Genomic DNA, 104,003 nt, shown 5'->3' with positions numbered 1-104,003 from the left:
CGTATGGAGAAACTCGCAAATCCTTATCTGTTTGGTAACTATGGTAACTAGTTTAGAAAGTCATTACAGAACAGCCGCTCCAAAGTCAGTGTTTTCCAAACTTCAGATTGGAAAGGTGTATAACAGAAATGTCTTAAGTCACCAAAATCCTAAATAAACATTCCTAACTTTATGATGACCCATAACATATGATGCCAGTCATCTCGATAGAGCTCTGTTATCTCAATGTATCGCAATGGATGTACTGCTCAATCGGAAGTTCGGAGACAATGTGGGCAAAGCTAGCGCCCCCCATGTTTGTGCGCGGAATAAGGTGAATATCCATCTATCTATCTACCTGTGTGCACACCTTGGAAACTAGATGATAGTGATGGTGGTAGTTGTGAATAGTAGCAACCAAAGTCTGAAGCACCATCATCACAGAAGCTAGCTACTAGTGTTTCTTACTTCAGCTTCTTCTGCTGTGTAACTTAGTTAGCGTTAATCTTTTCACAACAGCGACACTTCTGTTCAGGAGAATATTGCAACTAGTGTCGCAACCACCACGCGCGAGTTTAAATGGTTGCGGCGCTTCTGTGACGTCACATTGTCGCGCTACCGGGCGGGTGCGTCGAGTATGTGGGACGTTTAAGCTGCTCTGAAAGTTGTGTTGTTGTTGCTGCTAAAATCACAGTTGGAGAATGGACAATGAACTCGCTCATGGTTTTGCAAATGCCTTCCTAAATGATTCAGAAATTGAGTAAGTGAGCAAATATCTGAGAATTTACATAATTCTCAGAAAACATAATAATGCCTTCCTAAATGATTCAGAAATTGAGTGAGTGAGCAAATATCTGAGAATTTACATAATTCTCAGAAAACATAATAATGTTTTCTTGAATTTCCCCTGGGGATCAATAAAGTATCTATCTATCTATCTATCTATCTATCTATCTATCTAATTCACACCGAAAACTGGCATGGTTGGTGCATGCAGAGCTAGGCCTGTCTATATTAGGATGTGCTCTCAAATGGGTTTTTAAAGCCCCTGTTGTAAAAATACAAACACAGTCTGGATGAATGCAGGGAAAAGAACCGTTACCTGCTTGCCAATGATGAAGCCTGTAGTGCTTAAGCAGGATGTCTTGCTGCAGATGTGTAAATTTACAATAGCGGCACTGCATTTAGTTTTAAGCCTGAAACAAAATACCTGAAATACAAACAAGACAAATGCATCAATAACTCATAATCCTATAAACAGAACAACCATACTACACTATGCTTAAGTTTTAGGGTATTCTTAAACCTAACAATGGCGCATTAGCCATCATGCCTCTTCTAGGTTAAGTATAGCCAGAGACTTTCTAATGAGGAGACACAGCACTCAAAAAATCCTCCATAGAAATGCATGGGGCTAGTTTGTAACGCTACACATATCACACCCCTTCCTCGGCAAAACATCGACATGTGAATACATTGAGCCAATCATGTGGTGTGATGTGAATACATTGAGCCAATCTTATGGTGTGTTGTAAAGACATCGTGCCAATCATGTGTTGTGATCTCGCAGCTGGAGCAAGATTGGTGTCGTGAAGCCTTGCGCATGCGCATTTCTGCCGAAATGGATGCCCGACGAGTGCCCAAAAAGCGTTGCCATATGGCTGCCGAGTGGAGGGACTTGTCTAAAAGGACTTTGGTATAGCTGGGTACCAGGATAAAAGGGCTTTTGGTGAGGCAAATTGATTACGTCCAAATATGTTAAAGGGGAACTTGGCAACTATTTCAACGTAATAAACCCGTTTAGAAATCATTCGGATGGTTAAATGACCTGTTCCGGTGAAAATGGTGACTTTCCCCGCTGTGCCTAGCGTCCCCAGGCGGAAAACCAACCTTGCAACATTGAGACTTACCGTCCCGGAAAGAGAAGTGAGAAACAAGAAACTCGTTTTAAATCGTGTTTCTTACCTTGTAACATCCACATAGTTCTGCCAAACTTATGCTAACCGTTCGCTAGCTTGTAAACAAATCCATGTGCTTTATCGTTACCTTTTCCCACAGTTTGAAATAGCATAATGCACAATTTCTCCAGCAGAGGGGGAAATCCTGCCAAGTTTCCCTTTAAACAGCTTACAACTCCGGTAGCAGCTATTCGTTTTTGTGTTAGCACAACTGGTTATTTTTTTAATCGGACTGAAATGTTATTTCACTCTTGCAAAAGGATGCTTTGTGCAGAGTACTAGCTGCTAACACGAGGGCACACATGCTTTGAATACCAGCTAACCGTTAGAACTAGCCTATCTGATCAGTCACTCTGTGATAGCAAAAACGCTAGTTGCCAACACTAGCTGGCTGTAGCAAAGTCAACTAGAAAAGCATTTCCTGAAGGAAATATAGTGCATGAAAATGCAAAAATATGATGTAAAATATCATACAGAGTAAAAACAAACTATATTGGTTGCAAGGTAGATGAGGTTTAATATAGTTGGAATGACTGAACAGTTAAATAGGTGGATAGTTTAAATGGTTAAATTATTTAGGTAGATAGTTGACGATAACTGACAATTGGAATGGCTCTAATGTTTGCTAACAAAGATAATAATGCTAACCAAGTTACTTAGTTAATTTAGCTAATGTTTTTTAGCAGTTTTTTTTTAAATGCTAATAATGTTAATGCTGTTAACTATGCTAACAATGCTAACTATGTGACTTAGCTAACTTAGCTAATGTGCTAAAATACTAAGAATGCTAACCGGCTAACCATGTCACTTAGCTAACTTAGCTATTCATTTTTAACAGTTATGCTAACTATGCTAACTAGCATGATAACTAGCATGTTAACAATGCTAACATGCTAACTATATTAACCATGTGACTTAGCTAACCTAGCTAATCATTTTTATTGCTAGCAATGTTAGCAATGCTAACATGTTAACTAGCTACAGTGGGTAGGAGTCATAGTTGATGACAAGTAACAGTTACAATGGCTGAACAGTTAAAAAGTTCAGTAGTTTAAAAGGTTAAATTGTTTAACTGTGAAATATTATAGTGAGGACTTTTACTTTGAAACAGTTTTTGGCAGAGGAAGTAGTTGAACAGGGTGTGTAGTCTTAATAGAGCCAGTTTGTATGCTTAAAGCCTGATCAAGGTGGCCGGAACACCTGGCATAGGATTCTAATTGCTTAACGGCTCTATTGTGATGTCATCAGCCCATGTTAAGTCTATGGGGAAATTTTGAGTAGTAGTTTTTAATTAATAGTTTAAAAAGTATAAAAGTTACAAAGCTGAAAAAATACATAGCCCACATGTCCTAAGTAAGACCTACTTAACATAGTTTGAATGAAGTTTCTACGTTAAACGGTTGAAGCTGCATTAACTGCGTTAGAAGAAGAACTAGAAAACGCAATTTCAGGGAATTACCAGTGCATGAAAATGCAAAACATATGGTGTGAAATATGTAAGGGATAATGTATAGAACGCCGGTAATTATCGGAACATAAGTCCCGACAGGGCGAACAGGACCCCGACGCGCAGCGGAGGGGTCTTGTTTCGTCCTGAAGGGACTTATGTTCCGATAATTACCGGCGTTCTATACATTATCCCGCTTATTACACGGCTACTTGCCAAAACGAAATAATAAACTCCCCACGATATGACTTTAGCCTACATAACCTAGCCTATTTGTTACCGTTCATCGTGGCATTTGCTGAGAAACAAATAGTTCGCAACAACACACGCTGCTGAACTTGAATCAAACATTCTTTAGAACACAGCTGATCAACCGTCTGCTTTCACGTTTGAATGAAGTTCCAGTCCTTGCGTAGTGATATGAAAGACATTAATCAGAAGCACAAAACCCGTTGCCATTGACAGCGGTGATTAAATGCTTTGCCGGTGATTTATGTAGATTTAACATAGGCCCGAACGTTGGGAAGGCCCATTCATGTGAATGGAACTTTCTGCAGCACTCTGAAGAGCCGTGTAATAAATTGTTAAAACAGATGTTGTGCTAATTGGCAACCAACATGATGAGGTTTAATATAGTTGGAATGACTGAACTAGGTAGATGAGGTTTAATATAGTTGGAATGACTGAACAGTTAAATAGGTGGATAGTTTAAAAGGTTAAATTATTTGCTAGGTAGACGAGGTTTAATATAGTTGGAATGACTGAACTAGGTAGATGAGGTTTAATATAGTTGGAATGACTGAACAGTTAAATAGGTGGATAGTGTAAAAGGTTAAATTATTTGCTAGGTAGATGAGGTTTAATATAGTTGGAATGACTGAACTAGGTAGATGAGGTTTAATATAGTTGGAATGACTGAACAGTTAAATAGGTGGATAGTTTAAAAGGTTAAATTATTTGCTAGGTAGATGAGGTTTAATAGTTGGAATGACTGAACTAGGTAGATGAGGTTTAATATAGCCTGGCCACCTGGCCTAGGATTCTAATTGCTCAACGGTCTTAGTAGAGCCATATTGTATGCTTAAAGCCTGAGACAGAGTATATAGTTTAAAAAATGTAGATAGTGTAATGGATGTTGATAGACAGAAAGTTGAATGGATGTTGATAGGCAGATTGTTTAATGGATGTTGATGCATAGTTTAATGGGTGGATGAGTGAATGGTTTGAAGAGGATGAATGGATAGAAAGTTGGATGAAATGTACCTTATATCCTTGTAGAATGGAGAGACACAGAGAGAGTTGTCCTAGTTCAACAGAAAGCAGTTGATACAGGTGAAATCAGTTGAACTGATTCTTTGATGGGGCCTAGATTAGCAGCTGGAAGTTGATACAGGTGCAAATCAAGTTAATTGTGATGTCATCAGCCTAATGTTAAGTCTATGGGGATTTTTTAAAAGTTAATAATTAATAGTTTAAAAAGTATAAAAGTTACAAAGATGAAAAATACAAAGCCTACATGTCCTAAATAAGACCTACGTAACATAGTTTGAATGAAGTTTCTAATATATATTCTTCTTCTTACATCCTTCTATAATAATAAGAAGAAGAAGCCTAGGAAGAACAGTACAGTGCATTTTCATGCACTGTAATAATCATACATATCATAAGCCAGAATGCAAATGGAATTTAAAAATATTGACCATTAAAAGTACTAAACGGTAACATGCCATGCAATGTAGCGATACTTAACTGTTAGGGTCAACGTTAAAACCACATGCCAGTTGGAAAGTAATGCTAACCTTTATGAGTTAAAAATGTGATTTGCCAGCACTGCTAATCGCTGTAGTAACTGACAATATAGCTATTTCAAACTTTGTTGATAGACAATAGATATCATTAACCTAAATTTTCTGATTACCTCACAGCACAAATATAGGGAGCTAACTTTGAAGCACTCACCACAAACAACGTTGTGACTCTTGATGGGAAATTCCAGAAGCATAGTAGACCTCCTTTGCGCATGCTCGGATGATTGTCGCTGGTCCCTCTTGCTCGGCCAACATAATATTTTTTGTGCAACGTTAAATGTTCCGTGAACACAATTATACATTTTCTCTTGATGAACATTTTGTAGTATAGTAATGAAAATCATGCATTCATTGACCAAACATATTTTTCTTTGTTTACACAACCATTATGTTGAGCCAACATGTATTTCCTCATTTGTACAACTTTTTGCATCGATCATTTTTTACAGTGTTGTTAGGTGTATATATATATATATATTATATCATTATTTTAGGGGATAATTATTTGTTAACATAATTGTCTAATTGATATTACAATATGAATTCAAAAGGAATTCACTAGCACATAATAATCAATTTGCTGGTGATTCAAAAGTTATTTTCAGACATGGGGGACTCGAGTCACATGACTTGACTCGAGTCACATTTTTTAAGACTTGAGACTTGCTTGATCAACATGTATAAAAGACTCGACTTGACTTTGACTTGCTATTGATGAATTAGACTTGAGACAAATGACTTGAAATGACTTGACTTTTTATTTTTTTCATAGATATTAAGGAGTTAACTTTACGATTTTAGAAAATCTGCTTAGGTGCTGTTGCATGCTAACCTGACCCTAGCCAGATGAATGTCGTTCCGCTTAGCTCCGCCTAGCTTCACTCACATCCATCTGGGACCTCTTCCATTGAGAGTGATTTCTCCAACCAACTTTATGGTTTAGCCAATCAGGACGCAGGGCGGGAGTTTCATAGATGTGACATAGCGTAGAAGCGACTGTGAGTCTGTTATTAGCGTCACGGGTTGGCTTCGATGTGAGTGGTTGAAGTAGCACGTCAATAGATGACGGACAAGTGGCTTATTCAATCATATGCAAGCATTTTTTGATTAGGCCCAGCCTTCTGAAGCAACACTTCAATGGATCGGTTCCAGATGGATGAGTGGAGCTAGGCGGAGCGAAATTCATCTGGCTATTGCCAGGTTAGTTGCATGCGTCACGCGAGTGAACCTGTCATTGTATGGCAAGCCGTTCAAGACAAAACGTCTGTCAAAATAACGCCTCCATGTGTAGATTTTTTACTTCTTCAGGAGTAAAAAATAGACGTCTGAGCGTCAGACGTCAAATTTTTACGTGTGCCACGCGCAAAAACTTTGCGTCTGACATCAGAAGTAAAAAAATGACGTCTGGGTGATTTGCTGCAATGCCAGAGCCTTTGTGGCCATGGTCGTGGACTGCAGATGTCCTGCAGTAATGCAATGTAGAGCTACACCTTCCTCAGTTCCAGGGGTGTGAGGAGACCGTTCAGCTCATTCGTGGTAGTCCTTGAGCAAGGCAGTTGTTCTGGGGAGATATAAAATAAATAAATGAATAAAAAGGGATTGGAGATGCATCTTATTTTTGTTGAGTGAATTACATGTGAATAATACAGTGTTGGGCAAGCTACTTGGGAATTGTAGTGAGCAAAACTATCAGTATCTTGAATTTCCCCTTGAGGATCAATAAAGTATCTATCTATCTATCTCTATCTATCTAGTTACTCTGCCATGAATAAAACTTCACTACACAAAACTACCACCCCAGTCAAATGTAGCAAGCTTAGTAACACAAACACAGCAGTAAGCTACTTTAAAATTGTGCTAATTTCACATGACAAAAGTGTAGCTTGTTTGGCCAAACTACTTCATATAAAGAAGTTAAGCTATTGAAAAGTTGCTTTATTCAGGAAATAGTGAAGCTACCACCAACACACTTATTACTAGCTAAGCTACAAGTAGCAACTGCCCGATAATAGGCTACAGTCCGTGCCACTTGTGTAAAATTCGCCGGCCAATGTTATATTAGTAATATTTGATTAATTTCTACAATAGCATTCTTGTGTCAGTTGTAATGTAAGTCAGTTTTATGGAATATGACTCATCAAGTCTCAGTTCATAGCCGGGTGAACACCTGAACACCTAGCAAGTAGCCTAGCTAGCTGGCTACGATTTACATACAATAACAAAGATCCTTGCTCCTTTTCAACTCTCTGGTAATATTGCATTCACAAAATACAACCAATAGTACGATAATGTTAAATCTTACTTGTGAAAAGTAATCCCCCGAGCCCTGTTTGCGATGGTCCGCCGATTTGAGCAGGAATATGCTGCACATTGCTCTGGCATCTTGTTTCTTCTGCTGCAACTATAGCGGCTGCATTTCCTGTTTCCAGCAGCCAATGCTGTGTCTACTCTGGCACAAAGGCTCTGGCATTGCAGCAAATCACCCAGACGTCATTTTTTTACTTCTGAAGAAGTAAAAAATCTACACTTGGAGGCGTTATTTTGACAGACGTTTTGTCTTGAACGGCTTGCCATATCATTGTACCAAGTAACGCGACGCGACAGACCAACAGCAAGTGCCAGGTCAAATGAGACAGACTGAGGTAGGCTAACTTGCCAATATGGAAGGCTCTACGTTTATACCAAAACATAATAATGTTTGGCTTCACAGATGATGTATCTGACAAGTGAAAGGAGAAATGAACAGCAGTCTGCAAGTGTGCAAAATTGCGACATAACCACCACCACGTTGATTTTCATCCGAAGTTAGTCGTGTTAGAAACCTAACGTCAAATTTGAGGCATGTTAAGAGTTGGCTTTGAATCTATTATGCTTTTTAGTTAACGCCATATTAGGTTAAAATGTGTGAAATGGCAAAGTGAAACATTTTCTTCTCTAAGTTTAATCTTGATATATAGTGAAAATGTTGCCAATGTAACCTAAAGTAAGCGCCTCTCGTTCTCCCTCCCTCTTAAACACGTCCCTGTTCCATACGTTACAGCCTAGTAGTAGGCTGACAACAGTAAGTAGGCCTAGCTAACTGCCAGCAATCAGCATAGAAAAATAGCTTATTTCACATGTTAGGCTTATGTAGGCTATAATATGATATAGCATTGACGGTCCTAAACCCTCCTAAAACCCAGTGCGCTGTCGCGTTTGTCAAAGTTTGGCAGTGACGTTGGCGGCAGCGTTTGATTGATTGATTAGTTCACTTTTTCAACATTATTGGTTCCCTGGAGATGTGACAGGTCAGGACAGGTGTAACTTGAACTCTTTGAATATATTTTCATGATTTGATGTAGCTAGGCTACCTAATATTTGAGGCATATTGAAACAATAGTAGGCTATTTTGGTCTAGGCCTACTTGAAATACATTTATTTTTATTAATATTTCATCTTATTCTATAAACCGTTCAGATGTAGGCTATGTGGCTTGAATGAATGCAATGTCTGTTTGTTACAAATAAAACTCCAGCAGTTCATAACTAGCCAATTGTAGCTTATTTTAAAATGAAAACATGGGTAAATCATCATGAATTTCAATGATTTGGCTATGACTTAACTTGACTTGCTTGACCCAAGCTATGACTTGACTTGCTTGACTGTCACAAAAAATGACTTGGACTTGCTTGAGACTTGAAGGTTAAGACTTGAGACTTGCACGTGTGACTTACTCCCACCTCTGGTTATTTTACACTACTGTAACGCTTAGTAACATCTCACAACACAAAAGGGGGTGACCCTCTCACTGCCTTCTACTGCCTACAGTTAATTATTTTAGCTTTTCTCAACTGGAAAAGATTTTACTGACACAACAGTCTAATCAAGTGAAAGGAAATTCTTCCGAGTGCATTTTGGGACATTCTCTTTTTTCCAGGCTTAGAGTACAAGTGACACATTACATAGACTCAGCAGATGGTAAACTCTCATGCTTGACAGGGAGGGGGGCTGTAGAGAATTGTAGGAGATGGGTCATTCAGTCTCACTGGCTGGGGGTGAGTCATCTCACCAGAGCCAGGGATAACTCCTCATATCCTCCATTACACCTCACTTTACATTACTGTCAGTGTCCTGATTAAAAAAATGCCACTGAACATTTCTAAAATGAATCTTGAAGAAGTGCAGGTTCTTTGTCTGTCCATATCTTTTCACCTATCTAAATGTGCAGTCAAACCAAGTACATTCAGACCTAAATTTTTTTCCCCTGAATAGAGTCCTCAGACATTGCATCAAGCAGTAAAGTCATGGAATCAATAGCCTACTACACAAACAGTTAGGAACTTACAGTAACAGGCACAGACATGGGAAACACTGAGAAATTTCAGACTGAAAACTGAAAACTTTTTAGAAAAGATAAACAATTTAACCTCTGTGTACATTGTTCTTCATTCTTTTCATTGTGCGTAACTTTTTAACCATACAGTGTGTCTGTCGTCTCTGCTTAGAAAAATACTTTTCTTTTCTGGGGGCGGACGTGAGCGAGTTGAGAGGGGACGGGGGGGGGGATTAGAACAGCAAACACAGTCTTTGTGGTTTACAGAACCACAGGCATAGACACTAGCAGTTCAACTTGGGTGAGACTTAGATGAGATGCAGGAGGGGGCTTTAACTTTACCCCACATCTCATATTTCTCATTTAAATTCTCTGTTGCTCTCTTTTTGTATGAAAGCAAAATTTTCTCCCAGGGCCCATGGCTGATGACTATCCACCACTCCGTCGTCATCATTGTGTAATTCTCACGGATGAGAAGAACAACACCCTGTGTTTACTGGCTCAGTCACTCCACACGTTTGGTGCAATTTTAGCGACGCAACTAGACTGGTATTGGCTTTAATTAGAGGAGCTAAAACTGGAGGTGCCATGGAGCCGTGTTTCATCTGTCCGCCATACACCCCCGGACCACCACTGACGGATGACTCATGCTGCCAGGCAGGAGAGGACAGCTCTGAACACATCAAATTAGGCTTAGCATGGTTTCACAAGCAGGGAAAGCAGTGATGTCAAAGGTACTAAAAATGCATTACCGCTCGACTTCAGGACTTAGGTCTTTCAAAAAATGTTATGGTGGGATTTTCTATGCACAACCGCTCGACTTCAGGACTTAGGTCTTTCAAAAGATTTTATGGTGGGATTTTCTATGCACAACCGCTCGACTTCAGGACTTAGGTCTTTCAAAAGATTTTATGGTGGGATTTTCTAGTCATGAAAATGCCCTTTAGGCTTGTGGCTGTCAAGGATAACTATTTTCAATATTATCAATGTATTATATCCACTTCAGTGTAAGATAAAAGGATATGCGATGCATATTGTATAATTCTAAATAATAAAATATATGATTATATTACTCCTATATGCAGTGTTACATCAGTGCATTATCAATATTTCACAACAAGTAGCTGTGGGTCATGGGAAATAAATAATAAAGTCTTCACCGTGCGTCAGTGAGGGTTGGTCACACATAAATATGTTCTCATGACTCATAATTCCACAAGTGTTATGTAAGAGCTTCCCTTTCCTATCAGTGTTCCACATTCATAGTGTCATTGCTGTGACATTGAAGTACCAGCTAAACGGCAACAAATCTTGGAACTGTACTACCCCCTACTGGTTAATGTGACTGAAGGTTGTTCATTGTTGTATTGGGTGAAAACATGAAATGCAACATGTACATAAAACCATTGCCTTGCATAGTGCTAAAATGTATGAGCAATAGTAAGATACAGTACACTCCAGAATTATTGGCACCTCTGCTAAAGTTGATTAAAAAACGGGTATAAAAAATAATCTGTTGGTGATTTATTATAATCTCACAATGAAAAAAATAGGAAAAATCAAACCTTGAAGGGAAGCAAATTTATTTTGAGAAAAAGGAAAATCTCATTAAAAAATACATATTTTTAACAAAAACACGTTGCTCACAATTATTGGCACCCCTGCTTATAATACCTTCTTAACCCCCCCTTTGCCAATAAAACAGCTTGTAATATTCACCTATGACACCCCATAAAGTTGGAGAATACAAAGCAAGAGATTTAAGACCGTTGGTCTTTACAAAATTTCCCCAGATCGTCCAGATTCCTGGGTCCACACTTTTGCATTCTACTCTTTGACTCACCCCACTATTTCTCTATGGAGTTTAGATCAGGGGACTGAGATGGCAATGGCCGAAGCTTGATTTTGTGTTCATTAAACTATATTTGTTTCGATCTGGATGATTGTTTTGGTTCATTGACCTGAAAAATGATCCATGACCAACTTTTAGTGTCTTGTCAGAGATTTACAGATTTCCTTTGAAAATGGCCTCATTTATAAAAGTGTTGCGTTGAAACCATCCTTCATTTGATCTTAGATAATTTCTGAAATGATCGTACGTGTGATTCAGAGAACACGAACGTACGCACAAAAAAACATGCGTACGCCACCCTTCCAGATGTGCCCATTATAAATCACAAATGAACGTCAACTTGTGCGCAGCCGGATGGTTTTAGGTCTCCGCCTTGTAAACACCCCCTCATCAATATCATTAGCTTATGTTTTAATGAAATCAATGGCCTAAAAGCTGTAGCCTATGTAAAATTATATATTGAAAACATTGTATAGACCTAGCCTATGCCATCTGATGTTAACTAGCCTATATGCGTCAGTTCGAATAGCTTAACTAATTATGTTTTTTCCAGTAAAGCTTTCTGGAAAGAGATCGTATGCATCCATGTCCATTGTCCTCTGCTCGCTTTCATTCCTTTTGCTTGCAGTAATGCGAATAATCAACATTTAGTAGCCTATGTTTAGGCCTACTTTGTTGAAAAAAAAAATTGGGTAGGCCTACTGTACCTTATGAAGGAAAGACCTAGGCCTACAGCATAATCCTGTACGTTATGGTACAGTAGGCTACTGTATGTTTCCAATATGACCCAGGGTAATATGCTGATTTAGTCTACAAAACAGAGGACTAAATTAAGCATGATATGTCACGTACAGTAGGCTTAACGTTTCTTTTAGGATAGGCTATGTTTTTGCTGAAAAAGTAGCCTAGTTCGCCGGTCATTATTCATTCATTCTGCATATCTTTGCTATCGTTTTCTTTCAAAAACAGTGGCGGTTCTAGACAAAAATCACCAGGGGGGCCAAGGTGGGGCCAGTGTGTTTTTAAGGGGGGCACATTTATAACCATATACTGTATAACGGCAAAACGGGTCATTAGTTTATTTTTTACGTTTTATTTTATATTTACAGTTATTTTTCATAGCAAGACATTACACTATCTCTTTAAATTACATGGTCATTATCTCACTGTAGTAACAAGGAAAAATAGAAAGAAAAAGATTCACAATGGTCTCAAAATCTTTTCAAAATCAAACCGTCATCATCTTACTCTAGTAAGGAATAGAAAGAAATGAAAAAGAGTAGACAGAAAAAAGAAATTCACATGCTGTGAGTGCTCTCAAAATCCCATAAAGCATTTGCATGTGCACTTGGCTGAAACACTACAACAACAAGATTCTGCGATTGTGACTCCTTGAGAAACGGTCTACAAATGCATCAAGGTTCAAAGCCTTGGACCTTCTGGATTCAATGCTGAGCACCCCAAGATTGCTCAGACGCTCCTCACTAATGGTAGACCGGAGGTAGGTCTTCACTAGTTTCAAGGTGGAAAAACTCCTCTCACAAGAGGCGGAACTCAATGGGAGTGCTACAGCTATTTTGCATAGTCTAAAGAGCTCAAAAAATACTTCTTTATATGGCTCAGTGAAACGTGTCAGTGCTACTGTGTCTGATGGCTTCTCAATCACACCACCCTGTACTTTTCTTTCCAAAAGTCTCTTAAATTGATGCAGCTCATGGCCCAGATCCTCAATATTAGCACCATATAAACGGCCAAAGTCAAACAAAGTGGTGTCTCTTAAAAAGGCATCACTCTTGGGATTGAGAGATCGGATACCACACATCAGCTCACAATTGGTCTTTGAGAAGCGCTTACTTAATTCACTAAGCATGCAGTCAATGGCAGGATAGAAAAACGAAGTTCGAAATGTTTCCTTATCACATTCTAGCTCCCTCTGACCAACAGTGCTTAGTATGTGGTATTCACAGAGTCTGGAGCTTAGTTTCCTTGGCCGTTTTGCCACTGACTGTGTGGCAGCATCACACTGCTCACAGATATTCAACACTTCATCCCAAAGAATGACTCTTGCCTGAAATCATTCAAAGTCTGAGCTAAAGCTTCAACTAAATCAACAGCCCTTGAAAGGTCAACAGTTGTTGACTGGAGCATATCAGAAAGCAGCTTTGTTTCCCCAAACAATTTTCGAAGTGTAACAAGATGTACAACAAATTCAAGGTCAATTTGGGCCAGAAGACCACGGGCTTCAGAAGATTTCTCTCCTCTGCGCTCTTGAGCCATCTCCTGCAGCACCTGTTTTAAAGCAGGTAATCTGTCCATTATATTACGAAGAGCCAAAAATCGGCATGCCCATCTGGTATTACTTAATTGTTGTAGCTCTCTTGTTCTGCCATACATCTCCGTCTGTACAGCCAACCATTTCGAGTGCACATATGACCCAGCGGTGAAAACGTACAGGGACTGTAATAATGCAAAGAACTCATCTGCTTCTGGGACAGCTTTGACAGCATCCACAAGCACTAAATTGAGACAGTGTGCACTGCAGTGAATGTAAAATGCATATTTTGCTTGCTCCCTTATTCTTGCCTGCACCCCTGAGTGTTTACCACTCATGACTGCTGCACCATCATATGCTTGGCCTATCAGGTGGTTTTTATAGTCCAGCCCGTAACGTTCCAATAAGTGGACTATTTTTTCTGTAAGCCCTGCTGCATCAAGTCTCTCTGCACATTCAAAATGAAGGAAACTCTCCTTGATGACTCCATTGTAGTAGTAAGAGGATTATGAAAGAAATCTGTTCTTTCTTTGACAGATCTTTTGTTTCATCTGCCATGATGCTGAAGAATTCACCGTCTTTTACTTCATCAATGATTTCTGACCTAACCATTTCAGCCAAACAATCCAGCACCTCATTTTGAATTATTTTGCTTGTGTATTTTGCATTATGAATGGTTGTCAATCTATGTTTAACAACTGCATCCTGATTAGCAACTACATCGAGAATTTCCTTGAAGTTGCCTTTGTTATTAGATTCCTCAGATTCGTCATGTCCTCTCTGTGCTATATTTTGTCTAGCTGTAAGCAAAAGTACTTCATCAATTGTTTTAATATATTCCCTATTTTCTTTAACTTGTTTAGAGTGCTCCTTATTAAGAGCATCTGCCAGAGTTGCATTACTTCTGACCACTCTCTGGTGATCTCTCCACGCAATCATTGCCTGCTTGTGTCGGTCTGACTTTGTATGTACTGAAAAACCTCCCTCTCTTTCAGTCGCCTTTTTCCAATTTCTAAAACCCAAAGGTGAGTCAAATACCGTTGTGGTTACATTTGCTGGGCTAAAGTGGCGGCATGCAAAACAAAAGACTGAGTCGTTCATCACAGAATACTCTATCCAGGGGTGATTGTCATACCAGCTGGCTTGGAAGCTGCGCCTCCTGTCCCCCACTAGTGTGGTGGGGAAGGTCTTGAGATGTGGCTGCACTGGAGTGTCATCCATGCACTTGCTGATATCTGGAGAAAGATGAATTCAATTAATATGAGAGTGAAACTGAGGACAACATTAATGTATCATTATTCATTTATTAATGTATCTAGTTTACTTATTAATTATTATTTACAATTAGAGTTTACCCTTTACATGGACAGAGTATGAATTGTAATTAGGCCTACACTGCTTACACACACACACTATGCACACACAAAACATCACAAACCTGATGGTGCTGTAGGCCTACTTGACATGCATGGTGAATCTGGTTGTCCCAGAGCCCGTCTACGGAGAGCCTTGGCACTTCCTATTAAGCCTCATTGTATCGACATTGGTTGCAGTTCCAATAGAATTCCACTGGGGGTGATCGCTGGCGAGTGCAGGTTGAATGGGGGTCTATGGAGCTAGATGGCTAAATGTATCTCTTTCACCTGCTTGTCGTAGAAGAATCGTAGATTTTATTGTAGTTTATGCAGGTTCAATATAGATTTAAGATCTAAAGTTGAATGAACGAGTACTTATGTCCTTTTCATTTCTTACAGGTTGGGTCGTTGTTGCCCATATCACGCTAGCATTGTGCTAATGAATGACGTCATTGACATATTTGAAAGGCTTTTTAGAAGACTTACGTGAATATAACAATCAACAGTGTGTATTTTCTTTGCCTCTCCTAGCGAATGCAACATTCAAATTACTACTCAAAAAATTATATCCAGAGAAAAGTGGATATTGAGGGGCAAAGCTCCATAGACCTCCATGCATTCTGCACTCGCCTGCGAGCGCCCTCAAGTGGAATCTGAGGAGGAACTGCAACCAGTCCAGAAACCGGAAGTAACCAGACAGTGCCAATTCTCTTCCTATTAGACATTCTCTGGTTGTCCCAATGAGTTATTGGATTGTCCCTCATTCTGTCCCTCAATCTGATTCTGAATGTCTTCCTCCTCACTTTCAGGCTGCCTTTCAGATGCCCCACTTTCCAACTCTCCAACCTCCATGTCTGGCTCTCTCTCCATAACTTCCTCTCTCTCCTCCTGCTCCTCAGCTCTCTCATGCTCTTCTTCATCTCCCTCACTCTCTCTATTTTGTTTTTTGCCTACAGGTGCAAAAAAGGACATAATGTCCTTCCTGCTCCTTTTCATGATAGCCTAGCCTACTAAAAAGAAAAGGAGAGGATTGTAACCTCTCGCAAAGCATTGGCATTTTGCATTTCACAAATAAGTTAAATACTGTAAGCTACTGTCAGTTATTTCATACATTTCGCAAATAAATATTAAGTTACATATTGCTGCTCAACGATCTTTTAAGAAAGATGAAGGTTCTTACTAGTGAACATGACTGACATAGGCTAGGCTGACGTCACTGGCTTTGCTTATTCACAAACATAACAAGAGCAACATGCGTGATTGAGCGTAATAAAAATATTGTAGTGAGGAATAACAGTAAAACACGAATCTGTGCAAACAATGATATTACGAAATAAATCGTTTTCCTTACCTTCTCTGCTTTGCAGGTTAGTCCGTGCAGGGCTCCAGCTTAACTGTCAGAAGCAAAGTTCACAATTCGCGCCATATTAATAGACATAATATACATAGACGCTGCATTGGCTGCTGGAAACGAGAAATGCGGCCGCCATCTTGGACCGGTCATACTCCTCGTTGCGGTGCAGCAGAAGACACAAGATGCCAGTACTGTGCAGCATGTTCCTGCTCAAATCCACGGACCATCGCAAACAGGGCTCGGGGGATGTGGAGAGTTGTGACTACGCGACTGGGCAGTTGCTTGGTGTTGTTCGTGCCAGCCAACGTGACCAGCTGTACAAGGTTTCGGTGAGTGTTAATCAAGTGGCTAACGTAATTAACTGGCTAGCAGCTAGTAACATTAACGTAGGTTCGGTGATGATAACTAAGCAGGCCAAGGATATGCATCTAAAACTTTTATGAAAGAATCTTATTCATATATTTTTTGGACTGTTTATGTTTATTTTACTTACACTCGAACTTATTGCCTTTGCATCTTGTGCAAGCACTGGATCATGCAGTTCTGTATGTATACAGGGACAATCGGAATTCGGCCACTTAAAGGTGCCATGTGTAAGAATTGAGGTAAAAATATCCAAAAAATGAGCTACACGCATCAAAAGAATGAGAAGAAATAAGGGCGATGATGTCATTAAAAAAATGTCAAGGTATAGTGCTGCAGAGATATCAACCTGAATTAGCATGCTAAATTACTAGCCACAGCCCGACAGGTGTCATAATACCAGTTTCGGCCATGGGAGGCGGTATACGGGCAATATAACCGCCAGCCAAACTGCAATGTCCGATAAACATTCGCAGATTTATTTCGGCTTCAAGAAGAAATGGGAATTACATGCAGAAATCATCCTACCCTTATTAGACGTTCTCAGCGGTAAACTACAGTCTTGTCCTTGTAGGAAGCGTAGTGTCTTTCCAACCCACTTTAGATTAACTTCCAACAAAATTACGTCTCACTGCAATGATGCGCCATCTGGTGGACAAACGACTACGTGACGCCAATACTGGAAATGCAGCCAAATTATTATTATGATGAATATTTGGTTTTCCTTTAATCCTACTGAATTTGTAATTATGTATCGGCCGTTGTAATTGCCGATACTAATGGTATGTGCGTACCTGTGTGTGTGTGTGTGTGCGTGTGTATATGTGTGCACCACCATCTACAGGCCAATGAGTGTACAGTCACTAAATGTACACATAACTTAATTTTTTTAGAACCCCCCATGGATGAAATTCTACAAAACTTGGCATACCCCCAGAGAATGTCAGGTAAATCATACACATAAAATTTGGTGCAGTTCTGAACATCTTAACTGAAGAGAGGGGCGATTAAAGCAGAATGATATTGCATTTTCATTTTTTACCGGGGGGGTGCAAATCACAAATGAGTGATTATGGGCTAGGTTGATGTGGGCCCTTGAGACCAACATACCATAAAAATGTCTTCATCCTCGGTGCCACGGTTCAGGTAGTTATTTAGGAAAAATAACTTGGGTTTCGGGGGGCCCAGCGCTAGCGGCAGTCATAATTATAGGAAAATGCTTCTGTTAGGTTTTGTATATAAGATTTTTCTAGGGGTGCCAACGTGTTGTGAGCAACGTGTTTTTGTTGAAAACAATATTTATTTCTTTATGAGATTTTCCTTTTTCTCAGAATAAATTGTCTTCCCTTCAAGAGTGGATTTTGCCTCATTGTTTTTTTTTTATTGCGGGAGTACAATGAATCATCAAAAGATAATTTTTTTATACCTGTTTTTAGTCAACTTTACCCAAGGTGCCAAAAATTCTGGAGGGTACTGTAAATTAAACGGCTTTAAATGAGAACATAAAAAAACAGACCAAATATCGTAAATGAATTTACTTTCAGGAATTTTGTTAGAAGGAGCATTATGTTCTGTGGTGAATTATGTTCTAGTTGGCATAATGTTTTAAGGAGAATTATGTTCTATAAGGTGCACTGTCTTTAAGCAAATAGCACTTGAAATATCTCTACTTTGATGAACCCACTTCAGAACATTTACAGTAATGATGTCATAATGTCACTTTCACTGTTCCCATGGAAAACCCAAAGAGGGGTCCTCTCTTCAGTGACAGCCCTTTACCAGAGAAGGGGTGCCAGAACACAGGCTAGGCCAGCATAAACAACAAGCACAAGGGTGGCTTAGCGCAGAGAGTGAACCAATACTTAGAACATTATCAGCTCAGCAGCCTTTCTGATGCCCCTGCAGACCCTTGTGCACATGGCCCCGATGGTGTTGTTTAAGTTCCATCCTAAAGTCACAACTAAGGCTGTGGACTGGCTCATGGTCAAGATCTCAGCACCCGAACTCCAGGGTGGAGCCGACCTACCGTGCAGATTGCTAAGCAACTCAAAGCAGGGGGAGCCAGTGGTGGTGGTGGGCGCCGATATTGAACGGCTGCTCCTGGAAGCTGACGAGTCCATCCTCTTCCGACACAAGCCATATAGTTCAGCTATCAGACTGAGCGAGGCAGTGTGTTCAGACTCACAAGGGGCTAACCTGGGACCAGAGACACAAGGAGAGGGCAAACCAGGGGAGGCGGACGAGGAGAGGAGAAGCGCGGCCAACGGCCTCCACGGGATGATCTCGTCTGCGGAGGCCGTGAGCCTGCTGCTGAAGGTGCTGGGCCAGCTGAAGGTGGGTGACACGGAGGAGGTGAACGTCTTCCCAAACATCTTCCTCACCCCTGGTGAGCCGGTCATAAGCAGCATGCTTCACCACGGTGCTATCACGGCGGCATACCCCCTTCACGAGGTGCCGGTTCTCGAACACCTGGAGAGGAGATGGCGGGCCAGCTGGTTTGGTTTCAAACCCTTTTGCCAGAGGGAGATCCTGGAAGACATCATGGATTACTTTGGAAAGCCCGTGGCTCTCTACTTTGGCTTCATGTGGACGCTGGCCAATGCTCTCCTAAAGAAATCTGTGCTGTACCTGTGTCTGCATTTCTGCCTGATGCAGGAATTCAACTCACCACTCCTCTCATTCACTGGAGTGGTGTGGTCAAGGCTCTTCCTACACGGCTGGAAACAGAAGAGTGAAGCTCTGAAGGCTGAATGGGGGTCTGGGGAGCCCATGCAAAGACATTGGCCAGGGTCTCCACCTTCTACTCACCAGAACCAAGAGAACCTCTCAGCTGACACAGGCTGGAAAAGAGTCCTGTCCTCGGTTCTTTTCCTGACCCTCACAGTTCTCATGACCTCCACGGTGACTGCCACTTACCTCGACCTAGATGGGAAATTCAAGAACCATCTCTCAGCAGACAAACACAAATCCCCATATTCCCATCTCTGCCTCTACCTCCCAGATGTCTTTCTGTCTGTTACTATGACGGCTTTGGACTGGTTTGCCGTAGAGTTATCCGGGCACCTCAACTCCAGATCAGCTTCTCCCAGCTCTTCAAGTTCTCTAGGAAGTCAGCAGCCCCTACTGCCTGAGCTTGTCATTTTCTGCTTATTCAATCACTTTGGTGTGCATTTTTACCAAGCACTACAGCTGAGAGAGCTCTCTGGCCTGGGTCAACGGATCTCTGTGCAGTTGGCCACTCAGTGCACCCTAAACCTGCTCCTCAGCCTCCTACTGCCCTGCGCCAAACAGCGGGCAGTCCGGGGGATGGACTGGACTAAAGCCGGCGTGCCTCCAGTGCTGCAGCAGATCCAGAGGCAGTGCGACTGGCCATCCAGCGATAACAGCCAGACCCGCTGCTACCTCGAGCTCCTCACCTCCTACGGCTACGTCATGCTTTTCTCCAGCATGAGCCCCCAGTGTGTGCTCTGGTGCTGGGCGGCCGTGTTCCTGAAATCCTGGCTGGACATGTGGCGCCTGGGCTGGGCGGTGTGCCGTCCACTCCCATGCGAGGCACCCGCCGGGGGCATCACCGTTTGGCAGGAGGTGTTCCTGGTGGTGGAGACGCTGGTCATCCTGGGCAACACCATCCTGCTGCAGACCTCTGCCGAGGCGGAGGAGCTCCTGCTGGACCTGAGCCCATGGGAGCTCGTGCAGGTGGCCCTAGGGCAGCAGCTGTTCCTGCTGGTGCTGGGGAGCGCCGCGGCTAACCTGGTGTTCGGCTTCTTCCAGGCTGTTGGCTGGCACGCAGGACAGCCTGGCCAGCGCCACCACAGGCACTACAGGATCCACCGACAGCAGCAGCAGCAGAGACTGCCCCCAGAGGCTAATGAGTAAGGATGCATACAACTATGGCAGGCAGTGAGGATTGGACTCCGTTGAGAGAAAGACTGCACAAAATAAACATTTGATATTGTGCTGTATGTGGATGTTAAGTGTTGGACGTTTTACTCTGCCAGTCTACATTTTCACTACAAACATTATCGAATGAAATTGGTCAAGTACTGAATTTGAGTACTATCTATTAGCCTCCCCATGGACATGAAAGTTTATAAATAATGAAAAGAATGCACACCCTCCGAGGTGCTGGCAAGGGAAAATAAACTATGAAAAACTTGGTCACGGCACACTCTATCTCTTTTTACTTTCATTTATCCCAACGTTTCGGCCTGTCGACCTTTGTCAAGGTTCCTAAAGTGGATATTATCAAGCCCAGTTTTAAAGCACCAGGTGTCAAACAAGGGCATTCTGGGTATCATACCAGGTGTGTAATTAAGCTAGCTCCAAACAATCCATTATGATGCAAATTAAACATGAAAGTTAACCACTTGTTTTTGCCACTTGTAGACTCAAAATGTTATTAAAAGTGCCTTGTAACATGGCAAATTAAATACAGAGATATCTGTGTCTGTTCACCTTTATGTGTGTAAAGAAACTTAATAAAATCAGTCCTACAATTATCACATGGGAGTGTAGAACGGTTTTAGCGCTTTATAAAAATGTACCTATTTAGTTTATCTATGCCCGTACTGAAAGTGTGAAGGGCCAGCAGCAGCCCCATCATCATCTTCATTGTTCTCCTCTCCACAGGAGTCGTCTACAACTGGACCCGTCACACTATTCCCCCTCTCCCTGGTTTTCGCATTCCCTGCCAGTCCTAAAAAGCATCTATACAATAGGGCCCAAAGAGCTTCCTCTAAGTACTGTGTAGTGTACTAAGTAGTGTCCATTCATTCACAGTTGAAAAGGGTGTCTGTCAGATCCTCAAATGGCAATGTTATACATAATTTCATTGAACAACTAAACAAACCCTCAGGATTGGTCTGGTGTCTTAGTATTAAAGCTGTCTAGAATGGCCTGTTTTTTCAAAATTCTCAGTAGTAAATTCAATTACTTGGTAAATTAAGATTTAATGGGGCTTTATGTAAGCCTGACAAGCTGATTGTAGGCAGTGTTTGCACAATCCAATCACAGAGTTAACAAAACTTTTGCCAAGGTGGTGGAGGCTGGGAGTACATGTAGTTGTAACTAACCAAAAAGTTGGGAAAAAAAATAGTTTAAATTGATTGCAATTTAAAATAATCGCAAATTAATTCATTTTCATTGATCACTAGAGTACCACAGGCCCTGCCATTACAATATGGCAGTTGTCATGTCATTGATATTTCTTTTAGCTATACCAATATTATAAGACTTTATAATTTAACATATCAATATTATCAATCATGTTGTAGTTGTTGTTGTTATTATTGTTATCAGACACTGTGCCCATGAAGCAAAAAGAGGAAAGGAGGGAAAGCAAGGATGACACATTTCAATTTATAACTGAATATGCCATGAAAAACAGAGTTGAGAACAATTTACTAATGGATGGGTTGTGGAAAGCATTGTCATTGTCGAAAGCAGTGTCATTTTACCTCTGGTAGTTCCGTATGATACACAAAACATGGACACAGAACCCAGTGGAGGCCCCAAAGGGATCTTTGTCTTTAAGCCAAATCAGCAGATAACAAGTGGAGAGAGGCATGAACCAAGGTACCCTGGAAATCCAGAGTTCTCGCGAGAGCACAATGGAATTACTTACTTTACTTACTGTTACTTTTACCCCAACATTCCGGGGAACCAGCTAAACTGATTAAGACAGCGCTGCAACGTTGGAGGACAGGACACATTGGTCGTAGTGTTATCCGATTGCGTTGAAGTCCGAAATCCTTCAGAGTAAACATGGTCTACTGTTATCCAATTGCGTGCAGTGAGATTTTTAAATGCATGCTTTTTGCCGCCCCTCGAGTTGGGCCATTACATTGTTCGTGGCCAGACCCTTAATCTTTCTAGATTACCAGGGTCTGGATTTTCCAGGCTAGAAACAAGGTAGTGATACCAAAGATTAGAAAGTGACTTAGAGTAGGCTAGTTGTAGTTCAAATAAAAGTGCAAGAGAAGTCAGGTTTGTCTGAGAAGGGAAGGGGGAAGAAACAGAGGTGCCATGTATACATTTACAGTCATTCACAATTAATGTCTTAGTTCTTTGGTAAAACAGCACTTCACAAAAACATCTGTATCTGGATCAACATTTTGAAGCTTAACATTTATAAGGTCAAATTTCCGGTCAAATGTTGAGATACCTGATTGCAGAAGCCTTGATTTATGACAAAACATAACATACAGGTATACAAGTAATCACGTGTAACAAATAACACTATCACAAAAACACAAAACATAAAGTAAGACTTGTGTAGATCCATAGCTGACCATAGTCTTGTTTGAGATCAATATTGCATAAATACAGTAAGTAATGATTGCATCACATGTACACTTGAATGGGAATTTTTTTTCATTGTCTTAATGCAATGAAGCTAACCCAAGTATAACCTGCCTAATTGAGTGCAATCCTACCCAGGAAAAATTGGAGCTCTGTAACAGCTCAGCATTTCATGTGCGTTTAATTCTGAGATTGTACCTCATGAGGTAATGCTTGTGAGACCTGCTGCCAACATCATCCCTGAGTACTTATAAACGTTCTCAGTGTTTCATCTTCATCGCTGAGTGAAGATCCATCATCTGCATAAGCCTACCGCAGTCATCTAGATGCAGACCCTCTCTTTTGTGGTTCTTAGAGTCTATTGGTCATCAGGTGAGTGTGTGGAGGTGGGGGCGGGGCACCCCAGAGTCAGTCCTCTTCCTCCACGCGTCCGTTTACCGTGCCTGTCTGCCAGCGCTGCCACAGCAGAGCCTTCTGACTCGGCGATATCAGAGGTCTCGGCTCCTGGGGACAGAGAGGCAATTCACTCTTGTCTCGTTCGTGCATACAGAAATCATTCATTTCACACCATCACACATGACATGTTTGAGGTTGTGCACTCCCGCGGACCACCACTGTACAGGAGTCAAACCAAGGCCACGTGCTGCTCTACTGTACCTGTGCTTGATCCAACTGGGGAACTTTCTCAGTGGGGGAGGGAGGTGGCCACACAAGTTCTAGTTTACCTCTTGACTGATAATCTGCAATAATAATAAAAACAAAATATGTGGTAAAACGTACTAAAACTTTATGTGTTTATATAATGTATAGATCTTTAACATTACAACAAGACAAATGTATAAAAGTCATTACAAATGTATAAAAGTAATGACAAATATATAAAAGTAAGACAGTTTTAAGTATGTCATATATTTGGGCAACTCCTTTGAGTCACAGTTACATTTAGTGTGGTGTAAGGATTCAATAAGGCAATATACCTTTTATGTTAGTAAAATTGTTAAAGGATATTCTTGGGCTAGGTTTAGGGTTAGACAGACATAATAATGCCTACTTACATGTGAAATACATGTCACTTACTACCTACATAGGTAAATGCAAGACCCTTCTTTCTCCTTTAAAGCAAATCAATATTGATCAGGATGTGCTAATCACAAACTGTACTGCTGGAAACCCATGACAGATACTAATATGGCTGAATATTAAACTGAAGCGGTACTAAAATCCTATCTAATCACCTTCAGTCATACTCCCTGAGTCTGCTTGGCTGGTCGCTGAACTTGCTGACCCCTGGCTGCCCCTTCGACCCTTCCAGCTTCCGTAGAGTCCCCTCCTAATCCTCCGGAGCTCTTTCTCCCTCTCCCGCGCGTCTCGGATGTCCCTGGCCACGTCAGGCCTCAGAGCCAGTGAGGGCCTCAGCTGAAAGAAGGGGTTCTGCATGTGCAGCACGGAGCTTTCGTCTTCCTCCTCCTCCTCCTCACCCGCCCCCTCTTCTGCAAGCTCAACCCCTTTACGACCGAAGAGGGCCTCGGAACTGTAAGAGGGGCGAAGAGACCTCCGGCGGCGCACCAGCGTGACGTCGCCCTCGACGATGATCCTGTCTCGCTCGTCCGACTCTGCCAGGTTGCCCCAATCACTGTCCCTTCCGCTGGCCCTGTGGCAGGGCATGGCCACTTCCTGCGCCTGGCTGAGCTGCTCCAGACTGCGGGCGCGATCCATGACAGAGACGGACGGGCGGATCCGCTCCTCTGGCATCCGCCTCGTGGAGACGGATGAAAGGGAGAACGCCGAGAAGGAGGTGGAGAGGATCCTTTTGGGCCGGACAGGAGGGGGTTTTGTGTCGGCAGGTTTGGCCTGTTGGAAGGCCTCGAAGAGCTTTCGCCTCTCATTGAACTTACGCACGGAGCCCTCAATGTACTCGCCCAACACCTTCACCATCCGAACTGACTCCTCCTCCCCCTTGACATTTGAACTTTTCTGCTGTCTCAACCTCTTCCCAGCTGAACCTTGTTCTTCTGCCTGGACTCCCACACCCCCTTCAGCAGCAGCGGAAGACTGACCCTCAAAAGGATCTCTCTGAGCAGGGGTCTGCTCCGTCTCTTCCCCTTTGGGACTGTCATCCTGTTCAGGCTCATGCCCCGAGCTTGGATGGCGCCTCCTCTGGGCTGGGGTCCCAGGTGCTGGCTGCAGGGCTGTGGCTGTGGATGCAGCAGTGTTGGCCAGAGGCTCCTGCCCGTCACAGGGGGAGAGGTCAGCAGACACACCACTGTCATTATGGTCATCTCCGTCGCTGAGTTGCATGTCCGCTGCGTTGGCTAGGACTCCCTCGCTGGGGGCCTGTAACGTCTCCAGGCCTGCAGGTGGACGCTGACAGTGAGAAGGGCCAGCAGCCCCATCGTCATCTTCATCGCTCTCCTCTCCACAGGAGTCGTCTATGTCTGGACCCGTCACACTACTCCCCCTCTCCCTGGTTTCCAGATTCCCTGCCAGTCTGACACTCTGACTGGTCATGACTGGAAATTCCTCGGACACCTCTGGGCTTTGCTGTTTCTGCTGCACCACATGCAGGCGGAGGAGCAACGACTCCCCCTGCTGGATGCATTCGGTCAGTGCAGGCTCTGACGGCTTGGGGGTGCTTCCCTCCCGCTCACATGAAGGCCCCACTGTGTTCTTCACTGCTTGTGAAGGACTATCTGTGCCTGCTTTATGATCCTTTGGTGTGTGGGCCCGTTCTTTTTCCTGTGTAAGTGTATTGGCACTCTCGTGTTGCTTTGTGAAAACATGTGCCATGTGCACTTGCTTTGAGTCTGATCTGATCTCTATCACTTGATCCCAGTCACGAACACTTAGCATGCTAGCCTGGATTTGTGTCTCCCCAGCAATCCAAGATCCTCCTTTCTCATCATAAAAATATATGGGTTCCGGTTGCTTCTCATTAGAACTAATAGCCTCCAGTCTCTCTTCAAATGTAAGACTGGCCCCTTCATTTGCCTTTGTGCAATATTCTGCCTTTTTTTCTTTTGTTGAAATATGAGCATCCTCTTCCCCTGTTAGATTCTTGGCTTCTCCCTTCTGCTTGTCAGAGATGCTGGGTGCTTCTATTACTACACTTGGAATGCTAACTGTACAATTCTGTACAGGGATTTTGTCTTCCTCCGTATCTTGTGTGTGCAAGTTAGATTCCAGTTCTCTTCTCACAGGAGTGCTGACCTCCTCTTCCTCCTCCTCTGGATCAAATAGGTCATCATCCTCATCCAGAAAATCCTCAACATGTTCTTCTTCTTCTTGTAGGAAAGCAGCAAACTTTCCATACCCAGGGATCTTCCCCTCTTTTGTTGATGGGCCGGGTGAACTTTGAACCTCCTCAGATACGTTCTCCTCACTACCTTTAGTTTCCCCAGATGAGTAAGTGTTTGGCGTGGAAATTGGAAAGGCCTCGTCCTCCCAAGACAGGGATGCTGGGCTTAATGGTGGGACATGGCTTTGTGGTGACTCCGGTTGACCACTGTACTTACGTGTTCTGTGGTACTCGTCCTCCTCAAGGCTTTTGTCGAGTTTGCTAGAACCATGGTCCTTGTGTGTTGCCATGGCAATGACGTTCTACTTTTCACCTATGTGACACCTGTGTGTCCACATTGATGGCTGTGGTGGATGGCCCACCCTGTTGAAGAGCTTTAAAAACAAAACAAAAAGAGATTAGTCAAGTTAGTATTTCATCTTCATGTTCCCTAAATGGAAAAGCATAAAAAAACTCAGTAGCAAAAGAGTCTATGTTTTGGAATTAGTAGTTAATCATTAGCCTACAAAAGCATGCTAACACATTGCACAAGGGGCACTTTCATTTGGCATATATAAAATATTTCACCTCACTAGCAGATAAATGATTAGCTGAGTGGTGTCACACTATGGTTAAGGCTAAATTACAGCCTATATTTTATTACTTTGCTCATTAGAGTATTAATGTGGGTGGAATGTGTGATCAGACCGAAGTAATTACTTGACTTGGCAGAGCTGAAATGTCATGTTGACTTGGGGTGGGTAAAACGGGTCAGATTTTCAGCTTGACTGCCCCCGTTGTCTGCACGTACTGCCCACTCTGACCTAAGCCCTCAGTCTCTCGCGCCACTGAGCTTTGACATTCCCAATCAAAACAAGAAAGGTCACGCCGTCTAGACTGACCCCAGGTTAAGGGAGAGGATGGATTCTTGTCAGGCTTTCAATTGCTTGTGTCACCTGTCAACTGTGTCTGCTCAGACCCTGCTGTTTACACTGTCATCCAAGTGTTGTTTTTGGTATTTAAAAAAACACGCTGCTTTAATCTATACCCTCCATTGACGTAGCGATTTGTTACGATTTGTGCTATAATTACACCATTGAGTCAGATTAGCTTGCTCTGGATTAGCCACTTGCTACACTGTGCAGAAGGCAAAACCTCGGAAAGAGTACTGATTAATTCCAATGGATTGGATTAATATGTCTCCACTATTCTTCACTACTGTTCACAGAGGTATAGGCCTAACTAAACAGATGACCGCCTCTTTAATTCCCAACAGTGTAGCAGTTTGGTGTTGTACATTGAACCCAATCTAAACTCTTTAGCCAGTTCTTAATGCCACTGCCAATTGTGAGTGATGTTTCCCACCCTTCCTTACATTCAGCTAAAGCAGAAGAGGGACAAGAGAATGACAAAACTTATACAGCCAACTAAATCATATAGTGCAATGGCAGAATTCTTTGGAAATAAACAAACATATATCAAATAGAAAAGCTTTGAAGACAGAGTAGGAGAGAGGTGCTTACCTGGTTGTGTAGGCAGCCCTAACTCAGACTGACATTATCAGCATGCAGCTCTGACCCGTGACGGGAGATTGCATCACAGCCTAAATCCACAGCACACACCCCATCTCCATGCGTGCACACACACACACACACATGAACACACACACGAACGCACACACACACACCTCCTCATTCCCACAGAGTCCCAGTAGTGCCAGGAGAGGTGTAGAGGTAAGCTTAGGTGGAGGAGCTAATTCTGCCCAGCACCAGGTGCTTATGCGGGCCCATCCCCCACTGGCCAACCAGTAGCCCTTCATTTGATTCCAGTAACTTACAAGTTTACACCGTGGCGAAAAGAGATTAAGTCGGATGCTGGCAGTGTTGTGAAAAGTAAACTTGGAGCAAGATTCACAGCTAGACTTATTTAACAACTGAGTGGTTGTAGTGAAAGGGATCACATGATAGGGACTTTACCATTACCAACTGTCCAAGCAATGTCAACTGAAGTTCAGTGACTTGGCAGCTCACCTGTTTGACTGGAGTCACTGGAACACACATATAATGCAGATATACTTATTATATCTAAATGACATTGCATGACTAAAATCAAAAGGCCCATTTCAAACTTGTTTAAGCTCAGTCTACTGTATAGGCAGTGATCTCAATTCTAATCACTCACAACCCTTTCTCCAGATGCATTAGTGCGAAATTATCTGAATGTGTAGTTCAAATAACATAGTGGGCATTCCAGCTTCAACATATGATTGACATCACTATTAATAGTGTTAACTAACCCTTGCTAACAGGGGTTTGATTAACGATGAGGACAAGGAAGAAGATTATCACTTGTCAAGATGAGGACAAGGAAGAAGATTATCAATTGTCAAGTGAACTTATTTGCCTCCTCTTCCTGTGAATGTGATTTCAACACAAGGATACTTAGCCATAACACTTAGAGTGTGTACACACATGATGGTGGTGGAAGGCTATAGTTGTTGGCAGGTGCTTTTTTGCTAGACGTGAAATGAAACATTTTTGTTCATATAGTGAGCTAAAATGTATTTTAATCACGTTTAACCAAACAAACAAAGAAACAAACAAACAAAACAAAAGACACAGATGAAATGTTAAGAAAACATGGAATACTGTCAATAATTTCTTTCATACACAACTATTAGTGCTGATAAAATATATATCAGATCATTTTACATCCACATACATCATGCACATACCCACACTCTATCTATAAGATCACAGGCATCTGTATTCTTCAGAACATTGGACCTATGATTTGCAAAGACACTAGGAATATTACTTTGATTTATTTATTTATCATATATCTCATAAGATTAAGGCCCCTCAAATGCACATTTAGTCTAAATATTGATAAAATTCAAGAATTTCAAGCTCAAGACAATGTTCTAAAATCATGAATTTCCCAAACTAAATTAACAACAATCCGCACAGTACTCCTGACTGATAGATGCATGGCAGTAAAAAGCCTCAATACTGATAGCAGTTCTGGCTTAAAAACAGCAGGTGGCGACATAATACAGTTCATTATGTCCATTGACGGAGTGCTGTTTTACTGTAACAGCAGATGAACAGAAGAGCAGATGAAATCAGACATGGTGGTCGCCAAGTATAGAGAGAGAGATGGACAAAGAGAGAGAGAGAGAGAGAGAGAGATGGGAACAGGGAGAAAGAGAGAGGAAAAGATAGAGAGAGTGGGATAGAGGCAATGAGAGAGAATATAAGAAAGAGAGTGAGAGTGTGTGCTACAACCTCACATGACGGAGCAGCACTGGCAGGTCTTGTGTTTCGGGCTGCCCACTCCCTCTGCTCTGCTGGGCTCCCCACTTGAGGTCCGCACTGGTGGCTGTGACTCTGGGTCTTGGGCTGCGCTCGTCTGGGTGTCATCCAGAGTGACGTCCTGGAACACATCGTCCAGCGACTCCTTCTCCACGGCTCCCTCGCCGCGGCCCATCTCCCCCTCCATCTCTGCCCCCTCAGTCCTGGCGCCCACAGTGGGGCACACTGAGAGGTGAAGAGGGGCCTCCAGGGCACCCATGTCTGGGTCAGGCTCTGACCAGGCCGCCCTGACCAGCTCTAGGGCCTCTGATTCTGCGCCCCTGTGTCTCTCCTCCTCTGTGTCGCCATCTCCCTGTCCTTCTCCTCCTCCTCGGGTCCGGTCATTCTGGGTGCCCAAATGAGACTCCAGGCCTGGGTCATCCATCTCTTCTCTTGCTCCAAGCTGTCTTTCTGGAGACCCCACGACTACACTGGTAGAAGTGTGGCTGATGTCCATGTCAGGAGAAGCCAGCTCATGGTACTGGTCATACTCCTCTCCCTCCCTTCCCTCTTCCTCCTCCTCCTCCTCCTCCTCATCGCTATAGTCACGTATGAGGACCCGCTCAATTCTGACGAGCGAGCCATCGTCCCCGTTCCCCTGACCCGGCTCACTTGCTGCCTGACTGAAGCCCAGAAAAGTAAGAGTGATAGGATCCAAGCCCTCCTCAGGCCTAAATGCCTCCTCTTCCTCCTCCTCCTCTTCCTCCTCCTCCTCTTCCTCCTCCTCCTCTTCCTCTGTGTCAATAACTTTTTCATCTCCACTTTCACCCTTTTCCCATACGCCATCGGCATCTCCTACACTCTCCTCTCTCATGTTCACAGAGTCCTCCTTTGGTACCAGCTCCAGTGGGCTCTTGTGGGAGGATTCCAAGGCCACAGCCTGGTCTCTGTGGTCCTCTGAGGCCTCCTCAGTGTCCCCCACCTCCACCTCTCCTTCCGCCTCTGTCTCCACCTCAGTACCCTCCTCCTCCTCTACCTCCCCATCCACCTCTGTCTCCTCCTCAGTGCCCTCCGCCTTCTCCACCTCCTCCTCCACCTCCACCTTGACTTCCTCTCGTCCCCCAAGACCCTCGACAGACGGCGCGACCAGTCCACGGGCCTCCAACAGGACCGGCACTCCGACCTCGGCCAGCGTGTTCAGAACCTGGTCCAGGTCCTCGGCGCTAGCCTCACAGGCTCCACTCAGGCCACTGCTCACGGCTCGGACGCACTTGCGGCCATCGTCAAACACCGTCTCCATCGCCGTCGCACCAGGGGGGGTCCCGGGAGGCAGAGCGGCCACTGTCTTAACCACGCTGGCCCCTGTTCTCAGGTCCCTCTCCACCCGCACCTCCAGCATCCCCAGCACTGCAGAGACCGAGGGGGAGAAGGGACAGAGAGAGAGATGGGGAGAAAATGGAGAGGTCTCATATGGTCATTTCAACCCCAAACTGGCCTCTATAATACGTATGAATAAACCAGCAGAAACCTGTTGTGAGTCTTGGTTTTGAAGCTTTTTAGCAAAGAACTTGGGTGATATGTTGATAGAGAGAGAAAGATGGTCTGCACTTAACAGTTCATTAACAATTCCTTTTATTTTAGGAGATTTCATACATCTTTGAGATGCACCCTCAGGCATTTTTGCTGCTGCCTTTGGTGAAACTGGATTTGAACATCACAGGCAACCAAGAAATACGAGATAAACTTGAATAAGGTAGGGAATCTATTTATGACAAATACACATGAGCACAAAATGTTAAAATGTATAAAACTGAAGAAAAAGCAAGAGAGACGTTTTGGTTTCACATTTTGTGAAATCTGGAAGGTCCAAGGATCTTTTTCTAAATAAATACCTGTCTGTGTACAAACATATGCAGGCGCTTACAAACAGCACCTTTCACACACACACACACACACATACACAGAAACAGACACACTCATATGCACAGACACACACTGAGGTTCATTTAGATGTGACCTCTTTCCTGGCTAATGGATTTTACTACCAGCAACCAATGTCCACACACAGGCCAACCCTCAGAATTAGATAACGAAAAACATTCAAAACCCTTGCTGCACACACACACACACACACACACACACACACACACACACACACACACTGTATATCTTGCACACAAATGCACATATGCACACTGACCATAGACAAAGATGAAGACAATCCTCCCTTTTTAGCTATTCTGTCATAGCTTCAGGGCATGCAAAATGAACACAAACAACAACAGAAAGAAAGGAAAAAACAAGGCAGCGGTGAGGCTATATTTAAGCACAGTGTGTTGCCACTCTTTAACATGCCTCCATCCTGACTGTGTAAGCTGTTATACACACACACACACACACACACACACACACACACAGTTTTATTCTGTGTGCCCCTCATCATTAAGTCTTCCCCTGTGGATGGGAAGCTATGATTTTTAAGGGGCATGGAAGGGACAGAGATGGAACCCTCCTGTGCTCCCAATTTAACCTACAACAGCACAGCAACAGTACAGTGGCTCATGTCCTTCCCTGGGTCAGTCAAGCGGCAACGAGGCCCCTGAATGCCCACAGCATCCCAAGCAAACCTAATTCGCTGGCCCTGATTCTGGAACAGTGACCCGAAGGCCATGGGTCAAGCCATTTTGGTTTAAAAAAAGCCTGTGTGTGATATCCATACACATTTAGCCCTGTTTGAATTAGTGTAGAATAGCCCTTCTGCTTTAGTTTTTACCTCTGGCTCATTGAGACATAGTAGAGTCAAAGCATTAGCATTGGTCAAAGGCCATGCAATGACAATTTCGTTGGTTCCCCCCTTGGTTCCAATCAGCTGTGCAGACAGTTTACAGTAATGAAAGTAGCATGGACAAGATGCTAATGTTTTTGACATCAGTCACATGGTATTGCCATGCAACACATGAAGAAATGTGGTTGTCTGTTTTCGTGCAGTTTCTGTCTTTCAAACGAGTACACTGAAGCCCTCCTCACATGCCTATTTTCTGCCCCTATGTTCTTTGAGGTAAATGTGTGTGTTCATTATACAGCAGCTAAAGCTTAAGTTTTCACTTATTATAACATAGTCAGGAGCGATCATGTAGAACATTATGCAGAAAGTATTAGCTTATCAGGGTAAACAATGTGTGTGTGTGTGTGTGTGTGTGTGTGTGTGTGTGCGAGTGTGTGTGTGTGTGTGTGTGTGTGTGTGTGTGTGTGTGTGTGCATGTTCATCATACTGAGACTCCATACCTGATCTGTCCTCCCCTCCATTCTGCATGGGGAGGAAGGTATGGGAGGGAACCGCTGTCTCTTCAACTTCACCTTGACTCTCTGCAAACAGACCATTTTTAGCACACTGGCCTTTAGCATATTACCACAAGAGACAGGTATAGATTGAGAGAAAGTGGAATAGAACATTATGTCCAATATTACAATATGTGGTTTAACGTTCTGCATTATGTCCAATATTCCAATATGTGGTTTAATGTTCTGCATTTCTCATTAGTGGGTCACTTTGATACTAAAAGTATGATTCTATAATGACTATGATATCTGTACTGTCCCTGTGTATATCTGTGTGTCACTGTATTTAGAGATAAGCGGGAATATTATGACTTTGCAGTGTTTTACTGTTCTGCATGGCTGCGTCAGTAGCTATCTGCTCCGGATTGCCAGGTTGCCACTAATCAGAGTCTGATTCAATGTAGTCCACGTGAGATGGGATGACCAACGCCATCTCCCGTCAGCCTGGAAGGATACTTAAACCCTAACTATTTCCTTGTCTAGTTAGAGCAGCTGATGGATCTTTAGGTGAAGTCATGCCTTGATGCGCATCATTGTAAATAAACTCTGTTCCTGATTTTTCATACTATTGGTCTGACTGGGTCTCTATTAAATCTATGGTATCAAAATTACCATCAAGATGAATTATATATGAAAAGTGTGTGTATAGATGTGAAGATAAATACATACACACATACATAAAAAACTCTCTTTACCTTTCTCATCTGTACTTTCTCCTGTGCTAACCTGTTCGAAAAGGAAACATTAATTTAGCTTGTTGTCGACATGATGTGCATCTAGTTTTAACACACTGGCATCTACATATATTCCACGGATACACAAAGCCATTGAATACAAAAGCATGATAAATACTTCACATGCAAACCCATGAGGAGAGGAGAGCCAAATTCACCTCATAAATTATTGAACACATTTACACGGCTGTCACAACAAAATACGTTGTCATGGGGGCAAGCCAAATAAAGTCACTGACTGTACAGTTGTGTGTGTGTTATCTGTGCATGTGTGTGGTGTGTGCGTGCCTCATGGCTAAACACATGCACTCATTGCACGCCACCACAGCCTGTGGTGCAGTGGTGTAGTGTAGCTAGCTGTAGTGGGTATACTGTGATGTAGCAGTTAGCTGTAGTGGGTATACTGTGATCAACCCCAAATGTTAATACATATCCTTGCCTATTTTAAGTGGGTATACTGAGATGGTGATGCTGTTTAAGTGGGTATACTGCGTAGTCCTGCATATCACATAGACGCCACCACAGCCTGTGGTGTGAGCCATTTTTATCCCTGCCTCCTTCAGGATGTGATTATGAAAATGCACATGAAAAGACTCCCTCACACACTGGGTCTTTGATATGATATGGGGCCATGCCATTTCTGTGCTGTGGACAGAGGTGCTGAGAGGACCTAAGAGATCTAATGGGGGACCTGCAGCTGGACAGGCCCCTGCACTGCTGAAGTCAGCCTGGTGAGGGCAGGTGAGAGCCACTCACTCAGTGGTCTGTAACTAATATTTTGACTGACAACCATACAAGACCTGAATTTCATGTGGGTATCATGCAAAAAGCAACAGTCACAGTTGAGATTTGTGTGTTCAAATACAATTCATATGGTATGGTATTACCATAGAAAAACCTACTCCTTGATGCAATCACAGTTTATATGTAATCTGTGTGTGTGTGTGTGTGTGTGTGTGTGTGTGTGTGTGTGTGTGTGTGTGTGTGCTTATATATTGCTACCTGACATGGGGCATGTACATTGTTTTCTGTTGAGTTTGTCTGTCTGCCATCTTGGACTGTCGTCTCGTCCTCCTCTTCCTCCTCCTCCTGAGCATTCCCCTCGCCTTCCTCAGTGCCCCTACCAATCAAACACGCATGTGAACACCCCAATCCAATCCAACAGCACTGGGTCTTTATTGTCCTCCAGAATGAATCATCACTCGGTGCCAAGACCCATCCACACATTCAGGCCATTCCTCACCTTCAGCAAACTCATACACACAAACACATAGTTAGGGGTCATAATGAGCCCTTACATAAGAGTGGCCTATTCCAGACACAAACCACAAGGCAAAGAGAGGAAACAAGTGTGTGTGTGTGTGTGTGTGTGTGTGTGTGTGTGTGGGTGTGTGTGTGGGTGTGTGTGTGTGTGTGTGTGTGTGGGTGTGTGTGTGGGTGTGTGGGTGTGTGGGTGGGTGTGTGTGTGTGAGAGAGAGAGAGAGAGAGAGAATGATGTGTGTGTGAGTGTATGAGAGGGAAAGAAAGAAAGAAAGAATGAGAGAGAGAATGAGTCATTCAGGTCATGCAGCAGGAGGGGTGGTCTCACTCGTTGTCCTGCCCCTCTGCTCTCTGTGCTGGGGGCCATAAGGGAGCTGGGGGCTCAGGGCCATCTGTAGCCGGGGCATTAGGCACGTCCATTAGCCACTGGTCCCTCAGGGACTTCCTCTGAGAGAGAGAAAGAAGAGAAAGAAGAGAAAAGGGGAGAGAGAAAGAATGAGAGAATGAAAGAGGGACAGTGATAGGGAGACAGGCCAAATGAGACAAATGATTCAAATGCTTGGAGCGAACCTGTAAAAGAGCTGTGGAGATCTAATGCAATCCAAGCACTGATATAATGACTGCTTCCTTTCTTACACTCCTTGCCTTCTTGCACAGGCATGATGAATACAATGTCTATGACGTGTCTATGACATGTGTCCCCTTTGTAAGGCTGGGTTTTCTAGTTCATTCCAGTAGCATGAGTGAGACTGGCTCTCCCTGTATTCAAACTCAGTCCCCCAAATCAGTCAACTCTTTCCAACCCACCCTGAGCACGGGCATCTACGGCAATACATTCATAAGATCCTCCACGTTTATAAATCCCATGAACCAACACTCCTCCTCTTTTTTTTCTCTCTCTCTCTCTCTCTCGCTCTGTGTTGTCCTTAGTCCCATTCTAATGTTTAGCCTCTCTCTCTCCTTCTCTGTGTCCCCTGTCCTGTCTCCATCTCTCCCCAGGTAACTGTCTCTCCTCTCCCTGTCTCACCCCTCTACCACTCTGCACCAGAGCCCTCAGTAGAAATGTACAGTGACATGGAGATGCGTTGGGCCCGGTAGCAGCCATCTGTCAGAGGCGGTCAGTGTATTGATGCTGAGGCCTGTGCGGAGACCTGACCGCTTCAGAGTTATTACCTCACCTTACACTGGCAATGGAGGAGCGGGGCGGTGGGGTGAGTGGGCGGGAGGTGTTCTAGTCCAGACGGAGTGGCCGGGGGCCACATCTAAACCTCTGCTGAACCCTATTGGACAGGCAGGATAGTGGAGAGCTATGGACAGGGAATTTGAGCTATTTTCAGTGGAAGTTACAGCTAGGGTGTTGGTGTATGTCCTGTAATGGATGTGTGTGTGTGTGTGTGTGTGTGTGTGTGTGTGTGTGTGTGTGTGTGTGTGTGTGTGTGTGTGTGTGAGTGTGTGTGTGTGTACATCCCTGTGACTTCATTTCTCTGTGTGTGTGTGTGTGTGTGTGTTTGTGAGATTAGACCTTGCGCTGGGCCAGCTTCAGCCATTCTTCCTCCACTTCGCGTCGTAATCTCTCCTCTTCCTCCTGCTGCCTCCTCTTCTCCTGAAGAAGAGAAAGCTTCATTGTAAGGACGAGGAAAGCAAGAGAAATACAAAACCAAGCATAATCCTCTGAATATTATACACCTCACTAAAATCTATGTGCCTAGTGTATGAAGATGTAGTCTAATTTAGCAGGCATTCAAGAAAGCCCACTAGATGCTTCACCCGCCTCTCTCACCCTTTCTTCTGTGGTTGTCCCAGTGAGAAGAATATCCTACACATAAAAAGAAACAGACCCTTTTGATGTGAAAACAGTCCAGAAATAAAAATCCCTCCCTCCTATCCTCCAATTCTTTGAATTGGATTACTCTAAGAGAATCTAATCCTCTGTTGAATTGAATTAACAGCTCCTACCCAACACAGCACAACCTAGAAAGGTGGCAAATCTCTCAATTCGTTTCAGAACATAATACATAAAACATAATAATATAATATAATATAATATAATATAATATAATATAATATAATATAATATGATATGATATGATATAATATAATATAATATAATATAATATAATATAATATAATATAATATAATATGATATAATATAATGATGAATATCATATAAATTACTCAAAATCACAAGTAAAGATAATGAAAAATGTTATGTGTTGTTAGTGTGAAATGCAGTTGAATAATGCTCATTCAACACAGTCAGCTAAACTGCTATATTTGGTGTAGATTTTTGGAATGGACCTGTGTGTGTTTTCTGTTCTCATTTTTATTTGTGAACTTTGAAGTGTGCCCGGTTGACCTGCTGTTTCACAGATCAGCAGCCTTTGGTAGAACACGCTGGATGGGAAGTGGAGCATTGCCTCTGAGTCAAAGGCTCTCGTCTGCGTCGGCTTCACACACACACAGACCTCGAGCCTAACGTCTCCACGAGGACCCTGACTTCTCATTCCTCAATGGGCCTGCCCCACATACATCTGCTGACCCCCCCCCCCGCCCCCACCCACCCCAGTGGAGTACTCACAGAGCGTTTAACACTGCACACAGGCCAGTCACCACTGTCTGACTCTTTAGTCCTTCGTGGTTAAAGATACACTGAACTGAACACAGAACAGCGGCTCAGGGCAAAAGTGTGGTAAAACAACAAGGCAAACCGCCCATGATATGGTGTGCGACTCACAGCGATGGCCTGCAGTCTCTGCTGGTACTTCTCTGCTTCGTCCATCCTGATTCTGCAACACATAGGGCAAAGCAGTACTGAATCTGTTAGCAAATGGACATAGGAGTTGGGGTTCGCTCAAAACCATGATGCCATCCGTAAGACCTATAAGAATACCCCAGACATAGGTTACAGGTTGTATCAGCGATTTCAGGCCCAAAAAAGGCCCAAACATAAATGATCCCATTCATCAAATCTTTCCTAACGATCCGCTAGCTGCCTGCCCCATAAGCAGGCCGTCAAAAAAACGCGTCTCTGTAGGCAGCCTAGGCTCCAAGATCTGGCTCCAAGATCAAAAACAATTGCTACCAACAAGTGTTGGCAACCACTTAAAGGCAAAATAAAGTGATCCAACTAATAATCGACGAGATGCGCGTTTAGGAGAGTTTCAATTGCACGGGAGGGAGGGGGAGGGAGTAGTTAGCTAGCTCTCTGTTTTGTTTGAACATCAACAGAAGTGCCGTTACCACCATCGCTAATACAACCTTTAACTCTGGACCATACCTGGCCGTACCATACCCGGTAAGGAAACAAAGTCTAAAGAATATTCTTATCTTTTGCTGTGCAACAGACCCACCAGCTACCCCAAAGCCCAAGTCAAAGGTAAACCTGCTGCTCGGGCTGATTAGTTCCAAAGGTTGCTCTTGTGCATGAGTTGGGTGCTGATTGCGGAATGCTGCAACTGTTGCTGCTGCTGCATATCTTAAGTGTCTCAGTGGACTCGGGCCGGTTGCAAAACACGGTGGGTAATGCTGCTCCTTCACTTCAAAGGCCCATCATCAAGCACAGCCGACCGTTAGGGGGTGGCTGACCGCACGAGGGCTGAGCAGGGCCAAGAAAGAGGGCATATTTTGCATGGCACGCAACCAAGTGCAAGGCCTTGTTTATAATACATGATTGATTCGGAGAGCAAGGGACCTCCAGGTCTTGCTTGAGTGCTCGCCTAGCGGTTGTCGTGGTAACGGTGCCCACCAATGCTCATGTACCACTGGAGCCCTCAATTAAAGGGTATTTCATGAAGGGAAAAAATGCTCTAAATGCTTTCATAACCCCCAGCTGAGACTCTGAGACAAAAAGCTTCTGAGAGGCTGTTAGCATGAGTTATCCGAAGGGAGAGCAGACTTCCAGCAGCGAGAGAGTGTGTGTGTGCGTGAGTGTGTGTGTGTGTGTGTGTGTGTGTTCCAGAGAAAGGGAGGAGGGGTGGTTGGGTCTCTGTGTGTGAGAGTTATTATGTAAGTTATTATAGGTGTACAGTGTATGTGTAGCAGAGAAACAGACAAAAACAACTAAAATAGTTAATGCTCTCCCAGCAGGAGTCTCTCAGAGTTCTAATTAAACTAAATCCAGATTACCATGAACACCATAATGCCATTTTTGCTATTTCATCCAAATAATGTAAGTCTAAGATTTGTGGGGAAGCAGTTGTGTGCCTATAAAAAAAAACTTAAGACAATGTGAATAAGGATGAAAGAAACTTTTGGGAACCTTGCAACTGACAGCAGAGACACATGACCTGGGCTCTCCCCCAGCTGAATAAAGAAGAAGAGGAAGAACAGTGTCTGTGATAGGAGTGACTGATGATGGCATCCACTTCTCTCCTGTCAGCCTGAGTGTCCCACAGGCTGTTTGCAGCTCCACTGTAAAGTGTAGAGTGGGGACATCCTGTCCAAAACACTTTAACTCAGATAGGCCTTGATGGAGAGAATGACTTGGGGAGCGTCTCAAAATATGGGAAATGTTCTTGATATTATTTATCATTTAGCCAAGGATGTGCTAATAGGAGTGGTTTCGTCCCTCTGAAGCAAACTGATTAGTGGCTGTTGATTTGCACAATGATGAATGATGAAGTGCTTTTGGGGATTTAATTAAAACAGCACACTCCTCAATAAACAATCTCCTCTGAACTGTCCCCTGGCTAAAGAGCTGCATAAAAACACCCCCCCCCCCCCCCCCCCACACACACACATAAAAACAAAAACACACATAAATAAACACACACACACACTTGCCCTATATATATCCCATCACTCTGAAGAGAAGGCTCACAGCACATGGAGTACCCACTCATGCTGAACTGATGCCTCTCCAACTGTGTGTGTGTGTGTGTGTGTGTGTGTGTGTGTGTGTGTGTGTGTGAGAGAGTTTCTGTGGTCATGCAGCAGAGACAGAGGAAGAAAAAGTGACAGAGAGAAAGAAAGAAAGAGAGAGAGAGAAAGCAAGGACTGAAAAAGAGCAGCTGACAACGATGACAGATATAATGGCAACAGAGAGACACTTTCTAACAGTAAAAATGCATAAAAGTACACCGACTCACTGCAGGGAGAATCAGTGTATCTTTACTTAAATCAGCACTGTGAGACGAGGATTGCTGAAAACAACCATGAAATTGATGAATCAGAACCAGGGATGCTAAAGCTGGGAGACATATCCAAAGCCCCAAAACGCCAGTGAGTTTATTTGTGTCTGGATGTGTGTGTGTGTGTGTGTGTGTGTGTGCATGTATGTGTGTGTCTGTGGTGTGTGTGTGTGTGTGTGTGTGTGCGCATGTATGTGTGTGTCTGCGTCTCTGTGTGTGCATGTTTGTGTGTATGTATGTGTGTGTGTGTGTGTGTATGTATGTGTGCCAAGACACTTGGCTCAGTGATTGTTAAGGACAGTGCAGATACGGGCCCGAGGCCTCATAAAGCAGCGGTTATAAAACACGCTCGCTGCAGCTGAGCACTGCACCACTGGGTTGAGGACAGCTCCGCCTGTTCTGAGGAGAAAGAACAAGACCGTCAACTACAAATTGTACATGACACCATCACCCATAAGCCTCTGTATAGTTCAAAATCCCATGTAAAGGGGCATCTCATGCATATTCCGCCTGCTTCCTTTTCATTCAGCTTAATTCCCAAAACATGTGAGTGTACTATTGTAGCACTGATTTGATTCCACGATGTTCCTCAGTTTAGGATCCTTTGATGGAATACTCAGTGGGATTTGCTGGCTGGAAATGTTGTCATAGTTGTTCTGTATGTATGGCTTGGAGTGATGCAGCTGCTGCTAGAGCTCTGTGCATGTACCTCAGAGACTAGTCCGCTCCTCTGAGAACATATACTCTGACGAGGGAGCGAAACAGCCCTCCTGAATGCCATTTTCCAAACAGTGAAATCAACACACGTACAGTATGTAGCAGAGATAAGAAGACCTGCTAAAAGAGAGAGCTCTGACATTAGGCATCTGGTATCCACTACAATTAAATAACCCTCACAATACACTCTAATCTATCTAGTATTTGATCTCAGCTCATTCAGTAATTTACCCTGTAATCCCAAAGGTTCTTTAGGCATCTCCACCTCTGTTGTAGTATTCTAGCCCATTCATGATCAAACCAAGTTAGCCTTGGCTGTTAGCTTTGAGGGACTGTTAACCCAGTAATGAGGGTTGCTTGGACTTAAATGGCTCAATTATTTAAGGGTGGAAAATAGGCCAGTGGACTAAGAAAACAACCTTGGCTCTAGAATCAGGCCAGTGGACAAAAAATGTAACCCTCACAATGCTCTGGACCAAGAAATGGAGAAACGTTAGGCTTAGCCCTTACAACAAATTAACTGCAGTTATGGGATGAAAAAATGCCTAAATGTTCCATACATTCCAATACTCCAGTTTTTCTGAAGTACAATGCATTACAATAATATTTTCATGTTCAAAATATTGCATTTCTGCAGTAAAGTGCAGCGAGGTACAGTACTACTGTATGTAGTGCAATGCAGTTTTCTCATGTCAAATAACTTTACAGATCTACAGATAATAGCCTGATTAAAACCAGACTCGTTCACTTAGGTGGGTGTGACCAGGCTAAGATATTACACGCTGCTCTGAAAACTGAGCGAACTTAAGCTACAAACAGTCAGAGATTTACCTGCTGCTGTGAGTGTAAACAGGTAACACTTGATATATTTGAGGTATTAAATAGCTACCTTCTGAGGTGTTCAGTATGATCATACGAATGTTCCTCAATAACGTGATCAGTCTTGTAGAACTAGAGTGTTCTATGCATACAGTCAGTAACGCTCAAGTCACCCATGTGAAAAGAGGCCTTTTTTGGGATCTGGTGGCCTTTAAGATTACACAATACCCTGTGTGATTCTTTCATCCTAGGGTAAAAAATGTGGCTATGTTCGGTGAACAGCTTCTGACTCATCTGAGCGTGTTACACAGTCAATTAGCATTTCTCAAGCCAGGCTGCAGTTGCGTGCGTAATTCCTGGAGTGGCTGTCAGTGTTGCGTTTTTCATCATTGGCTGAGATCAGCGTCAGGGGAAGAGATGGAGGGGGCAGATTGTCTTCTGAGACGGAGCGTCTACAACAAGACAGGCCTCTGATTAGAATAATGGCCATGGAGGACTGCAGAGGAAGAGGAGGGGGGAAGGAAGAGGAGGAGGAGGGTGCGATATGCTTTCCAGACAGCACTTTTCAGCCATACAGCTGATTTAACCTTTCACTTTCAAGAAGGCTCGTCATGAATATGCACTTCAACAAGGATATTCTTGCGCATACTGTGATGAAAATACACATACCACACACACACACACACACTCTCTCTCTCTCTCTCTCACTCCATGCTACACACACCCTCCCTCCTCCAACTTCCTATTGCTCTCGCTTCAGTGAAAAATGTACATGCTCAGTCTCTATCCCCCATTTTTTTCTAATGGAAACAGATTTCCTGGAAAGGAAATAGCACTCAGCGGAAACTGGCTACATGATATGTAACGGGCTCTCTGGCCCCCGTGGCTGTTGATGCTGAGAGGGAGAGAAGGTCTCTACGGCAGCGATGTCTGGCCATTTTATATGGGACCTGACAGCAGGAGCGATGAGAAGAGGACCCGAGTCCTTCAGAGGCTCACAGCTCAGCTGCTGCTGCTGCACCCTCTCAAAGTGACGCCCTTCCACCCCTCTGCTTCATTAAAGCATCCACTGCTTTGCTTTGATGATGACGATCAAGCCAAAGATTGCAATGCATGCTATTTACTGAACTAGGCCTACTTGGTTTAATCCGCACTAGTTTGATTCTGACCCCTGGTATTGATACAAGTCTACAGTGTAGTTTGATTATGGCCATTTTTTCTAATTTTGAGTCCATGCAGCCTTTTTTTTAAATTCTGATTCAGATTATATTTTTTCTGCCAACACAAGACAGGATTCCTACAGTATTGTGTATTGCCTTAAAAAAAGAGTCAAAATAATTGGAGCATGCCTGATTCTGATACATATCGAACCAGCACAGACATATATGGCAACATCATATTGCACAGCAACTAACAATACTGCAGCTCTCTTGCGTGTAACAACAACAGTGTAGTGTAAGCCATGATTAAACCACTGAATATGCACCTCCCTGAAGTCTGACACATTCCAGGACGTGTTGTTGTCATGTGCAGATGTGTTGTTACACATAGATTTGTGTGTGTGCAAAAATGAACAACAGTGGACCTCCATATGCGTTTATTATAGTGAATGATTTTTATCCACTCTGATGTTTTAGATATCTAAAATAAGCTCACACAACCTCATGATTTTTCCTCTCTTTTACGCTCTCTCTCTCTCTCTCTCTCTCTCTCTCTCTCTCTCTCTCTCTAAAAGCATCAGTGAGTAACATTCTTCTTGAGTTCCCCTCTGAGAGCAGAAATGCTGTGTTGGGCTCTTAGGCACCTACTCACCATCCCTCTGGTCTGAGCTACATGCCTGGCTACCTTCTAGATGGAGGAAAAATCCCTGAGCTGTAACACCTCACCACACACAGACACACAGACACACACAGACACACACACACACACACACACACACACGCACATACCTCTCAAACACAAGACCCCTTGCAGTCACCCCATCTATTCTCCACCCTAAATACAATAACAAGTACACTGTCATGACCACCATCATCCCTTGTCAGCCTTCATGCTTTTTCCTGCTGATGACAGTCCAGTGCGCTGAGCTCCTGGACTACAGGATGCCACATGACGACAGAGGGAGGACAGAGGGAGCAGTGTGGGCAGCAGCTCTGTGAGTTTCTCAGTGAAGCTGTAGGCCCTGTCGCCCTGTACAAAAGCTCCAACTCAACACCCTGTAAACTTGCTGCCTCTTGCTTAGTCAGGCATCCCCTCTCAGCAGGACATCCTTCTCCTACAGAGACTGTGGATAAACAGCCTGAGCCAACACACACACACACACACACACACACACACACACACACACACACACACACATGCACACACACTGTCTCATACATACATGGATGCATGTAAGAACACATCTGCATACACAAACATGCAAGAGAAACATGTACACATATCCTGATCCTGTGTTTGCCTGTGTGTGCTCACATACACATGTGTATTAGTGCACACAGAGAGAGAGAGAGTAATTACAGTAATACATGAATGCTGTTGCCACCAAAGAAACAGATCTACGCACGAATGAAATCCACTGATATCCATCTTTAACTGCAACTGCCTGCAATAGCGCACACAAGACACATGCAACACATTGCAACATATGGAGTAGCACGCCATGTGGATGTTTATGCATGCATACACAGTTTCATAGGTAGTCTCTGCAGAAAAACAGGTGCAACCCCCACATACATACACATAGAATACATATCAATTATGCAACACCATGACCTCTTTCTGTTTCCTTCGGAACCAATCATCTTCACCCTCACAGCTAAACAGCTTAAAATTGCTTTTATGCTTCATCTTAACTCTGCCTCATCAGTTCCGATCAATAAGGCCTTAATCAAACTTCAGACCTTATGATCCCAGTGGGATTTTGCATGCAATGAGAAGAAAACATTCTGTTTATTCTCAGAGTGAATATAATCCTTGTTTATGAGTCATGATCTCCTCATTCTCTCTCTTGTCTTTCTGTGTTTAGCCCAAACATGTTTTTCGAGATCTGCAGTAAGAGATTTTGAAGCTTCTGTACAATTCCCTGCAAAGACACGAGACACGATCCAAAACAAGTCTATCCTGAGGAGTACTGGCGGAGATACTGCACCCTCTCAGCCTATAGCCTTTTCTCTTCACGTTTTGTAGGCTACAAATAGAAAAGAAGACTCCCAAAAAGAGAACTAAAGTATAAGAGAGCCTCTGGCTAGATCTCTATCATTCCAAAGAAAATGTCCAAAGTATAATGTTGAAGTTGAAGAGTATTTTCTTGTTCTAATAGTGGCTCCTTTAGCCATGCAATGTAAGACCCCTTTCTCTTACTGAGGAGCCTTTCGTCTTATAATGTTTTTCACATTGCTGGTGCAATGCTAAGGAGAACAGCACCAAACCTTGCCAGATTGTGTACATGAGGCTGCTGTTGAGTGACTACATACTGAGACGTGCTCGTGTCAGATAGAAGTCAGTGAGATAGTGAATGGTCAGTGGGCAGTGGCTGCCTTGGGAAGTGGGTCACCTGATGCATGGCTGCTACAGGCCTCTCTCAGACCACCACAGACAGGTAAATAATTCAGCGGCTAAAAGCACGGGCACATCGAGTGAGCGGTGCCAGGTAGGTAGACTGGTAGGTAGACAGGTAGGTAGACTGATGGCTTGTGTCTGAACCGAGCGGCTCAGTGAGGTGACTCACCAGGAAAGCCATAGTACTATCCCCAGTACAGAACTATCTAGACTAGAGTGTGTGCATGCACATTCGTGTGTGTGTGTGTTTTGTCATTTGCCTTTAGGGTTTTTACACGTCTTAAAAACACACACTGGCAATGAGCTGATTACATGACGGGAATGACAGGGAACAGAGCTTAACAAAACCCACTCCCCCATAGCCAAAACCCACCCCCCATAGCCAAAAATTGCCTTTTCACAACACTGAGTACTCTGGACAAGGGAAAAAATCATGAAATCCTCCGGCTAAGACATTATAGATATATATATGCCATAAGTAATTCTACATTATCTCTCCTGACTGTCATAATATGCCAAGACAATTTCCACACGCAAGTCTGTAGGGTTACTGCCACAATGCCAACAAGCTCAAGAGGGGTATGTTTCTACTGTACAGCTGGTAGTGTCTGCAGGCATCGCAGGTGACTCTGTGGGGATTAGACCACTTTTATCGTGTGCCGTGTGTCCACAACACAGTAGGCCATCTCAAGGTGTGATGTTATGGGTCTCTGGGCTGCAGACATGCAATATAGCCACACGAAATGTATTGTCCCTTTCTTCAGAAGTGAATAGTACATTACTGAACTTTGGGGGATACCTATCCACAACTATGAGTTTTGACTAAAGATGTGTTCTCAATGCCACTACTACTACTACTACTACTACTACCACTACTACTACTACTACCCTCTGCTTGAGGGCAGCAGGGTACTTCTTTAGAGGTCAAGGTGAGAATACACGTAGAGGATATGAGGAACTAAATCAACACAAGCCGAGCATTTAACTTAACATCGCTACTAATGGCATGGGATGCGGTAGGAAAATTCTGTCAACAAGGTATGACCAAAGCAGATAGTACCGTACTATTGGTACTATATCCATCTAGAGCGAAAGGGACCACTTCCTGATTTTTTTCTGTACTTGGTCCTCAACCCACTTTTGTAGTCAGCCATCTGCAGCTGCCCAAGGCGGCTAGTCCAGCAGCACAACAACACTAACTCAACACGACAACATGTCTCTCTGTTGTCATTCAGCATGTAAAGTATCTGCCTGCCTGTCTGTCTACCCTGAACACTCATTCTTCTTTATTTTTGATTGTTTCGGCTATACGTCCACTAAATGAGCATCACAATATAACATCATTGTATGCTTTGTACAGAATATCCTATCAATATATAACTATCAATTTATCACCGTTGCATGCTTTTACAATCTGAATCTTCTGCTGACAGCAATGATAAATTATATTAATTCACGTGTGTCAGTTGCATCTTAGAGGATCCAAGAGTACCAGCATGGGCTTTAAAGGGATGCTGCCTGCAGACTTGCACTCATTGCACGTCCCATGGCGAAGGTGGTGATACCACAACAGGAATGCTGCTGTGCCACTTAATGCCAATGAGTGAGAATTGGATTCTTGTGCCCAGACGGAGTGTGTGCAACCAATTTGCTGATTTACGTATTTAAAAGTTAAGGGGGCCTTTGTTACCACAGCATAGGTGTTTGTTTAGAAGACAGAGTTTGCACTCAAGTGAAGTTTTCCATTGAATAGAATCTAGTCAGCAATTAATGGTTGCATGTATTCAAGCACTGCTGCCCTAACCCCTCCCCAACCTCTGATCAGGTGACAAAAGTGTGGCCATTGCTTCAGTTTATGCAGATGATATGTGTGAAACGAGCAAATTTTCAGTTTTTTCTGCAGAGGATAAATGGAAACCTCCTGACCACTTGGTTTGGTTGGCGTGAAAAGGCTTAACTTTGAGTTTACCATTTACCCGTCATCCGTCACACACAACAATGAAGTCATAAAAAGGCCGCTGACCTATTACCCATCACCACCCCCATTGCTATCATCCGAACTAAAATGTCAATGACGCCAACAACATCTATAAGACTAAACAGAACGTTAACACGGAAAATTGCATGTGACCTGTACGAACTAAGCGAATCTTTGTTTTATTATTCAATATTCAGAGTAGCTTATGTTAATTAGCTATTACCGGGTGGTAATACTGGGTGGTAATACTTTTAACATCCTTAAATAAAGTAGGTTAGTACAGTGAAGTTTCTAAAGCGAAAGCAGCCGAAAAAAGGCAAACTGTTTATAACATGTGGGCGGCATGCATGTCTTACCTGCGTCACCCCTTCAGCAGCTGTCAAACTATTAAAGCAATGTATTTTTAATCCAAAGGGTGTTCAACTCCGTATGTTCACTGAGCTATAACGCAACTTCAGGAATTTCTCTTTATCTGGCACCTGAGACTCCGACACTGTACTAACTGCCCAGCTCTACGTGGAGGGAGTGTCCATGGTTATTTATAAAAGTCCACCTCTGGATGGTGGCTGGGACCTCGTGCAGGGGAACACTTGCGCGCCTTTTTAAAGTAAAAAATTAACTGATTGACTGACCATCGAGCAAAACCTTGTGCAAAACCCCGGGTAACGTGCATTGGCATTTTCTCTGTGATGTAATGCTAGGAGTGTAAGCATTTGAGTAGGCTATTAGGTTAACAAAGATAAGAGGCGCCTACTTTATTTGATTGCACACCTGTTACGTTGGCTATTAGCCAGGTTGATCAGGTTGAAATAATATTGGAATTATTGATTAGTTTTGTCTTCCTGCAATGTTAACAATGTGCTAAATAGATCTCTGTCGACTTTCTCTTCCACTATCACAGCTCATTCTTCAACTTTACACATTGTGCCAGGCATCATGGAAGTCAAAATTCTTGGGGGGCACAATCAGGATTTTTTTTTTCTAGCAACTTTGTGGTGCTCAGAAATTAAAATATTTTAGATCCATGTGATGAAGGACTTTGAAAGAAGTTTGACAGGTTTCAGTGCTGAGTAGCCTAAGGTTAACACTAAATATTTGAATATTTTACTAGGCCTAACATATTTCTCATTACAATTATGGCAAGCAATAGCCTACCTCATTTATAAGTTGCAAATCATGAGCAATTTTGACCCGATACATGAGAGACTGCTATTATTTTCTTGCCCTCTACATCACGGTCATAGCGATCCTATTTATATAAAACAACTGTAGGCCTCCGTTTGAACGGGTAGCCTATCCATTTTCACTACATGGATTAGCTGCCAGATAGCCGTGAAAAGAACAAGTGGAGAAACATCAACGCGATGCCTTGGCCTATACTTGGTTGGATTTTGTAGTTACTGCAAAATGAACACCCTCGTTTCTATGAAACAATTGAACCAGGAGACTTTGTCACGTACAAGACAAAACAGAGCAGATGTCTGTAAGCCAAATATTTGTAATATTTGTACTGTAAGAGTAGCCTACGCTACACTGACACAACGTAGCTAACGTTAACGTAGCTTCGGAATTCGCGGCCAACATCAAATCCATAGTTCTAACTTTTTAGCACCAAGTCAAAATGTCCAGGTCAACCACAAATAATTCTACTATTTTTTTTATTGCTTAGCCTACTTACCACTTCAACACCATTGATTGTAACCAAAAACTGTAACTGTACAGTTCAACTGTTCAAACTGTAGCCTAAAGTTAACTGTAACAGTTCAACACACGCAAAACATTGCGAGCTCAATGTGCGTGTGTGAGTGAGTTGGCTATTAGGAAAAGGGCTGCTGATCGGTCTTCAACTATTTTGGTAGCCTACGATTTATTACACATCCAGAAGAATACATTTGAGTCTTACAGGCTCTGGCTTGTTATGGAGCATAATAGGAACAAAGTTATGAAAAAAAAAATATCAGGGAGGAAAAATCCCAAATTTCAATGGGCATGACGCCACTGCATTGTGCCACTAACCATGTAGTACTGTTCTGTATGGTGCAATTTTTATACAAGCTCTTTGTGTGTGTGTGTGTGTGTGTGTGTGTGTGGAGTGCTAAATTATATTGTTACCAATTATCTCACCTCAATTCTAGGAATAAGTTTGTGATAGAATGAAGGTGTGACTTATGTTTAGTTGACGTTAAGATATGTAAAGTTAAGTTTATTTATTGTTTATTATTGTTTATTAGGACTATATATATATAAATATAAGCCCTTTTCACTCCCCACGTCGATACAGCTCCATAGGTTTTCATTCAATTCAAACATATTTCCTGAAAGGGCGTGTACGTGCAGCACATACAAAGTTCCCGGATGTGCTGGTTATATGTATACTAGTCTGGAACACAATAGTTTCCCCCAGTCGGCAGACTACCTGCCCAATCAGCAACGAGAGGGGATGACACTATAGATTGGAAACCGAAGGGGCTATGGTAAATGGTAGGAGCAATGCCAACATCAAAAATGCAGTTGGAGAAATGCATACATTTATTTACTGTAAAGGTAGGCCCACATACATTATTTCCTCACTGCCGATGCTGTTCATTGTCAGTTTGCAAAGTTTAGGTAAAGTAGGAATCTCTGATCAATGTGATTGGTTAGGCTGGACCAATGATTTCAAAGTTCTATGGCCGTCACCATGCTAGCTTGTAAACAAATCCCAATCATGAGTGGCCAGACTCACTTTTTGAATGAGTTTGTTTTTTTCCAGGCTAGAAGAAGCCCAGCTAGCTATCAAGTTTATGTTGCTATTGGTCTCGCTCTCTCTCTTCCTTTGGCTGCTTTGCCAGCTTTATACCACAGCTGTAACTCCTCATTAAAATGAGACTTACAGTAATCTATGAGAGTAATGCAGTGGGATTGATGCAGCACCACACAGGTTTGCAACCTGTCCCCAAACCCCCTCCACCCCACACGGTTCTCCACCCTTCCCCAAGATGACCCGCGTGACCCACAGTGGGTCATGCATATTCATCATGGTTTGGTGGCCTAGATTTGCATGCAATTAAAGAGCTGCAGCATGGCTCACTGGGATTCTGTCTCCGCTTCACATCTGCTTGGTGGAAATGAGGTGTCACTGCCAGATCTGTTGTGTGTCTGATCAGATCGAAGAGATGTGCTTATATTACCAGCCGTTGGCCTGTGGGGACAGGTTCTGCCGCCTTGTGAATGGCTTGGGGTGATATTTGCTGCCAGGTTTGTCATCAACTAACCTACTCTCCCCAGTATAAATAGTTTTCCTTAATTTGTTTAGGATCTTCTGGATATTGGAACCAAGGACTAAGGAAATTACTTAGGCCTCAAGGCCCTTATTATTTCTCAGTGTGGGACTCCCAAAACTGTGTGTTTGCTAAGGGGTTCGAGTCTGTGTTGACCATCACTGTTCTTGACCTTTGTGTGTGTGTGTTAATGTGCTTTTGTCTGTGTAGATATCTGCATTATGTCCCTGTGTCCCTCACCAAGGGAGATTCATTCATTTGGAGATAGATCCTCCATTCTGCAGCCACATTTTCATAGCATGAGAGAAGATTTATGCATTTATGTCCTGTGTCTGTGTGTATGTGAAAGCGTTTGTCCCTACGTGCAGCATGGGGTTAGGGTTTCCTTGGTAACCACATCCTCCACCCTCCATATTGCTCCTCTCTCTCTCTCCTCCCTTCCCCTCTGTGTTGTGTCTGTAATGATGTGTCAGGTCCACACAGGAGCCAGGTGGTCCTGGGGGACCACTCATTCATGTGCCATAAACCAGAGCAACCTATTAACTGACAGGGCCCTTTATTACCCTCTGCTGACTGTGTAATGCAGGAGCTTTGAGTGGGGGTGGACCTTCCATACATACTGTATGTGATGCTGAGATGGTAATATACATTCATTCATAAATGTTTGTATACTACACATTTATGCACACTTGTCTATGCACGTAGGTCAACTAAGAAAACAAACACCATGGTTTATGTACACACAGATAAATAAAATACAGGCAACATAATATATTTATGTGGGTGGTATGCAGCTCTGTCAGTGTTTTGGAATTTGTGTTGAAGAAATCCCACACACCGTCCTTTACGCAGGCAAATACTTTATTATACTTCACACAACATTTCGGTCACACAGACCTTCCTCAGATGAATTTGAGGAAGGTCTGTGTGACCGAAACGTTGTGTGAAGTATAATAAAGTATTCGCATGCATAAAGGACAGTGTGTGGGATTTCTTCTTCCAACGCACCTGTCCCGAAAGGTGTGCAAAAGCGCTTTTGAACTGAGTGTTTTGGAATTTAAAAAATCCCCAGTGCATGTTCGCTCATATTTGTTGTCACTGTTTCCATCCAACAATTGTTATTCATTGCATGTTATTAACCAGCCCAAGGTTGCAGTGAGACACACGCTGCCTCATAACATGTGACAACGTAGGTCAGGTAATACTTGTGTGTGTGTGTGTGTGTGTGTGTGTGTGTGTCTGTGTTCTTTCTCTCTTACTCTCTCTCTCTCTCTACCCCTCCTCTCTGTGAGTATGTTTGTTTGTCTCTGTGAATCTGTGTGTGTGTATGTGTGTATGACCATGTTCTTTTTTGCCTCGGAATGTGTTTTATGTTATGAGTGAGTCAGCATGTTCCTTGGTCTTTACAATATTTGTAAATATTTAGTGTTTTCTGTGTGTGCATTGTGTATGTAAAGTGTGTGTGTGTGTGTGTGTGTGTGTGTGTGTGTGTGTGTGTGGGCGGGCGTGCGTGCGTGCAGTGTGTGTGTGTCTGATCATGTTTTTGAGTGTAAGTGACTCTATGCGAGTATGCCAGTTGAGATCATTCATTAGCAATCAGCTACCACTAATGCCACCACTGTTCATTAGCCTCTTTCTGCCAGAGCTACATTAACAGAGATGGGCATGTCAAAGGTCACCCATGCAGAGCTCAGTCCTGAGCAGACTTCATGATTCATTTATCAACGGTGCCTCACTTCAGGTTCCATCGCCTCCAACGGCTAGCCATTTGCCTGAGGGGGTCTGCATGAAACACGGCACAGTGAAATAGAAAATTGGTAGGGAAAAAATTAAAAATGAATTATTGATTGCTGAATATTGGATGATGCATGAAAGGGTGAGTTGGGCAGCATATTGGCCTCCCTCAGCAGAAAAGCTCCCAGTCCCAGAAGCAGGATTACTTGTACATGGGATGTGGATTGGTCGTCTATTAGGGGGTAAAAAAATCCCCAGAAAAATAAATGACCATTACTGCACTACATTAGATCATTAAATTCAGTATAAATGTCATGTCTTTCACAGGATGCAGTAAGTTAAGAAAATGTTGTTACTGTCTGTTTTGAAAAGACTAAATAGGACGAGACTTATTCCCCTCACTAGAGATCGCCCACAACCACTCCAAGCAGATCAAAAACATCCTCAAAGAGAAATGTGCAAAAACTGACTCCATGATTTGGTAATGTTTCTGACATTTGAGCTGCGTATGCTTTTATCTAAAGAAACGGACAATGCCCTTAAGGCTTAGAATTGAAGTGTTTACAGTTTCCTCCATGATATCAGTAAATTATAGAAACCTCTAATGCAATGGTGTGTTTAGAAAAAAAAAAGCCGCTAGGTCATAAATAATCTATGACTTTCAAAGCAGGTCCTTTAAGGTATGATCAGTTATGCAGTTTGGTGGTGAGAGTGGATCACACTGCACACTGTCCTGGGGTCAGTCGAGGCGTTTGATTATGGGGACCCAACCCTCTGGTGGCTCACTCTGTGGTTCCATCAGACATGAGTTTTAAAGATGGCGTTCGTGATGGTAACACAGTGTGAAGGCAAACTCACAAGCGTAATGTGGAGGTGTGTGTGATGCTGAGAAACAGTGATGGAGGTTGTTGTTGAAAGCTAAGGGCAAAGAGTATTTTTTTTGTGTTCTGGCTTGATGCCCCATCTGCCAAATGAGCTTGTGCTGCCTGGCAGACGTGCACTTTGGAGTCAGTCACAAAACTGGCCAGTGTTCCTCCCCTAACTTTGTCCTGTCTCTCCGTCACTTGTTTTTCTCTTTATTTATGTTCATTCTCTTTTTTCTCTTTTACTTTCTCTTCATCTTCTCTCTGTCCTCAGTCCAACTCGAGCCATTTGAGGTACTTTTTGCTTTCCCTTTATTTCTGTCCCTCTCTCACATGAAGGCACATGTGAGTCCCACTATACAGACATACACATTCACTCACTCTTTCACCCACACACATGCTCACACACATACACACATACGCACACTCACAAAAGCTCAGGCTCTCACAGAAACACATACATACTCTCTTTCTCACACACATCGGTAAACACTGACCAAGGGACATACATTCCCATACAGTTCCCCACTCCCCTACCTTCCTCTTTAATACAAGTGAGTGTCCCCTCATCTGGGCTGTGCTTTGGGTCAGCAGCAGCATCTGTCCTCTTCCTGTGTCCTAGTCGCACGGGTCTCTTATCAGGCAGGAGGTGAGCAGGGAGCCCTGACCCACGCTGTCAGACCTGCCCACTGCCCGATCAATGCTGATGGATCATTAACCCACTCTGCCTGCTTCATGAGTGTGTGTGTGTGTGTGTGTGTCTGTGTGTGTGTCTGTGTGTGTGTGTGTGATCGGAGGGGGAGGGATTAAAAACTGGGCAGGGAAGAGAAAAATGGGGGACTGAATGGGGGAAGTGGAGTTTGGAACGCCAGGGAATTGGGAACGCCAGGGTTGCGATTGAGACAGATGTAACAAATATGTCCGCGTGTATATGTGATGTGTATAAGAGAGCGAGTGGAGGGAAAAGAGAGAGAGTACTGACAGCACTGGGCTGAACAGCAGGCTCTGAATACAAATGAGCTTTGCTCCAGCGCACAAACACACGCCCCCATCCTCCTTCTCTCCCTCCCTCTCTCCCTCCCTCTCTCATACCTACACATCCACATGCACGCGCCATCTCTCTCTCGCTCTCTCAGGCACACATGCTTTGTCCTCTGTGTGACTGAGCTCAAAGCATGCAGACCGCAGATTGCTACCACCTGCATCCCCGTGCAGAAGAGATCATCTAAGGAGGCTAATTAGACCAGGGGAGCGTGCTCTCTGTCTGTCTGTGCGTGCGTGTGTGTGTGTGTGTGAGAGAGAGAGGGAGTGTGTGAGCATGTGTGTTTGAGAGCCTGAGTGTGTGTGTGTGTACGAGTAGGAGGAGGGGTGCTTGCCGTCGCTCTTCATCTCTGTCTGACCAGCTCCTTGTCTCTAGCTCTCCTCTCAGCGCAGTTTGTGTGTGTGTGTGTTTATGTGTGTGTGTGTGTGTGAATGTTTATGAGTGGAGGACAAGAGACAAAAGCTACAGAGAGTGGGAAAGAGAGAGAGAGGGAGAGAGAAAAAGGAACAGAGCGGGAAAGAAGGAGACCACACAAGAGAGAGAGAGAGAGAGAGGGGGAAAGAGAGAGAGAGCAGAGGAGGAAGAGAGGAGGTGAAGAAGAAGAAGAAGGATTTGGCCGCATGTGCGCCTGCAACCATCCATCTCCTCCAGCAGCTCCTGCTCGTCCAGACAGAAGCGCAGACAGACACACACACACACACACACACACACACAGATGGCCAGACGAACAGGCATGGCTTCAGCGTAAAGGAAACCCAGTCAGCACGGCAACAGACCAGCGTCAGCCACGCCGCCACGCTACCTGAGGTGAGTGGACGCATTCTCTCAGCCTAATCTGCAGCTGGACGGGCTGCACTGCACGGGGTCTCTGAGCACTGCTTTGCACAGAGAGAGAGAGAGACGCTGAAGGGCATTTTTTGGGCAGAGGCTCATTGCTCGTAGACTAGCCTGAGCACAAGGCTTTTGTCTCAGCCATGCATGCTGGCTCGTTGACTGAGTGTCTGCTTAGGGATTTGTCCAGAGTGTGTATGTGTGTGGGGGTGTGTGTTGAGCATGTGTGTGTGTGTGTGTGTGTTGGGAGGGGAATTAATGGCTGAAAAGGGAAGAGGAGTATGTGAAAGGAGGTGGAGGAAGAGGAGATGGATTGCTGTCCCACATTACAAAGCCATTGGAGACTGTATCAGTGCTCTTCAGCTCGGTATTCCCTAAGCTGGGCATCTAATTACCCAGCATGCTGAAAATCCCACTTATGATCTCTCTCTCTTTTTCTTTTTCTCTCTCTCTATCCATCCTTCTCTCCCAACACCCCAAAGCCCCACCTCCAGATAATAGCTGGAAGAGGGATTGTGTCAAGTGTGGGGGTGGGGTATCTAATCATGTGTGTATATGTGAGTGTCTGTATTCATGTGTGTGTGATTGTACATGTGTATTTGTATGCATGTGTGGATTTGTGTGTGTGTGTGTGTATTTGTGTGTGTGTGTGTGTGTGTGAGAGAGAGAGAGGTTGATTCAGCATGTGAGAGGGCTAGAGGAAGAAAGTGATAGAGAGAACCTCATCCAATCTAGGCAAAACTGACAAAAAGCGGCTAAACAGACATGCTGTCCGAAGACACATGGCCAAGAGACACACAGACACACACACATTGAAAACATGTCCACTGACACTATGTCTGGGACTAAACTGGACTAAAACCATTAGTGTCAGGATTACAGACTTTGTCCAAGCCTCTGCATCTGAGCTGGATTAGAGCGGGCCGCGGAAGCGGAAGAAGCCGACGGCGTCAACAGAAGCACAAAAGCGCGAGAGGCGAAAGGGCAAGCCTGTCTGTCTCCTCTTCTGCCCTGCAATCCAAATAAAAGAGTGGGACTCCCGTAAAAATAGCAGTGGAGGAAATGTGGTCCAGATTATTGGGTCCAATTAGCCAGCATGACCCCAGGCAGAGTGGAGAAGGAGAGAGGACACCAGGCATATGGCACCGCTCTCCACTCACACTCCTCTCTCTCCATCCCTCTCTCACTCTCTCCTTTCTATCTCATTCTCTCTCTTACACACGTCATTCTTGCTGCTCGCTCTCACTCTTTATTTCATGGAAGAACCATCTCTGTCTCATTCTGTTCCTTTCAGTTTACTCCTTCCTCTTCTCTCTCTCTCTCTCTCTCTCTCTCTTTCTCTTTTACTCATCCTCTGGTGCTGCACAGATCTGTGGTTTCGATGCACAGGACTGATCAGGGCACATAGTCCTCAATGAGATAAAGGTCTATATGGCTCTGGAGAAGATTATCTTCTGGTTATTAAGTCGGGTGCTGTTTTGGCCCCTATAAGATCAATATATTGACAGTTCTGTTGATTTCATTGTACTTTTAAAGTTCTTTTGAGAAGCCTTGCTCACATGAAATTTTAATAGATGTGAATGTTAATGTGTGTATATGCGCATGTAAACCTAAGATGGGTTCCGAAACTCCACTCCACTCCGAATTAGGAAGGAAGTTAGAAGAGGAAGAAAGAAAGACAGAAAGAGATGATGAATAAATAAAACTTCAGCAGGTTATTGCATATCCAATGGAAAGAAAGAGAGTGAAAACTCTGTGTATCTCTGCAGCTCTCATGTCTTCTCCTTGACTTCCTCCCCATGGTTTCCCCTTCACCTGGGGGTTTTGTCTGAGGGCGTTCCTTGTATGTTGTGACAGCTACAGCATGTTCCCGCTCCAGCACTTGGACCAAGTGTTAGCCAAATCCAGCATGGCACTCGTCTCTCCACCGGCGCTAAGAGCTTTGGGCTCATGTCTTATTTATTCACCTGTCCGCTTCTGGGTCCAGGCCTCGCCAGCGCCAGAGTACCAGAAAAACACACTAATGCACACAATGCACAGAACAGCCTTTATAAATGCATGACAGAGACCTCCTGACCTGCACCTCCTGACATATGTGTGTGTGTGTGTGTGTGTGTGTGTGTGTGTGTACTTATGTGTACATGTTGCAGTGACTTGTAGCCTGTTGAAAGTTAAGTGAACACAGTAAGTCTAAAAGCAAGCTTTAAGTGAAACTGCATGCCCAGCATGTGTACAGTGTTGCATGCTGTCATATTGGCATGTGCATATTAGCAGCTGAAAACGAAGACAAGACTGCGGCAAACTCCAAAACTGTTTGTGATGCTGTGTTACATAACTTTGATTAATCATGCAGTCATGATACATACTGTAACACTACTCTGATTTAAATGTTTTATGATCTAAAAGTCTGGAGATGAGCTTCTCAGTGATGTATCTTTGTGGACCTGGTGGGGTATGGCTATAGTGCTGGCAGGGTTCAATTTCGTCACAGGAAACAAAAATAATGTATTACATTGTAATGTTAATATCAAAGTCCAGATGATCTTTCAGATTGACTTGTGTAACACTGTAATTTACCATTTGTTTATTTAATTATTTTATTTATTTGGAATCATACATACATAGAAGCTATATGTATACATGGATGACACACAAGTTTGTGCTTCCCTTACACTTGAGTAGACTGGAGATTGTACCTTGATCGAAAGGGTTTGGCCTCTCTCTGGCCCTAAACTGTGTCTTGACTCCTGCCTAATTGCCCACACACCCAGAGTCAGCACCTTCAGTGGGCTGCTGTGACAGAGAGAAATGGGAGAGAAAGTGGGCTGCTATCTATAAAATAAAGCTTTTGTCTGAGGGACTTTTGGCAGAGGGATTCTACTGGTGATAAAGAGCTGTTGTATCATTTCTGTTCCATTCAGAGTGAACAAGCTGTTCTTTATCTGTGTTGGCTTCTTAATGCCAAAATTAAACAAAGAAATGACCGGTACTTACCATAGGCTAGCTTTTTATTTGATATGAAAATGTTTACCGTTATTTCTTTCAGGTTCTTAGAGTGTTGGCTCAAAATTCAGTTTTGTGTGTGTTTAACATCCACAATGTGTTATGCTATCCATAGGCTACATCATTTTGGAAATGTATGTATGTAAAAAAAAACATTGAGACATATATTCTTTTCACCATTTGATTCTTTACCTCACTTAACCCTGGCACTTACCTGCACGTTTCATTTGTCTTTGTCAGGTGTGAAGAGAGCGTCAGGAAGAGTGATTGCAGGAGTTGACAAAGGAGGAGCAAGAGAAAGACAAGGTGAACCAGAATGGCAGAGGAAAAGCCAGGACTGAAGAGCAGCAGCTCCATTGTGCCCTGCTTCCTATTTGTGGAGGTGAGCGTGCCATGACCTTTCAATCTTGACCTTTGACCCTGCATCTATAAATCTACTCCAAAATATCGTAGAAATGTCTCAGGGTTAGGTTTCATCTAAGAGCTTCATCTAAAAAGCAATAAAAACACTGAACCTGTAATAAAAAAGACATACTGTGAAGGCAGCTCCAGCTTGCTTCCTCTCTTATACCCTCTGAGCCTATTCCCCCAACCATGTTAGCTATGGAATGCAATTTGTCACAGGGAGCTTCTTCCTAATGCAGTTTATCTGTTTCAAGGACCACCTTTTACATATTTATGCTGAATTTAGCGTGGGTGTGGGCTATTGGGGGACTATATTTGTGGTCTGTGAACTCTGTAGTGCATTAATTGTGCATTATATATTTTGTCTTTACCGCTACATTAGAAATAGCTGTAGTTAGTTCCTTCCTGATCTGTAGGTTGGGCAGTAGACACACTCACATGCAGTTAGCACAGTTGATAGGCTGCTTGATCTCTGTAGGTCTGCGGTTCTGTCCGTCTGCTGCCACTCTGAGAGACTGAGGTAGTGTTCTCATCCTCCAACGACCACAAGGTGAAAACCTCCTCTGTAGTTCAGTGGCAGGTATTGCAGTGGGAATCACAGGTTAACAGGGTCACAATCCCTACAATAGTGATACATCACAGCACAGATGAAGATGAAAAGACTTGCTGTTTTGCCAAATAGAAGCATTGTGCACTTATATTACAATCATTAGCTGTGAAAGGTCTATTTTGATAGAATGCCTAGGTCGCTGCCAGTGATCTCATTTAATCCGTTACCACTATCAAGAATCCTAACTCAGTGACAGAGGTTATGGAACTGTTTTGAGTTTGAAAAAATATATTTGAATTTTGTGTCAATGTATTGATAACATATTGAGGGCCGGAAAAACACAATTTATTTCAGCCTCAAAATGTTGTTCTTCCCCCCTTGTAACTATGTACTACTTTTGATGGTGGACAATCATGGTGTTCTCAGTGCCATAAACACAGACTTCCTGACTTGCATTTAACACAGTAACAAATCATTGTGCTTATCTTGTAAAAAGAATCAAACTTAAATGGAGGTTATAATAGTGTTGGCTGGTTAGCACTCTGGACTTGTAACCGGAGGGTTGCCGGTTCGAGCCCCGACCAGTGGGCCGCGGCTGAAGTGCCCTTGAGCAAGGCACCTAACCCCTCACTGCTCCCCAAGCGCCGCCGTTGTAGCGGGCAGCTCACTGCGCCGGGATTAGTGTGTGCTTCACCTCACTGTGTGTTCACTGTGTGCTGTTTGTGTTTCACTAATTCACCGATTGGGTTAAATGCAGAGACCAAATTTCCCTCACGGGATCAAAAAAGTATATATACTTATACTCATTCAAGTAAATGCTGACCAAAAGATACATCGTTCTCAAGTGCATCAGCTTGAGAAGTAATACAGAAGCACTCAACACCATTACATGCACAAACTCACCTACTCATTGGTGCTGTGCCTTCTGAATGGCACTGGCACTGAGTGTTTACACTGTTTGTCACAGCAGGCATAGTACTCCAAAAAAGCGTAGTCAGAGAGGATGATTCCTACAAGCCATTTCTACACACACACACACACACACACACACACACACACACACACACACACACACACACACACACACACACACACACACACACACACACATACACCTTGCCATAGATGCAATCTAAAGCCTAGAAGCCTAGACTGAAAGGAGCATACTGTTAAATAAGCATTATATTGTTTTTGTTTCTTTTTCAATGTTTTTGCCATGTGTTTTGTATAACATCCTCAAATTATTTTTTTGTTCACACTAGCCTCCCAAGATGTTTTGTAGTTCAAAACCAAAACAGAAATGTATTACAACTTACGGAATGGTAGAGAAAATGTAATCTTCCTCCTGTCAAGCTTTTACTAGTGGCAATAACGCAGCCATGTTGCATTATTTGGGTGCACAAGCAACAAAGCCAACCACCATGTTATTTAACAGCCTACATTAGATTTAGATTCAGATTCAGATTTTATTTGTCACATACATACAATGCAGTGAAATGTTACAGTCGGATCCATGCCAAGCAGAAACACACAAACTGACACAGAACAACCTACCAAGATTACATTACATTACATTTAGCAGACACTTCTTGACCAAAGTGACTTACATATGTCAGCTATATTACAAGGGATCACATTGTCCCTGGAGCAACTTGGGGTTAAGTGCCTTGCTCAAGGGCACAACGGTGGAAGCCAGGAATTGAACCGACAACTTTCAGGCTACTGCACGCTAGCCCAGCTCCTTAACCACTACACTACCACCGTCCCAAGCAAAAGATAAGCAACAGACAAGAAACAATACATTCAAGATGTCAGGGGGTTATTGCAGATGGGGAAGAAGTGGTATGCATTACACAGTATACATCCAGACCAGTACCCAGTAGACACTTGAGCTAACCCCGTCCATCAGTCATACACTCAGACTGACCCTCACTCACTCTCACTCTCACTCTCACTCTCTGTCAGATGTAACAACCCAGGGTGTTAGCACCATTTTCACTTAGAGGCGAGCACTTCACACTATGAAATAGCACTTTCACTCAGCTGAACTGAGGATGAACTACACAGCAAGTGAGACAGAGAGAGAGAGGAAGGGAAGAGATGATAGATGTTGGTAAAAGTAAGAGAGAACTTTGCTTATTTTGTAGTAATGAGATGTTGGCCCTGTTTAGAGCATTATGGGCATGTGACTAAAAGCTCTACCTGTGACACTGTGACACCACAGACATGTTGTCAGCAGCCATGGTCTGCTCGCATTACAGCTTCACCTGCTCCATATAATAAGTTTAACCGTTATGAGGAAAGTATACGTACAGCCAGACTTGAGATGAGAAATGTATGTGTGATATTAACGCCGCACCACCATTTTAGATGGCCCAACTGTCGTGTCGTGGCCATCCGTGCGTGACTGATGCTGATTTATGGTGCGCCGCCTGAGTGATGCTCACATTTATTCACATCCGCATCTCATCTGTTGTTTCTATGGATACCCCAACAGTTCGAATTCAACCTCTCACCCCCTCCCTCCCTCCCTCCTCCTCCCCCATCTCTTCTCGCTCCTATCTCTTTTCTGTCATCTCTTTTTCTCTCCTCTCTCTCACTTTCTCACTCTCTCTCTCTCCTCCCCTCTCCGACATTTTGAAGGCTTTTCATTTCCTCTGCTCGTGTCTGTTTGAATGGAGAGAGCTGGAAGCCCTGACTCACTGACGGATGGCTATGGAATCGGTGGCATAGAAAAGCGGCCGGCTTGTTAGTTATGTGTGTTGTTTTTCTTAAAAAACAGGGTATAGAAGAAAGTAGAGTGTGTTTTTTTTTTAAAAACTCACTGTGATAGCGGATATGTGCATGGCTGAGTGAGCAGAATAACAGCAGATGGGATTTCTCTCATATGCTGTATTCTAAACGTCTCTTCACGTCTCATGTTTGCCATTTTTGAAATGTTGGGATGTAAGATCTGGCAGCATTTGATTAAATATTTGTACATAAAGGTGCACACATGAAGGTATACGTTCAGAGTACCGAGTACATGAGAATATGTCTCAGAATTGTGCAGCAACAGACCTTTTCTGTTGGAGCTGCCGTCCTACTCTCTTGCACTTTAACAAATACCCTGTAGAGGGCACTGTTGTAACAGAACTGGATCACTAAAAAGCTCCACCTGCAGTGTCTGCCCCTTGTATATCTGTTTGTGGAGGGAGGCATGTAGAGATACACACATACACAAACATGTGCTAAAAAATACGCACACATGCACTCACACACACACACACACACACACACACACACACACACACACACACACACACACACGCACGCGCGCGCGCGGACACAAGCACACCATTCACATTGAGCATATTCACACAGACAGACACACAACTACACACACACACACACACACACACACACACACACACACACACACACACACACACACACACACACACACACACACACATACACACACACACACACACACACACACACACACACGTTTCATGTCTCACTTTAAAAATAACACTGCGTTTGGTACTAGGTTGTTATTCACACCTGTCAGAGGCAGTCTATTGAAGTGGCTGCATGCCGAGCACGCGTGCAATGCACACACACACACACACACGCGCACACACACACACACACACACACACACACACACACACACACACACACAAACACACACAGAATCACACGCGCCTGCACCCTTTCACATGCTGAGCGCTTTGATCAGCGCAGCAAGAGCAAAGGCTAGCAGGCAGCTCTTTGGTCACCAGCCAGTAAACATTCACTCCACATCCTCCCCCAGTCCTGGAGCTTGACAGTGAGATCTCGCAGGCAAGAGGCCTGCAGCTCCTCCTCGGAAGCATGTAGTGAAAGCCATGCCAGGCGGCCGGGTAGAGGAGGAAATCCTCAAAATGCACAAATGACAACCTGTTCACAAAGTGTTCACAAACATAGCCATCAACTTTTCCTGGGATTTCAAATAAAATGCCAACCTACCGTACAATACAACAGAATACAATACAATGCAACTTTAATTTCAAATTGGCACTGATACTCCTTAGACACTTGTTTCTGACATTCCCCCAAATCATGGCAAATGACAAATGACAAAGGTTTGTTGAAGGTGTTAATCATTTCTACAGAAGTATGCACCTCAGCATGTGAAGTTCTTGAAAATATCATTGCCTTTCTTATCCTCTCTGCACCAAGCTCCCACGGAACAACGAGAATAGTCATACTCAGATGTAGAACTCAGACGGGGATTCCCAAACAGGAGGGATTCCCCCGAGTCTTCCTGTCCTACACTGTCCTTCATATGTCCTTTCAGTTAGCCCAGCGAAGCAGGTCATCATGCTGATGATTGGCTAAATCAGGTGTGTTCACATCATCAGGAGAGCCACCGCTGGCTTCAGTCAGGTGCGTAGTACTCACACCTGGGGATGTCCTAATCCAAGCACCTGTTCTGAGCCGGGAGAGAGTCTGACCACATGCTGAGACGGAGGGGGTGGGTAGGGGGGTGGGGGGGTTGGTTCTGGAGCTGGGTGGAGAACCACTGAAATGAGATGATAGATGTTCTTTTCCGACGCCTGGCTATGCGTGTTTGAAATGAATAGCCTTTCGCCCAATGTTGTGTACCGCTGCACGGTCTAAAGCGGTCCAGCGGTCAGACAGAAATGCAGTATTGATTTTGTTCTCCTTTTTAATGCTCTTCTCCTTTTAATGTCTCGTTAAGTTATCAGTGTGCCCCATTTGGAATATAATGTGCTTTCCGATTAATTATTTACAAAGCACCACTATATCTGGGGATTATACAGACATTTTCTGTCTAGGTGAAAACAATACATAATATACACACACACACACACACACACACACACACACTCTCATACTCCCTCTCTCCCTCACTCTTTCAAATACACACACAGACACACAAATGCATACACACCACACACACACACACTCACACATGTATTATATGGAGCTGTGCCTGCTGTTTTGTGCTGTTCTCATTGCTTTGTGTTGCAGTCTCTGAAAAGGCTTGTATAGAACAGTGTGTGTGTGTGTGTGTGCGTGCATGCCTGCGCACATGTATGCGTGCGTGAGAGAGATGAGATAGTTATAAGAAACAGTGAAAAGTGGTAGGAGGAAGACTCACACAGCATGGACACATTCAGAGAGGAGCCTTGAGAAAACCATCAAAGCATCCCTTTCTTTAGAATCTATTCAGCTCCCCCTGACAGAAAATGCACACACACACACACACACACACACACACACACACACAGTCCTAGCCATTCTCTCTTCTCTTATTCCTCTGGGTCTGCTCTCTCCTCCTCCTCTGCCTCCTACGCTGCTTTTCTTCCTCCCACCATTAGGGACTCGGCTCCCACGTCGCGCTACACAATCACCACCACAGCTGGCTCAGGACACAACCTCTACCCAGGCCCCGCACACACCAACACACATGCTTGGCTAAAAACATCAGGTTTTAGGGTTTTAGCACACACAGATACACGCACACACAGTCACACACACACACGCACGCACACACACACCACACACACACACACACACACACACACACACACACACACACACACACACACACACACACACACACACACACAAACATACACACTCTCTCCTTCTTACTTTCTGTCTTGCCAATTTGGAGTTTTCTCACAGCCAGAGTAGTTCTGAGCTTCTTCTGAGCAGTTGTCTTTCCATGTGTTGGAGATGTAAAGAGTGACAGAGGATATGTAACTGACATACTGTATTTATCTATCTATAAATCATGTAATATATCTATAAATCAGCATAAGAGTAATTTGTAATTAACTTTATTGTGAAATGCAGTAGTGATGATATATTTAATATTTTGTGATGATATATTTTTTTACCATTTTGTTAATATAAGTTGCACTTGCAAACAAGACCCATTAAATCTCTCACAGACGATTGGCCTGAAAGTTAAGGATGTTTGTGTCAGAAACAGTAATATGTAGACTTTAATTGTAATAATAACAGTAATCTGTAGATCGTAATAATACCCCACCATGTCATAAAAATAGTCGAACACTGTATTTAGCCACATTCGTGTGGACTGCTTATTCATTTGTATAGAGGACTTTACAACTGCTCTCATGTCAGGCAGGATGAGGAAGTGATAGCAACCGGAGAGATAGAAACGCCCTGACATCCCCCCAGCCCACCTGAGTGAACCAGCAGAGCGCTACATAGTTAGCACTCACTCCAGCTTCAGCTCTTTCTCTCTCTCTCTCTCTCTCTCTCTCTCTCTCTCTGTCTCTCTCTCTCTCTGTGTGTGTCTCTCTCTCTCTCTCTCTCTCTGTCCCAGACTCATGTGTGGAGGCAGCCTGGAGGCTCTCTGTGTCCTGACCCCATGTGGTGCTCTGACTCAGCTGGGCTGTCTGGAGAGCTGGAGAGTCAGGGCATGACAGGGGCCACACATGCTGGTGCAAACCACCTCTGCAGCAAGAGATACCCAGAATATAAACTGCTCTGCTGAGAAGGGCGAAGAATTGTATCCATAATGCATTATACAGAAATAAATACATTTATAAATGTTTATTAAGTATTCATAATACATCCAGTCTGACATGAGTCTACATAACTATTTAAGTAGACATGACAAAAAGTCCTACACTACTATACAGTATTATGAAAGCTTGTATAGGGTTGCATAGGGCTCTATGAATAAACAACATTTGACATAAGGCAAAGACACATATGCATTGCACACCTCAATTCTTCATGTCAGTACACACAAGTACTTCCATTCTTTATGTCATCATATTGGCCTGTTTGTCTTCATTCTGTTTCTTCCTTCTTCCTGGTATCTTCCCCTCTACTTCCCCTGTGTTGCTGTCTCTGCCCCCCTCTGTCCCTCCTCTCCCATGCCCTCTCCCTAATGGTGGTGTTCAGTGTGCCATGCCTGATGGCTCTGCGGCGGTCTGCACGTCTGAGGGGCCTCTAATGGGCCTCATGTATCTGATGGCGGAGGGATGCTCCATAGCCCTGCAACCCCTACCCCACCCCCCCCCCCCCTCCTGCTATGACCATAGAAAAACACCAAACTGCTCTTTCAGAGAACAACATATTAACAGGGGATATTGCCCAGGGACCTGGTTGCCTACAGCCTGCACTTAAAAAAAAAAAAAAAAAATATTATTCAAAACGAATGAGCAGATGAGGAGTGAATTATTTATCTTGGAGCAGATCATGCTGTGGTGCACTGTGCCATCAATGTTGCTCAAACGCTTGCAATTGTTGGTGTCTTACAGTTTAGCAGCAACTGCTATAGAGGTAGGCTGTGTTACATGGAGCTTCAAACTGTATGTCCCATGAACAGAACTGCCATGGTGCTACTGTAATATCAAGTGAGGAAGTATAACATCTGCAAACTCAGGCATCTGTGTCAGGGTGATTCTAATCCATTATTTTGTTTTATGCATCTTTGCGTCTTTACTTCAGGTGAAACAGTGCAGGCTAAGGCTCCACTGCACAGGGGGCTGAAACTCTGAGGCACACCCATGTAATATTCAAAGAGACAAGGAGGAGAGTTACGGTAAAGTGTGTGTATGGAGGACAAGGGGTTTGGGTAGAAGGCTCAAACTAAGTTTTTGCTGAAAGTAACAGAGTTGAAGGGCTGTTTTTGCTCAGGTTCTTGAAGCACTGTAGTTTCAACAAGTTTTTTTTTTTTTGCATGTATTAGCATTGCAGAGTCTGAGACAAGCTAACCTTTCTGAGTAGCGGGAGCACAGTGCAGAGAGGCACAGCATTTTGCCTGTGTGGGAGGGCATGATTTTACAAAAGGGCAAAATGGCCTCCTGCCTGCCGTCTGGAGTAAGGGCCTTCATCCCTGATGTGGCAGCATGCCCTTTTCTTTAAAGGTGACCCTCTGTGGTTTTGGAGACTGCACCTGTTTGGGTTTGTTTTTTTTATATTTGTATCTCTCGTGTTTTGTTCTCTCTCTCTCTCTCTCTCCCTTCTCTCGGTTATTGATGTTTTGTCCATGGTTCAAGTTCATATTTCAGCTTGTGTCCAGTGCCATATTGGACCCTTGCGAATGCACTGGCGATTTGCTTCTTTTTTTGTCTGACATTAATTCAGGTGCCAGAGCCTCTGATGTCTCAGCAGGTGGCCAGGTCCACTGACCGCTCAAAGCCAAGGCCGGCACCAGCCCAAGACCGTGACTAAATTAGTTCCACGACAGCAGAGAGGAGTGGATCCTGCCAAGCGCTCCGGCAGGCTACTGTAAAGGCAGGCGCAGAGCCTCCCTTTCAGCCAGGATTAGACACAGCCTGAATTTAGATGATAAAAATACTTATACGGTACGTCAGTAAATGCCGTGTTGATGCTGACATTTGCTGACAAACCTCAATACCAAGAAATGCTAATGTATGCTGAATAGCAAAAATATTGTCACACCTTATAGGTGATAGTCCACCCACAAACTATCTACAGATGGTCAGATTATCAACAACCTATCTATTGACTCTCTGTTAACTATTTATGGTCATGGTTAAGATTAGGTTAAGGTGATGCTCAGTAATTTACATACTGATCTGTTAAGTCTCTGTGGGTGGACCATCCAAGTTACTAAAAGCACTTCTGTTCTCACAGATATGCTTGATAAACACATTCCGTTCACTAGCAGGATTTTCTAGTCATTAGTAGTATGGTTACAGCTACAGACAGTTGATATATTCATCCGTGTAATCTATAAAAAATATATAATTATTAAAGATTTGGCAAACCTCTAAGTCACCCAGTCTAACTAATTGTGAGCAATACTATGTCCACAGCCTTCATTTACATACGTAAAGCCATTATATCCCTGGAAATTATTACCACTGGTTTAAAACATGGTTGCAGGCCTTGATTGATATAGGATAAAGTAAAGTCTCCCAATTGTTGTTCCAAACCCCAACCTTGCTGTCAGATAGCTCAAACTCCTGACATTTCAGATTTTTGGACTGCCAATAGGAGCCTCCATGTTTGTAGGTGCTGCACCCTGCTTTCTACCCTGCTGTGTACCACATCGGACGGAGCCTAGAGCGCATGAAGAGTTTAACAGGGGAGGCACCGCCTGTCAGTCTCACCAGCACTAATGAACAGGTGCAGCCTGAGTGTCGTTCCCAAAAGGAGAGAGAAGAGGGAAGAGAACAAGGGCCAGACTAGCTGCAGAGTGTGTAGTTTACTGGGGGTAATGAGGCCCCATCACTCTGCCCGTGTGGTTAACAGGAGCTGAAGCAGGAACGCTTAATCTTGTCAGCAGCTTAGTGTGGGAATAACATTAGGGTGTCCATCTGCACATTTTCAGGGTTTTGAACATAAGGATAGAATTTTTAGAGCCATTAGGGGGTGTTTTTTGACCAACAGAGAACTGTTTTTTAAACCATTTCCGTTCTGAATTCTTTGAACCTTGGTGCTATCTAGTGAACCAGCCCACATTTTCATGTCCAGTTTTGAACACAAACCAGAAGATACTAGAACCAAAGATATTAATGAATTATTCACTCAATAATGTTGGTTATTGTTTTGGTGCAAGCTTTTGGTGTGGTCAGGGCCTGCCATGCATGGTCAGGCAATTGCCTGGGGCCTCGTCATCCCCATATCGTTTTTTTTTTTTAAATAAATAAATGATCACCGCATCCAAACAATATATTCTAATCCATAATAAAGATTGGAAAAAAATCCTGTCACCATAGCAGCAACTAGCTAGTCTGAACGAGGTCTTAGTGAGGTGTGGAGTTGAGCGATTGACAGCAGCCATGAAACGTTCTAGAGTGGAAGTGATAAACGAAAAAGAAAAAGGGAGGAGGAAGAATTTAGAAAGAAATTGCCTAAATTAACCAACTTCTTCCAGTCGAAGAATTCTTCCACGGAAGAAAGTAATTTGGACAGTCATGCAACAACATCTGCAAAATCTGCTGAGCTGGGTGGTGTCTAATGCTAGCTGCAGCAGCTGTGGCACTGATGCACCACCACCAGCAACTTGCACTACATATTCTTCTACTGATGATGATGATGATGATTATGATGTTGATCTAAGTGAAACAGTCGTAAGGGACAAGATCACTGCCGAAGTCCGCACTGGTGCTGTTGGTGCTGCTACGGACACCATTTCAGTAGCAGAAGCTTTGGGTGCAACGAAACCAGTAACGTGAGTAGCCCTAACACGATACCTAGCACTACAGTCATCAGTGACGACCCTGCGTTATACTTACAACCGGACCCGCGTCACACAGAGCAGGTTGTTTGCGCCATGCCCCTTTTGAGGGGAAAACATTCCCTCAGAACAAGCCAGAGTGAACCGGTAGACATGTACCAACCACACAGCTAAGAACCCCTCCCTGAGTTTCTTTTGCCTACCATGTCCTCAAAAAAAATCCTGACAGAAGAAAATTATGGCTACAAGCCATAAGAAGAGAAGACCGTATGACACTTCTGGTCACTGAGTGGGGTTGTTGCACCACTTCGTAGGCTACTTGGGATACTGAAGAGACATGTTTTTATATTAATTGAATTAAGCTTTTGTAGGTATCTTTCACGGTCAACGACCGGCAAAGTGGTTATGTATTGAGTGGTCATATTGATTTGTGGTATTTTTTGTTATTATTTATTCCTGCGATTTCTGTACGAATTACGTTTATTGACCCTAATTTGCGTTGGAGTTAATGAGAGGGGTTGTTTGTTTTCCCCCGAAAGGGGCGGGAACGTTTGTCACGAGTCAAGTTCCCGGATGTGCCGGTCTAACGTATGGCAAGAAGAGATGCAGAGCGAGTTGAAATCGTTAAAAAAAAAAAGGCCCCGTGCAAATTAATAACTTTGAATTCCCCAAAAATGCAGATAAACCACCCAGAAGATTCACGGTTGAACATTATTACATGACCATGAAAAATGGAGAAAAAATAAACAGAAAATGTCTAGTTTTGGATGTCGGCTTTTTGGAAGATTGAACACCTCATTTCCACCATCAAACCCCTAGCCTACACTTTCTCTCTCTCTCTCTCTCTCTCTCACACACACACACACAGACAGACACACACCATTCATAGTAATACTTTCAAAGGTTTTTACTACTGTTTCTTGATTGTCATCTATGGCAAAAAATATTTGTTGTATTTGAGTATGCCTCAGCGTCCCATTATGTGTTTTAGTTTTAGGGTTGTGGTGTGTGTGGCGGGGAGCTCGGAGGGGCCTCGGAATCCTTTGCCTTGGGCCTCAAAGTGTCCAGTTCCGCCCCTGGGTGTGGTCAGAGATTTGACATGGTCATTTACAGTAGAGTAATTGGATGTGCTGCAGCAAAACATCAGGGAGAGAAAAAGATTGCTAGTTAGGACCATGAAGTCAAAGAAAGAATCCAAATGAGTTCCTTGACTGCCCCAGGTCCTTTCACAACTAATCCTCACCCTCGTACTTGTCAGTCGTCACTGATTTATGGACTGAAGTAGAATCTAGAAACAGCATTTTATATTAGATCAGCTCAGGAAGCAGAGATGCATGAATGTAGATTTAGTCATTTGGAACTCTCTGAGGTTGCCCGTGAAAAAGGGATTTAAAAAAAAGTTTAGAAAGAAATTCATAGGAATGTAGGAAAGCTGAAAACTCATAGACCAAATGAAACCAGAGCATATTTCATCAGCCTCATCCGGAAAGTTCCATCACACACCGTGAATCATTAGAGTGACATCGAGAGAGAGACACATTACAGGCCGACTGATGTCATCAATGAGAATATGATTAACACTTGAAATGGAGCCCACCCTCGCCACAGCTTCTTCTCCCTTCTTTAAGTTTGAACTCTCCGGCCCACGGCGAGCTGAGCCACAGGTCCCTCCAGTCCCAGGGCTATGCATCACTCTGCATAGTGAATCATGCTGCGGCCTCCTGATATTCATGGCTCTGGACAAAATTATGCTTAGATGCAATATCGTTGAGAGAACATCAAATGCCACACAACTCCATAAATTATGAGCTGATTTATCATCACCGACATTTGAAAATGTTGCATGCCTACTAATCTTAGAGCTTAGAGCCACTGTTCTAAGAGTCCCACTATTGGTGGAAAGCCACCTTTTTATCAAAAATATTGATTAGCTTAAAGCTAAGCTTTAAACGGCTTACATTAATTGTTCATGTGTGTGTGTGTGTGTGTGTGAGAGAGAGAGAGAGAGAGAGAGATTATGTGTGTTTGAGTGTGTGTCTGAGAGAGAGAGAGAGAGAGAGAGAGAGAGAGAGAGAGAGAGTGTGTGTGTGTGTAACCATATTTATGTGCATGTAGCCAAATATCACTACTGCCCAACATATTTGGCTCCTGTCACTAAGCCCACCTATTCATGCCACCCTGCCATATCCTCCAATAGATACACATAACCGCATTTCTCTCCTCTAAAGATGGATATAAGACCATGACAATATGGAGACCTGCCTCCTGCACAGCCAGCTTTGGATCTGATAATTTATATATAAAAAATGTAGCTTTGATAGTGTATTAGCTTTGCCATTCAGAGTCATACTGTTGAATGTTTCATTGTGTTGTTCCATAGTGTTGTGTGATGGTTGCTAATGATAAATGCATTCACACTGTTGGAGGCACATGCTCACATCACAAACATTCAAAAATACCCAGGGCTGCGTTTGTAATCCCAGCAGCAAGAAGCGTGCTCTTCTCTCTTACACTCGTTTTCTGATTCTCTCTATCCCTCTCTACTGTCATATCGTCAGCTATGTTTTTGTATTGTTTTGTCTGTACTTCTTCTAGAGTACCAAAGCAATTACTGTGTGCTTCTTTTCTTTGTGAGAGTGAATACCCCCAGTGATAACCCCCACCTCTCCTCCTTCTCCTCTCTCTCTCTCTCTCTGTCTCACACACACACACACGACACACTCATACACACCCACCCCTTTCCTCTACCACGTCAGATTAGCTGATTTTAGTAACCCTCAATATTTCGGCAAAAGAGCACTCCCACTCCTGCTCTCCCTTTTTCCTTTTTCCTTCTTCCTCTCTCTCTCTCACTCTCTCTCTCTCTCTCTCTCCCTTTCTGTTTCTCTCTCACTCATCTCGTTTCATTTTCTCTTCTATGCCTCTCTCAGGAGGTTGTGGGGTTATGCTCACAGGGCTGAACCACGGCCCCTCCTCTCCTCTTCTCCTTTCTTTCTTTCTTTCTTTCTTTCTTTCTCTCTCTCGCTCCCTCTGTCTCTCTCTCTCGCTCCCTCTCCTAACCACTCCGGACCATGTTCTATTTCCAGCTGGTGATCATGGCTGGCACTGTGCTCCTGGCGTACTACTTTGAGTACACCGACACCTTCCCCGTGCACATCCAGGGCTTCTTCTGCTACGACAAGGCCTTCTCCAAGCCCTACCCGGGACCCGAGCACACCAGCAAGGTGCCCCCCGTCCTGGTCTACTCGCTGGTCACCGCCATCCCCACCCTGACGGTGAGTGACTGAGTGAGTGAGTCAGAGAGAGAGAGAGAGAGAGTGAGTGAGTGAGTCTGTGAACTCTGCTTACCTCCATTCTTTTCAATGCTCTGAGAGTGTGCATGTGATGTGATGAGTGTGTGATGAGAGTTGTGGTTATATGTGAATGATGGACAGGTAAAAGCTAAAGAAAATTATAGAGTGTGTGGATGGTTTGGTGTGTGTGTGTGTGTGTGAGTATAAGCGTGTGCGTTTTTGTGTAAATGGTTCTCCTTATCTTTTGTCTGTGGGCGACAGCACTGAGGGCGTGTGAACAGATTGGTGAGCTGCGTGGAGCTCCCCTCCTCTTTTAGCTAGCTTTGTGTGTGGGGTGTGTGTGTGTGTGTGTGTGTAGGTGTGTGGGTGTGTGCGTACATTAGCACAGGAGCATATGTGGCTATATCTTTGAGCTTTTATCAAGCTTTCCACTGGGTCTTAGGCATTTTAGAATGTAATCATGAATTTTAGGCCTTAAAAGTCTTAAATATGTTAAAATATTATGCACTAGGTCTTAAATACATTGAGATGGGTATTAATTATGTTAATGCTTATTAAACTCTACTTCTACATTAGTCATTTGAAGTTTTTAAATAAATTGTAGTGGTTTGGTATTGTACTTCTTTTCTCAATAGATCACAATCTAATAAAACTACAAACATGAATAATGTAAATGAATAATACAAATGAAACATGAATAATACAAATAATCACTTGTATTTTTGCCAGTAAGGGAGTGAGGACAGTATTACATTTCATACATGATGGTCTTAAAAAGGTCTTACAGTTTTACGTTTAAGTTGTTGAAACCTCTACACAAAGAAATCTTTTATACAAAAAATTATGTTTGGACATTTCTGTGGTAGAAAGAAAATGATTAATGTATATCAATACTGTATAGCAAAAAGTTATATACATTGATGCATGTTGCTACTGTGTGTGTGTGTGTGTGTGTGTGTGTGTGTGTGTGTGTGTGTGTGTGTGTGTGTGTGTGTGTGTGTGGAGCAGGAGGAGTAAGATTGTGGAAAAGCCAGTGAGCGTGAAATCTGCAGCACCTGGTACAGGCTCTCCGTCTGCTCAGAGTTCAGACAGTTGGACACACTGCCCAGTCTCTCCTTAACACACGCATGCACACACACACACACACACACACACACACACATGCATGCATGCACACACACGTGCGCACACACACACACACACACACACACACACACACACACACACACACACACACACACACACACACACACACACACACACATCAAGCATACAACAAACCAAACACTCCAATAACAGACCAGAAGCTCCAACATAAATCACAGCACATGTTCATTCACCCAATGCTAAAAATAGAAATTCTCAGGTAAGAAATTCAAAACATTAGCCTGGGAATACCTATACGAACCTGTCACAAATTTTCGATTTGCTCTGCAGGTCCGTCTGGCCAAGAGGCCATTGAAGCCCATTTCCAATGTGCCTAAAACATGGGCATGCAAATACAATCGTTAATGCGGCATGGACGTGTATTTCTTTGGAATTATGTTAACAACTGCATTTAAAACCTTCGTTACGAGTTTGCTACACTTCTGAAGCGGTTTGGTAAGAGTTTACGTAATGCACCAACTTTAATTTCACTGATAGTTACGCCCCTGCTGGAAGTCATAAGTCAATGAACCTTTGCCAGACCCACTCTCAATCTCAATCAATCTATATCAATACATAGAATGTGCGATGGTGGTTGATAAGAAACCTTTAACACACTTGAGTGTGGATAAGTGGATTGGGACGAGAAGGACTCTTGGGGTGGCTTACGTATTATGAGGCTGATGTAGTGGAGGTATTGAACATATTGATCATTCAGACAAGTCCCGACTCACAATCCTGCCTTGGAGACTCAGTTACAACTGCATTTACTGATTGTGCATGCTGGGTGCCAGGCTGAGTGCCAGAGTGCTCCTCTGCCTTGTTTTCCCATTGCAGTGTGTTTTTACTCATACCTGTAGCCTGTCAGTCAGGCCTGACAGTGATATGGATCATGTCAGCAGGGATGCTGCTGTAGTACTCAAAACAGACCTCTAGAGGGCGCCATCTATGAGACAGTGTCTTCACCCAGGGGCTTGCCAGGGTGCCTGTTCTGAGGTCTTGTTCCCTGAGTGAGACTCCTCACCTGCAGATGAGTGTCTGGGGGGCTACACACAGAGGTCCAGAAGATGTTGTAATTATGTTACTCCACCCATCTCATCATGCACTCTTGGACCTCTGGCACTTGGTCTCCCCAAATTCTCAAGTGCTCATCTGTGCTGTGTTGTATCACAACATGTGTGAACTTTGAAGCACCAGCCAACTTTTCTCTGGTTTCCATGTGATTCTTTCATGAATGTGTAATCCAGCAGAATACTGTGTGCAGTTAGCCTAGAGCTTGTGCTGCATTTTGAGATACTGTCCTTTGGCACTTACTATATATAGACACACATTTAATATGCACAGATTGCACACACATAAACACCTATTTACACACACACACACACACACACACATAAACACACACATACACAACTCATTAATGCTTTTCACACTTTCTAGTCTTGAATTTCCCCTGGGGATCAATAAAGTATCTATCTATCTATCTATCTATCTAGTCTCAAATTTCCATCTTCCGCAGGTCCTTTTTAGATTGTGACTGTGGCATTATTAGTCTGACAACCTCAAAGGCTAGAATGAGTTTGTGTTGCACTGCACCATATCCCAGATTGTGTTCTGTGTACTGTAAAACCTTAAGGGCTTTGACACACAGGCCCCCGAGCAGCATGGTAAACTCACACGGCTCTATTCATAAGCACAGTGAATGTCTAATAAAGAACGCATGACAGGCCCCTGAGCCGCTGCTGCTCAAGCCATTATTTTACTCCTGCTTCTCACATCTTGCCTCCTAATTAACACTTCCTGTCCAAAGGCTGACAGCACTCCGGGATGTGTTAGCACTCATGCAAAGCAGCACGGAGGCAACAGCTATTAAATTGTGGTAACGATTTTTTTTAACTCTCTGTCGCTCGCTCTCGCTTTCTTTCTCTCTCTCTCCATCTCTCTCTGTCTCTCTCTCTGTGTCGGTGTAGTTTCCCCGCTGTGTTGAACAAATGCTGTGGAAAAAATACTAATTTCTAGCCTCAAATTCAGCTTGAAATGGCTCCACTCACTGCATCTGCACTGAACCTGAGTGTGGGAGATTTGTGAGCACATTTGGTGGTGGAACAGACGGGATAATGTCTGCAGGTCCTAATGTGATGCTTTTGTTGTGATCAGAGGACATCTGTGTGGACTGGCTCGAGCAGACATGTCAAGCTCAACTAATTTCTCAGCCTCTTCGAAAACCGCACATTCTATTAAACATAATGATGCTCCATTAGTACTTTGAAGCCCATGCTGTGTTACTATATAGTCATTTGCACCGTGGTTATGGGTCATGCTTATTAGGCAGGTGTGTTATTTTCTTATTTAGGGAAGATATATTTTAGAGATTCATTACCTATAACTGTATTTCGTTCCCTTAGAATTATAGGGTTCTATCTACGTTCTGAGTAGTTCTGAGATATTGAGCTTCAAAGTCTTAGAATTCCATAGAGTTATACTGCTAAGTGGAACAAACCTCTTCAGATATAATGTTCAAAAATGTATACAACTACAAGAAACACCTCACCTCATCTTCTTAAGGTGTCACAGAATAAGAATATGTAAACAACTCAATTTTGACAAAAATGTCAGATAGAACCTTATAATTCTAAGGGGACGATTTGTAGTGAATGTATTTTTATACATTAAAAAAAATTATATTAAAATGGTTCCCACATATACAGTACATTTTTAGACTGGCACTCCAGTGAGATGGGGACTAGGGGCAGTAAATGCCCCTGAGGCCTCATGGCCGTTGCCCAGCCACGTCACTAATCGTGGCACCTGGGCAAAAGAGGCAGATGGCAGTGCTAGGCTTTCATGGGGTGGGTAGGAGGGGGCACTCAGTGGCATTTCAGCATATGTCAGCTCGCCGTTCCTCACTGGACGGCCCTGACCACCGCAGAACTCCTTCAAGAGCCCGAGGGAGAGACGAGGACGAGAGAGGACGAGAGGGAGGGGGCGCAGAAGGAGATGGGATGAGACAGCATTCTGTTTTTAAAGGAAAGGGTGAAAAAAAATGAAAGAGAGCAAAATGAAAAGAATAAGAAAGAAAGAAAAGAAAGGGAACGGAACCTGACAAACTGGTTATAATGGCAATAGGTGACGCTTCACCTGGCTGGTTTTGAAGGACCAGCTCTATTTACTGAGGTGTGCTCAGTCAGCCTGGCAATGCTGTGTTTTTTTATACAAGTGCGAGTTACTTCCAGCCAGCCGGTCTTCACAGCTGCCCAAATATACACAGAACACTCAGATCCTGAACAGAGCTCAGAGTGCAATCAACAGCAATAAATCAATCACCATCTCCCTTATTTTCCCCCTTCTTTACACACACACACACACGCAAGCACTCACACACAGACACATATACTCTGGTGCACTCAAGCAGAATGAGACAGTATTTTACAGCCACACTGAATCACAGTGCTACCGTGCTCTAATGCTAGTCGGTAGTGGTGCCTCAGAGGGTTGTGATTCTTGAACTCATACTCCGAGGGAGATCTATGGTGTCATATGTGAGAGGACAGGTATTTGGCAGAGTGCCCCAGGCTGTTTCTGTTATAGTGCATAGGAGATGACGTCTGAAGTGTACATGAACACACAATCACTTGTACATTTATGTGGAAGAGTGCATATACTGTATGCCGTGCTTTGTGTGTGTGTGCGTGTGTGTGTGTGTATATGTGTGTGTGTGAAAGGTGACCATCAGGAAAAGAGTATACAGTATCTACCCTGCTCCTCAAAACACATGAGGAGTAATTTATTGTCCAACGTCTTTCTTCTGTTTTCACCTCTCTCATACCCACATCTCATCAACCTCTCATCTCTCCCTCTCTTTTTGTCTGTCTCTCCTCATCCCCATCCTGTTCCATCACTCCATCCCTTCCTCTGTGTTGGTAGTCTGTTTTGCTATAGTGTGTTTTCTGCCCATTTTGATTTCACTTGGGGTGGGCTTGCCATCTGCTAGTCATTTTGGCTCAAAACTGCCAAACAGGAAAGAGCAGGGCAGAAGATTGCTCTTAGAGGGAGGAACTGCAAGGGAGGAACATGGGATAGTATGAGATGAAAAATGCAGTAATGCACTGGAGGTGAGCCTAAGGTCCAAGCTGACCTTCTGCTCATACACACATCCTTTAGTGTGCTATAAACACACTGCCTGTGCTGTGAAATGAGATTCTGCCCACTGGCCAGTAAACACCATCACATGATACCAGTGCACTGTAGCACAACCACTATAGGACAAATTACACATTATGTTTTTGTTGTTTGTTTGTTTCTTGGCGTAAAAGATGTATAATAGCTTGTCATAGACATAGCTGCAAAGCTGGGTGTACAAATAGGAGTTTGAGGTCTTTGCCAGTGCTAGTATGTGTAGTCTTCACAACACCCAGGCTGTTTGTTGTTCTCTGGGAGAAAAACAGACGCGTGCGCTTGCTCACTACGCCTCACCCAGCAGCCACAGTTATTGTTCCCGTCGCCTCCTCTGAGAAGAGCGGCATCGATCAAGTCCACAAACACAAACATCATGGCATGCTGACAGCGGGCTGCCAGAGAGATGAGATGAGTGGGAGATCCCTCCATCAAGATGCCTGTCTAGCAGTCAGTCAGACAAGCCCCTCACAGCTCATAAAAACAACACATTCAGACAACACAAGACAGACGAGACAGGCAGCTCAGCAGTCTGCCCTTATATGATCACAGTCCCGCTAGTTCTCGCCGCTTTCTCCATTATGTTGTAAAAAAAAAAAAACGTATAGCTGCAGGGATAGTTTAATCATTTCAGAAGGGAAGCGCAATATTTACATTCAGGTCAAAAGCCCCCGCTCAGCACCTGAGGCTATGACACATACTGTAGCTGAATAACTCCCTATACTGGCCCTGTGAAGTGTATAGCATTGCTACTGATGCCACCGCATGCCACCGCTATGTGGTGATAATGATGTTGTTGACCTTTAGGAAAGATAATGTATTAATTAGGAGTGATATTTACAGATGTGCGGCCATGCACAGGATGGATGCAGGGTAGTTTCTTTATGTAGTCCACACCCCACATCCTCCATCCCAGCAGCCACAGTACACACACAGTGTGTGTGTGTTTGTGTGTGTGTGTGTGTGTGTTTGTGAGTGTGTGCGTGTGCGTGTGTGTCGATACACCATGTCTGCTTCATTGACTGCCCATCCTATTACTTTCAGGATCTTTGGGCTTTATCTGTACAGTGCAAAATAGCTGCCATCTCTGTCAGCGCAGAGAGTCTGTCAGAATCAGCTTCACAATCAAATCCCATCTCATGCTCCACTCTCTCTCCTCCAACTGCTCTCTCAGCCTCTATACTCTTTAACTCTTTCACGCATCTTTTAAGTCTATAGCCGAGCTGAATTTATTTGTTATTACACGTACTCGTAAGAGCAGCAAAACTTAGACAAAAACACCTCCCCCTCCGGCTGGTCATTAATTCAGGACAAATGTAAAGTCTAAGATTGTGTTTTCAGTTGTAAATGCTCTGAGAGAAGCTCCTTCAGCAAAACACTGAAAAACGATGAGCTTACAAACACAGAAACAACCCCGAGACATGTGTATATGCAGTGGGGATTAATGGCCCAGCTTATTGTCATTTACACTAACCAAAGTTTGTGCAGAACCCATAAACCTAAGTGATCGTTTGTGAGGGACCCCCATTCTGTGTTCCCCCAGCCACATCCTCATACAATACTGAACTGTGCCACAGTTTGGTCTATCCACTGGAAGAGAATTGCCGTAATTGCGCCCAAATCCATCCCAGATCAAATGAGCCGTCACCGCACGGTGCTCGGAATGAACACCCTCAGCTGTGTGACTGGGAAACTTTCTCCCCTTCTGGCTCTAGGAGAGAGTGCAGCCAAAACGTTAATTACCAGTCTGTCCCAGCAAGAGTTGATTAAGGGTGTGCCGCACACATTAGCATTAGTCACAGTCACAACACACACACATATACACACACAAACACAAACTCTCCTCCTCTTATTTTGCCTCTTCTCTCTATCTCTCTCTCTCTCTCTCTCTGTCTTTCCTGTCTTCATAAACACACTCCCCCTCGCACTCTGTCTTTGTCACTCTCTGTTCCCTCCACACACACACACACACACACACACACACACACTGTACTTTGCACTCATAACACACACACACCACACACACACACACACACATGCACACATACTCACAAGTACACACACACATACACACATAATCCAGAGCACCCCTCGGCTGTCAGACTCATTCACTGATGCGCCGTCAGACGTGGGTGAGGAGCAGAACACGCTGTCTCCTCCCGTCTCCTCTTGTCTTCGCCTCCACGCGAGCGCTGATGTCACAGACGGAGGGAGCGCAATCGGTCAGCGGGCTATTCTTGGTCCGGGCGTCGGGTAGAAGCTCTCCCCTGCGTGCCCCCCACTCACACACACACCCACACACACACACACACTGGTCGATGGCCAGGGAGTCAGTGTGGATTTGCAGACTGCTTTAAGGGGTCCTAGAGAGGGCAGCTGGGGAGTTTGCAGCTGCAGGTGTGATGCTCCACTGAGCCCAGACTAGGCTGTGTTTTTGTGGTTTCCGCCTTACCTTGTTGCCAGCGGCTTTTGTGATTCCTCTCTGCTCGTTCAGGTCTGCTTGCATGAAACAGTGCACCAGCCTTTGGGCCTGAAATGTCTCACTCGTGGCATATGGGAGCATCAGTTTCCCATTGATGCAACTGAGTAAAGGTGTGAGCAAAATTGAAATGCACCTTATATGAGACACTGTCTGTGGCAGTGAAGTCTAACCCATTGCTCGTGGGCTTACTTAATTTTGCATCAGTCTAACCTCCTCACTCTCTCTCTCTCTCTCCCTCCCTCTCTCTTTCTCTCTCTCTCTCTCTCTCTCTCTCTCTCTTTCACATCACCATGCAGAGTTGAATTACCGACCCTGCTGAGTTAATGCAGCAGTCTTCTGTTCATTTTCTCATGCATTTCTATGTAAAGTTTCTGTGTGAAATTACACAGTCCACCTCAATCACTGCACTATGTGCAGTTATATATTCCTGTTTTCATGGAGTGCAGTCATTGCTCGGTACAGGAACAAACCACTAGGAATAGTGGAAGAAATCAAATTTGAACTTAGCACTTAACTTAATGAATGTGGGTAGAAATGAAAATAGGCTGTAGTGGTGGAGAAAAATGGGTTATGAATATAGACTATTGAAAATGGATCATTGCATTGTTGCATGGGAACAGAGTGTTCCACAAACAAAGGAAATAGAACATCACAGCATGTTTCATTTAAGAGAATAAATGCACATATCAAAGAAGGGGAAGTGTTCTCTGTTCCCATCAAGTGACCTGCTAGAACATGAAGTGCATTGACGTGTTTCAGGACTGCCGTGTGCTATTTCTAAAAATATAAATCTTCATGTCCTTTCTCCATTGTTCATGTCAGCATCCATGAGTAGTCAACCTTACAAAAGTACAGCATTCACCCATCAACTGCTGCATCTCTTGAGAGTGTGTTTGGCATGGTTGAATGGACAGATCTGGGAAGATGAAGGGCTTATGTCGATGGCTTGGATGGATAAATATATATTGGATTTAGGGGGACATACTAGCACAAATGAAATGTAGTATTCATAGTTATGGTTTCATTAGTCTAGAATCATCTGTAACTGAATCATTGTGTTTTCATTAGCTTAGAATCAATCCTTCTTTTGGACATAAGGACCATGCTCTCTTTTACATAGTCCACCATGTTGCGCTGCCATGTTTCTAGAGTAGCCCACATTAGCACCAGAGAGGGTCTTTAGCAATTGTGTGGCCACAGATGGCCATGTTAGCTTCTCCTATATGCTTTGAAAAGACAAGGGTGTTTAGTTGGTTGCAATCTTTGACTTCACCACTAGATGGCACTAGCCCCTTGATACAGCACCTTTAAAAGGCAGCACGTGGCCTCATGTGTCTCTGTGCCTCAGATCCTGATGGGGGAGCTGATGGTGTTCTTCCTGAAGGCGGAGGGGACTCAGGAGAAGACTATCGTCACCGCAGACTGCTGCTACTTCAACCCCCTCTTCAGACGCATCATACGCTTTCTTGGTAGGTGCAACCATTGGGACGTGTGAGCACAGAGGTGTGCAATGATTTCCAAAGATTTCAGCATGCTCATATAAGCATACACACACTAACACACACACACACACACACACACACACACACACACACACGGACACATAGGCGCACATATAAGATGTTATATACTGTACATTCAAATTCAATACCAGAATGAATTAATACCTAATACCAGAATGAAACAGGTCCTGTCACATAGATTAATCAGATAAAATTGCAGGTGCAAAGTGCAAACTCTTGATCCTCAAAAGATAGAAATGAAAGAAAATATCAGGCTTTTAGTGTGTCACATCACTACAGCATTGTGATCATTTATTTTTTTTAAACAATTTAACCATGATGTTCCCTAAACTGAATATAATTTGACTTCAATCAAAAATTACTTTAAAAATGTGTCATCTTTCTCTCTGTATGTCTTTCTGTCTCTCTCTGCCCCTCTCCCTTTCTCTCTCTCTCTCTCTCTCTCTCTCTCTCTCTCTCTCTCTCTCTCTCTCTCTCTCTCTCTCTCTCTCTCTCTCTCTCTCTCTCTCTCTTTCTCTCTCTCTCTCTCTTTTTCTCTCTCTCTCTCTGTCTCTCTGTCTCTCAGCTTTATTAGCATGACAAATATTTTTGCATTGCCAAAGTAGAACATTTAAACATAAGGTTTACATAGAGAAAGCTTGGAGTACATATTATATATGACAAACATATGCATCCAAGATTAACAAATAATCTCTATGTCGATCTCTGTCTCTCTCTCTCCCTCTCTCTCTCCTGCTCTCTTTCTCTCTCCCTCTCTCTCCTGCTCTCTCTCTCTCTCTCTCCCTCTCTCTCTCCTGCTCTCTTTCTCTCCCTCTCTCTCTTCTGCTCTCTTTCTCTCTCCCTCTCTCTCCTGCTCTCTCTCTCTCTCTCTCTCACTCTCCCCCTCCTCATCTCTCAGGCGTCTACTCTTTCGGCCTCTTCACCACCAGCATCTTTGCCAACGCCGGCCAGGTGGTGACGGGCAACCAGACGCCGCACTTCCTGACGGCGTGCCGGCCCAACTACACGGCGCTGGGCTGCCAGTCGGCCATGCAGTACATCACGGAGCGTCGCGCCTGCACGGGCAACCCTCTGGTGGTCGCCTCAGCGCGCAAGTCCTTCCCCTCCAAAGACGCTGCGCTCAGTGTCTACTCCGCAGTCTACACGGTGGTGAGCACACGTTAGTCAGTAACACACACACACGTTACACAGTCAGTTACACACAGACACACACACACACACGTAACTTTAACTGTACAGTTACAGTAGAGTTACATAACTGTATACTGTATACTGCCGTATACTACTGTCTACACTGCACTATATGTCTTATACTGTTTATACTGTACCACCTGTCTATACTTTATACTGTATATTACACATTGCACTTTTCTGCTTTTTGCACTTCTGATTAGACGCAAACTGCATTTCGTTGTCTCTGTACTTGTACTCTGCACAATCGTAATAAAGTTTAATCCAATATAATCTAAACATGCAAACCTAGAGACACACACATATGAAAGCATGTGGACACATACATGTAGGCATTACTTTCTCTCTTTGCCTTTGTATCAGGCACACACACGTTCAGTAAATACTTAAAGTCGTTGACCACATATTGAGAAGAGAGAGGAACATTTATCATTCCTACAGAGGACAAACACACACACACACACGCACACACACACACACACACACACACACACACACACACACACACAAGCACACACACACACGCACACACACATGCACACGCATGAGTATAAGTGGACATTAATCATTTAAGGACACACAGGAGGACCAGCGCTGTCATATGAAGGTCAACCATAGACAGTGAGAAGCAGTTGCTTTTTACAGAGCGGTTAGCCATTTAATCCCTGCTACTGACCCTGTGTCAAACCAGGACACTAGGTTATGTCCTCACATTAAGGCTTATTTAAGGCGCTCTCATGAGATGGCTCTCAGCAAAAATGTATGAACCCTCTCTCACCAAGCCTCTCTCATATGTACCTCTGTTATTGTATTGTATGTATAATATTATTGTAGTGTTATTGTGTTCAAAATAAATTAAAAGTAATTAAAAAAATAAAATAAAACGATAGCTAAAAAGCATAATAGCCATCACTATTACGGTCTACAGTGAATGTATATTACTGTATATATAAATGCATTAATGTGTATAGATTTCAGCATGCTTACTCACATGCACAGTATATGCATGGGAATGTGTAGATTAATATCAAAGCCATGCATGTGTTCTTGATCTGGGCCTTTCTTCTCCGCAGATGTACGTGACGCTGGTGTCTCGGACGAAAGGCACCCGTCTGGCCAAGCCCACAGTGAGCCTGACGCTGCTGTGCCTGGCCATGCTGGTGGGTGTGGTGCGCGTGGCCGAGTACCGCAACCACTGGTCAGACGTGCTGGCCGGCTTCTTCACCGGAGCCGCCATCGCCATCTTCCTGGTGAGGAGACCGCAACTGTCTGCAGAACAGCACAGCAGGGCAGAGAAGGGTTTGGGCAGACTGTGGTGAAGACTTAAGTGGAAGTTAGTGGGGAGTCCACACTATGGATTATGTCTCTGTTGATAGGGATTTGCTGCGACTGTGCATATGCATTCATTCAGAGAAGGTTTTTTTTTTTTTTCGTGAGATTTCATCATATCTCATTATAAGTTTAAGGCAAAGTCGCATTTAATCTATTATTCCAGATGTCTGCTAGATTCTTTAGCCTTTGTTCAAATACCATCATCGCAAACAGGCATGCAGATTCCCATCCCTTCTGTGGGTGACTAAATATAAAGAGATTTAAGCACTCCTCTAGGCAAAGGCATAAACAGACCAGTGTCTGGGCACTGATGGATCGCAACTGACTATGTGCCTGGATATATATTCTCTTGCTTTTAATTAATATTTGTTTTGGCAATTTAGTGTTTTTAAGAGCCTACCACACAAATGTACTTTTGACTGACGGCTACACCTGGGGGGGAATGTTAGCTAAGCAGGTTCGTTATTTGTCTGTTTGTTTGTTTGTTTTGATTCGTGTTTTGCCAAAAACTGCTCCCGTCTGTCTCTCTCCCGTTTCTGTCCCGCACCAGGTGACGTGCGTGATCAACAACTTCCAGCAGGGGCAGCCACCGCCTCCCCCCGCCCGACCCCAGCGGCCTGAGTCCGTGCTGGGCGTGCCCATGGTCTCGCTGCCCTGCGTGGACAGTCCACTCGAAAAGTTAAGTGGTTCTCAGGTAAGGGGCGGGGGCGGGTGAGCGGCCGGCCTGCGTAACACAGAGGGGGGTTGGCCACCAGTAGCCGAGCCCCCCAGTTTCCCCCTTCTGTCCGTCCCGGCTGACCCCTCCCCCAAAAAGCACCCCACAACCCCCCAGCCCTCTACTCTTTCTCTGCCTTCACGCATGCCCACAAACTGTCTGATCACCCACTCGACCACCTACCCAACCACTCACCCCTCCAAACACCACCCCCCAACCCCCCCCCCCCCCCCATGCACCAACCAGCCTTCTCTATGTCCCACCACAGCAACTCCACAATGACTCTCCTCCTCTCCGCATCTGTCTCAATGTTCTCCACCCTACTAAAACCCACACTGACTGACTCACTCCACCCAGAGACACGGACAAAGCCAGCATGCACTCTAGTTGGAGGAAACAAAGCCAGCCAGAGCATCCCGGTAACACCACTCTTTGCAGTGCTGAGGCCTTCTTCATATCCCTCCCTGGCTCTATAAGAAGGCTTGCAACCTGGATGAGCACTGTATAAGAGAAGACTAGCGCAGACCAGAAGAGGATCCCTATGTGTAGGAGGTTTGGGAGATGGAGATGCAGTTGTTGATCCTCTTCAGCACGGCATGAGTCTGCTGTTGGTCCTCCTCTACCCCCACATTCACAATCCCCCAACCCCCCACCCCCCACCCCGCAGCCTGCATTACTAGGAAAGCAATTTGGCAGGAGGAGTTGAGTCAGCACCTCCCCGGCCTAAATTTACAGCCGCTGGGACCTGGGTGCCTTGTTAATATTCGATTAAATCCTGAGCCTCCTGCCACGGCTAGGCAGTCTCATCCCTCACAATGCCGTGGCCCTCTTTTCATGTCAGCTGTCATCTGTCGTCTCTCTCTCTCTCTCTCCCCATCCTTGTTTTTGTTTTTTCATGTGGAAGTGTCGTCCACCGCCCCAAACCCGTTTTGCTTTCGTTTTCATGTACTATAACCCCCACCTCTGTCTGTCTGTCTGTCTATCTGTCTGTCCTCTCCTTTATACTCTGGCTGTCTTTCGATCTATCTCTCTCTCACTCTTTCTTCCATTCCCTCTCTCTTTCTTTTTTCCTCTCTCTCTCTCTCTCTCTCTCTCTCTCTCTCTCTCTCTCTCTCCGGCTCTCCCCAGCAGACTCCACGGGGATCACCATTCACTGAGATCACATGACCATCAGCCCTATCGGTTCCCCGCCACCCCCGATGTCCTCATACCGTCTCGCTCCATTTCCAGCGAAGTCTAGACCAGCCGGCCGAGCAGCCGCACCACTGCGCCGCCCACCCGGGTCCCGGACGCTACGCCACCCTCTACCGCTCCTACTCCACGCAGGTCTAGACCACCACCACCACCACCACCCTCTGCCCACCTCCACCCTCCATCATGCTACATACTACGCCTCCCTGCCATGCTCAGATCACTCTGCCTCCCCCCCTCCCCTCCCAAACAATTAGCTAAGCAACCAACTCCGATGAAACTTTCCGCAGATTTCCCAACTTTCCGATGTCTTTTATTCCCGATCCTAAACCCCTGGGGAACCGATGGGTCCCATGAAGAGGGACTCAACAACTTTAAAAAAAAAAAAAAGAAGAAGAAGACTGCAACTCTCAGTACAGTGTCAGGTGTTTGTTATTTATTTGAGAGGTTTGTTTTTTTTTGTTTGTTTGTTTTGTCTTCTGATATCAGTAGTTATACAGAGTATTAAGTTATCTTAATGGTGTCCGATTTTGGAAAAAAAAAAAAAAAGTGCCAGCAAAGCAAAAAAGGATTCCCCATACTGGGGTGTCCTCTTGCTTTAGAAATGCACTCCTCTCCTGGGAAAGAAACTGTTATATACTGTTCTCCACTGCAGCTGTAAACATCCAGGGGATGACCTTCTCATCACCTCATGTTTCCAAGCATTCCTCTAAATCAAGAGATCCACATCCAAGGGTCTCTGATGGACACTCACAGTGGACATTTCCAGTCTCAGCATCATGAAATTTAACGTTGCACACAGTTCATACACACAACAGCCAGAGAGCCTCGACTTGTCTCCTGACACACTGGAGGAACGTGCTGTACATCTCCTCACAGTCACCTGGGCTGTTCACTGAGGCGCTGCACAAGCCAGCATCATGGAGCATCTCAGCAAGTCTGGACTGTCTTCCTGTCTGTGTCGGCTGTTGGTGTAGTCGATGTAGCACAACAGTGTTCACCACATCCAGCAACCGTTCACCACCCCCACCCCCCCTCAAACACACACCAACACACACAGAAAAAGAAAACAGAACGCTACCGCTCAGACGTCTTGTCAGCCCCACAAAGTCTCCTCTCCTCTCACTCCGTTTACAAAGATCAAAGAGCCTTCACACTTCTTCTCAGGAGAACGATACATAAACAAACGAAGGAAAGAAACACAGACACACACACACACACACACACACACACACACACGCATACATACACACACACACACACACACACACACACACACACACACACACACACATACACTCTCGAGGCCCCCTGAGGGAGATGCTAAAACATGCTGTCAGTGTGTTCCAGAGCACGTACACGAACAGCTAGCAGATGACAAGCCACATCGGGCTGTGTACTGTTCTCAGTGTTTAGGGTAAGCCTACATCTGTTCGGTCTTAAAGGACTTCTGGCGGGCAGGGGGGCCTTGGTCACTAGTATATCCTCCTGACTGGGGCCACCTGCACAGGACTACTGTGGAGGAAACCAGTGGATGCTGCAATGGAACGGACTTGGCAGGATATCTCAACTTAAGCAGCATCCCCGGTTTTCACCACGGCTTTGATTGTGTACATGTTAACTTGATTTATTTCTCTCGGCTGAGATTATTCATGGCTTTGATTTTTGTTTTCTGTAGATAGACATGTAAAAATGTTCTCCACACGTCTGTGTCCCTCACCTGGTGTGACAGTTTTGCGGGTCTTAATTTTGCACAGTCTCTCTCCTCACACCACTCCCATCCCACCTTTAGAGTTTGCCCTTCAGCTTGCTGTGTTTCTTCTCCTGACATGGTCGGCTTTTTTCTATTCTCAACTCTCATTGTGTGATGTGAGGTTGCCCCCTCTGCTGGATCAACACCAATACACTCACTTACGCATCAGAGGAACATAAGAACCATGTCACACACACACACACACACACACACACACATAAACTCATCCTCATACACATTTCTTTCTCTGAGCCTCCAGCCTACATCCCCTGCACCCACACACACCCACACACACCCACACACACACACACACACACACACACACCTCTTTTTTCACTTTCTTACACTGGAACCTATTTGTATACATATTTCTTTTGTAAATAGCTCTTTCTGTTTTTGTATGGGAATTTTTTTTTACATTTTTGAACACCCAAGCACCCCCATGCACTCTCAGTCCCTGCATCTGTGATGGGATTAGTGAAATGTGGGTTGCATGGCTGTGCCACGGATGAGATGGAGAACCAGTGTCTCTGAATTGGACCAGATGCTGAAGGCCAGAGGCAAAGTGTGCTCATCCATTTCTCCACCATGCAGACATGGCAAGTTGCATGATTAAGTTTGACATCCCAAAATGGGGCAAGCCTTTGATGTCGATGGAGGATCTATCAAGTTTTTGTTGTTTTTTTTAGCTGGAAATAATGTCCGACGCTGTCAGCAAGCATTCTGAATCTGAGGCCTTGTCATTGGAAGCCACAGGCTCTGCGGTGGGTTGCCACAATACACTCTCACCTTATCTGTCAGAAACAAGCATGAAGACACACGGTTCCACTGTAGTGTCAAACCACGGTGGCGACACAGCAGCGCTGTAAAACCACATCAAACGGATTAAGCCACTTCAGGAGATATACAAGCTCAGAGACGTGCTGTTAGATGAGCTGTTTCGAGCCTAAAGGCAAGACAAGCTTGCAGACTAGACACATCCCAAAGCAAATAATTAGTTATGGGCCAATGAGACAGTGCTTTCAAGCTGTGTGATCTGACCTGTCTAACATGGGTGCGATTTCTTTTTTTAAGCTTCATCTTGGGTTTGTTTTGGTTTGACTTGAAACCATACAGCATTTTCAGTCTTCATAGGGTTCTGCCTCAAGTAGGCCCTGTAGTTAGATTGTGAAACATGAAATGAAACATGAGATGTTTTTGGGACTTCACTACCTGGGCACACAGGCAGCTCTAACCGTGACCTCTGTTTGCTGTCTGTGGGATCCCAGTCTATCAAACCCCCGTTTTGTGTACAGAAACGACTTAGTCTTGCTTCACGGGGCCCAACAGCCATTACCTCTGGGACCAATTTGTAGTCAGTGCCCGAAAAAACGAATTCATAAAATGTGAGTCAGCGCTGCGGCCATCTGCACGGGGACCCGCGACTGCCCAAAGTTAGCCCCGTCCGCTAATGAGTTTATCACGGTCTAACTCTCCGCCGAGCCTCCAGAGCCCATTTCATTAGCAGCTTTTGCGAGGCCTGAATATGTAGCTCTCCTCTCAGCTGTCTTAAAGGGACAGTCACAGAGGAGCAGAGCCCTAATGCATACAGAGGTTTGTACAGTAAATGGTAGGAAGACTTTGTCCTTAAGCACTGGTCCAAGGTCAGTTTCAAAACTGAGCCTGAATGGAGAAGGCTGGAGTAAGCACATCTCTTATGACACTTGGTTTGACAAGGAAAAAAGATGGCACAAAAGTAAAAACAGTTGGTTAGTTGTTGATACAATGTATAAGACAGTCATGATGTGAGCATCTTTGAGTTGAATGGTGTTTACGGATGTATTCGTCTACATTTCTTCAAAAACTTCTGGATCACTGATTTTGATCTGTAATAGGTACACTTTTCTGAGGCACATGGATGGAATTGGGAAGGTGCTTTTTAAGAGGGTTCCACTCCTTTCTCTCATGTTGTAATGAAGTACCTTCTGTTTTGTAATGAATTGTCTGATGAGAACAATAAATGGATATTGCAATAAAGACAGCATTTGTACAATAGTCTTAATTTAGAGCTCAAGCCCAGATTTTAAAGGGAGAACAGGAGAGGACACATTGTAAGTCTATGGTAAGGAAATTGAACAGATTTCTCACAGTACCCCTCTCTCTCTCTCCTCTCTCCTCTCTCTCTCTCGCTCTCTCTCTGTCTCTCGTCATGCTGAGAGGCTAATGCAGCGCTCTGACCTCATGCTGTCTGCGCCATCCAGGGACTCCTGCTGTAGGCATCCACTGCCCTCATGTGGGCAAATGATTGTATTAAAATAGTCTTTATTGTGTGGCCATTGTGTTATGTCTAATTAGAAAGGGGGTTCTTTTTTCATTCAAAGAGGAATTAATGGTTGGGCTGCCAACTACACAGAGTTCTCTAATAAGAGTTCTAATTAAGATTTTAATAATGGTGTGTTATTATATTCTACCCAGAGTTAAACATGAAGTACTTTGTCAATGTTTCTCTGTATGTGTTCAGTCCAGTATGATAATGGTGATAGCCACGGGGCTTGTGTTCATGCTTACCACAGGGGGGCATCAGAAGCCTCTACGAGGGCTTGCGAGTGTGCTTCTCTGGCAGGGGAGCTGTTGCTTAGCTGCTGCTCAGATAGAATCTCTTTTGACACACTGACACGATCTGTCACCATGGCTGCGGTTCTTTGTGAAAGTTCCTTTAGCAGCTTATTCAAGTCAAGGTTAAGAGAGAGGGAAGGAATGGACATTCAGAAACTGTTCAGTGCAGGATTGTGCACCAAACAAATTATACAAATACCTGCTTGCACACAAAATATTAGTTTCAAGCTTGCTAACTTGGAATTGCTTTGCACCTTGAATATTGTGAATAACATTTTATTTGATATCACAATGCATATTAAAAGGCATCTCCTTAAGTATTTTTTTGTTGTTGTAGCTACAATTAAACCTTTTTTATTTATTATAATTCAGCACCATTTACAATGCAGCTTGCTCAAAGTGGAACTGAAACAGTTTATCCTCATTCTAATTACATTGTACTGTGTTGATATGCATTATTAAGCCTAAATGAAAATAAATATAGGCCTACACAACATATTTTGGAATATAAATGATTTTGTAATAGTATATGTGGCGTTATTACAGTATCGTATTACTTAGTCTTATGACTGACATACTGACACAGCATAAGCAATAACATGAGATCCTTAAAATCCTCTGCAGTGCTGTTGAGCACAGATCTCTTGCCCAGCTTCCATCCACTGGCCCACATTCAGCCATTCCAATCATGCTGATATGTCACTGTGACATGCAGCCCTGTTCAGATCCTCTCCTCTCCAGCAGCATATGAGGAGTCGGGGAGGCGCTCGGGTGGGTAAATGTCACGTAGTACAGCTACTCGGGAGATGGGCAAATATCATGCAGCCGCAGCAGCGTGTTTGGGGAAGCACACCGCCGATTTCCAATGAAGTGGGCAAGGCCCTGCGGGTGTGTCTGTGTGTATTATGAGACATGAAGAAGAGCCTGCAGGGTAGGCTCAGGCAGGTTAATAAAAGAAGGAAGAAATGATGGAGAGATACTTAGAGGAAATATATAATCAGTAAAAAAATGGTTAGACCTGCAGAAGACCCACTGAAAATGTTTAACCTTGAGTAGGTTTCTATGTATTTGTGCTGTAAAAGGCAGGATTATAACTTGAAATTGTATAAAAGCTGCAAGCAGTAAACGTAATTGAGAAGAGCAGAGAAGCAAGTGGATAGAGTAGGGGTCAAGGATGGTTCTATTCTTGCCCACTGCAGCTTTAATGAAGTTTATCGACCTTGGTTTCGCAACCCGAAGCATCTCATTCTCTCTGATTGTGTTAGCCTGCAATCCGCATGTTTCTAATAGAACACTTTATCTGAAGCAGCTAAAAGAACTAAGGAGACACTATATTTCATCAACTAAAGGTTTGGTAAGTATAAACTGAAATCCTAAAATTACACAGGCACAATATATCTACAATCATGCCTCACTGGGATTATAGTCAGGAAGCTTTAGATTGAGAAGAGATGGGTATGACGGATGGGCTCTCAATCCAATTCAGAAGTTATGGAAAACAGTTAAAGGGTGGCAGACTGCTTTGCAGTATTTTAATTCAAAATGTTGCTGTCACAATGTAGCTGCTGCTAGAGAGGTTAACAGAGGTGTGCATTTGCATCCATTTTTATCAGGACTAGGTGTAGATAATGCTGTGGAAACCTGTGAAGAAAAATGCTCCAGACTTAGTGGAGGGGAAAATGTCATGGCTCATCTCTCCACTGAGGTGGTATGCTATGTTTGATTCACCAACTGGCTCTGCTTAGCCAGGAGTTGCCAGTTTAAATGTCCTTTTGGAGGATGTTCACCACAAGAGTTATGGGCTGATTCAATCTCTCAGTCTAATTTTGATGGACACTCCAAAGCAACACCCCTAACCCAAATAAAACCCAATCAAACGCTCTCAAACCAAAATGAGCACCGAACCCACAAGGGTGGTGACACCAGGCTGTCAGGCAGACAGCTAAAAGTGGGCATTTTATCCTGGCGCCTGTTCAGTGGGATCTGAACCAGTGGTCTCTACCATCGGTGGCACCCCACATGGCCTGCAAGAGCCGGCTCAGCCACCACAGCAATGCACCCAGTCCTGCCTGCCAAACCCAGAGCTGCAGCTGACGTGTGTCCCCCCTGCCTCCTCCCACTACTCCTGCCCTCCCTCAGCCTCGCCATGGGGCACTGGGACCACACACACACACTCACACACACTCACACACACACACACACACACACACACACACACACACACACACACACACACACGCACACACACACACACATACACACACACACACACACACACACACACACACACACAAACACACACACACACACACAAACACACACACACACACACACACACACGCACACAGGAGGACGGTCCCCAGACGGCAGACTGCAGGTGCCTGTTCTCCTTTATCTTTATTTGTCTGTTGGTTTTGGCTGCCTCCTCTCTCCATCCTCCGTTATTGGCCACAGACAGTCATCCCAAGGAGGCTGCGCCTGTGTGCTCCGTCTCCCCTTCACAGTTCACTATCTGATGGATTGGTGGCATTACGCAGGCCTCCGCTCCGGCTGGTCCGGGGCCAGCGAGGGCTGGATTGTTAATCATCGGCGAGTGCTGCCAGTGGCTGTTTAACACTGATCCCAGAACAGCAGGTGTGGGGACTGAGCGGGCTCCGACGGGCTGTTCCTCTCGGAGAGGCGGCTGAGGTCACAGAGGCTGTGATGATCGTCGGCAGAAGGGAGGGAGGAGAGAAAAGAGAGGGATGGGGGGAGGTGAGAAAGAGAGAGAGAGTGAGAGAGGAGGAGAAGGAGGAGGAGGAGGAGGAGGAGGAGATGAGGACATTTTGTCTATCAAATGATTTTAGTGGCACAGACAAGAGGGGGGGAATGAACTGAGTGAGCTGTGCTTCCATGATCACACAACACAGGCACTATGAGGAACAGCACCGGAATACACTCTCAGTGCTCCAGACTCCAGATACCCAACACACTCAAAGGTACCATCCACAGTTCAAATCCAATGCGCCTTTTTTGTCAAATTCAGTGACTTGCTGTAGCTGTCCATATAGCTGTCCAGCAGCCCAGGGTTTACGCTCAGAAACACCCAGGCGCTCATGTGCAGTCCTGTTCCTCTCTCTGTTTATGGAGAAACATAGCTGCTCGGACCGAGCCATAAACAATTTCAATCAACACAGTGCTTCAGGAGCATTGAAGGGAGGGGTGTAATTTGATTGGCTGTTGGGCTCAAATATCAACAACCTTTGCTGATCCTGAATTGCTCTCTCTTCTCTCTCTCTCTCTCTCTCTCTCTCTCTCTCTCTCTCTCTCTCTCTCTCTCTCGCTCTCTCTCTCTCTCTCTCTCTCTCTTTATACATCCAATCTATATCACGCCCTTTCCCCCTCTCTCTCTTACTGCGGCAGGATTCTATAGGATTATGCAGATGTTCTTTTACAATTGTAACCTTATAAAGAGGCATTCATGTGTGGCTATTGTGATATCTTTCAGGTGGGTAAATGTCATGAAGCAGATAGATTCAGTGCTGTAGACATACTGTGCATATGAAAAGCTATAGATATAGTAGCATGAGGGGAGGTATTGGAAATTGAAAGAAAAAAAATATAAAAGATTGACTGAATGCATAGGTTGCTAATAGGATGGCAAATATACTTGTGTATGGTTGCTAAGGAACTTGTCCTGGCCATAATTTAAAAATACAAAGTGTAATTCTGTGCGTTGCCATGGTACAGCCCAATACTTCCTTCACACATACACATGCAACTTCAGATAGCTGCTGACATTAAATTTAATATATATATATACTTTTTTGATCCCGTGAGGGAAATTTGGTCTCTGCATTTAACCCAATCGGTGAATTAGTGAAACACAAACAGCACACAGTGAACACACAGTGAGGTGAAGCACACACTAATCCCGGCGCAGTGAGCTGCCTACTACAACGGCGGCGCTCGGGGAGCAGTGAGGGGTTAGGTGCCTTGCTCAAGGGCACTTCAGCCGCGGCCCACTGGTCGGGGCTCGAACCGGCAACCCTCCGGTTACAAGTCCAGAGTATAAGGAGCAGAGTCAGGCAAAGGAAATGAATGTCAGTGATTTGCATTTATCTGCACAGTTGTAGAAAATGCACTGTGACTCTCAAAAACACAGTCAATGTTGAAATGTTGAAATGATATGGTCAAACATAACACATCTAATACTTTCTACTGAACTGAATTTATATGATTTCATGTTGGTCAGTACCCAGAACATGCTGGACGCCCCAGGGGAAAAGAAAAGAAACCATGAGTGACCCAAACAGACCTCGTGTAGAACATTTGTATTTTGTATATATACTCTTTTGATCCCGTGAGGGAAATTTGGTCCCTGCATTTATCCCAATCCGTGAATTAGTGAAACACACTCAGCACACAGTGAACACACAGTGAGGTGAAGCATACACTAATCCCGGCGCAAGGAGCTGCCTGCATCAACAGCGGCGCTCGGGGAGCAGTGAGGGGTTAGGTGCCTTGCTCAAGGGCACTTCAGCCGTTCCTACTGGTCGGGGTTCGAACTGGCAACCCTCTGGCTACAAGTCCGAAGTGCTAACCAGTAGACCACAGCTGAGCAAGATCTGAAAACCAAAAGACTGACTTTTGAGACAGAACCCAAAGCAGCAGCAGCCTGAGCCAGGTGGAGACCCCTCGCCATCACCTCAAGTGACAAGAAGGATGAACTGAACTGAACTGAACTTAACTGGTCAATACAAAGCTTCAATTCACTTTAATTGTAATGTGTAGCAATAAGATTTTAATCTGCCTTATTGGAAAATGGAAGCTTCAGTGAAGTTTCTAAGCCGAAGATTCTTTTCTATATAATTCGTTCATCCACTGCTCTCAGCCAATGGTGAGCCCAGTTATGTACAGTAGTCCAAACATGTCTTATCTTATTCTCAGTCTTGAAGGCAGTCAATTTAGTCTCTCTTTTAGAAGTCTAGTAATATAATACTAGTTGCATGTTGGTTGCCTACTGGTTGTTAATGTAGTAGAAAGCTGTTCCACACCATATTACCAGCTCATGCAACCTGCAGTAGCATTCTGTGCTTTCAATAGACATATGGGTCCCCCTGACTCTGCTAATAACCTCTCCATTGTAACACCACTATTTGCATTTAGTAATTGCACCAATAGCTTTCAAAAATCCATGAAACTTTAATGATTCTGCTGGATGTCCAATATTTTGCTAAATCAGCCACGCAGGAAGCCCCAGAAAAGGGTGTTTAGATACATAAGCCGAACGGGCCGAGCCGAGATACAGCAGCATTAAGTATTAATGTCAGCGGCTCGGCGTCCGCCGCACTATTGTTCCGCCCTCCAGCCTGCTGGACGGCTCAGCGCAGGCGCGCTGGACACAAACCCTCCCTCTGAACCCTCCACCAGGGCCCCCCTCACGCTCCTGCATTATCCTGCCCGGAAATTGCATTTCCAGCACAGCCGGGCCCCATTATGAAGGAGAGGCGACATGCTGTAACCTTTTTAAAAAGCCATTAGTGGTGTACCTGCCCCTCCCCTCACCACCCCCACTCCCCGTCCCGTGCCCAACAACAGCCCCCTGCCCCCAGTCCTTTCTTTAAAGCTTCTGTAATTGTATTAGCAATCTTCACCACACTGACCATTACCCTGCTCCCCATGAGGGCCTTGGCCTCCCGCTGCCTTCAGCCTGCCGCCAGAGCAAAGAAGAGGAGAGACTGACGACGCCTGACATCAGCAGCGGAGGGAGCCAATCGACGGCAAGCACGGAGGGGAATGAAACATCCATATGCATGTTGAGCCAAGGTCTGGTAATTGTTGGCTGCTTCTGTTTATCTTTGAGGCCGATGACAAGAAGAATGGAAACAACGTAATTCTCAAAGAGCCCAGCACAAAGGGAAGCCACTGCAGCGCCCTACGTCTGCGGGGGGGGGGGGGGGGGGCTAGCTGAACCCGCGAACCTGTGGAACTACTGCGGTTCACGGTGCCGTATGGCCCCAGCGCTGACCTATGGCTATTTCTGTCTTGCTTGTGAAGAGGAGCGGAGAAATGGTAGATTGCAAAGATTGTGAGAAGGGACTGAGCAAGCTGAGGCAAGCCACAAGGCACAAACATACACTTACATGCCCAAGTAGAAGCTCCCACAATATTATAAAACCACATACTCAAATGTCAGACTGTTGCCAAGGATATAAGGATATACCTTTTTATGTGTCTAAGGGCATTTAGAATACTTTAGAAATCTTCACCATTTTGCGTTTCAATGTGAGTGCCCAGTGGAGCTGTAGGCTTTACATGTAACCTCTGACATTTCAGCACTGACCTCCCGAGAGCAGCGTGACTCTCCCCATGAGGTAATGCTCAGCCTCCATCTGCCAAGTCTCCTGGGTGCTCGTACCGCTCAACACCAAAGGATATAATAGCCCCAAATGTGAGGGAGTAGCTGTTCAGTAGTAGTAATAGTAGTAGTAGTAGGATTGCAATAGTAGTAATAATAAGCTTTATTTGTATAATAAGCTTAAATGATATTAATAATAATAATAAGCTTTATTTGTATAGCACCTTTCATACACAGAATGCAGCTCAAAGTGCTTTACAGTTGGAGCATGTAGCACAATAATAGAGAAGAGTCAGTCATTCCTCTTTGTTGCTGTAGCCGTTTATGATCCAATCAGCAACATATCAGACATATAGATAAGAACATGTAACACAATAATAGAGAAGAATCAGTCATTCCTCCTCTTTGCTGTGGCCGTAGTGGTAGTAGTAGTAGTAGTAGTAAGTGCACTTCCAGAACCAGTTTACTGTAACTGCTCAGCACTGTCTAAAACACCAGGGTTCTGAAGCCTATCCACATTTCTCTGCTGTAAATATAACATGACGGAGAATACCATATTATCAAAAATGGATATTCAAATCATGAAAGCGCTTTAAAAAAAAATAATAATAGTGTTGTGGTACAATTGATTGAAACACCCTGTGTGTTTTACTGTTTGTTCTCAATCAAGCAACTGGAAATACAAACAAAACAACATGACATGTAGAAAGATATTGGTTTCAAATCCCACAGGAGTTATAGAGTTGTATGAGTAATCTGCATGATGAACTGTAAGAAAAGAAAGGAAAGCATATAGCCAATATAAACTATTGAAAATAATTTACATATAACTCGCCCTGGTAAAAGGCAGTAATTGGAGTTTGCTAGATGGCAAGGGCACAGCACATGAAAAAGAACTGGTTCCTATGGTAATTCCTCTGAAGAACCCACAGGTTTGCTAGTTACGCACACCAGCTGTATGGCTCCAGCTGATGTAAATATGGCAGAGTTCCAAATCTAAACGCCAGCTAAACAACAGCATTCACCAATTACGTGCTTGTCCAGCTCGTTTCTGTTAGAGAGAACACACATACTGCTCTCAAAGGCACATCCAGTGGTTTGGGGGAACACTGTTTGTACAGATGGCAGTGGATATCATCTTTCTTTTCTCTCTCTCTATCTCTCTCTTACTATCTTTTATGTAGTTAACCCTTAAAGAATGTTGGGAAATTACTGTAACATTCTAAAGAATATCTGGGTTCATTTAATTCAACATAGAATTTTAGAACCTTTAATTGTTGCGGAACTTAGAACGTTCAAAAACCTACACCTTAAAGGGTGATGCTAGTATTTGGAGCAGTCACAGAGATGAGAATAAAGAATTTTTTTTTTTTTTTTTTTCAAATGAAATAATGAGGATTTCTATTTTTTGATGATCCAACCATGTGAGCTGTATGTGTGATCCCTGTTGGTTTTTCTGTTCATTATGTTTGCATTACATTGGTGACAGATCGCGTTCCTCTGTGGTATCATAACAGAAGACACATTTGAGACACAAATTTGTGTGTCCGACTGGTTTCACTGTTGGTTTTCAGCAGAGTATTATTACGTAAGGGTAGGAGTTAAATACATCCAATATGCTTCTGATTTTTTACTTTGGGTACAGAGTCAGTTGTTATATGACAATATATAAAAATAACTCCCAGTATATACAAAACATATACAAAGTTGAAGAGTGTTTGTGTTGAGTAAAGTTTTATACTGCTGGAGTTGTGATGGCTGCCCAGTGGCCTGAAGCTCCTTTCGGGGCTGCTCTTGTTTGTGTGTTTTTAATTGATGGTGAGGAATCAGCTTGACATTTAGTTTCCATTAGCAGGTGCTGGCATTGGCAGAGGGGTGAGTGGAGCTTTGATTTAGCCAGCCAGTGGAGCCACACTCATCTAAACCCTTCCTTTTGTTCACTTGCTCCCCCTCTCCCTCTCTCTCTTACTCTCTCTTCTGTGCGCATGGATGAGGGGTCCATGCAAGGAATACAAATCAGACCTTTGACAGGAGCAGTTAACCTGGCGCTAAATATAGCCACTCCAGGGTGTGTGAGGGAAACAGTGCTATAAGTGAGAGAGGAAAGAGAGGGGGGTGGAAAGAGGGGAAGAGGGAAGACAGAAAGAGAGACAGGGAGAAATGAGAAAAGAGAGGAGGCAAAGAAGGAGAGAGAGAGAGAGAGAGAGAGAGTGAAAGTGCTAAAGAAAGATAAGCGATGAGAATCTCTCTCTGGCGAAAACCTACAGTAAAACCCTTGAGATGGTGGCTGCCCATCTGTCTAGTCTGCCACTGGATGAGCTTCTTTAAATGTCTGGTTGACGTTTGTGTGTGTGTGTGTGTGTGTGTGTGTGTGTGTGTGTGTGTGTGCGAGAGTGTGTGTGTGAGTGTGTTTGTAGGTGTGTGTGTGTGTGTGTGTGTGTGTGTGTGTGTGTGTGTGTGTGTGTGTGTGTGTGTACGTGTACGTGTGTGAGTGTGTGTGTGTGTGTGTGTGTGTGCGTGTGTGTGTGTGTGTGAATATGTGTGTGTGTGTGTGTGTGTGTGCGTGGCAAAATGGAGTGGGAGAGAGGGCTGAATGGAGAGGAGAGTGGCGAATGAAAGATAGGGAGAGTGGGTTTAATAAGGCGCTTGTCTGGAGGGAGGAAGAGAGAGAGAATGAGAAATGTGTTCCCGCCACCAGGGATCTGAGGAGACTGCAAAAGAGGGGAGAGAGCTGAAGACAGAGAGAAACAGAGAGAGGGGGGACTCGGAGGAGACAAAAAGAAGAATGACACAGACAGTTGGAGAAGGAGAGAGAGAGAGGGCCAGAGGACAGATAGTACAGCACGATCTTCGGTTTGTCCTTCTCCACTTTGCCCCGTGGGTCTGAATCTTTGGACTGTGCCAGATACGGCACCGCTCCTGCCCCCTTCTCCAGAAAAAAGCGCACATTCATAAATCTCTCTATTACTCCAGTACCACTCCAGTGACCAGAGGCGCCAGAGGCACACTTAGCCACAGCTCCTCCCTGCCGCCCTCTCTTCATCTGACTATCCTTGCTTCGTTCACAGGTCAAAATTCAATCAGCCAATGACAGGCCATTGTGAATCCGGTCAAAGATCATCGCCCCTACACACACACACACACACACATACACACGCAACCGGGAGACAACCGGGACAGCCGACAGATCCTCGTAAGCAATCTTCCGTCCGCAGTGCTGTGTTGGGTAGAGCTGTCTCTTGGGCGGAGGGCTGGATGGCAGGATGGACAGATGGCTGGGCAGGCCTGTCCACCCACAGAAAGAGCCCCGATGATGGGGGCGAGTGGAATGGAAGGAGTGGCTGGAGCAGGCTGGGTGGCATCTCTCTCTCTCTCTCTCTCTCTATCTCTCTCTTGCTCTCTTTCTCTCTCTCTCGCCCAGACAGGATGCAGTGGTCCCATTCAGCTCGCCTGTGTTGCAATGCCACGCCTGAACATCCCGTGAGATTGGATTAGGGGATTTTCACTGCCACTGCCTTCTTTGCAGACACACATGCACACACACACACACACACAATCTCAGTGTGTGAGTCTACACACATGGGAGGGTACAGATTGCTAATACATGCATGGGAATGTTAATTAAATTAATGAGTTTTTAAATAAGAAATATTTGGTCCGTTTTTATTACTTTATTTTTTTCCTGCTTAGGTCGGCATGAAGCCTGCACTCTGGAGGGTTAATATGAGAGCCGTGCTAAATTGCTTCCAGTGTGTATAATGGAGCTGTAATAATAGTGATTTACGTAGCCTACAGCCAGGCATAAATTTCCTAATGGTATAGGATGTGTGTGTGTGTGTGTGTGTGTGTGTGTGTGTGTGTGTGTGTGTGTGTGTGAAAAAGTTCTTTAAATCCCCCTTCCCTAACTTAGAAACTTTCCATTTTAAATGGAGTCATATGAAAGTACAACCTTTTTTATTTAAACGGGTTGTCTCCTATTTCGCCAGTTTAAAAATATCACCATTAAACTTTGTTGAGACAGATATCAGCCTTGTCTCAACCCATCAGTGAACAGAATGTACAGCTAAATTGAAATGTCGATAGGCTATGTCTAGATGAAAATGGAGGGCCATCTGTTGGCTAACATTTACCGGCTAATTGATGTAAATCACGGTCATGCACAGGGCAAAGGGCTGAGAGAAGTAGGTTTGGCAAGCAGGTCCTGGCATGATTCTGAAGTATTTTAACCCCTTTTTGAATTCATGGTTCAGTAACGAATAATTAGATGCATTTATATTTATCATTCATTAATATGTTTCAGGGGCATTAGCCCACTGGTGAGATATTTGTTATGAATTGGTAGCCAATAAATGGTGAATGACAGGTTACCAGAGAAATTCAACGTATGATAATTGGTTGTGAAGGATAGGCTACAGTCTCTCTCTCTCTCTATCTCTCTCTCTTTCTCTATCTCTCTCTCTCTCTCTCTCTCTGCATTTAATTCATCATGTATGAGCAAAATTATCATTTCAATTTGCCATAAGATCGGTGAATCAGTTGCGTCATCTGAAAGGGTTAACTGACATGCAATAGGTCTTACAACTGGATTTCAGTGGCTCCACCGCGCCCCTTTTGACCAGGTTTGGCTCAACAATGGGAGAGCTCGGGGAGCGACGCTGAACTGGACCAGAGTACGGGAGGAGGATGGGGGCGAGGCCGGGGACGGACGGAGATGACAGGAAACAAGGTTCTATTCCCCATTCACTCTTTTTGGTGGCATCGGTATTCGGTTGAGTGTGTTGTGTTGTGTTGTGTTGTGTGTGTGTGTGAGAGAGAGAGAGAGAGAGAGAGAGAGAGAGAGAGTTGGAGGGGGCGTTTCCTCCGTATGAATATTATGTATTTTTCCAGTGGGCTACACTACCAGAATTGTGCCGTCGATTTTCGACTGTTTTGAGACACAGAATGGATCATTAAGAACGGGTAAGTCGTTGAAATTCGTTTTGCATGTTAATATCTGCGCAGGTGTCGATCCCGCTCCAGCTCGTTTAGCGCTTCTAAACGAATGAAATACAGACCCCCCCCCCCCCCTTACCATGAACATTGATATTGATTGAATTAGGTAGAGATTGACAATCCAGGGGGATTCTGTAATATTCGTCTGTATGCTTTGTAGTGATGATCTGTGCCGTCCTTTCTTTGTCATGGTGTTTCACAATCAGTTCCATCTCAGTGTCATAAATGTATTGGTTTTATCGAGGTAAATGATAGCCCTCCGTCAAGTGGGAAGCACTTTGTGCGCCGGGCACATCATAAAGCATTGGGTGTGTTTTTCTCTAACGTGGCCGGGCTTCCGTTTCTACTCATTCAGCTCACTGAATGACGGACTCTTGTGGTTATCATCTAGTAGGCTATCTCAAGGAAAGCTGTATCCAGGGAAAATTATTTTATCACTATAAGGTAACTTAAAAAAACTTAAAGTACCCTATGAATGTACTGCAATCGATGGTTTTGAGATGCTGTTCAGGGTGAACATGTCAAGTTTGCTTGGCTGGTGACACTGATGTACATAGTATTTATCTGTGACATTTGCTAGTATCATTTTATCTGAATATGTCTCAAGTTGCATAGTAGTTTATTTTTTTACTGGAGTATTTTAACCTATTACATATAAACCCTTTCTGTTTTGGATAGTAGTAGCCTATAGCTTTTAAGGCCAAGTTACAGTAATGCAGTCACTATTCCACTGATTTGACTTTGTGAGAGTGTAAGAGCACACCAATGTGGTCCTTATTTCCTCAAAAATGTAACCAGTGTTGATGGTATTGGCTTTGATTTGACTGTATAGGCTAATTGTATTCCTAGCTTTAACCAGAACAAAGCTTTTGGTTTCACTTTTTGTTTCTCGTATGCTACTTGTGTGACACATGATTTTATTTGTTTTTCTTATGTGTGTCCTGTGAACATAGGACAAAATAAAGACACATATTTTGCGTTCATTAAAAGAAGTATGTGGGTGCAGTAAGTGGGTGGCCTCTCTCTCTCTCTCTCTCTCTCTCTCTCTCTCTGTACCACAGTCATTCAATAATTAGAGAGAGTGAGGTACTGTGTTGCTGTCAGTGTTTGGTATAGATAGTGGAATGCATGTGTTTGTGTAATGCTCAGTAGGCAGGGGGTCTATGTTTGATGCTTGTGGCATTGGTGTGTCTGTGTGAGGGAGAGAAGGGGTGTGGGGTGTCTGGTGTTGTGTGTTGTTGCGTGTGTTCATACGCATGTTTGTGTGTATTAGAGTTTTTTTTAGGTAATATATCAGTGTGTATCAGCTTGGATGGTATGCCAGCGGAGTATCTGTCTGTAAAAAAGAAAGGATAAATATCTTTCTCTCTCTCCCTCCCCCCTCCCTGCCTTTCTGTGAGTGTGAGTGTGTGTGTGGCAGGGCTGCCTGTGGGCATGCCAGAGAGAAAATGAACTCCCTGAACTCGCTTCTTGTCCATTAGACTCATATTGATCAAGGCAGGGGGAGGCAGGAGGCTTGCTCTCCCGCCTGTAGCCCAGGTGCCCCGTGAGGTGTGTACCCAGCGACTGGGCCCCAGTACCTCCACAGAGGAGCAGAGAGCTACTCAACAGAACAGATAAGAGGGAAAACAAAAAGGAGAGAGAAATGGCCAGACAGGAGGAGGGGGGGGGGGGGGAGAGAAAAGGAAGAGAATGACGATGGAAAGGAGGAGTAAGAGAAGAAAAGAGATATAGAGATGGATCAAGAGGAAACAGAGACACAAAGGGAACTGTGTGTGTGTGTGTGAGAGAGAGAGAGAGAGAGAGAGGGCAAGATGGGGGAGGAGAGAGAAAGAGAGGCAATAAAGGGAGATGTTAAGAAGCAGATAGCAAATAAATATGTACCACGGGCACTGGGGGTAGATGGGAACATAAAAAATGATCTAATTTTGTGGAAGAAGGGGATATGTTGTATAGTTTATTGCTGGTTGCATGTGTATTGTAAGAGCGTGTGTGTAGGTGTGTGCATGCACACATGCTGTGTCTATGTCTCTTGGAGAAAATTAAAGAAAGAGGAGAGAAAGTGGCCAGATGGAGAGGGTTGTAGTTAGTACTAAAGCTAGTGTGTGTCTGCGCATAACTCTGTGTACGTGTGTGTGTGTGTGTGTGTGTGTGTGTGTGTGTGTGTGTCTGTGCCTGTGCGCATGAGCAAGGTGTGAGTGTGTGTCTGTTCATGTGTGTGCCGGTGCGTGCATTCGCATAAGTGTGAGCCTGTAGAGTGTAGTGGGGCAGCAAAACAGCTTCCTGTTAGGAGTG

General features: G+C 44.1%; 4 protein-coding genes across 15 annotated transcripts; 2 read left to right on the top strand and 2 right to left on the bottom strand.

The window, feature by feature from the left end:
* Positions 1–18,617: 18,617 nt before the first annotated feature.
* Positions 18,618–20,576, top strand: LOC121704942 (anoctamin-10-like). The gene has a single exon (XM_042085513.1). The coding sequence runs from the start codon at positions 18,618–18,620 to the stop codon at positions 20,574–20,576; it is 1,959 nt and encodes a 652-aa protein (XP_041941447.1).
* Positions 20,577–22,549: 1,973 nt separating this feature from the next.
* Positions 22,550–28,668, bottom strand: LOC121705763. Of its 2 annotated transcripts, XM_042086964.1 has the most exons (4): positions 27,798–28,668; positions 24,236–26,669; positions 23,658–23,740; positions 22,550–23,504 (listed from the first exon to the last, which is right to left on the bottom strand). In XM_042086964.1, exons 2-4 carry the CDS (start codon positions 26,583–26,585, stop codon positions 23,409–23,411), a joined length of 2,529 nt encoding a protein of 842 aa, XP_041942898.1. In that variant the 5' UTR covers positions 26,586–26,669; positions 27,798–28,668; the 3' UTR covers positions 22,550–23,408. The 2 variants fall into 2 exon arrangements, with proteins under 2 accessions (XP_041942898.1, XP_041942897.1); XM_042086963.1 differs by lacking the exon at positions 27,798–28,668 and having other exon boundaries at positions 24,236–26,854.
* A 1-nt stretch (position 28,669) lies between these two features.
* LOC121705764 (sodium/potassium/calcium exchanger 1-like) lies at positions 28,670–53,583 on the bottom strand. 5 transcript variants are annotated; one of them, XM_042086965.1, is made up of 9 exons: positions 47,462–47,722; positions 37,636–37,687; positions 36,681–36,716; positions 36,423–36,503; positions 35,229–35,347; positions 34,643–34,760; positions 33,602–33,632; positions 32,853–32,933; positions 28,670–30,974 (listed from the first exon to the last, which is right to left on the bottom strand). In XM_042086965.1, exons 2-9 carry the CDS (start codon positions 37,678–37,680, stop codon positions 29,563–29,565), a joined length of 1,923 nt encoding a protein of 640 aa, XP_041942899.1. In that variant the 5' UTR covers positions 37,681–37,687; positions 47,462–47,722; the 3' UTR covers positions 28,670–29,562. The 5 variants fall into 5 exon arrangements, with proteins under 5 accessions (XP_041942899.1, XP_041942900.1, XP_041942902.1 ...); XM_042086966.1 differs by having other exon boundaries at positions 34,661–34,760; XM_042086968.1 differs by lacking the exons at positions 36,681–36,716; positions 47,462–47,722 and adding an exon at positions 53,500–53,583.
* Positions 53,584–54,078: 495 nt separating this feature from the next.
* On the top strand, positions 54,079–89,797 carry plppr2a (phospholipid phosphatase related 2a). Of its 7 annotated transcripts, none has more exons than XM_042086972.1 (8): positions 54,079–54,811; positions 58,079–58,220; positions 72,069–72,257; positions 81,425–81,545; positions 82,498–82,748; positions 83,864–84,040; positions 84,673–84,800; positions 85,969–89,797. In XM_042086972.1, exons 2-8 carry the CDS (start codon positions 58,155–58,157, stop codon positions 86,075–86,077), a joined length of 1,041 nt encoding a protein of 346 aa, XP_041942906.1. In that variant the 5' UTR covers positions 54,079–54,811; positions 58,079–58,154; the 3' UTR covers positions 86,078–89,797. The 7 variants fall into 7 exon arrangements, with proteins under 7 accessions (XP_041942906.1, XP_041942904.1, XP_041942910.1 ...); XM_042086970.1 differs by having other exon boundaries at positions 85,966–89,797; XM_042086976.1 differs by having other exon boundaries at positions 84,673–84,816; positions 85,969–86,103.
* Positions 89,798–104,003: the final 14,206 nt, after the last annotated feature.

Source organism: Alosa sapidissima, chromosome 3, assembly GCF_018492685.1.
Source record: "Alosa sapidissima isolate fAloSap1 chromosome 3, fAloSap1.pri, whole genome shotgun sequence".
In the NCBI taxonomy this organism is placed as follows: domain Eukaryota; kingdom Metazoa; phylum Chordata; class Actinopteri; order Clupeiformes; family Clupeidae; genus Alosa; species Alosa sapidissima.
Note: the sequence above shows the minus strand (reverse complement) of the source record. Positions and strands in the feature narration are given on the sequence as shown.

Bases quoted from the DNA above. Each gene is read 5' to 3' on its own strand.
- LOC121704942 (XM_042085513.1), top strand. From the start codon at position 18,618: ATGGCCCCGATGGTGTTGTTTAAGTTCCATCCTAAAGTCACAACTAAG.
- LOC121705763 (XM_042086964.1), bottom strand. From the start codon at position 26,585: ATGGCAACACACAAGGACCATGGTTCTAGCAAACTCGACAAAAGCCTT. The intron at 23,741-24,235 runs GTGATTAGATAG...TTATTATTGCAG, and splicing joins CTCAGGGAGTATGACTGAAG to ATTATCAGTCAAGAGGTAAA. The intron at 23,505-23,657 runs GTACAGTAGAGC...CTCTGTCCCCAG, and splicing joins CCCAGTTGGATCAAGCACAG to GAGCCGAGACCTCTGATATC.
- LOC121705764 (XM_042086965.1), bottom strand. From the start codon at position 37,680: ATGGACGAAGCAGAGAAGTACCAGCAGAGACTGCAGGCCATCGCT. The intron at 35,348-36,422 runs GTCTAATCTCAC...TCTCTCTCTCAG, and splicing joins TGAAGCTGGCCCAGCGCAAG to AGGAAGTCCCTGAGGGACCA. The intron at 34,761-35,228 runs GTGAGACCACCC...TTTGATTGGTAG, and splicing joins GCAGAGGGGCAGGACAACGA to GGGCACTGAGGAAGGCGAGG.
- plppr2a (XM_042086970.1), top strand. From the start codon at position 58,155: ATGGCAGAGGAAAAGCCAGGACTGAAGAGCAGCAGCTCCATTGTGCCC. The intron at 58,221-72,068 runs GTGAGCGTGCCA...TTCTATTTCCAG, and splicing joins CCTGCTTCCTATTTGTGGAG to CTGGTGATCATGGCTGGCAC. The intron at 72,258-81,424 runs GTGAGTGACTGA...TCTGTGCCTCAG, and splicing joins CCGCCATCCCCACCCTGACG to ATCCTGATGGGGGAGCTGAT.